Source organism: Photinus pyralis, unplaced genomic scaffold (genome assembly GCF_008802855.1).
Source record: "Photinus pyralis isolate 1611_PpyrPB1 unplaced genomic scaffold, Ppyr1.3 Ppyr1.4_LG4, whole genome shotgun sequence".
NCBI lineage: Eukaryota > Metazoa > Arthropoda > Insecta > Coleoptera > Lampyridae > Photinus > Photinus pyralis.
Genome location: NW_022170511.1, coordinates 39,206,376 through 39,350,554, shown reverse-complemented (window position 1 = coordinate 39,350,554; position 144,179 = coordinate 39,206,376). Strand labels below are relative to the sequence as shown.

General features: G+C 34.9%; 3 protein-coding genes and 1 long non-coding RNA gene across 7 annotated transcripts; 3 read left to right on the top strand and 1 right to left on the bottom strand.

Moving 5' to 3' along the window:
* The first annotated feature begins 27,531 nt into the window (after positions 1–27,531).
* LOC116169856 (neural cell adhesion molecule 2-like) lies at positions 27,532–62,214 on the top strand. The gene is made up of 5 exons (XM_031486036.1): positions 27,532–27,684; positions 34,858–34,995; positions 58,516–58,709; positions 58,757–59,054; positions 61,298–62,214. Exons 1-5 carry the CDS (start codon positions 27,567–27,569, stop codon positions 61,492–61,494), a joined length of 945 nt encoding a protein of 314 aa, XP_031341896.1. The 5' UTR covers positions 27,532–27,566; the 3' UTR covers positions 61,495–62,214.
* Positions 62,215–66,944: 4,730 nt separating this feature from the next.
* Positions 66,945–74,318, top strand: LOC116169854 (alpha,alpha-trehalose-phosphate synthase [UDP-forming]-like). 4 transcript variants are annotated; one of them, XM_031486033.1, is made up of 10 exons: positions 66,945–67,102; positions 67,155–67,262; positions 67,314–67,568; positions 67,618–71,104; positions 71,169–71,325; positions 71,562–71,837; positions 71,884–72,893; positions 72,944–73,133; positions 73,178–73,609; positions 73,664–74,318. In XM_031486033.1, exons 5-10 carry the CDS (start codon positions 71,191–71,193, stop codon positions 73,889–73,891), a joined length of 2,271 nt encoding a protein of 756 aa, XP_031341893.1. In that variant the 5' UTR covers positions 66,945–67,102; positions 67,155–67,262; positions 67,314–67,568; positions 67,618–71,104; positions 71,169–71,190; the 3' UTR covers positions 73,892–74,318. The 4 variants fall into 4 exon arrangements, with proteins under 4 accessions (XP_031341893.1, XP_031341895.1, XP_031341894.1 ...); XM_031486035.1 differs by having other exon boundaries at positions 67,314–67,751; positions 71,014–71,104; XM_031486034.1 differs by having other exon boundaries at positions 67,314–68,340; positions 71,014–71,104.
* On the bottom strand, positions 68,926–115,194 carry LOC116169857. The gene is made up of 3 exons (XR_004145092.1): positions 114,775–115,194; positions 114,430–114,693; positions 68,926–69,044 (listed from the first exon to the last, which is right to left on the bottom strand). It is a non-coding gene; the product is annotated as an uncharacterized LOC116169857 (long non-coding RNA).
* On the top strand, positions 78,667–95,870 carry LOC116169853 (alpha,alpha-trehalose-phosphate synthase [UDP-forming]-like). Its single transcript, XM_031486031.1, has 8 exons — positions 78,667–78,835; positions 86,948–87,044; positions 87,105–87,261; positions 93,394–93,669; positions 93,718–94,727; positions 94,778–94,967; positions 95,012–95,443; positions 95,498–95,870. Exons 1-8 carry the CDS (start codon positions 78,787–78,789, stop codon positions 95,723–95,725), a joined length of 2,439 nt encoding a protein of 812 aa, XP_031341891.1. The 5' UTR covers positions 78,667–78,786; the 3' UTR covers positions 95,726–95,870.
* Positions 115,195–144,179: the final 28,985 nt, after the last annotated feature.

Genomic DNA, 144,179 nt, shown 5'->3' with positions numbered 1-144,179 from the left:
TTATACAATTTGCTAGCAATTGGGTGTTTTATTAGACGCGGGACGCCTTTCTGAAATGTAGGACTGTGGAATATCTCAGACCTTATTATACAAGTACAGTGTAATTGTGTTTCGTAAAGTGCTTCATCTCAAAGAAGCTGTATCTTAGGTACAACTTAATGAAATTAATTAATTCCTCGTCTTCGTTGGAATCTTAGCTCACTATGTGCGCATAATGTTGCGAGCTTAACATTATCGACAAAGTAGTTGGTGCAGCTTTGAAACTATTACTAACTGCAATGTAATAGACGTAAAGAGTAATGGAAGCTGTGGAAGTTTACATCTCTTGAACACTTTCAAGCTTTAGTTAATGGTGCATCAATCAAAAGCTTTGAAATGAATGCAGAACCGGACAATAACCTCTGAACCCTTAACAACAGTTTAAATAGTAAATTTGCGCTAATTTACACGAATTTCCAGCAGATTTTATATATTTAACAGAACGCAAAAACGGGAACAAAATGCAAATTTGCATAAACCTCACGGGGTTTTAGGAATAATTAACAGATTTGTAAACAAGGGTTTAACACGATAGGCAAACGATTGCTTGCTACCGTTAGGATGTGTCTAATTCGCCGTAAAACCGATACATCAACAATTTTCATATTGAGCGGCACCGAATTGAATAGTAAGGCGAATTGCATCCAGAAAGATAACTAAGTAATTATTTTGTAAGGGAATGTAATTACTATTCTTGAACGACGCCAGAGACGGCGAAATCCAATCTTGATTCACGAGGAATCTTAACGTAACATATTGCCTAATCCCTTGAGATCTTAAGACATTTGTATCTTTATTATTTCCCCGTGCAGATATCTACCGGAATTTAATAGACAATTAAATGAAAATAACCAAGTAATCCACCCTCTTCGCATTGACACATTCTCCTGTTAATAATTTAGAAGATATTGTGACAGGTGGCGCAATTTACATCTGGCATGTGACCGATTTTACGGTTTAATTTTACTATGGTTTTTCGTCGTTATAAATTTTGCGATTTCATCTAATTGCCGTCTTTTGAATTACGATTTATGTTAAAATGTGTTACGTGCAACTTTATTTACCGCAGTAATTAGGAACATAAACAGAAAAGTCGGGGCGTTAATGAAAACGTAAAGTTATGAATTGGTTAGTACGTGGCAAGTTTTATTAGCTTCATGTACGAAATCAAATTTATTTATGCGGTTCTATTAGAACTTTATTACATTTGCTCGAAGATTCTAGCTTTTAATGAGAATATAACCTCGTGCTCGTTGCTTGCTGCAATTGGAAATGGGGTCGGGACTAATTTTGAGAGATGGCAGATAAATAGGAAAAAATTACATTCAAATCCTGCATTGCACTTTTATGCTATATGGACTATGTAATACACAATTTGGTGTTTTTGTGCAATTTTGTAAGTTCGTAATTTCCCAGCAATTTTCTGGCTGTTTATTTTATTGCCGAATGGGGTCACACACAAGTATCTACCACCTTCCATACGTAAGCCCCCTCTCACCATTGCATCTAAAAGTATTTTCTTGTGTTAAAACCACTTTTGAAGCACTTCCCCTTTTTTTTTTATTTGTCTTATTTGCAAATATGACCCATTATTTCGTGACAATACCGTAAATATTTCATCTTTCCTCCCTCAATTTTCATAGTATCTCCGTTTTCCTTCCTCCCTTCCTCCCAAATCTGATCATCTTCGACTTTCCAACATTACCTCCTAAATCTTCTCATCATGTCCTTCATCTGTTCTACTACATTATGTGTTGAGTGCACCCAGTTCATATTCTTAAGGCACTCCAATTTCCACGATTTTAGCTGTTCCATTTTACTGCACTCCTCCTTTTCTAAAAATATGAACCCAATCGCTAATTATAATTAAATTAATTACATTTTTACTTGTAGATATCAGAAAAAATGAGCTGTATCAAAATGTCACAATTTTTTTTGCAGGTAGGTATCTAGTAAATTCGCATTTGCGAAAGCTAATTAGTCTAAACTTGCTATGTAAATGTTATTCTTATGACGTGAAATTGTGCTACTTCTTCGTAAAATTTGATAAACTGGGATAATCTGAACTTCCCTCGGGCTACGTGGATTGGTAAATTTAATTTCTATGAAAGGCTTAGGTTTCCCTTATCCTGTTTTACATCTTTTGTGCGTATTCCACCGAACGTAGTGAAATCTGTATTCTAGCAGTCAATATCAACTAAAGTCTGCCAAACCGAAGAAGCCATAATGACACGTTTTGAATTCCAAATACCTTCTCCTATGGAATATCGCGCTATATTCTGCTACCACTTACTCTTTCCGTTACCTTCTTCTGCGTCATTTCGTCGACACTTAAACGTTGAGTTATTTCCGTGCCTATTCCATAAAGTCAATTCCATCTGTATCGGGCGCTACAAAAATGTCACGCGAAGTAAGACAAATTAAGAACAAACCTCAAGTTGTCAACTTACGTAAGTTCGATATTTTGTAACTATCCTTACAAATGATGCAAATATTCAACGGATTCCAACGCGAGCGTGTATTGAAGTCAATTCTATAGCATTGTTAAAACGTTCTCAGCTTCAATAGAGTACGGATTTAACAATTTCTTACACAACTTTCCTATCTATAACCGAGCATTTCCAATAAAACAGGTAGTGAAAAGTTTTCAATGCCAGGGATCAAATAATAATCATAGTTTCCCGTCTGGAAGAACGGTACTTTTATATAAATGTGTTTCTTTGTGCTTCAGAAATCTTTAATCGAAGGAAATTGAAATAGCTTTTATATTTTATAAGAAGCAAGGGTCGTACTTTAATTGTTTTTAAAAATTTAAATATCTCTAGTCGACGAAAGTAAAGAACAACGTAGGTTTAGTGGGGTTACATGGGGTGTTTCCGGTTGTTAGCTATGCCTAATGCTTAACGTCGAAGGAGGGTCTAACGACATTATATAGATATTGCCATTGTATGTAAAGCTCTTTGTGTGTATATAGATCCATAAGGGTCTTCTCTATATTGCTATAAAATGCAAATCCAGAAGTTAATGATCACTCGGCATCATTTCATATTGTTGTCAATCATAATGGCATATACTGACTTAAGATAAATAATAATTTATCGTTAATCAATCACATGTACATATATAAAAGAAATAACTTACCCACCTCGGATCTGGTATATCTGCAACAAACAATAAATATTACTTAATATGCCAGCTTTGCACGTGTATAAACACTCTGTATACAATAACTAACACAAGATTGTGCCCAATAAGGCCAATTACAGCACAGGAAGGTACCAAAATTTCTCTGTACCGATACCTAAACTCAAAGTATCCCAACAGTCGCCCAATAGCATTGGCGTTAAGCGCCTTTTCCGAGTACCATATGGAAAATATAAAGACTCAGAGAATTTAGGTGAAAATTTAAAAAAAGTTATTAGTACAAAATGTAATCTGTAAACTTGATAAATTCGTGAACTTTTTAAAATAAATTCTTTTTTCTCCAACCACCTGAATAAGACGCTATTTTGTGACAGTGTTCGGTACGTAAAATTGACGTTTTGCGGATTAATCGCTTTCACCATGGCAACTGTACAAAAAGTGGATACTTTTGGTCCTAGTACAAAAAAGAAATTGACCTTGAAAGTTGGCCAATTAAAAAATTACAATCACGGAGATATATCACATTGACATCGTTTTACATTGCAGGTTGTAAGATATTTCTATACATACGAATCAAATATTTTTGCATATTCAATGCAAATAAAGATGTTACCTATACGTATGTACATGTATTGAAAATGATTTACGCTCGCTATTTTTATTGTGTAACGTAATTTACATATTCGGTGAACGTAATTTTAATACGCATACAACCCGGCGTCGTGCGTAACGCCATCTACTTCAGACCCATTGCACTATTATCTGTCATTTTGAATTCAAAATTTGAAAAAGTTAATTGCAATTAATTTTAATTAAAAAACTGTATGGTAAGTTTTTTATTTCAATACAAAATATAACAATATTAATTCTGTATACAATAGAAATGACTGAAACTGATAGCGACATGGATTGCACTCCGCCAGAGATTATAGAAACGGCAGAACATGCTACCTTAAAGATTTGCTCCCTACAAAGTCGCGAGAGGTGAGAGGTAAGAAGTAAGAACGAATAGGTTATAAGTTAACCTAAAAACTAGAGTAGCATGACACGTGAGGACAAGAAAGCAGAAGTTCTTTATACTAGTAGTGAAACTGTGACTGAATCTAAATTCGAATATAATTTGAAGTAAAGGGGGTTGGAGAAAAAATTTTATGTTTTATTCGTACAAAAAATGCGTTTTCGGGACTCGAAAGGTTGCTGGACTCCGCTAACGCGTCGTCCAGCAACTATCTTCCTCGTCCCGAAAACTGACATATTTTGTACTAATGAAACAAATAACTATACTATTTAATTTACTCCACTGTAACTATGTAATTATGTTTCTTTTACGGTCTTGACTAGCCCTTACACAATGCTAATCCATTCCATTGTAGCAATAAACTTAATTGATTGAATTGATTGATCTATAGAAACAATGGGTCACACTATATGAGTTATATTTGAATTTTTTTAAGGTTAAATGTGGTCGGTAATTTAAATTAAACGGAATTTCGATATCATTTGAATTCAATGTTGTTTTTATCGGAAGTATTAGATGTTAAATTTTATTAAATAATCGCCTCGCATTTTTATTTATTGTTCAGTGAAATTACGTTAAACAAATTAGGGACATCTGGAAGTAATTGCGTTGTGAAATTTAAAAAAGTTAAATGATAAATTTTTTATTCGTACCCAGAATTACGTTACGTGATAAAAAATTGTTAAATAATTCTCTGGAATTATGGGGAGTTGTTCAAGGCTGATGAAATTGCAGTCTTTTTCGGTTTTTTTCATAGCAGCGGACGTCGGACGTGCCTTTGAAAATCTTATATTCAAAAAAATTTCATACAAAAGATTTTATTAGCACCTGAGATTAATTGAGAGGCAATTCAGCGTGGCGCCACGTCGGAAATCTAAGAGGATGGTCAAAGAGTGTGCTCATTTTTATAGCTTTACCCAAAAGTGCAAACTTTATCTCATTTTAGGACCTAAGCTTGGTTTTCTAAGTGAGTGCGACATTTGGTGGAATTGAAAGCCTACTACCAATACAGCAATACAAAATAGCTTGGGGATTTTGTAAGAATGTCTATAACACGCTCGTGAATTCGCAGCCTTCATCGACAGATAGGGTTTCTATTTTATGGGGTCAAGTTTTGTCAAGATACAAGACATTGTTTTTCGCATGGCGTAAAATTAATTTCTGTTAACTGGTTCACTTTTGAGTGCAAATATCACTTGATTAAGAGAATCTAAGTTGGATAACGATGATAGCTGAAGAGAAGAGCTGCAGAGAAACAAAGGTAACAATTTCTGCATCTAGCATAACTATATTTACACATCCAAAATCCACAATCAACTGGCCGAAATGCTTAAAAATCGCTAGAAATTTTATTTACTTAATGGAGTTTTTCCGTTTGTTCCAGAATAGAATACAGGGCGTTCCTAATAAATATCTTGTACACACAGAGGGAGCTAATTCTTTGCCTTATTTTATGACCAAACGTTCATATAAACATCTAGGTCCGCAAACGGTTCGTTACCGATCTATAGGGTGCTATGTTTCACGATTTTTTAAATCTTTTCTTTATATCTCCTGCACTATTGAGGTATTTAGCTAAAATGGAATATAAGTTACGCTAAGGGGCTTACAACATTGGTCAGTAGGAAGAATCTACAAGGTGATGTTTTTTTTCACGGGTCGTGTTCCATTTTCTATACCTGAACTTTTTTTCTATGTACCATTAGTGGATTGTAAAATAAGAACTTAGTTTTCTGGTTTCTTTAGAAATTTTTTGATCTTTTGTAATTGTTTCGTATCTGCTACCGTTGTAGAGGAAAATAAAAATTAATTTCGTGTAATTAGCTCAATGAAAGTAGAAGTCCCGCAGGCCCTGGGTGTATTTGGATCATCTCTTGTTTTTATTCGTTTTGACACTTCGGATTTGGAATTGTATCTTGTGTTTGCATATGTTTATAAATTAAAGGGTTAAATCCTAAAGTATATGTAACAATATTTATATGCACATTTAATCATAAAATAATCCAAAGAACAACCCCCTTCAATATATACATCGTATTTAGAATCACCCTGTATACGTAAAATATATCTACAATTGTTGTAACACTTTTCTTAGCTCTTTTTCTCAACATACTGTAAAAATAATGCCTAATAGTTGATTTCATTTCAATTATATTCTTCAGACGCTAACTCCACATGTTAATTCTACATTGATCGCCCTTAAGGTTCCTTAAAACGGCAATAAAAGCATTCCTTTACAGGCTACAGTTGTTCAGCAATAGCAGTACTGCTATATTATATTAATTCAGGTGCAAAGAAATTTGCTGTGGCCAGCACAGTGATGCCACTTGCACGCCTACGCATGCGGGATTTTTCCCCTTTATGTCTAAAAATATATGCACCAAATTTGGTTCCAATCGGTTCAGCCGTTTAGCCGGATATGAGACTTTGACCCACTTGTACATGCGCGATTCTGCCCTAAAGCTTTTCAGCTCTTCCTTTTATGTCTAAGAATATTAGTACAAAATTTGGTTTCATCGGTTCAGCCATTTAGCCGGAAATGAGAGTACCAACAGACATACCGACAGACCGATCGACATCATCGAGATTTTGTTTGATTCTGATTCCTGATGCTTCAAAACGTGTATTTCTGTTAAAATAGTGAGAGGTCATTTTTTACCCCAATGCAAAATTAGGTGATAATGTATACACCAAAAGAAACATTTTTCTAATGTCGATTATTACAAGTGCTTGATGTGAGCTTATACGAAAGAGGGTATTTACTGTTTGTAACCGAAAAATAGACCCTAGACAGTACTAACCCTGATATATTATATACTTCAATTACATGTAACAAAAACCAGAATAAATCGCAAAGTAGAGGATGTAACTAACTATGTAAGTTAAAATACTGAGCGTCAACCTGCAAAAAAGATAATATAATCCCAAATACGTTCTACCCTAATCATTCATTTACATAGAAATCCTTCTAAAGCACAAGATTTAGATGTAGTATTATGAATATTTGTCCCGACTGGAATTTGTTTTTGTAGCAGCATACTCTATTATTTGTATCCATGGCAAAAATATCCAATTTTGTATTACATTTGCATTTACCCATTTACTTCCAGTAGACGAGTAATTTTCAAGGTAAGTGACGGTTTATAGTATTATCGACGCACGGAAATGTGTAGAAGAAATTCACCCCACTTTTACATCGATTTCCTTTGCTGCCTAACCGCGACGAAAACTACACCAGGTACTTGAAAGGGAAATGAATTTCGATGCCCTATTGATTCATGAACGTTATCATTCAAATTGATTAGTTAATCTGGAAAACATGTGTTTCCTAATATCCTTTAGGGTTAATTTATTCCGCCTACTAGGTATTACCTTTACGTTCGTACGTGTGCCGATTTAAACTCCTATATCGAATCAATCTCCTGACTCGAATGTTATTAGCGCAATCATTTTAATTGTGGTGGAAAATTTGTTTCCTCTCCGATTGCAATTAAACCACTTATCATTTACCTGAACTTGTGTTACAAAGCGAGTAATTCGCCTTGAAAATCCTAATTTAAATTGACATGCACGCCGTTCGGAGTATATACAGCCACAAGCTTTTATCTTCAAAGGGCTGGATCTCTTTTAGAAAACATGAACAATATGAAAGATTTTAAAATGGCGAAACGAGGATTTCGAGTTCAGTTGTTGCATAATATATATTTCACATTGCCATGTATGTACGGATCAAACACAAATTCTAAAGTTGGATCGTTTATAATGACCTGCTGGCCACTTTGTAGGGGTTAGTGAAGTGAGCCGCAAATTAATAGCACAAATCATGCATCATTCAAGGGTTTCCGCTTTGTTTGTGATGTGATATGTTGTGTGGTATGTATTACGTGCTTAAGGAAATACACTTAGGGATCGAATCCTTTTTCGAGGATCTGAAACCGAACTCAGGATTCGAATATTTGGAGAGAAAGTTCGCTACCTGAACATTCAAATCCTTGTCGTGAAGTGCAGCGATCTCGCTTTGTGCGATCAGTCGTCTGGAAAAATTATTCGAACAGCTGTCTCAATCCGGGATCCGAATTTTCTGATTCGATTAATTAAAAGTCTAAAGTGCAATTCACGTTATGTGATTTTGCTTACGAATTTTCGTACGATTTTTCATTCGAGTTTTGTTAGGGTTTGTATGAGTTATTCTAGTCGGGTACATAACAGGTGAAGAAAGGGGCGGGCAAGATCCATAATAGAGTGCAGGTCATCCGCGATAAAAATTATGATCTCGAAATAATGCGAGTTTAGCGACATCGTATTCGTGTCGCTGCATTTTCAGGAGAGTGGCATATGAGTGGTTTTGTCTGGCAGACAGGAAAATTAATTTCGTTTTACAATCACGCAACCTAATAATAGACAAGTCGCGCTCTGAAATAATCCGTTATTCAACAAAGACGCATCTTGACGTCAGGAAAGTTGAAGCAATGAAATTTTTTCAACGCTGGGCGGAATGTATGGTCCATTCTTATCAAATTCACGAATACCGACTTCGACGCAGAGCTGGGCAGAATACTTTCAAAAAGTATTTGAATACTAAATAGTAAATACTTTACACAAATCAAAGGTATTTGAATACTAAATACTTTTACGTCCAGCACAAGCGAATACTAGATACAGATACATTGAAAAGTATTCAAATACTTAAAAAATAAGTATTCAAATACTTTAGAATGTTCATTCGAAAGTATTCGAATACTTTCAAAAGTATTCTAATACTTATCAAAAGTATTCGAATACTTTGAAAAGTATTCAAATACTTGTCACTCAAATACATTAAAAATTTAAAATAGTATACTAGATAAAAGGCTTAATACTACTTAAAAAATCAAGTTATACTTTGTATGGGGTTAGCTTTTTTGATATTTCTATTGTGATATACAAATTTAAGGGGAGTAAAAGCGTATTCTTATACCAGTTCCTTAAGAATACGTGTACCAGTTTTCAAAGCGATCGTACGTCGTGCACATGATACGTACGCCTTTCTGAAATTAATCCGATTTTGGAACAGATCCATTTTTGACCATCCGTTTGTCCGTGTGCATGATAACTTGTTTAGAAACGTGCGATCGCTTTGAAAATTGGAACATATGGTCTTAAGGATATAAGAAAGGTCCCTATTGTTTTTAAGTTAAGTAGACTATCGAGTTCGGTATTCAGATGTATCGGATTTTTATATTTGATTTTGTGACAATGGAAATTTTCCCTAAACATTTCTAAATTGTTCTCAAATATTTGAATAACTTAAAAGTACTGCCTTTTTTTGAGGCCGGAAAAAAAATGGTCTGAGATCAACCGGGAAAAAACATTTTCCTAATGAATTTGGCCCGTAGAATCCATAATTTCAAACAGTTTGAAGATTGGGCTACTAGATCAAAAGTTACAGTCCTTTGAATTTTTTTTTCGAAATTTGTTTTTTGTCCATAACTATTTATTGAGAGCTCTTTTATTATTATTATCTTTATTGACGGCCAGGCCAATATTTTAGACATTAATTTCAATAACATATTTTACTTAATATGTACTCAAAATAACGCATATTTAGTAAAAAAATAATTATGTCTAATCGAAAACGTACGAATTGTTTTGGATTCTACGCACCAAAATTAATAAGAAAAAGTGTTTTCCCGAGAAATTTTGGGTAAGTCGATTTTTGGTAAGAAAGGAAGGTTATACCAAAGAGTAACTAATAATTATTCTTTGGTTATACACTGCCTTTTTTTGAGACTCGATAAAAAAATTGCTTCAGATCGATCCGGAAAAAAAAATTCCTATAGAATGTGGCCTGTATAATTTCAAACAGTTCCAAGATTGGGCTACTATTTCAAGAGTTACAGGCCTTCTTTCGAGTTACATTGGATTTTCTTTCGAAATTGGTTTAGTCTATAACTTTTGATTGAGAAGTCTGATCGAAAAAGTACGAATTGTTTTGGATTCTACGCACCAAAATTAATAAGAAAAAGTGTTTTCCCGAGAAATTTTGGTGTAGTCGATTTTTGGTAAAAAAGGAAGGTTCGCAAGATTGCAAACTAACAGTACAAAAAAAATGACAATAATGGTCCAAAAATGCTCAAAATGGTCACCCAATACCTGCTACCTTCGATTCATAACGTTTTTTATTTCTTCTTATATAAGTGTAACTTTATGTATTTCTTTATGGATTACGTAAAAAATAATGATTTTGATGAAATTGCTTATAACGTACATAAGAAAATATTGCGCGTGCGTAGTACGATTTTTAACGCACGCATTTATAGGTAATTGAGGGAGGTGGTTTACAGAAGATCCGAGTGTCACCTTTTCTTACAAACGAAAATTACACCAATTCCAATTCCACAAAATAACCGTTGTTATCCGCAAAAACAATATTGCATTTTCCTATAAAAAAAGTTGTAAGATCTAATAACCTGAAGATGAGTTCTATGTTATACATTTTCAATCAGTTTATTAGCCGCAATCCTGGCCGCAATGGTGTCGAAACCCGTCTTTTTCTGAATTTGATGTTTGTTGCAGATTACTTGTAATTCACCCACAAGCGTTCAAGTTTCTCTATGGTACAAATGAAATGATTTTGCAAAATAACTGTAGGCAATTTTGTGTAAAAAATAATTTGCCCCGACTAGGTTTCATTAGATTATATACATTTGGACAATTAGGCCAGATGAGCGTGTGGTAAATTTTAACTTTACTAACATAACATACAACAAAGGACGTTTGCGAAATGGACGTAGCCTGCGCTAAATTGAAACAAATGCGCTTTAGGTTCCTAAAATTGAACAACCTGTTCCTCCATTTAGAAGCCGCATTCAGATAATGTCCATCTAAAAGTATTGCTTACTCGTCCAAACTGAAGCGTGAATGTTACAAATTGCGCCGCATATGTGGCCAATTTTGCGATGGCAGTCATCGTATAAGCTGCACTCTCAAGGAATTTACTTTAAAGCTGGAGAACCACGTTCAAATAAACATATCAAATAAGGTGCACGTAAAAGAATGCGATATACCGTACATGCAAAGTACTGCAAGATAAGGATCAATACAAAATGCCGAGAATGCACGGTGGAAAAATTAACCCCCGTTTTACATACTGCAGATATATTTACTTCCACTTTTTATAAAGTAAAGGGGACGTTCTGTAAGAAATTCCATTAACACTTTCTTCAATAAGCGTAAAAGATCGGTATTTATTAATAAAGCGAGAAGTACTTCTTCACTAATATCAGTACTAACGACATTAAAGGAGAGGCTCCCTTTATATTTATTAATTACAAAATAAAACCATGAAGTTAGGAAAAAATGTGCTTTACTAAAATGCTTTTTCAGGGCGATATAAAACTTCATACAAACTTTCCCAATTTGCTGCGAAGTTAAGTGTTTTTCAACTTCTTAAGGAGCAGTCTCGTGAATAGATTTTTATTTCTTTTAATTTTTTTAATATAGAAAACAATGACATTGTGAGAATGTTTAATATGAAAGCTCACCTTTTAGAACATTTTGCGGGATGGTCGTTTAAGTTAAAGTGCGAAATTTTCACATATATATTTCATGAGGCAAGGATGATTCGATACCACATGAAGATGACGTTAAGTGCATCCCGTTGTATAGCTAAAACGATTTTTCCTTCATATGTAAATGCTGGATATCGTCACTTTAAATAAACTTTCAAATTTTACTGTATGCACTGTAATACGAATATTAATAAATAGTTCTTTATCGGAACCGGGGGTACTTACGTTTTAAAATTATTGGCGTAACCCACGTCCTTCTGTAAATAAGACGCAATTTAGAAAAATGTAATTTCTGATAACGTTTCCTTTATGTCACTGTTTACCTTTCTATTTGCTATTTTATTCACAAAGTTAAATTTCGCTGTCCGAATTTGACTTTTTTATTTTCTTTAGGTTGTGTTTACGATTGTTGGCAGCTTGCAATTTCGTTAGTAATTTTGTATCTTTTCTTTGCATTTTTTGGAATAGATTAAAATGGAATCAGTTGAATGTAGGGCGACACAGTGTCAGATTAAATCGCATTCCTACTTATTCTTTCGTAACAACAATAAAAACTACCAGCTTATTGTTGTGAGCCGACCACGGACGCAACACAGCATTTTTATGTACATAGTATTTGCTTTCGCCCTTATTATACAGGCTGATTCAAATTCGAGGGCCACCATAGGGATCTTGGAAGCTGTAAGAGGTAGGTAAGTAGTTTAAATTTGGCAAAGTTGCGTATTTAAATGCTTAACAAAATGCCGTTTTAAAACTGAAAAAATTCCGACTATACTTTCGGAGAAAATAACCAAATTTTGCAAAATCGTTTTTATTTTTTACCGAAGTGATCTCAAAAGATATTTCAAAATACATGGCACTCGATTACTTCCAAACAGGAAAAACCATTACATCAGGAGCATTAAACATCATTACTTGACAAGCTAAAAACGGTCACATTTGCAGCATAAAATTCTGTTTCACCAAGACAATGCGCCGCCTCACACCTCTGTGGTTGCCATAGCGAAAATCCACGAATTACGGTTTGAATTGCTTGACCACCCTCCTTAATCTAGCCCCAAACGACTCCTTTTTGCTCCCTAGCCTAAAAATTGCACTCGGAGGAAGATTTTCATCAAATCAGGACGTCATCACCTTAGTAAACAATTTATTTTGCAGAGAAAGACGCCGAGTACTATTTGGACGGGTTAAAGAGATAAAGGCACCGCTGAGAGAAGAGTGTAGGAGTTACAAGGAGACTGTGTAGAAAAATAAAAATAAATTTAAAGATTGTTAGGTCGAAAACTGTTCAGACCACCCTCGTATAACTGAAATCCTCGGTACGAAGGTTATTGTTCCTGGGAAAAAAATTAAAAAAGCGAACATTTTGCAACTTGTGGAGACATAGATCCCAAACGAAATGTTCGGAAACCTCGAAAAACGTTTGTTTTGATCCTTCCTATCACTAATAATGTTTTCTTATATTCATTTCTTGTTATGTAGTATTCGATTTATATACTGTCCTAGCATAATGTGAAAAATGTATTTGAGATTAAACACAATTTCGATCATGGAATTTGAAGTAAATGTTATTTTGTTTAAGAATTATTTGCTGCCTAATGTTGGTTAAATAATTGCGCTGGTAGTTTGATTTTATTTGATTGTTCATTTAGAAATTTTTGTTACAGTTATCTCATTTAAATCCGGTTGTTGCGATAAGAAACTAATTAGTTTGAAGGTAAGTAAGTTTTGCGGATAAGAAAACACAGGTGTTTCGATTCAAGTAGAGGAGAGACGAAAACTGAGAGAGGGAAAAGTGTTTTAAATAGCAGAGGAAGACGGGAATCCAGCTTTTTTAATGGTGAACGTTAATTGTTGTATTGTGTTTTTTAGTGGACGTTGAAACGTAGCCGCTTATTGTCTTGGTAAATTCGGGTCGTAATCACGTTTTCGGTGATTTTTTAATAAATTCGAAAAAAATTCTCTCTCGGTTTGCCACAGGTGAAACGTCTGGTCATTTCAAGAAAAAATTGGATGTCGTTTATTCCTGGCTGCAGGAGCCCGAATCGTTTTCGTGCAGCGTGAAATTGTTTTTAATTATCAGTAATTAAAGAGTTTGGTATGTACAGTAACCCATGGATTTGAAAAAGATATGAATTTTTGCGGGTGCGCGAATGTAATGTAATACCATTTGCGATAGTTTTAGTTACGTTGAAGTGCATATACGCGAATTTTATCAAGCGGATAAATTCATATTGACAAGTGGGTTACGTGAAAGCACGAAGTTACGACGTTACAACAACAAATTATGGTTCAATAACGGACTAAATAATAAATATAGACCATCGAGAAGAAAAATAGCGGAGTTTAAACCGCCGAGATATTTTTCTGTTATCGCGAATGACCTTATGAAAAACCTTCGTATTAAGTTACAGCGCCGCGAGTGCATATTAGGTGGATTTGAACTCAAACTTTATAGCGGAATCAGTGCAAATTAAAAAAAACATTAACAAGAGTGAGAAGAAAATAGTATGTCGTGTAGTTACAAATTTTTCCTTTGTCTGTAAAGACAATAGGTCCCATTATTAAAACTCATTAATACTAAGCTACCAAGATTAAAAATTTCGTTTTGCTTGCGATATAAACATCGAAGGAACTGTTCCACAATATTCCCTCCTGAAATCAACACGTTTTTTGGCCGTTTAATAGAAAAAAAAAGGGTTTCCAAACTGCAAATCCCTGAATCATCTGTTGTCTTATCTATGGGTGTTCATACCGTATTGTATGGTCAACTTTAGCTATGAATCTGTGTGATCTATGGCAGATTAAAGGTTCTATTGCTTCAAAAAATTTTTGTGTTTCTGGAATTCATTAACGTTTTAAAGGTTATTCAGAAAAAAATATAAATTTGTGAATTCTTGAAGATATTTTAACCTCCAGAGAACTTGGAATCAGCTTTACTGCATGTGTTTTTAATGCCAGAGTTTTCAGTTAAAATTGAGATGTTCAGAGTTGTACAGAAAAAATGTCAAAATTCATAGGAACATCACGTTAATGTGTAAGTTTGCGTAAAATAAATACTATGCCTTTTATTGTTATTGGATTTTCATGCAAATTACGATTAGTGAGCACATAATACATCTATTTAATAACACCTACCGACAAAGATTCTTAGAAATAGAAAGGTAATGTATAATCTATCTATAAGATAATAAATAATAACTGGTACTCCTTTTTGTTCAGTTTTTAATCAGCCGAAACAGGACTAATAAACTTCCCTATTTAGCGAAGAATTTGAGTAGGAATCGTCGACATGAAGGTTTTACATCATTTTGAAACTTCTACGAAGTCTTTCTCAAGGACAAGAAAAATTGAAGAGCAATAGCAAAGAGTAACTATAATAAGAGATCCAACGGTATAGAGAATAGTGTTGCATATGTATTGTGTGTTGCCTAACAAATTTTAGTGCTTTTTCTCAATTTTATTGGCGTACGCTACGCCTAAGGGACTATTTCAAGGCAACTACTTGTTTAGAAGTTTATAAATATCATTGCAGAAATCCCAGCGTTGCCAAATTTTTAGTGTTTGCTTGCACTTATTTAGGTATCTATTATTCCTTGAAATGTATGATGTTTAAAGATATGTAATTCCATTCTACGGTTATGGCACAATTTATTAAGGTCCGAACGCTTGTTGGTTTGATTCATAGGTGCGAAGATATGTTCTTCGTGTAACAATAAGCCATTTTTTGAGCGGTAAATAATAGATTTTTTACTGTGTATTCCCAGTAAGCGCGAGTAATAAGCTCGCGTTGATTACGTCTCTGCCCTTTGTACACACTGTCCGTCGTCCTACCGTCGACGGACGTGTGGAAAAGTCGACCGAACTAGATCGTTTAGTTAGAGGAAGTAGTCTAACGAACGATATTTACTTCCGACTTGCGAGGAAATAAACGAAAATTTTTTGAAAAAAAAATAGGCCAATAGACGTTTTATAGTATTTATTGTACAAATAATAAGAGAATGAAAGATTCCCGGAAAAAATGTTTCACTTTTTAATTTTTGCAGGCCTCCATTGGATTATAGTTGTGATCGAATGGTTCAAAATCAGTTAAAAATGAGATCTGTGGACCAACGCAACCCCACCTCTTTTAAAATGGTTTCTTTGCGATAACTGAAAAACTACTTGGCCGATTTGGACCAGTCGATGTGACTAATGTCCCCTTTAATCTCATTACATTTCACTCCGATCGACCCACGCATTCCGGAGATATTTAAACGCTCCAGAAACCCTATATTTGGAGTGGAAGAAAATGTTGTTTTCAAAAATAAGAACATACACTGCATTATCAATCGTTTAGATGGATGAATCACTAGCAGAATGCGCGGTGGCTCAAGTTGAGCGGCAAATTTAAATACATATACTTGTGTTTTTCCGCTAGCCAATGGTGACTGAAAAACATGTGTACGAAGCTTAGTTGCTAGGAGACCGATGCGTGCTAGTGCTGCAGCTTAAAATGCGGGTCGAGAGTATTTTTTTAATTAAATTGTTTAAATGAGAATAACGTGTAAATATTTAATTAAATTTATTCGACGGGTGCAGATTTATTAATTTATTATTTAACTGCACTATATATTTTGACTGATTATTGGATTAGACTGATGTTTTTTTTCTGAGGACATAAGGATTATTGCATTGTAATGATTGATTGTTAATGATTAAACAACTCAGCGTATGTAGGCATCTATACAAAATTAAAGCAAACAAAATTTCCTGTAAAATATTCGCTATGCTCATCATAAAATCCAATTTGCTACTGCATTTTATGAAATATATTGTCCACTTTAATTTGATTGTAGGAGACGATCTAAAAAGGATGGATAATAAGTTAATAACAAATTTAATTTACATTTTTACAATTGTACCTGTTATTGGTTATTCAATTAAATAGTAATTACTGTCTATTCAATAGACGCCAACTAAACAGGAAAATACCAATGTAATTAACAATAGGTACTGAATCGTTGCTGATTTCTTTTATACTTAAGTAATGTTTTCTAATTATATCATGTCCACATTTTATACAGCCAATAAGAAAGAAAATTAAATGTGACAACCGCGCAAATATTTTAAACCGAAATTCTATAAAGAATTCTGTAAATTTTCAATACGCGCCAATATTTAAAGAGGCGGTTAGTTCTGGCCACCTCTACGCGAGGGCCCGCTTTTGGAGTCCTAGCGGGCGAGTTCTTATAACCAACAGGCGTTTATACCATTGCGCTGTATCTCTTATTATGGATACTCTTTGGCAATAGTACTGCAAAGGACCTGAGTTCCGCTCAAAAATACCAACAAAAGGTAAGAAGCGGAACCGGTAACACACCTCAAAAACAGAAAATTAATGGAAGTGATCATGGTGGAGAGGCATAGGAATGGCTAACAGTTTGTGAAAACAACAATATATGCATGCCCATTCGATTAAATTTCGGCAATGTTACCACTACCACAAAAAATTATGATTTTTTCTAATTAATTGCCGCTCCTCCTTTGCAAAATAATAACGAAAATACAGAGTTGTTTTCCCAGAATCGGGAGTAGTTGATTACATCCGCAAGTTACGACGCTGCGATGCTGTGATATAAACATCCAAAAGGAAAGATTGCATTTTGTCTGCGAGCCTAGACACCACAAGAATGAATAGTAAGTAGCCTCGAGAGATGTCTACAGTATTCTATCTACGTCGCCCTTAATATGTTTGGTTTCAATTTAGTCTCCAACACGACAATGGGTTTTTGATCAATACCCCAACATCGTCGTTGGGGTTGGGCGAAGTTTGCACAATGTACATATATGGATTAGATTAAAAGTCTATCTTTTTATTTGACGTCGCGATGCTGTTCAAATATATAGAGAGAATAAGTTACCATTGTATCAGCGACCTCCATTTCTCTCAAACAATTGTTTGTCAAGCTTTTGTTGACATATGCTGTTCAAATATATAGAGAGAATAAGTTACCATTGTATCAGCGACCTCCATTTCTCTCAAACAATTGTTTGTCAAGCTTTTGTTGACATATCATTGAAGTAAAAGATACAAAAGCAAAATTCTGATTCCTTTAGCAAATACACTTAATCGATAAGCTTCAAACACGGTGAAAATTTATTTTCGTCTGTGCATTCAACATTCCCTAAAAGGATTCCGAGGAATGCTGTTGCTAGGATTCCTTTCATGAAATTAAAAGACCAACGTGATGGTATTGATTGAAACGTGATAATTCTTGGAAACTTGTTTGAACATTTCGTTTACGTATTCACGTGTCCTTTACACTTTAACTGAATTATACTCCAAGACTTCATATACTAAACAGATTTACAAACATATCAACGAATTTGTACCCCTCAGTGCTACCGTGTAGTAATCATACTAGCTTTTTATATTTTCATACGTTCCCATGTTCAGTTGTGAACCAGCTATTTGTCAAATCACCTTTGTGCCTTTGGGGATGCTAGTCTGTGTCTTTCGGCTACTTCTCTTAATTTATATTTTCTGATGTCTGCCTACTTCATTATGGTTGTTCTAAATCATAGGCCGTAAATCATTTTCTACATTTTTCTGAAAAATTATTCAATACGAGAGCAAGCACTCCTACTACTAAATTCTAATCTTATCCCAGGCCACCAGACGCAATCTAAAAGCTCTATAGTGTACCTACATGAAATGCCAGAGTCGAGGTCCAGCAAAACTTACAAGATTAGTGATTGAGTTATCATAGTAGAATAGATCATTCTTGTAACAAAAGAGATTACGTGCCAGTTTGTGTACCGTAAACAAGTACGTAACATTGTCCTAGACCTAAAGAGTAACTGAAGCGCCCGCGTCTGTTTGTAAATAGTCAGAGTGCACTCATTTTTCTAACTAAATCTAATTACAACAGGAAAATGCTCCGAGCTGTATTTCCAATTTTCTATACAATATCGTCAGATGCATTCCCAATAAATTCAATATTCTGCCTCCAATGCTGTTTACATTAAATTGCATTCAAACCTGGTGTGTCAAAAAGAAAACACTATTTATAAAATCAACAAGAGCAATTTGTCAAACTAGTACGTTGCAAAATAAAAACGAGACACTAATAAAATTACCTCGTCCCGTTATTGTTTTACATTTTCGCAAATTTTATTTGTTGTCGAAGTCCATGATGCTTGTACGTCATTTCGTTTGTCGTTCAACCGTTTTAAATTAACCACCATCTATTCCCCACATTGAAGATAACGCGGTATGATTTATTGCATTTGCAGCTATTGCGCGAATTGTTTCCATTACCGTATTCCCCCTCTAAAATTAAAGATTGATTCTAGTTTCGTTTTTAATTTCGAGTTTTAAAATTGAGCCGACATATAATCGCAAACATTTCGCTTTGACATAATTACATAGGACGTTGTATGTCAACAAAGTTGAGTGTTTCGGGTTTCCATATACGTATATGTGGAAATAGTGGCAGTTCCACTGAACTATTTTAGCAATTTAGGCCTGAAAATTCTTGTGTATAAGGGTTGGATGCAACTAACATAGGAGTATCAATTATAAAAAACCTTCTTTAATGCATAGAAAAGGGATACTTTGCGTCAAAAATGATCTCAAATACTAAATACGTCTTGTATCTAGATAATGTAACTAAATTAATTTAAAAGTACCTATTTAGATACATTTCGAAAAGTATCTTGTAAGCAATTAAGATACCATTAAACATACTAGATAGGTACTGGAAACCTAAAATGGCTCTTAGTTTATCGTATGACTTTCCAGACTAATGGCCGTTTGCACCGACAAATTTAAGCGTAGCTTAACATCTATGGCAACAATTATTGAGACAATGGTTGCCATGGATTTTAAGCTACGCTTAAGCTTAAATTTGTCGGTGCAAACGGCCATAACTTAACCGTTTTTATCATGAGATTGAATTCAAAAAGTCTGATGTTTATTACAGGCCTCGGTAGCTTACTCAAAAGAAGTGTAGGCGAAAAAACCCAAATTGATGACATTGATAACTGAAGTCCTAAAGTTGGTAACATGAGCGCAACATGTTGATCTAAAATTGTTGTAATTACCCGATCAGCCAAATTTAATCACAATTTTGTCCGTTGATTCAAATCCGATGGCTACAACTTCTGGTATGGGTACCAAAGTAACCATGGGTATCTTCGTGTGTTATGTAAACGATACGTGTGATATAGTTTACCGAAAAATATTAAAATAAGTTGGTTAGTGCGAAACATTAGCGCATGTTCACAATTTGTTTTAATAGTTAGGAAACATTCGCTGATCAGCGAAATCTAAAGCCAGTTCAAAAGCATTAAGATGCTTTCAAAGTATTATTTAAGAAACTTGTGTAAGTAATTCCTTTTTAAATTAAAGGAAAATTATCGTAGATGAGGAGCAACTACAAAGTAGCTGCCAATTAACTAAGTTACTTACATATTTCACTATACATGATGTTCCCCAGTATTGATTCTTTGGCTTATTTTATGAATAAAAGTTCATACAAACGGCTCATAAAGTAAGTCAAAGAGTTAGCCCCTTCCGTATTTCAATCATATTTAGGAACACCCTGTATAATGGCTCAATTTATCTCCGGCTTGTACATGAAATTGGACAGGTGGCACCTTTAGCGACTTGGGATTGATTGAGAAATTTAAAAAGTATGTACCCGTTCAGTTTGTCCAATCAATCGAATCATCAAGACATTGGTCAGGGAGATTGTACGACCTGCAGTTGGGATGATTCCACCTTCTAATAGATCTGGATGAATGCATCCTAAGACCCTTAGGTACCTCGTTCTTTTCCTTAACGATCTTTTCATCTGGGGCTATTTTAAGTCTAAAAGTTACGATTCCTAAAACCATATGATGGCCTTTCACCCACATAAATTTACGTTGGACAATATTAGAATTGGGCATGTGTTCATATTGTTGGTCATTATCAAAATTGTAGTGGAAAGATGTTAGAGAAATCTTTTAAATCTCAACAAGGGAGATATCACTAAAAGAATTTTTTGAAACGTATTGAGACATGTGACTGATAATAACATCAAATGCACAAAGTTAGAGACAAACCATATTGCTGTATGAAATGGAATGCGGTCAAAAATACCACCCAAACAGCTAGAAACCTACCTAGCTAGCTCATATTATAGCCTTAGTTTCGTTCTATTTTTAAGTTTCTCTCATGGCACGACTGGGTTCTGACACAAAAAAGATCCTAACATTGACTTAAAATTGTTATAAATTTAAAAGTTGCGAAGGCTTCAATCAAATTACGCAAATTCGAATGAAATCACTTCTCACATTTTAAATTGAAATTAACATTCTGACAAAAAAATTAGAAAAATCTGTCACACAAAAATAAAACTCAACCTGTATCTCAAATTGGGATTCAAATTGACACATAATTGATTAATAAAAAGAAATTACAAGGATTTACTCTAACACACATTCTGAGAACGTGAGCTAATACAAAAACACAGCCTGTAAGAAAAATTTAAGGGTAACAGTGCCTTTTTGAACAATACACCCCGTTTACAAAACGGACAATTCGAAAAAACAATTCAAGGGACCTCAAGAAAAAAAATTACTCACAGTTCAGTTAATTAGTATCCAAACTATCTGGTTAGGAGAATGGGAATGCGATGAACGGCGAACCAAACAGTCTACACAGAGCTGACAGCGTTTACAACTTACATTTGTTTAACACGTAATTTTGATTATCCAATAACTTGTTTGATGAGATAAAACTAGACAATAAACTTGTCTTCTCAACTGTAGAACCGCATGCGTAACAACTTCAGGCGCAATACCTTAACTTCTTTTATTTGGCAAAACTGGCCTTAAAATTTAGCGCACCGGTGACGTTCGTTTTTACAATCGGATAGTTTATTTTTGATTTTCCGATTAAAAAAGAGCCCACCTCCATTCATTAATTACATATCGTGGTTTTATGGCGATACTCGAAACACTATTCTGTAGTCTGTATTGATAAACAATGCGTTGCTTATCTCGCGCATGGCATTGTTATCACAGAAATAATTACCTTTTTCGATAAAATCATTAAAATCTTTTAAAAAACGGATAACCAGGTTAAACTTTAACATTACGATTAAGTTACAATTACATGTTGACTTATGTATGTGTTTTAGAACAATTACTAAGTAACTTTACAATAAATAACTAAATTTAAAATGACAATTCATCAACTTTTTCCATTTCTGTATCTATTTGAAATAAAATTTTACATACAGGATGTCCCGACTGCTATTTTCAATCCTTAAACCGAAATTACGCTAACAACACGTATTTTTCTTCACTACATGCTGGTTCGCTCTCATCTTTGGCATTGTTTCAACCTAAAGTAACGACACCCCCCTGTAGTTTACACAATATGTTATACGAGGGGAGCCCGTATAATCTTTATGTAGAGAAAATATTTAATGCTGTCACAAAAAATTATACAGGGTGGTGCCTAGCGCAACGCAGCATAGGGATTTCAATGGTAATTTCTTTATAGTCAATTACTAGCTCCCCTAATTATTTTAGAGCAAAAGTCTAAATAAGTTTTTTTTAGAGAAAAAAATACTGAATCTGTTCATGCTATTACTCATAATTTTCCGTTTTTCAAAACCGTAGAAATCGACAAAATAAAAAGGTTCATTTTACAATAAATCAAATATGCCTTGGAATTACCTAAAAAAACGGCGATCACGTTTCATTATTTGCCTTTGACGTATATTAAATTTATACTTGTTTATAAATTAGTTAAAGAACTGCAAGTGCAATAACGTTCAAAATGTCCGTCAAAACCATCAGGAAAACGACAATACATTCAACGTTTTGGCTGCAGTAGCAGAAAATCCGAATATAAGTTTAGGAACAAATTTGCTTCAAATCAGTTTTTTTTCTTCGATTATGTAGGTACTCTGATTCTCTCTGATAAACAAATAGTGTCTGATGCAGATGCAGCATACATTCTCTAAAAAAACATTACCCTAAGATACCTTTTATTGCGTCGGTTAGTTGAAACAGAATCTAATTAGTATGAATATCGTTCGACGTCAAACAACAATAACTTAGATGCGATGCGCTTGTAGTTTGTTAAAAGATTCCAAAGCATCACTGATTTATAAAAATGTAATTTTTTATTTTGTCGATTTCTACGGTTTTGAAAAATGGAAAATTATAACTAAAAGTATGAACAGATGCAGTATTTTTTTCTCTAAAAAAAAACTGATTTAGACTTTTGCTCTAAAATAATTAGGGGAGCTAATAATTGACTATAAAGAAATTACCATTGAAATCCCTATGCTGCGTTGCGCTAGTCACCACCCTGTATACTATTAGCTATTTTTAGACATAATCAAGATATTGATCCCTGCGTGACATTACTTTGAACATTCCGTTGCGGTAGTACCTACTGTGTTATGTTGGGGAAAAAAACTAACGAAATAGAAACACTTTGAACCCTCGCTTTATTTGAAAAAAAAAGGTCTCTTGTGCCACCAAATGTCACACAAGGAAATAAAGCAGACATTCCTTTCTTAATTGTTGAAATAGTACCTAATGCTCCTTCCAAAGGGAAATTCAAAATAGCTTCAGCTGTAAAGACTAACCTATCACATTTTTCGTATCAGGCGAGTAGGAAAGCAGTTATTATTGAAAACACGATGTTTGGTACCCTGGCCAACAAAATGGGGGTTGTGTGTGATCGATCTTAAAAACTGACTACTCATCTAAATAAAGCACGAAACGTTATTCCTCAATTTACAAAACTGCTGGTGTTACTGTTTATGCTGGTTTGCTTTCATGTTTCACTTAAATTTCCCCAACAGGTAATTTACATGTATTCCTCATTGATGGAAGTTATCTATCACAGAGCGAAAAGCATGAAAAACCGGGTCTTTGTAAATAAAAATTGACTTGAATATTGATCCTCTTGAATAACAAAAGTATAAACTAATTGCTTTAAAACAATACTGCATAGGCAATTTGAACAGTATAACAAACGTTTAAAAAAGGAATTATTTATACAAACTAAAACGTACTTTGTACAAGAATGCCTTTATATATTCCATTTTATAAATTTAAAGACTATATGACATTATATTTGACAGAGTAAAAATAAACTGGGCGCTGAATAATATATGAAAAAAAGTTCTCATTCGAATTTATGAGGGAAAAAGGCACGACTATCATAAAAATACAATACCTACAAACTTTAATTTTTTAGCCCTTTTTTACCTTCTGTTCAACTGCATTACGGATATACGTTGTCAAATTTCAGCTCAAAAGGAATGTTAAAAAATTTATTTTGATGTATTTCAGCACGATGGAAACTTTCCGTTTGTTTCTTTTGTGTGTAATTCAATTTGCAATTTTTTCGGTAGCGTAAAATAACATTTATTTATGAAGTGGAGTATCTCCCTGTGGATTTGAAGGAACGCATCGAACAATTTTGACATTTAACTTTTCACTATAGTTTACATTTCAGTCATTCAAGTCATCGCAAATTATATTAATGCAAGTTACATTTTTCAGTGGCTTGCGCCGGCAATCCGCAGATGTAACATCGCCCCGTTAAACAATATTAGTTAAAATCTTCGCAATATCGACTAATGAGGCTTTCTTTACACGACATTTAGGAACAAAATTTCTGGGTGATTTTTTTATTGTTTCTAATTGAAAGTAACACACCACTTTCCTTTCTATTGCACAATCAAAGCTACTGATTCATTCCTGTAGTATGAACATAAATTTATTTGTTTGCCGTCTATCGTCTTTTAGATTAGCAAAATTTAAAAAAATACGCATCTTTGCCTTCTGAACGAGCTGAACGACTTTAAAGACCCGCGCCGTGACATTCCGAATCTACAAGTGAGACCTACTTCTGATCATTAAAATTTAACGCTCAAATAAATAAATGTGTATATTTGAAAAACATTACTTATACTCCCCTCGGCATTTGCGACGCAGTCACACAAATTAATGTTTTCAGTAACCTGTTGGGAAATGTCTCGAATGAATATTTGAATTGTCTTGTCTATCCAATTTTATTTTACATATTTGTAACGTTTCGTAATTACCTAAGCGTATTGTGTGCACAGGTGTACAAAGAGCGTTTACTTTTCTCAATTACAGTGTGTTACATACAGTATAGTTATCCTGAAAGTGTTCCATTAATAAACAAAAAACTCTGAGATGTGTGAATTATTATTTTTTTTATCAATTTTACATACGGGGTAGATGCCGCTTTGAAGACGCAACAGAATAGTTAAAAGTGAATTTTGGGGTTCTAGGGGACATCTCGAAGGTTTTCGATACCAATAATCGAAAACTGCTGCTCGAGAAACTTGAAGCTTACGGAATCACCGGTAATGTCATTCGTTAAGGTCACAATTTGTGTAAGTTATGGGTCAAGATGGAAATATCGTAAATTCTAAATTCAAATCTTCCCTATTTCGTCCTACCGTTGGAAGGCTCAGGGATCAACTGGTAGCTGGTAGCAAACATTCTAAGAAAGGGTAGAATACATAGGACATTACTCGTCTTTGACGGAATATGAGTAAATCAGTGAATCGCAACTCATGTATCACCCGTAGATTCTAAACCGAAGAGTTCTTATTAGCAGGATCTCGCGCAGACGGCTTTTCCCCGAAAAATTGCGTCGTTGCCAGCTCTCCAAAATGTGTGCATCATCGTAGGTTGTACAGAGTGGAACCCTCTCAATGTATACGTTTGTAAAAGTATACGGGGTATAGTAAAAATGTTATTGGAGCTAACCTCATTTTATTAAATGGAACGCCCTGTATGTTTTTATCTTAAAAAAATAACATATTAAATTATCATTGCAAAAATATAACACGCAACAAATTAACAAAACGACCCGAGAAGGATTTGAAAAATTTTAAATTAGTTATACACTGCCTTTTTTTGAGGCCCGAAAAAAAATTGTCTCAGATCGACCCGGAAAAAATTTTCTTATAGAACGTGACCTGTAGAATCCACAATTTCAAACAGTTCCAAGATTGGGCTACTAGTTCAAAAGTTACAGCCCTTTGAATTTTCTTTCGAAATTTGTTTCTAGTCTATAACTTTTGATTGAGAAGTCTGATCGAAAAAGTACGAATTGTTTTGGATTCTACGCACCAAAATTAATAAGAAAAAGTGTTTTCCCGAGAAATTTTGGTGTAGTCGATTTTTGGTAAAAAAGGAAGGTTATACACTGCCTTTTTTTGAGGCCCGAAAAAAAGATTGTCTCAGATCGACCCGGAAAAAAATTTTTCTTATAGAATGTGGCCTGTAGAATCCATAATTTCAAACAGTTCCAAGATTGGGCTACTAGTTCAAAAGTTACAGCCCTTTGAATTTTCTTTCGAAATTGGTTTCTAGTCTATAACTTTTGATTGAGAAGTCTGATCGAAAAAGTACGAATTGTTTTGGATTCTACGCACCAAAATTAATAAGAAAAAGTGTTTTCCCGAGAAATTTTGGTGTAGTCGATTTTTGGTAAAAAAGGAAGGTTATACACTGCCTTTTTTTGAGCCCCGAAAAAAAAATTGTCTCAGATCGACCCGGAAAAAAAATTTTCTTATAGAATGTGGCCTGTAGAATCCATAATTTCAAACAGTTCCAAGATTGGGCTACTAGTTCAAAAGTTACAGCCCTTTGAATTTTCTTTCGAAATTGGTTTCTAGTCTATAACTTTTGATTGAGAAGTCTGATCGAAAAAGTACGAATTGTTTTGGATTCTACGCACCAAAATTAATAAGAAAAAGTGTTTTCCCGAGAAATTTTGGAGTGATCGATTTTTAGAAAAAAAGGAAGGTTGTACACTGCCTTTTTTGAGCCCCGAAAAAAAAATTGTCTCAGATCGACCGGAAAAAAAACATTTTCTTATAGAATGTGGCCTGTAGAATCCATAATTTCAAACAGTTCCTAGATATATCTCTATTGACCGTGTCCTGCAGGAGCCCACTTTCGCAATGTCACGGTAGATGTAATTTAAATCATTTTCAGTATCTTTGTTTTGGTATTTTAGCGTATAATTTAATGTAATTTTCAAAAATTATTGTAAATGTATGACTCTGTGGTGTACTCGTAAATTACAGATTAAAAATTACACAAAATATAGAATGCAACTGATTTAAAAGCAAGTTTAAAAGTTAATCATTGATGGTCCCAGCGATTGTTCATTCAATCAAATTACATCTCGTAGCTTTTCAAAAACGTATAAAAATGTAGGTAATAAAATTATAATCAAATACTCAAACAGCCAAGAGTACAAATTTGACACATCTGATGGCCACAAAAATAGATACCTCAAATCTGAAAGAAGAATTAAATAAAAGGAAAGGGCCATTCTACTGAATACATATTCTACACCTGCAACAATACACCCTACTGCGGTAAAACCAAACCAACACTTTATAAAACTCATTACACGCTCCCTTTATGACAGGGAAGTCATTGTCTAAACGTGATAGAAAAGAGCACTAGGTGATCCCAGATCCAAAGAACACTCCACAAAAGGTAGCGGTCGGATGAAATGTTCGCAATTGCTCTTTTCCCTTTTATAGAGTACCCTATAACCAATACTTGCGGAAGATTTACAAAGGTACCTATTATTGTTCTCTTTGTCGTGGATTAAGTATGACACGACTATTCCTTTCTTACGAATTGGAATATTGAGATGTTCACATTCATTACACTGTCACCGCCAGGGAATGTGCAAACCAAACCAGAGCATAAAAATTTTAATATAATTTTTAATTACAGTTCCAATTACGTTTATGGATACGCCACCCGAACAAATCGGCGAAGAGAACTTGGACGTAACGTTGCGTTGCGAGGTGAAAGGAGGAGATAAAACGGTATTAATTTGGACTAGCGAAGGAAAAGAATTGCAACGTAAGTAGATTAGTTTTAATTAAATAGAGAATTGATCACGAAATCCTCATTTGCGTAATTTCGAAATTAGAAAGCTACATAACAACCAATAAAAAGCTAATGTCAAAAACTTGATAAAACTGTCACGTCGGGTCCAAAGGGGAACATCCTGCTAAACGCTCTTGTAGGCATTGTTGTAATACCATTCCATCGATTTTTAATAATGCATACGTACGTGATGAAAATAAAATCAAACTTTTGTAGCGTATTGTTCGCGTTTTCAAATCGAATCACGCTAACTAGGGAGCCGATGTAATTATATTTTCAGCATAGGAACGTAACCCTTATGTGCGCGCATACTTAATTGAATCCCAATGGAACGTCCCTTGAAGAAAAAAACAAAGGGCGTCGTTCGAATTGAAATTTACTAATTTAGTACCTTTTCGAAGTCAAGATGGAAGCAGCCCAACTTTCTTACATTTACATAATACATACGTAGCCAACCTATTTCATATCGAACCTCATAAAATCGCTATGAGACAAGTTTTGTATCAAATTTAGCACCACTCGCATGGACTTCCATCGATTATTTGTCTACCAACAGAATTGCCGAATTCAATTTTTCCTCTCACGGCGTGCTTCAGCGAGATTTCGCAATCTGATTAATTTCGTTTCAGGTCTACTGCACCTTTTACATATTTCAGACAATTAGTCTTGTAAACCCGGCAACGTTTGTCGTTGTCCATATTTAAACTGTAACCAACCCTTTTGCTTCTACAAACACGATTAGTTTGCGACATTTGTAGATTACGAATTATAAGATTCGTTTGCCTGATGGGTGTAATTTATTCGATTACGCTGCAAAATCTCAATTTTATGAATATTCCACGATAACACTGAGATTGATGTGGAGCTGGAACTTTGCCGCTTTACGATGTATATATTTTATTAACGCAATAAAATATTTCATCATATCTGGGATTTTCTTCTATTTCCCTTATAAAGGACCACTTTTTATGAAACTCCACTTTACGAGTTTGGAGAAATTCAAATACTATTGGATGGAAAATATTGCTCATTCCCGCTTGGATTTGAAAATAGTTGCATTCGGGCACAAACCACACAAGTCTAATTAGCAGAACAGCGATTCCAAGTGGCGAATGCGGAAACTCAAACCGTCTTGGGAGCATGACACTAGAAAACTTTAGCTGCCAACTAATTGAACTTGCCCTACACAGAAACAAGTATGTAAGGTGCAATGTTTGTTATCATAGGGAACTATTCTATTAATGCTACATTGTGGAGAGAGCAAGAGATGTTGAAAACACAAACCATTTTGAATCCTACTTGAATGTCCGTTGCCAATGTGGTCCGGTCCCTGAAATTTGTATACAGGTTCCTCTCATAACGCGACGACCCACATTAAATCCGGCCCTGACGACTGAGCCAGAAATCTGAACAAATCTTCCTTATTGCCAATGTCCTGTAAATCGGCCAGTCTATTGGAAATGTCGTCTTTTACCGCGAGTGTGGTTCTTCGGGCTATCGGGAAGATACCTATCCCACACGACATCAATGCCCTGGATATTATTAGTGAATTCTTTACGAACAATCAGGTCCAACAGGCGCTCTGCATAGTCTTTGAAAGTGTAAGCTAGGACTAGGTACAAAAAAATTGATCACAATGCTCCATATGTTTTTTTGGGGCGAGTTAAATTTTACAAAAAACGAAGGGGTAGGCAACTCGAACTTAATGGGCTCAAATTATAACCCGGAGTACCATAAGAAGTTTATGTGATTTAATTACTTACATTCCTAGCTAATTATGCTAATTATTCAGTTTGGAGCTAAAATACTGAAAAAATCAAAAAAATATCGAAATGGGCTAGTTAACGCCTAAGTATGTAGGCAACTCCTACTCGTATGAGCTCGCCTGTGCCCCTGTAGTAGAGTAATAGTAGTAGAATCGAAAAAAATTAGTCCAGTCTTTAGCAATCATTTGCGTAAGCAGCCTCACCCTTAAACGGGGATTTAAGGGCAAACGAGCGTTGCACCACGTCGGAAGGGTCAAAAATCATATTTGCCAATTTATACCTTTACTCAATAGTGCCAACTTTATCTCATTTTAGGACCTAAGCACCCAGACTACCAGTGGCTTTTTGGCCGGACGCTTTATCGGAAAAGTCCCTGGATGATCCTTAAATAAAATAAATAATCCCCACTCTAGAATTTTATCGAGGGCATTCTCCTTCTGGGACTCCAAGGAAAGAAGTACATTTCGGACCTTAAGAGCGGCTTATAAGGAGATTTGATAAGAAACTTGAAGCGTATTTCTTGGGAACGTAGTGGGGAATCGAAGGAAAGATGAGGGGATACTCAAAAAAATTGTTAAAGAAGCTTGAGAAGGGATTATTAGGAAATTCAATTAAGAAAGGTGAGGTGGAGGGGGGTCATGAAGTAAACTTCAATATTTATTGGGAACTCACGTTGAAGGAAATTTTGACAAACACTTTTGAGTAACTTAGAAGCTTTAGAAGGAGCAGGGGGGAAATTGGAAAAAAAGCCAAATTTAACAGGAAATTGTGAACGCAGAAATTAATGAAAAATGAAATTTCCGCACCTGGAGAAAAACCTTAGGAAGAAGTTGATTGGGGCCCGAGTGGAATTTTTGGGGCATAACAGAATCATTTGGGGGGAACCATAAGTTGAACGTGGAAATTCCTGGTACAACGAAAAACTAATTAGATTTCTAATTATTCCGACACACACACTCCATAGGAAAAATACTTCAGTTTATTATGTATATTTAAATTTTCTGATTCAGCATGATGCCTGGAATAACAGTGTGAAACCCAGAATCGCCAAATATCGTTTCCGATTCTCGGTCATGTTTTCTGAACGAAAATGATTCGGATTTCGGTTTTGAAAAAACGAACGATTCCGGTTTGTACTTTTTATTCGGTCCGATTCGGATCCATGCTTGTAGGTGACTTGGTCGAAGCGAGATTTTTGCCGAAGTAACGCTTAAAATTTCATATCACACATTCGCGAAGGTTTAGATGAGTTCATACTCGCTTGGTTATTAACGCGCCTCGTATATTTGTTATGTATTGTACGCCTAATATTATTACAATTATATCTAACAATAAAATGTAATCTCGACGGTTTGAGTTCGAGAACAACAATTAAACGCGTCAATTGTGTAAAACAATAGAACAAACGGGTAGAATTTTGTCTCGCTTTGACGTATTCTCATTAGGGAGAGCGATATCTGATCAAAAATTAACGTTAAACTGCCATGAGAGACTTCCTCTTTTGTTAAAGGTAAATCGAAAAGTTGTCATTTTAAAAACGTGATTACGCCGAAAATCCGCCGTAATTGCAAAATATCCGGGAAGATAACATTTTATATTTATAGAGACGCTCTCGTTTGGAAACTCGCTTAATAAAACTTTGGGGAAAATTTTCGAATTGAGTGTTTATGCAAGACGATAAATTAAAATTTCTTTACATTATTAATGGTTCGTTTCATTCTTCTTTTTTTTGAAAATACAATTTTACATAAATTGTTTATGGTGTGCTTACGTATTGTGTCTACAAGAGATTCAACTACCTTCAAGGCTTGTTTTAATTTTAAATTATTCCTAAAATGAGCTTAAAATTCCAGAAATGAATTTGTTTTGTAAATTGGTGTCAATGGTTGAAGAATGTCTAAAGCTAACGGTTCTAAAAGGATCATAAAACTATTTTAAAATCGTAAATTTTCAAAAAATTCTACTAGAATTTTGAATAAATTTAAAAAAAGCTTCTATTACCTAATTACCTTCATAGTGGTATATACTGCCGTATACAAAAACCTAAGCCTCCTCTCGAGACAGTCTGTAACATCTTCTGAAACAAATAACTCTAAAGAATTACGAGAATTTGTTGAGGCTATAAGACAGTGTTCTAAAAGAGAGGGTTTTGAGTATGTGATGGAAGCTCCTTAAAAGAAAGCACAGAACGGGTTGCAGTAGACCCAGTTATACATGTAACTTTTTCTTCAATCTTAAGTCGCAAGAGCCGCTGGAATAGAGATACGTGTGAGAAATTTAAGGCCACTCTTTTCATCGAACTAATTTTGGGAGTTAATGCAGGAAAGGGAAGGCCTTATTAGAATTTAAAATTTCAATGGGGAAGAATTGACCACTTTCTTTAAATTGTTTATGAATGGCTCTCATTCCTAAAATGTCAAGTCTGGGTTGTTTATTGCAAAAGTGAAGGTTCTTTATGTTTTCTATCGAAAAGGAGTGGGCGGAATTTAACGTAGATTAAATTTTGAATAACGCGCGTTCGATAGGAACATATGAAACTAAAACCACTCGACTACGATTCGTGGTTTGAACAGTGCACGCGTTTCATTATGGCGTTCATATAATAATTAATAACTATGAATAGATTTCAAAACCTTAAAAGTACCCTAATAGAATAAGGGCTGCGTGAGCTTTGCCATCAAATCCTCACAATTAACTTTACGAGATGCGTCAAGAACTCTAAACACAATTCCAAACTTCTTTGTATGCTAAGCCCACAGTAATAATTTAACGTTAAAATCCGGACCACCAAATCAAATCTAAAGCTTACTTAAGTTGACATTATGAGTCTTTCATTGCGTTATTATTGTTTTTTTATTATACCTGAATCACAATCTCCGTTTTAAACACTCAAATGCGTGCGAAAAAGGGCCTTTAAAACACACGTGCTTTAAAGTTGCTAAGTAACGATACTTCAAGCATGACTTTTGAAACTGTTATCTGGGTGAAATAAAAAATCTTCCTAAGTCGCTTTCTGTAAATGCAGAACATTTCTTTGGCTTGTACCTATCCTTTGGTTGAAGCTTTTACAAACGCGCGTAATTTAGGGTATGCTTCCAAATCTGGTCAACTTTTTAGTCCCAGCAATAAGTGAAGTTTTGAATGAATGCACCAAAAGATCAAAGATTTAAATACCTTTGACATTTCCTTCATATATGCTAGCATTATCGATGCATTTAAGACTTAATTCGTAAGTAACTTCCTATTCATCTATGGAAACAACTTTTCATATGCTTGATAATAGGCTTTACTGGATTGAGATTTTACACCTACCAACGTTTGTTTAGATTTTACAACAAGCGATTTAATGGACGGTGTATTATCTTTTTCAACGGAAATCGTTTTATTCACAAAGACGACGATTTTTATAAGCAAACGTCAAGTGACATTTCCATGGCAATCGTGAAATTACGAACACCCAGCCCACTTAATTAGACATGTATTCGAGTATAACGTCAATATGATTTCATTGAATTTCCTATTTTTAAATTATACTGCAGGTATAATAAAAAATACTATAAGATACACGTGTATAATTGGTCTTTAAAGCACTTGCAACGTTAAAGGCACTCCGCTTTGCGTCGTGCCCTTAAACTCGTTGCGCGTGCTTTAAAGACTTGATTATACACTTGTATCTTAATATACTATTATTTAATAAAGGGCTTTCTTTCTAGTGTCGACATTATTTACGCTCCTTCCGATAAACGAAGTAATTTTCAATTGCAGCGAAGTGCAATTTTCAAAACACCGATTTGCAATACAATCATTTTAAACTCCTGTATAGTTTTCTCTTTGCCTTGGGCTCTTTAGTCTTACGTTGTAGTTTGCACGCCTTTACTTTGCAACTGTAAATCATGTGACTATGTACATTCTTATGGCAGTAGCACAAAATTTCTATTTTAATGCGTTAGGAAAGGCACATGTAATTTCAATTAACAGAAAAGACTGTACTTATGTGCAGATTTCAACAATAATTGCTATCATAACCATGAATTCATTTTCTTCATGTGCATAACGGGTTACGCTCTTTCCTGTTTTTCATAGCTCATATTTAGAGTTCAAGTCTAAAATGATTCTAAACGACTCTTTGTTGTCTTAGTTTACTGGGAGATCTTTCTTTATAAACTTTGCTGGCTAATAAACAATTTTTCTGGCATTCGCTCAGTAAAGAAGTCATATCAATTAAATCATTTTCTTCTAAATTCAATTTTTCTAACAAACTTAACTAAGTAACCAACAACCTTGCCAACAATCAATAACCGAAATGTAAATGCCGATAAACCAAACTAATAACAGATGTTATTTAGTTAATTTTAATGTTTTCCCATTATGACTTTTCATGGCTTATTATTATTAAAATTGATTAATTTAGGTTCACGCATTGGCTTCAATCGAGCTTTAATTTAAATGGAAAATTCATTATTTTATCTTTTAAAATGAGTTATGAAAAACATGAAAGAATTTTTGTTTTGTTTGTTTGGGGTAAATATTTTATAATTTGAATTGGTGTTTATAATTTTTAACGGCCTGCTAATTACTGAAAGGATTTGAAAATTGAAAAACATTAAATTATCAGAAAATGTGGAATTACAAAGTGAAAGGTAAACACGGACTTGCTTACGAAATCAAATCCAACATTTCATGCAATTAAAAACAATCTAGTTACCTTTGATTGAAATTTTGAAAATATACGAGAGTTAAGTAGCCGTTCCCATAAGAATCGCGGGACCAGCACCGCCTTTCCCAGGAAACAAGAAGCAAGATCAGGAAATTGTAATTTCATATTCATGTAAAACAACTTAGAAATTATTCCTTGTCATTAGCTTTTGCAATAAAGTCGATATCTTGTATTTTTGGCTTTTTTTTAAAAACGAGAATTGTTTCGCCAAATCTATAAAAAATCTGAGTTACGGCCTTTTAAGTTTTATGATAATTTCGATATTCACTTTTTCTGGACATCTGCTTTTTGAAAAAATGACAAATTGCGGATAAACCACTCATTTTAGATTCTACCCACACATTCATGGGTAGGTACCTATAACAACTCAAAATGAAGTATAATTCCGGCTTAAATTCTGCAATTATTTTGATTTATAGATCAGAATTGGACTTGCATACGAGTTGGTCGGACAGTTTCAAACAAAGGTTGCTTCTGTATAGAATTAAATGAGAAAAACTGTGGAATGAAAAGTCAAACAATATTACCAGTAATATACCAAACAATGCCATTATACGAACGCGGACGTATACATACATTGTCTGATTGTTTCATGAACTTCTGGCTTTAGCGATAAAAAGTAATTAAACAAGCAAACGAGTAACGTTTTTCCAATGTTTTCAGCACCAAAATACCAACAGATGGGCGATGGACTATTGATAAGGAACGTAACGAGAGCGGACAGCAAAACGTACACGTGTCGAGCGATGCAAAGGACAACCGGAAACATAAGGGATCAAAATATTATTCTGAAGGTTGAACGTAAGTACCCGTCTAAATGGTTTAGTTGAGCATGATACAGACGAATTAAGATATTTATCATACACTCACGCGGAATTAATTAAATTCGAGATATATTCTACAAGGAACTTTAATTGCGCGATTGTAATTACAGGCGTGTAAAGATGAATTACAAACAGGGGCAGATGCGTGTGATGTCATTCATCAGAACACTGATGGATTTTAAGAGTGAAACCATTTGAGGGAGATAAATTTTCATGTGAATGCATTATAAATATTTAGGCCATTTATGCAGATGGGTACAAATTTTGCCGCGCGGTGCATAGTTAACCTAGATTTCGAAAAAGTGGAAGTAGAATTTATCTGCTATAGTCCAAGTCATAAATTTCTATGTTGAAAATAAATTTCGGTTTACTTTAAAATCGATAGATACAGTTAGCCCCCACGCGACTGTACGTTTCCTTTCCGGCAAATGTATAATAACATAATCCTTGAGCGAACCTTTTAATTCCGAGTGTTAATTGAAGTTAAAGATGAGCTTCCATTTCGGCGGTAGAGTTCGTTTATTACGCGAGCTTTACTGTATAATTTAGCTCTAGGCGTTTAAAATTCCAAGTACCACTTCCGGAATGAAGCACCACTATTTATTCTGACATTACTACAATTACATCTGACCGGAACATTCTGTGCTTCTCTTCGCATTAATGCTTTTTTCGAATGTGATACGTACCCATCGAATTAATCACGAATAAGAACGAAATGATCTTTATTTATTGCTGTTGACTTAGTTCCACGATTCGTATAATGGATGCCTTCCATATATGGAAATGTTTGTTCGCAAACACAAGCATATTATTATATATCCCCTCGACGATTTCGCTTATTTCCAAAACTCGGAAAAGTTTGTATATGTATACCGCCTACGCGTAGATTGTGCTAAGGTTACAAATGAAAACTGAGTTTGTGTATAGGGGTAAAATATAAAACGGGGTGGTGTTGATGCTGTGATAACTGTTAATTCTAGTTGTTTCAGCGCTTATCCTAAAATTATTAGTTATTATTACAGCGTGGAGAAACAATATTTAAGCGAGTATTTTTATAAATGGCCGACATTGAAGAATGTTTTCCAGTTTTCGTCATTCTCATTCTGTCGCTCCAAGATGTGATAGTAGTGTTCTATTTATGGGGATCGTAAGTTCCGACAGGTAATGGTCTTCACACCTCATAAATAGCACACAACTGTCACACGTCATTAGGCATAACACGCAAACACTTTTCACGGCAAAAACTGACTAGAGACTGCCATTACAACATGCAGTTCCGGTTCAGAGGGGGTGTCCTTTCCCGCCCCTACACTTTTTCAAGAATACTAAAAGGAAAAACTTGTACTAAAATGAAATTTCATAACATAACATAGTAAAATAATGCACCTAACGCATTCCGAATAAAAGTACAAGATGTTAAAAACCAAAATCGAAATAATCTCGTTTGAAACGGTTATGCTTTCTCCCAAAGGAAAATTGGGTGCGGTACCAACAAAAGCTATTAAAATTCCCTGTTCCCAACTATAGGAGCATCTCTCACAAATAAAGACGAACTATATTTCCACAGTTCGCGAGTTCGTGGAGAAATATGAACCAGGCATATCAAATTGTTGTAAAAACTTAACCCGTATTACGTTTTAGTTTACATTCAGGGAGATTTATTGGCGCATTTTCCAACACACGTTAGAAGGCTACTTGATATCCGTCCGTCCGTCTGAGGTCGCAACTACTACTACAGTTTTCAAGATATTTAGTTCGTTCTTTTTGCATTCGGTAGCTAATAACTCTGGTACCTCAACCAAGAACAATCTTGACGATTAATGTGCGCATGCGCGAAGTTTCTTATTTATAGAGATACAATTATTTTTATATTTTAACCGCAGATGGCTCTAGTAAAGACAAGCATATCGCATTTTGTAAAAATCAGATGTGCGCATGTGCAGTGTCCACTTACTTACGTATAGATATTTTTCACGTATGATCCTTTATTTTATCCTTTAATTATATTCTTCGATTTAAAGTGTTTGACCATTGCTTCTGAAGGTTTTTCGGAAGCATTTACTAATTCCAGTCCAGAGTTGACGGGTTAAGTGTGAAATACAATTCATTATTTTACATTCAAGGACCAAACAGTTTCTTAAGATACTAGTTTAACGGTGCGTCGCTGCGGTATTAGTACGAATTTTGGAAATTGGGAATACATACCAAACATTAACATAATGTTTGGAATTTGTGCGTGTTTCAACATAATGTAGCGAATTTTTTAAAGCGCTATCAAGCTGCCATCAAGTTAATAAAGGATTAGTCACCGGAGTTAAGAAATGAAAGCGGATTTTTCCATGAAGTATGAAATGTTAATTCGAGAATTCTTTAGAAGCTTTTTTTTTGCTATATAATCAATTTGAATTGTGTTTTATTTCAGTTTCACATCGACGCCGGAGTGATAAATAGTGAAATTTGCGCTCGAGTTATAAATTTTGAGTACAAGTAATTGATACATAATAATTAACTACTACATGTCAATCTATTTAGGGACCCTTATAACTTCATTAATAATTAATTGTACAACAATAAATAACGTAATTAAATTTATGTCAATGGTTTGCACCTTTCAACAGACTACTACTCTCCGGAAAGTTGACAGAAAAATCACATCAAATTTATATTGGAAGGAATTTTATTCCGCATTTCTACTCATAGAATGCGATCTTACTCGAGGTCTTGCCTAAGTTTACATCTTTCATTAGGTATTACCCACCCGCACATTAATAAAGGAGATTGGTGTAAAAAAATGACCCCCCCTCCACTTTTTTAACGGAAATGCGCGTTTTGAAGCCCCAGGAATCCGAATCAAACAAAATCTCGATGATGTCGGTCTGTCGGTCCGACTGTACTCTCATTTCCGGTTAAACAGCTGAACCGATTGGATCCAAATTTGGTACCCATATTCTTAGACATAAAAGAAAGCTTTGGCAACCCGCATGCGTAGGTGCGCGAATTGTATCTGTGCTAGCCACAGCATTTTTTAAGAGATTGTGTTCAAATGATTCTATTGATAGAAAACGAGAAAGAATATCATCCCTTGCCATTTCTATTTATATTTCAACGGCTGTTATTTATAACAAAAAAGATATTTCCTATTATTGTCATGAATGATTATTCAATTTGCAGACCGAACTAGAAAAAGAATTGAGAATTTCTTGAATTAATAGTATAGTATAGTAAATAAACCTCTCGCCAGGAAAGATTGCCGGTCACAAAACACTTGATCCCGGTCTACAATCTATATTTTTCTAAAGATGTGAGTGACAATGTTGAACAAAAAGACTTTTCGTTCAACATTGGCACGATCCTATTCCGGAAGTCGATCGCATCTTAAGAAAAATATAGATTGTAGATCGGGATCAAGTGTTCTGTGACCGGTAATCTTTCCTGGCGAGAGTTATAGTAAATAATAGTATAATAAATCCTGCAAATTAGAAAAGAGCCATTTGTTGTAGAGTTAATTTCGATCTGCAAATAAATCTAAAAAGTATATGGACAGAGAACAATATGGGCGATTTAATCGCGGGTTCCTGGAGAAAACCGACAATTTTCGCTGCCTTTGGTGCTTGAAGAAAACTATCGAGCTTTGAAAACAAAATTAGTGTACAAAAACGTAGATAAAGTCATTTTGGAATGGCAAAACAGCTATCAAAATTTACCTTCGGAGCCCATCTCTATAGAAATAATAGATAAAAATTATAAGAAAACCCCTCTCCATTTTGCAACATGGGTCAATGCGCGAAAATTGTAGATGGCCTGGTCGTCAATGGATAACGTTTCAAAAACCCTGACCTAACAAGCCAAAGTTTCAGTTAATATACTCTTCTTTCCCGCATCAACCCCACCTAACAGTCTTAAAAGGGTGTTTCGAAACAGCGTAGTTGCTGATCGGATTGTAGTTGATTAGTCGCCTTTTACGACATGCAGTTCCGCTGCAGTAGGGCTATTCTGTCCCGACCCTACACGGGTATCAATAATACTAAAAGAGGTAGGTAGTATACAAATACAGTATCAAATTATTCTGCAACTGAAAGTCTCCTACATAGTAATTTTAAGAACATGTCAGAGATATGTCAAAACCAAAAGTAGCTGCCATTGTGGTTAATTAGTAATAATAATAGTAGATGCCAATACTTTTTAGATGTATAAATAAAGAAATAATAATGGACCACCATAAGAACAAAAAAGCTGTATAGCATTTTTCTGTTATGTGGAAACTGTAAATACAGTTAAAATCAATATCATTCAAATTCCTCTTAAAAAATTGGAACAATTCAGTTATTATGGTTATGACAGGTAAAAGCGCAAAGGTGATTTCATAATTTATGTTTGCTGAACGCTTCTAAAATGAACTGCTGGTTTATAAATACATAGTTTAATTGTAATTAAACTTTGTAACTTTTTCTTGAAAAATTTTAAACAAAAAATATAGAAATGGTACATCACCAACGAGGTGCATGAATGAATTAACATTTTTTGCGCAGGCGGAAACGAGCCAATTCAAAATTTAAAATAAAATGTAACATGGCGCCCCTCCCTCCATTTCAAATAAGTAATCACAACATTCTGTTAATATAAATTTCAAAAAGTCTCGAAAATTAATGTACAGGGTGCCCATTATGTATGGATTATAGTATATATCTCGGTAAATATCGACTGTATACCAGATTTTGCTATACGAAAGTTGTTTACCATTTTATCTCCCATAATAAGGCAACATTCCATTGTTTTTATTTCAGAAAACAAATGAATAACGAAAAACAATGGATTTTTTTAAAATAGCAATGCACACTTTAGGCTCATTTGATAGAGGTTTTGTTTTCTTTTCGATGATATAACATGTTAGTACTCTTATTATTAAATTTAAAAAAATTGAGTTGCGCTTGTGAAAATCTGTTATCTAATCCTTTGCTTTACTAATAAAACATCCGCTGTCAGGTCCCATCAATATAAAAAGTATGGTCATTTAAACTAATCACCAAAAATTTACTTGACACCCTCCGGATATTAATGGTAGGGTGACATTTATAAAGCTGTTAATTGGCATTATGTGGGGTGCAATTTTACTGATTGTCCATCCTCATTATTCGTTCATTTTGAAAGAACGTTGCAATTATTAAATTATAACGTATCAACATGCTATGTGTACATGAATATCAATGACCGCCGACCGGGTCAGATAATGGGATATGCTTTTACTGAAGCGCGTCTACCTCCCACAAAGCTGAAGTGAATTCTCTTGTAACTAGGCCACTGTAAACTATTTGGCAGCTACTAACAACTATGATTTATTAACGCCCTGCATAGATAGTTTCTCCATAAACGTGCAAATGGTTTTTTTTCATTCGTCTAGCTATAATCGACAAAAAGGTTACTGGGGGAATATATTAATTGTACAGCAAATTAAAATTCAAAGTTATAACCATAACTTCAGTCCGCACACATCAAACTCGTTAAAATGTTTTAAACGCAATTACGCGAATCCCATATTTAGTCATTCAACACCGGTAATAGAGTTAAAAAGTTGGCGAGCGTTTCCAGAGGGCTTTATTGCATTTTTTCCAAGAATTAGATAACAAACCTAACATGGTTTAGGCTACGTGGTTTTCCGTGCTTTACGTTTCCGGATTTCCGCATTTAATTACAATAGATTAGTTTTATCTTCTTGCATCTAAATTGCCTTAAGGAAACCACCTTCCTGCACACTTAGCAAGTATAAGGGCGCCTTTGTGTTTTGCGTTTCTCAATCTCGCTTGAGTTATGCCGGCAGTAAATTACCAACTAAAACGTAATTTACAAGTTTTATTCTTATAATCATTGTATGTAAACAAAGGGATTGTGAAGCTGGGGTAGACTGTTTTTATGAGGGGCGGCTTACTTGGAGAGGTTTACTGTGATCGAATGTAGCGGGGCGTATGCAGGACCAATTATTTTCTTCTCGATTAAATTACCACTCACAGTAAAAAGGAAAATAGACACCTACTATAAGCATCATATAAGCAACCACTCGTCTTTCCTAGTGACATCCCAGAAATTTTACGGAAAATCCGCATTTCTACTAAAACAACATTGTTCAATTATTGGTTTATTTGTTTCTGTTACTGGAAGATAAATAATTGCTATACCAACCCCAAATTGAAAAGAGAGTATTATCTAGAAAAATTGTCCCCGTTTAAGAGAAAAGACCCACTACAACCGATTTTTTTTACACCTGGATTCTGTTCATTTAGGTCCATAGAAATTCCTTCAGATCCCCGCAAATTTCCAGAGGTCGCCTAAAATATACGGCGATTCCTGGAAGGTCTATGAGGTTTTTGAAATGCAGTGTATTAAAGATTCTGGATAAAGCCAATCGCAGCTTTTTTTAGTGGATACCTACTGTGTAATTTTTTCTATATTGAACGTATAATGGCATCATTATTGGAGGGCTCGATGTTCATCGATATTCACCGAGACCTCCAGTGTAAAATCAACCCTTAACCCATTCAAAAATTCATATAAATCGGAAGAGTACATCCTGGCCTTTGCTAAAAAATTCATTAGTCCAACGCAGACTTTTGGTAAGAATTCCTAAATGCTTTATGAAGCTTTATGATTTTCATTGCTGGTCGATATCACCCTTTATTTTTATTTCGCGTTTTATCCAATATTGCAAGTCGATAAGATTCCATAATGCTCTTTTCCTTTAGAGTAAGCAGTGCTCTTTCTATGGAAACGTTGTAAGAGTAGCTCTAAATATACATTTAAAGTTTTTTTTAAATTTCGTTGTGAAATTAGAGATTTTGAGATTTTAAGGGTAGAGCAGTTTAGGCATTGCTCATCATAGAAATTCTACGGGGTGTCGGAATGTAAAGGGCTGATCATTTAATTAATTACTTGGTAATGAAATTGTGAAGGTGCGAACGAGGGTGCGAATAGATTGACAAGTTTTCTCAAACGAGTTACTGTCAACTTGCCAGTCTACCCGCGCCTTAAGAATAAATAAGAGAGCATTCGGTGGAATGGAAGAGCGTCCTTTTTTTGCACCTTTCGGTTACTAATACAGCGTATTGCATTATTAATGGGTTCGGGATATCTGGAGACTAGGTGTCGGAGATTTGGATCAAATTCAATTATCTTAATTAGGACTATTTGATTACAACTGCAAAATAGACATGAGATTTAGATTATTTTCTGGAGCGTGAGAAGACGAGTCAGATGAATATCAGCCTGAGGGGTTAGCAATCCAATTGGTGCATTTAAAAAAAACATGGTTGACTATTTTACTATAAGTCGTGTTAAAGGGGGCGGTTTTTTATTTAGTGGGAGTAAAAAAAAAGTCTTGCCACAGATCGTTTTGAACCGCATACGTCGACACTGTTTAGTTCAGATTAATAGCTTTTCGGCGTTACGTTTCGAACAACGTAAAAGATCGTGACAGTCATCTGATAGTTAATTCGGAAAAATTTTCAGAAAAGTTTTTGATCCCTAAATACCAAAGAATATCCACGTAATTTGCTCAATATATAAAATCTTTCGGAGTTCGTCAAGGGCGAAAGTCTGGTTTTTCAGACATAAAAAGAACTTAGTGGTGGTTATGGGCATTTTAGTTGTATTGGAACTTGGAAGGTAAAATTTTACAAGTTCTGAACAGTTACACAAAAATTACTTGAGAATTGTCGTTAGAATCTGTGAATTTATCACATAAATGTGTGTTAAAAAACTTGCGTTTGTTAAAATATTAATGAAAGCAAAGTAGACGAGCTTGCATATGGGCGAGGATTCTCCTTTTAAGGCCAAATATCAAAAAACGTTCAGAACCTGTAAAAAACTATTACTATACTCACTCCGTTGTTATAATGAATAAAATTGGGTTTGCTTGTAACTGTTATAACCAAGGATTTAACGTTCCAAAAAGTTATTCCCGACTCCCTGCCCATTTAATGGAAGAAAAATCGCGGCCACGAGAATTAATCTAGTTAATTTGAATTCATAGGGAAAATCTGTACAGGGAAATGGAAATTGGAATTTTGTGACTATTTGAATTTTCATCAATACAGCATCTAACTTTATGGTTATTCTTAGTTTAATTTTGCAAGCAAGCAATTTTCTGAAAATCAAAGTCAATTTTCAGAGAAACATCCCCAAAATCGGAACAGAACATATTAAATATAACACTTTGACCTTTTTTATTATGAAATAATAATAATAGAAATAATTTATTACTGTAAACAAGAAAATTTCACAACCAAATTTACAGTCAATAGACACTAATTGAAATGATCATTGTAATATTTCCAGAAACCAACAATTTTTATTTGTCATTTACTAGTAACCCGTCAAACAACCCTTGTCAGTTATATTCAGTACCAGTCCGTAATATGCAGGGTACCCATTATGTGTGGAACATAGCATCTCGGTAAATATCGACTGTATACAAAATCTTTCTATATGAAAGCTGTTTAATATATTTATTTCCCATAATAAGGCAGCATTCAGTTGTTTTTTATTTCAGAAAACGAACGAGTAACGAAGAAGAATTGAATTTTTTAAAATTGCAATGCACCCTTTCATTAGGCTCATTTGTTAGAGATTTTTTTCTTTTCGATGACGTAACGTGTTAGTACCCTTAAACAAGAAAATTTGTCACGAAAATTTAAAAACAGTTTATTGGGTAATAACATCAATAACATTAATCTAGTTATCCTACATCAAAATAAAACAAATGAACGTGTATGTTTCTTATTAAACTTTAAAGACAACACGAAATTAGCAATCATTGCTGCAGCAATTTCATCCAGAATACTCGGACATTAATTTCAAGCTTTCCGTGACAGGTCAGCTCACTGCCTTGCAGTTAATAAAAATTGTTTGAACGCTTATTGCGATGAAAACCATCTTATTGCTAATTTCATTTTGTCTTCAGGGTTTAATTAATTAATAAGAAACGTACACGTTCATTTGTTTTATTTTGATGTAGGATTATTAATCATAACACGTTTTATTTTAAATTTTCTTGTATTACGGTACTAACATGTTTCATCATCGAAATGAGCCTAATCAAAAGGTGCACTGCAATTTAAAAAAATTCAATTGTTTTTCGCTCCTCATTTGTTTTCTGAAATAAAAAATTATGTTTCACTTTCAATTAACCCAAATGTAATAAGTCAGCCCTTTAATCATTGTCTATCTATTACTGAAAACAAATTTGGAAAATTCGAAAACGTTCGCGTGTTATCATGTACACAGACGGACGGACGGACGGACAGAAAGTCCAAAATCATGAATTTGCTTTTTGTCGTTCGTTAATAATCGACATTGAAACCGATGTCTTTGCTTAAACTTACAGAAATAATCTGCATTGCTTGTCTGTTGAAGCAAAGATTTCTAACTTCGAGATGAAATTTCTCGATCAATATATTTAATCTATAATAAACTTGTAACAAATATAGCAAACGACCTCCTGGGTCACTGAACATGTAATCAGTTTTTCCTTGTGCGATGATAAACAAAATACTGAAAACAGAATTGGAAACTTAGAAACCGTTCGGGAATTATCTTGTCCACAGGCGGGCGGACTGAGGGACGGACAGACGAACGGATCACGAACTCGCTAGGAACTCGTTAATAATACACAGGGTATGTTATGAAATATCCAAAGATGAGATAGAAATGCAGAATAAATTGCGAATACATTCCTTCTAAAGATTGGGATCAAGTATATACTGGAGACCTTTAAGAAGAAAACTGAAATAACGTCTGGTGCGATTAAAAGTGACGATCGAGAATCGTTAAGGGTATTCTGAACTAGTAAACATCGAGGTTTCAAGACTATTGATCTTTATTCAACATCCTGTGAATTCTTTCGAATCACCCGGTACATCAATTATAACTAAGAGGTTCATGTGTTCGATAGTATCAGTGGAACATTACAAAATAATTGTGCAGATGGAAATTGAATTGCGGAGATGTAGCTGCACGTGCTGCAGCAAGGAACGTTCTTAATTTCCACATAAAAGCACATTTTAAAGTAATTTTACGGCGTCTTTTTATTGCACTCCGTCGAAGTAAGGAAAGTGCCTATAAAAATTTGCAAAAATGTTAATAAATACAAAGTTAAACTTCCGCAAATGTAATCAAGAATTAATTGCTTTACGTAATTTCCTTGTTTTTTAACTCGGACGTAAAAATTTAATTAAGGTACAGAGTAAAGCAAAACTGCGACATTAATAAGTTTGAGGTTGACGGCGGATTTAGACAAATTAAAATCTCCATTTACAGGTTTATGACATTTTCAGTGGGTACATACAATATTGAAATAGCATTTGTTCATTCGAATGGGGTCAGAAAGCTTTCGCGTTTTATACCGAATAAATTCCAATGAGCTTTTTTATTTAACTACCATAATTCAGTCGAATTTGCCAATATACTGCACACAATGTAATTTGTCTATTTATTTGTCGCCCTTTATTGTATCGTAAACAACTGTTGTTAATCTGAGTATCGGGCATACTGTGTTGTGATTGTAACTAGCAACGAAGGTGGAATGTTCCACGAGCTTTGCGTCTTAAGCCCCGATGCTACGTGATATAAACGTTCGAAAAATAAAAGAAAATTGACAACCACGTTTCAGAAATTTAACAGGAACTTTTCACGAAACGTACAAGAACGTAAATGCTGGAGGTGATCACGTAGTCAGCTTGGAGGAAAATGAGTCGAAACAATCAATAAAAATTTGCCAAGCGTATTCTTCAAAAATATGCAAACGTATTGTTACAGCCCAAAATCCACCCTTAATTTTTACGAAACTATTCCTGTTTACAAATTCGTTTTTTTCAAACATTTCTTTCGACGCATTCAGACTTTTTAGTATGCACAAATAGCTAACCTAGAAAACTAGAATTCACACTTCTCTCTGAAAGTGAGTCAGAAATTATAATTAACAATTTTACGTAGAAGATTCTAATCACACTTAAATTAGTTTCCAACTTCATTTATAATTCCTTACCTGCCGCACGGTATGGCGACTAATTTACTAGAAAAACTCAAATTCCTCAACAATGTCAGCTGAAAAAAGATGTCGAAAAAACCGTTTGAACATGAACTGAAAGAGTTCATTTGGTTCGCATTCTTTTGCTCCATTTAACAAATTTGCTTTCAAAGCTCATAAAAAATATTTACAACAGAAAATTTAGGCGTATAATGAAAAAATCTTTCCATCTATAAATCGATTCCTACTTTTCCAAAGAAAAGCCGAACTTTGTAAACGAAATTCTGAGAAAAATCTCCCTTTGTCTATACAGCCGTAGTCTACAAAATGATATTTTTCCCTTTAATCGGTTCCGTACATACGTTGACAAGGGTTTCTTTCCTCATTTTTCGATGAATCGGGCTTAACCCGCATTTCTAACGGGGATGAAATTAGGGTTTCGCCTCGATAATGGTTTTGTATGTGATTGAATTTTCAATGCGCTACATTGATTAAATTAAGTTAAATCTGAAGCAAATTCGCCTCTTTTAACCTTTCTATACCGCTTTTTATCCTTTAATTGCGCTCTTACTGATTGCTTTGTCATGCTTTCGCTTGGTAGCTCGAGGGTTTATTCCTTTGGGATATTTGAGATACTCGACATTTTTCTTTTCCGATAATTATTTTTTATTGAGGTTCTGAGTAGCTTGTGAAGCAACGTTATTAACCCGTAATGAGTAAAATGTGAGCGCCTGTGCAGAATGGTTCATATTTTAACAGAAAAAAACGCGTCAATATCGATACATATTATATCTACGCCAACGTTTTTTTTTATGGTTGCGATATTTTCATACGATTTTTTCTTTGATCCCATCAGTGAAAGGACATTTTCTTACGGACTGCCTTCGAAAGTCTTTTCTAAATAAGCGTGCTGAAAATTAGCTTTTATATAGGTATCTGATTCCAATTTTGAGAAATATAGATCGGCCATATTTCTCAAAATTGGAATCAGATACCTACATAAAAGCGAGTGTTCAACATTTTCATTAATTATGTAGATATTAGTAACAAAAACAAAAGTAAAAAAAGCGTGCGAAGACGTTAAACGGTGAAGAGTTGAGCTAGGAAACTGTTCTGTCAAGAATTTGGCACATTTTTTTTATTAGCACGTACCGAGACACTATACAGTGAGAGACAAAATATGTAACAAATTCATTTAAAAATCAGTCACTGGGTTTTAAAAAATGCTCATACACGTCTATCATAATTTTTCCTGCGCATTTTTTGCACTAAAGACAAAATATACAGGGTGCGTCAAATAGTAGTTTAGGTAATACCAAAGTTGACTTTTTAAATGGAACAGTATTTTTTAAAATCCATTTTCGAATTATTTTCATTATGCGTAGAATTTGACACTGAATTCGAAAATGGATTTGAAAAAATACTGTTCCATTTAAAAAGTCAACTTTGGTATCCAAATCTACTTTTTGTCGCACCCTATGTATTTAGATTAAACCCAACATCTGATTTTTAAATTTTTTAATTCCATATTGCAATCGCTCACCGTATTATGTCATTTATCCCACCTTTATTGAAATATTTCATACGACAATGCTGTTGCAGTTTAGTAAAATGTCGCTTTAGAAAAATTGAAAATATTGAGTTTCAATTAGTGTATCATTTAAGAAGAGGTGGAACGACCAACCACCACATCAATTTTCCTTATTGCCAGCTTTGCAACACTATGGATTCTTATCATTCGGACTATATCGGCTTCGCTCGATCTTTGTAATCCTTGTAACGGTAATTATTATTTATCACTTACAATTTATACCATAATTCAAGCGCATCAAAGTTGGAATTGACTGAAATATGCTACAATTTGTTCCAGAATGAACACGTAATTTTTCGGGGAAGGATTGCGTCACACCCGTGTTCGCTCTTATCGCCGATGACTAATCTTTTATGGTACCTCGATGTCTTTAGGGATTTCTGGAACGTTGCCTCAATGAACATATTGAATAAGCCAAGTGCTTAACTTAATAATATCATCGGAAAAGCTAGGATAGTATGTTCCACTCAAAAGGAAGAGTTAGCCAGCTGCATCATTAAAATGCGACCAACTTGTTTTACGGGTTTTTAACACTTCAAGTCAGGAAGAGCATCTTTTAACATGAAATCCAAAACTTTAACAAAGTTATATTATATAATATTAATATTAAGGTTAAAAATTCACTAAATTTGGAGAATAAATAAATAGGGTTCCCATCTAACAAGGGTTAATGAGATGTCTACATGAGCCGGATGTTATTTTCCCCTACCAATTTGAGAAATTAAAAAAAAACTGTTGACATAGGTTACTCTTACGTCTAAAGGGATGTTGTCTTTTAAAGCTGAATCTGATTCAGTGTGCATAGATACAGAATTTGAAGCGACCTTTTTTTACAAAATCCACAAAAAGTAAAAATACCGCCGTCAAGTTTGATTAATCTTGCTTCCAACTTCATTAATTGAATTTTTAGGACCATAATTAGTGTCTAATAATGTTTGTTGTTCTCGAGGTTGCATTGTGGGTTGCCCACTTTGCGTAAGAATTAAATAACCAAGTCATGTATAATGCCTGTAATAGGAACAGAAAATTAAATAATTGTCAAACAAACAATAAAAGTCTGTTCAATGCAATATGGGGCATTAGAGATAATTCATTGTGACTGAAAAAAAATATACTTGAACAGGGACGCGCAAAAGGTCGAAAGTTAGCCAAATAAATCAAAATGTAACCTTACTATTGTAATCGGAAGGTCGTACGTTTAAATTTATAAACTTCCTAATGCCTCTTCACAGATCTACTAATGTAAGAAATTAATGATGAATAACGATACCTAATTAAAGTTTGAGGTATAACCTCCGGCAACCGACGATAATTAATGTTAAAGTTAATATCGGTCAGCGCTTTAATCTCTTGGTATGATTATTAAGGGCATATTTCCCTACCCTTAACTAATTAACGTTTTCAACAATACTAACAAATACAGGCACGTTTTAGATTACTGTGGTCAAATAAATTTAATTAGTCCCGAAATATGAGACACACTCGCAAACTTTCCGAAAGTGACGCCGCGGCGTCGCGTCGGAGCCAGCACTTTGTTTACCCTCCCTGATTATGTAAGCTCACATTTTATAAGTTACACGCAATTGGAATCCGGGGAGTTTTTCTGGCTCCCGAGACGCTCAGTAGGTCAGACTGGAAATTGCGAAATTTACTTTTTTTGTGTTTACCGGTAGGATTTCATTCATTCAAAACACCAATTGAAACGTGATTAATCTAAATTTAAGAGGATTTGAAAAAATGGTTATCTATTCGATTTATTGCGCAAATCTACTCGGGTGAGAGTAAATTGAGTTAAAGCGGACGAAAAAGAAATAAATGTGAGGAAAAATTTAATGCCGCATTTTAGGGTGATTAAAATAATACACAAGGGATTTCAAAATGTAAATAGAAAATAAAAACTTGTAATCGAAGTTTTAGTTCTGTTACATACTGGAATGTCTAGATAGTACACATTGTGCCATTATTTCCTTTTCATAGCATAAATGTGAAGGACGGCAAGGACGAATGTCATCAAGATCGCGTAAATCCTTTAAACCTGCGTGGGTTCATAATAAGTTTTTCTAAACATAATAACAGTGACTGTTATGAACCGAAGAAAGCGACGAGCTCACACCATTATTGTCTATTTGGTTTCTGCGAAATTCCGCAAATGTTGATAAAACTGATGAATTTACGAATCTTTGTCGGAAACTATTAGACTTGCGTGGTCACAAATTTTGTCTAGTTTAAAAAAGTATACGACAATAATTGCTTTAAAATTGGTCCTTCAGGACTAAAACTTACGAAAACCGAAAAATAGTACGCACAGGTCTTTCGATGTCGAAAACGTGGATTTCTTACATCCCTATTCATCTCAGAAATAACGTATCTGATGCACGGAATGCCCATTTTGTGGTCTAATTTGACTGTGCAACAAGAGTTGGTTTTTAAAAAATTTACAGATAAGTGTATTTTTGAATCTGGCGTTTCCATGGTGTGATGAAACTCAAAATGGAGTTATGTAGAATAAAGTCGTTGAGTTAAACACAAAACACAAAACCTTCCCCATACTAATTTAATTAATGATGGCGTAAAACGACTAGTTTCGACCAACGGTTATCTTATAGATATAATATCGAATGCAGATTTTGGAATTGACATAGTTAAAGTGGAGATTACATTATGGAGATTACAGATTAAAATTGGGACATTCTGGAAGCATATAAAGGCCATTTAAAAAACAGGCATGCTGAAAAAGTTACGTTAAGTTATATCGTCAAAGTTTTTACTTACGGGAAAATCGATGACATTATAAATATATTCCTTTTTAATTAGTCTCAAGTCACATATTGTAAAATTAATTATTTAGTAAAAACACGGCGTGGGTGGACAATGCCATCGAAAAATACAAATTAATGCTCAGGTTAAGCAACAGCAGGAAAAGTAACTAGCGGGAAATTTGAAAAAGAAAAAGAAAAGGGACAGGATCAAGGTGAAAGGGTGCGAAGCGAGAAGAAAGGTAAAAGAATGCAACATTACTTGCATTGGGCTATTGTTTTTTAGTAATACTTAAATTTAATTTTGTTAAGAAACATATCCTGTACCTGCTGAAGGGAGTCGTTGGGACTCACGGGAATACAAATTCTGGGATAAAGCTTACAAAATGAAGACGGCCGGTTAAGAACAGTTTAAAAAAAGCAAATACATATTTAAATTTAATATCTCATTCAGAGAGTGTTGAGGTTTATCTTTTTAGTGATTGGGGCCGAGTACATTAATTTCCGAGTCAAGTAATGTCATTTTACTGACGAGTTTTGTATTAAATTTTACCCGAAATCGTATTTTAACATAAAATTTCAATTTTCATATAGAACTTTTGATTAATGCCAATCTGTCATTGATGACAGGAATCATTATAGATATTACGCAATGTGATAGGTGCGGCAGGAAAAGTGACAAGTGGGGCTGGTAAACTGACAAGTGCGGCTGGTAAACTGACCGGTGCGGTCAGTAAAGTGACAGGCGGCAGGAAAAGTAAGCTGGTTTGCCTCCGTCATGGAAACTAACATTTCCCTGACATAAAGTAGGCATGAAAATGAATAGGCTAGTCAAAATAGGTGGTTAAGGTAGAAAAAATTAGTAACAAACTGATCTCTGCAGAAATGAGTACCAAATAGGGTCCTTATTAACCCCTCAAAAATCGCACTTTGTCGCATTGGTGGAACTTGGGTAAAAATGGCCGCCATCTTGATTTTTTTCGAATTTATTAAATATTTCGTAAAGTATACATTATATCAAAAAAACTCAGGAGACTTTTTTTATGGAGAATCAAAAGTTACCTATAATAAAAAAAGTTTAAGTCTATTGATCAAAAAACAAAAAAGTTATTGAAATTTATATGATTTGGCAATATGGATTTTTTAAAAATTTGTATTTATTGATGAAATTTACTTGCTCAACTACAGGTTTTACCCCAATTACAGTTGAGCAGTACCTACATACATTTACATTTAAGTGAGTAAATGAAATATAACTCAAATATAACAAAGTACACAAGAAACAAAATAATAATTAGTAATTAAGTAATTACTAGCTACAGAGGACACAAAAAAAACCAAAAAGGCACTAGGAATAAAATATAAGTTAGATGCCCTTATAGTTATAACGATCACGGCTAACAATATTTGAAACTTAAACAAAAACTTAAACAAAAAAGCATTCTGTACAATTGCCATAATTAACGATTGCCAAAATTAACGAGTTACATGATTGGAGCAGGGAAATCACGAATCACACGAGTTACAAGCTGTTATAAGATTCTCTACATTACGTGCAGATAGCATTTCTTTTTAAATTCGTGAAGGCAGTCTCCAAATATATCCAACTGTGGTGGTAATTCATTATATGTGCGCAACAATAATAATAATAATTTATTGGTGTTACTACTACTACTACTACTAATTAATGGGGAATGTTTGAGGACATTTGTACGAGCGTATGGGATATGAAATAATTATCTCGACCGACTGGAGTATGAATGGGTGATAAATCCAATTTGACTGTGCAATCCACTATCATCTGTGAAACCTCGAAGAAGCTTATAAAGGAAGGTTAGCTGTATTTTTCTCCTGGTATTCAAGCTTTTTAAATCAAACATTGTTAACATCGCAGTACTTGACGTCAGATGCGTGTAATATCCATGTGTAATATAAATATCTTAAAAATTGGTAAATATCTGAATTAGTTAAAACTGTTTTGTATGCCCAATTTTTAAAATAAGGATTTTAAAGTAAAATACTCAATAATTGGGTAATTATTCACATCTGTGTCGACACATAGATGTACTTATTTCAAAAACTTAATGCAGATATAGCAGTTTAAATTAAATCAGGACTTAAAATTATTTTAAATCTGTACCGGTGTCCAAAGAAGATTCATGATTTAATGTAGCAGGTAAGTAGAGGGAGGCAAATAATTGAATGTTTTTATTTTCATTAGGTTATCGGCTCACTAGAGTCGTTTATATATTTTAGCAAGGTCTGATGATGAAGTGAGCTTCGAAATCGATAACCTAAAGAAAATAAAAACATTCAATTATTTGCTTCCCTCTACTTACCTGCTACATTAAATATATCCAAATAATTCACATGGAGCAATACATCAATAAAAAGAAAGATTCATGATATTAATGTGCTATTTGGCAGCTCCTTCGGTTGGTGGTAGTGAGGCTAAACATAATTCTGAATTTAAGCTTTGCCTTGATGTCATTCGCATATACAGGGTGGTGACTTGCGTAACGCATCATAGGGATTTAAATGTAAAATTCATAACATGCGATTATTGGCTCCCCAAATTATTTTAGAGCAAAAATTATTAAGCTTTTTTGTAGAAAACATTTTTTTACGCCAATCAACGGTGTTAGTTTTCAATTTTTTTCATATAAAGACGGAAAATTGGAAAAATAAAACCCGCATCTTTTTCAATAATCTGCGATGCCATAGAATTTTCTAAAACAAAAAGATATCCAGTTATCAATTAGCAGCAGATCGAAATGGATTTTATGATCGACTTGGTTACTGTCTTGCAGTTAATGGTGACTTATTCGAACATTTATTATAAATTGTTATATTAGGAAACCGTTTTTAGTAATTTAGTCTTTCTTTATGTTGAATTCGCTGTTTGAAATGTAATACTTTTTGAGAATTTGATTTGTTTTATAGTAGACATTCAATGGCTTGACGGATATTGGCGAAGTTTTTCTATTATAAAATTCCATGGCATCACAGATTATTGAAAAAGATGGGGGTTTTAATTTTCCGTCTTTATTATGCAAAAAATTGAAAACTAAATAAGGTTGTTTGCCGTAAAAAATGTTTTCCTACAAAAAACCTTAATACATTTTTGCTCTAATATAATTTGGGGGGCCAATAATCGCATGTTATGAATTTTACATTGAAATCCCTATGATGCGTTACGCAAGTCACCACCCTGTATAGTATGTGACGTAACTAGTTAATATCATCAATCTTCTTTGGACACCGGTACAGATTTAAAATAATTTTAAGTCCTGATTTAATTTAAACTGCTACATCTGCATTAAGTTCTTGAAATACATCTAAGTCTCGACACAGATGTGATAATTACCCAAATCATATAAATTTCAATAACTTTTTTGTTTTTTGATATAATGTATACCTACTTTACGAAATATTTAATAAATTCGAAAAAAATCAAGATGGCGGCCATTTTTACCCAAGTTCCACCAATGCGACAAAGTGCGATTTTTGAGGGGTTAATAAGGACTCTATTGAGTACTCATTTCGGCAGAGATCACGTTGTTACTAATTTTTTCTACCTCACTTGTATAAACCGGCCTAGTTTGACCAGCCTAGAAGGTTTCATGACGATTTTGGGTAAAAAGTATTGCGAAAATGCGTTACAATAGGAAAAACTGCAAAGTTTTGGTACTTGCATTGCCGTATGATACAGATACACTGGGATTTTTCTAGAAGTAAATTGACTTCGGACCTTGATTCATACGCGTTCACGCTTCTTCGTCTTTAGTCACCCAAATTATTCTCGATGGACAAAAAGATTCCACGACAATCTATTAAACATAGAAACAAAGTACCCTAACTACAAAAGTCAATTTGTAAACGGTTTATTTTTAATTAAACCGTTTTTTCGATCACCGGTAGATTTAAGTCTCGAGCAGACCGTTAATGCAGATGCTGCACGACGATTAGGAGTGACGAATTCTGGAAGCTCGGAAAAGATGGGCATACTTAGTTATTCCCTAAGAACTTCAATCGTGACACAAACGTTTGAAGATGCAGGTTGCAATAAAAAGTAAGATGCCAGAACACCGGGTAAAAAAGACAAGAGAGCGTTAAATTCAGTAATAAACCGTACAAGAGCTAATGGCCTATTTTGCAGTTGAAGCTCTTTAATTATAAATAAAAAAAAAGTACTATAGAGAATTTAATGAATCCTTTTTGGGATATACCCAAAGGCCAATTGTTTAACATTGCTACAGGAAAAGTTTTCTCTATAATAGTCCCAGTATATAGGGAAGTTCCTTAGAATATTGAAGAAATCGGAATTGAATTACGAGACAGATTTATTCAAGAATGCGTATTGGATTCTACAAGGTTTGGGAAGCCTTTAAAAAACTGGATGTACCTACTTTTGCCAACAAAGGTATTAAATACTCAATTAAACACTGATGTGAACTTAAATTTGAAACATTTAATGAGTAAACTTTTGCTGTTATCAATAAATAATAAGCTAGACCTAGAGTTAGTGATGACCTATTCCTTAACGCGCCTGTTCCTTTATCGCTTTGTAACCTCGATGGAAGCATCAACACTTCTTCAAATTTTAGAAAAAATTGACAAAAACCCTGAGAACCAGAATTAGTTGGTGCCACGGTCATTGATGGATATTTCTTTTTACACTTATTAAAAAATCCTAATGAACCGCTGAGGTAATAATTTTTCAGCCCATGTTTGCAAAATACGGGCACAAATCGATAAACAAAAAATATTATTATTTGGTTTGACTTCTAATTTGAATGGGTTTTCTTCGTTACGTACACATTTTTAAATACAAGGTAAATGAAAAGATTTGCAAAGTATGCAAGATATGCAAAAGAAAATTTAGTTTACTTTATAGAATTTATGTAAAAATGACATTTTAATAGGTTTGAATGAGTAGGCTAAGCCGTTCTTTAACCGTAAGAGTAGATAACGTGAAACAAATGATTGTGCATTCTAATGACATCTGTCCAAATGCATGACATAAAATGACGTTCAGAACATATAAACGATCGCGACGGCGGAACCTAAGCTTGCTATTTTTGACGTCTCTAAATTAAATTCAGAATTATAAAGAGCTTTATAATGGTTTATATGGCTTCTGCTATAAAATAAAGTTTTGTATTATACACGACAATAAAGGGAAACTAACCATCTCGTGAAAATTAATTAATTAACATCTTTCACTCAATGGTTAAAATATCGTCTTGTATAATAACTAACTATTAATGGATTCAAAATGTTCCGAATCGCAAATGCACGATATCTGAAAGAGCGCACCCCAAAAATAAACGATATGCATTAACTACTATCAACAAGTCCTGCTCACTTCTCATATTATCAAATTTGGTCTAAGTAATTTGACTAATTTTTATTATAAAATGAAAATTTGGCAATAGCGTCACACTTTCAACTCATCCCTAATATGCTGTTTTTATTGCACGGTTCCGGATTGTGCCTTCCTTTTCCGATTTGATACTACAGACACAATTTGATTCATTGTCACAGATATGTACGCGGGCAATGTTTGAGCTCGGCCTTTAACGCCATAAATTATATTACTCATATTTTATATTTCTGTGCGCAATCAACAACCCGCGGTTACAGGGGAACATTCATTGGATGACTCCGGGATTTAATATGTTCGTACATATTTTAGTAATTTAACTGCCAGAACATTGCCCTTTTACTCCCAACTCGAGAGTTTGAAATACGTGATTAGAATAATGTGACACAATCGAGAATATTAATACACTGAAAACTGTGAAACATCCAGATCTACAGTTTAAATTAAAGTATCTCTTAATATTGGTACTACAGTAAAAATAAAAACGCGGTATTCGGGAAAATGAAGAGGGCAAAAGAAAAACAAAAGCGACGGGATGTAATAATGAACATTATATCAATTCAGTTAATTAAAAGTTTTCAATAATCCACCGCTTGAAGCAGCTTGTGAATTGTACGTTCCAATTTCGTATTGCTTATCTTGCGCTCTGCTCAAAAATTAGAACAGAAAGGCAACTCACTCGAACATTTCGAAAGCAGGCGACGAATTTAACGTGAAGAGCTCTTCAGCACCGCGGGCCTAAAATCTATACGAATTCGTTTGTGGAAAAATTATTTTACAAGGATCAAGTGAAAGTGCTTGATCGACCGCAATTAAAATGTGGTGTTAAAGTGGTCATTGCGGTTATGTTGGAACGTAAATAGTGTTAGTAGTGGAACATCAAGTCTGTATCTGGTAAAGGGTCTGTGAAATGTGAAATGAGACCGTCCTTAATTGACACTAAACAGTTTCTGTTGCCGATAACTTACTTGTAACATTAGGAAAAAAGACCGATTATTGACAGCAGAATACATAACTCCCGCACGGAACTAAAAATGCTCGCACCCCCCTTCCTCGATTAAAAAATAAAAACTGCTTGTACTACAAAAGATATTTATAAAAATAATGTCTTTTTCAAAGATTCTAACTACAAACCCTTCACATCACTGTCGAGGAAACATTGAAGCACGAGGCTTTGAGACCGAGTAGGTACTTTAATTTCCGAGTCAAGTAATGCTATTTTTTCTGAAACGACTTTAGAAACAACTACTTTCGTCTCTAAAAAGGGTGAAGAAAATGTGATTTTCCTCTCTAGTGAGGAAAGTAAAAAACAATTTCTGCGTTAATCTTAATAATGACATTTAAAATTGAAACACACCCGTATCTAGATTGCTATTTGTCAAACTTCATTATTGTATACGATCATTTTTCAATTTTGATTGTAGTTTCAGAAAAAAATATGTGTAAAACTTGAGAAGAAAACTATCGTTCAATTGACACACTCGCTACGCTCAAGTGTCAACCTTTGAACTCGAGTTAAAAAACTCTACCTTCTTCTCTAGTTGTACAAATAACTATTATGGACGAGTCTTTTTTTATTAAACTTTACCCCAAATCGTATTTTAATGTGAAATTTCAATTTTTATGTATATAACTTTTGAATAATGTCAATCTGTCAGTGATGATGTGACATGTGTGGCCGGTAAAGTGCTAGAAGCGGATGGTCAAACGCCAGGAAAAGTAGTCTGGTCTGCTTCTGTCATAGAAATTAAAATTCTTGACATAAGGGTTTCATGACGATTTGGGGTAAAATGTTTACGGAATAACTGTAATCGACAAAATAAATCGGTTGTGAGTAATGTGAGTTATGATGGAAGTCTAATTGAGATTTGATAACAAAATAACTATTTCATTAATTAACTTTACATGATCAAATTCCCCATATATTGGCGTAACATGAATTGTCTTTGAGATCAGCTTGGAGTATTGGCGTCCATCCTCCCATTTATCACCTATTCTTCATAACTAGACAGCTAGCCAAACTTAAAGCGTATAAAACTGGGCTTCTCGCATGGAAATAGAGGACATTTACAACGATATTTTAGTAACTCGCGATATATGTATAGACAGAATCGACCGCACCCTTAATAATTTTTCCATAAGATTTTTATCGGAATGTTTATGTTAGGTATCTGTAATATTTATGGCTGCCGTAAAGTCTCGAGTGGTTTTTTCTTCTACAGCACGGTAATGCGGGCAGTTTGTTAACTTTGACTACAATATCGCGCTGCAGTAAAGCAAAATGTTAAAAGTAATGATACTCTCTTTGCCCACTTATGTCAACGTACATTTTTGTATTTGTGCCAAGAAACGGGCGAATAGGTACGTGTTAGAAATGCGACTACTTTATCTTGGAGGGAATATCTTATGATGGACAATAAAGAGTCGGTGAGAATGAGGAGTAACTATTTAAAATTATATACCGTTCGAGGTTCAACTGTAAATTTATGTAAATTGAGGCTTTAGAAATTGTGGTAAACTTTCAGACAGAGTAAACCAACTAGCATACATGGATTAACTAAATGTGACTGTTTAAAATTTAATTACAGACTTCCACACTTCTAACTACTCTGATTTTGAATTATTTTGGTAATCCTTAGAACAAACAAAACCGTAATTGTTAAGTTGGAATTTAGGACACTCGGATTAATTTAACTTTTCGCCATAAACTAGATTAAATCGTGAGAGAAACTTGATCAAATTTTTTTCAGATAAACCAGTTCCTCGGTTCCCTCACTTGTGGAAACAGATCGAGCAGGCTTGGGCGTTTATTGGCGGCGATGTTAATTTGACCTGCGAGGTCGACGCGAATCCGCCAGCGAAGTTCGAGTGGTTCCGCAAAAATCGTCTCGTCACCGTAAGGGATAAGGCAGCCATCCATGAACCTCATAGATCAATCCTTCAGGTGAGTCTTCCAGTCGCGCTTGAATTTATTAGAAGTGAAAGTTTCAGCTTCACGCGAATAATTCGATCGTTTTCGGCGATTATAAATGTAGAGCGACGAACCGATTGGGGAAGCTCGAAAAGTTTATCACACTCCAACAGGGAGTGCAGCCCGATCCTCCAGACGTAGTTAGATTGCACGAAACAGGACGGCACACCATCAGTTTAACTGTCGAAGGGCCTGATATGACGAATAGGACGATTGCCGCTAGCATGCTACCTTCCGGCTATCGCATACAGTATAAGGCCACTGAGGAAAATTTGGATTGGGATCATGCGGCAACCGCCGATTTTGTTAAACGGGAAGGTTTGTAATAACTGGAAAGATTTATTTAAGTAACCAAACTCAGTAACATTATTGGAGACGGAAAGTTTCAATTTTGAGTTGAAAGTTGTTAATTCCTTCGTAACATTTAATTGTGTATCTTGTGCTGAACGACTTTGTGAGGGGAAGTTTAGATGACAAAAACTTAGTCCCTTGTGGCGATAATATAGGCATATTAACGAAAATAACGAGAATTCATTTTGCGTGAACTCTCTAATAAACGAAAAGTTGTATGTTCCGACGAAAACCTAACGATGAATAGGGCATTCGAGTTATTGGGAGTGGTGGTCATCTTTTTTTATTGAAAAATCTATGGAAAGACGTTGTAGGACATTACACCCGTCAACTTGGTTGTAATAGAAGGAAACCAAAATTTCTTATAGTCCAAGACGCACTATTAACTGTAGGTGCATGTGAAATGATTTCCAACAAAAAATATGCCCAAAAAATATCTTTTAGGCAATTTTTATCTGGTAGCTTTAGTAGCTCTATAATACGTAAATAACACTCTCAGACTAATTTTGGAGTTTTAATGACCGGACCCCCTCCTCCGAATTTATTTAAATAATATACCTACCCAAAAAATATACTTTGGGTATCCTAAATTTGTTGTGGCATATTCAATACGCGATTTTAAAAATATAATGTCAATTGCCAAACTATTTGAACGGTTTTTTATAACCCCCTAACGTGAATAAAGATTTCAAATAAGAGCGTCAAAAAAGACTCACTTGGTCTGGTCATACTTTAAAACCCAAAAATTAGTCATTGTTTTCAAGATAGAGACCTTTCATTGGAATACTATGAAGGGTAGAACGTGTATATTCTCCTTCTTTCCGTCCTCCCATTTTCAAAAGTTTTACATGGCGTCACTAGACTCTAGAGGTATGTACATGAAAAATCTAAGACGAATTCAGGGACAAATAAGTTGTCCCACATTTCTTTTAATTTTTTTAACATGCGCTAAAAATGGTATTATTTCCAAAAATTGAGAAAAACACGGAACTTTAAATTGGCGTATCTCCTAAACTATAGATGCTAGGGCGCCAAATAAAATATCAAAATAAAGGTACTTACACTACAATTTTGAATAATACGTGATTTTACCCAAGTAATTGCCGTTGGAGAGTTATTTTAGAAAAATTAGAAATTTTTGCAGATTTTTTTACCACAAAAACTTCTCCCGACGTTAGTCGAACGGACAAACTTGGTTTTTTTCTCTCTCTTTACTCTTTAAACAAGACGGAAAAATAACATCTTCTAATGGACCTTTTGTAACCATTTACCATTTTTAATTAAATTCAATATAACTTGCAGAACACTACTTTCATCTCCCATAAGTAGTCTCTCTAGAGAATACATTAAGTACTGCGTTCATAGTATACATTCAATGTCCAGGTGGTGTTCCAGATCGAGTGGAATTGTATGGGTAATTTTTCTATAATTGAAGTAAGAAAGACTTATACTGAAATCTGCCAATTTCCACAAAAATCTCATTAATTATAAAAGTTGATGTATGAGAGTTTCTTAAATATACCATACAATGAAATTTTGCATTGTATTTATTTAATGGGTGCCATTACTGATAGTTACGTCGTTTATGGTCCATTATGATGCAAATTTATGTATAAGGTACCTACGTTACCCAGCAAGGTACCAATTAAATTATTTTTTGATTGGTTTTAGATTAATTTTTTAACGTATTATTTCTTATGTGTATTGAAGCTTATTAACGCGCAACAAAAAATGAGTTCATGATTTGTGTACATCATAACCAACGAACGGTTTCGAATTTTCCACTTCTGTTTTCAGTAATAGCTACAATGATCAAGGGACTAACTGATTAAATTTTCGTCAATACTCGTCAACCAGAAGTGACCTTTTGATCGTTGTCTATGTTGGTGCAGTTTATTTCGTAAATACACGCATTGCGCCTAAATCACTGATCCAACAAAAAATGTGTTATATACAAAAGTGCAGTTTTTTTTACAGCAACAAATTCGACAAATATTTGTATTATTATTCGCAGTTTCTATTTGCTCCTCACGTTTCTAATCAGCTTGTCTTGGAAAGGTTAAATCAATCGCCATTGGGCCTGCATCTTTAAGATGTCAATATCAAATGATTAGCTGTGCCTATCTGTAGGTATATTAGTGGCAACAGCAACAGAATTTCTTATTCGCTAGCACCACAGCAGATCAAAATAACAAATTTCTATTTTTCAGATAACAGCTACACACTAGAGGAACTCGACAAGGATACCATGTACGAAATGCGCGTCGCAACCAGAAACTTGGCCGGAATTAGTGAATATACAAACAGCTCGATTTTCAAAACGTCATCAGCAACATTAGCCGCAACATCCCAATTCACTCTATTAGTTTTCCTTAGCTGCCCAATTGCATTTGCGTTAATATTATGATAAATTTTGTTATACATTTCTAAACGTGAAGTAGCTTCATAATTAATTGTAATAATGAATGAATTTCAATGTATATATAAAGATAAAACTACTGTAGCTACTCGGAAGAGGTCTCCCGTCACGCTCTGATCTACGTATATTCCATTTTGCATCCGAACAAAAAGAAAAAAAATATCGTCGTATTGTTGTTAGCTGTGTTACAATAATCTACTTGTTTAACCGGTATTATACTTAAGTTACCTGAAGCAATTTAATACATATTCAATGTTGATCAATTATTATAGGATTGAATGCGCAACGTCCGGCAATATTCTTCGCAACAAATACGTATCTCGATTGGCAATATCTCAGTTTGGGCGATGTAAATAATTCTAATTTATGACTTCGTTAATTTCTTGGATCTAACACTGCCATTAACGCTAATTGATGGCTTTAATAACACAAAGCTAATTTTTAATCATTTACCATTATTGTTATTCTAAAGAGAAATAATCGGCAGTTTTATAAATGTTAATGGTAAGAAGGTAAAATGAATGTAAATAAGTTACAACGACGAACCTTATTGTTATAATACAAATATTAATTATTGTTACTAAATGTGCCAAAATGAAAATTATTTGTGCTGATCAATTAAAGATATTTGAATACATATTTAAGGAACAGGTGTACTTAGAGGCTCTTTTAAGTCTGTTTGTATAAATTGTTGTAAAATTTAAGGCAATAAATTTTCTTCCATAATGCTCGTACTATCTTTAAAATTTAACTTAATCTTATCACAGGATATATCTTCTTCAGTTCATCAACATAATTAGACACAATGTTAAAAATTAAAAGCAATTAACGAAAAATAAACGAGAGGGATTTTCATAAAATAGTAGCGATATACCGTGCCTTCTTAGGAAAATGAATATTCTCTGCAAATCAAGTACTTTTGGGCAGTTTTTGTAAGCGAATTTTTCGAGACGACAACACCGGTAGGCGAGCTGATCATGAGGATTGAACACATGGACGCAAAGTTTCGGAGGGCGAATATTTTATAAACAAATTTAAGGGCCCAAACAAGAAACACTAGACCCTGAAATTTAATCCTGAACTGTTTGTCAACACATAAATTAGTCACCGGAATGTACTGCCCAAAAGAATTCAATTCATGTCGACAAATTTTTACCTTCACGAAAATTCATAGAAGAAAAGAACAAGAAGATCGCAGGTAATATCACCCTAAAAAGGAAACTTTCTCTTAAGGAATACCCATGGACTACAAACGACCTTTTATACAGTGTGGGCCTTTGACAACTTATAATGGCTAATCAATAAAAAAAAAACTGTTTTATTATCCCTCTCTTGTTCTGGGCCCTCTACAGGCTTGCGCCTAATTACAGAGTGACCCGCATAATACTTTTTAGAGGTGCCTCTGCAGAAGGTCTTAAGTTGTTCTATACTCCAGTATTTACATTACGAATTAGGAAAACTGCAGGAAAACCTAATTCGGAGTAGCCGGCAGAATGCTCGAAACTGGTCTAAGGTAACTTCCATCTCTGCCACAGATGAATTAAAAAATTAGTACCTAATTTGGATTTCCCTTGGTTGTTAAAGAAACAGTATTTTTATTTTACCTCTCTTTAAAAAAATATAGCTATTGCTAGTTTTAAAACGCTGTAGGTATATATTTTATATAAGTCGTATAGAGGCAGTCGATATGCGAGCCCAACCGAGTATTATTTCTAAAGCGAACTCTTGTCACTGAATTTAACAATGCGAGTTTTTTTTGAGGCAAAATTATCGGTAAGTGAATTTCTAAGTGCAGGGTGGGAGACGGAGATATTTCCAAAGCTTCTATTTAGGTAGAAACTTTCTGAACACATTTGTATAATTTCCAGGTTTTTTGAAACGTGAATATTTCGTCGCCTAGTTTTCTTAAAAGTAAGGGCGAACGTTTCTGGGCGGTAAGTTATGGGTTTATGACAAATAACCCTAAGTTATACCTTTTCCCATTAGAGTTGTAGTTGAGTTTTTTTAACAGTACCTACCTGCGTTTGAATCGATTTCCTTAGAAAGTCAATATTTCGAAGAGAGACAATTTTCCTTAGATTGGGGCAAATAGCGAACATCTATGAGAAAATTAGTCGGGCCGCGCGAGTTTCCCTACGAGCATAAATCGGAATATTTTTTGTGGAAACGAACACTATCAACTTTTCGAAAATAACCTTCCAATTCAAAATCAAAGTATATGAAATGTCCTACAAACTACATTAGTTTTTTTCCTCGATGAACCCTTCGGGCTCAAAAAATCACCCTTACGTGTACAATTCAAATAATAATAATAATAGGAACTATGTGTTTTGCGGAGACAGCCGAAATATGCCAATTTTCAACTTGAGTTTGAGCCCAAAGCATCGAGGAAAAAAACTAAATAGTGTAGTAGGAAATTTCATATACTTTATGATTTACGCCTGGATTTACGTGTTACTTAAAAACTGTGTATTTGTGATTTAGTATTTATAGCTAAAATGTATTCAACAAAAGAAAAAGTGCTAATGTATTCTGTTGTATTTGCTGTGGAGTTCCCAGATCGTTCAATATTTCCACCATTACAAGAGTAGTAAACATATATAAAAATACAGGCTGTGTAAGAATTGCCCATGAGAGACTTATCATAGCACCACAAGTTGGTGGAGATAAAGGAATTAATATCTTAGCTTCAGTCGAAAATAATCGGTCACTCTCCGCTCGTAAGCTAGCAGTTGAACATGAAATCAGTTACCACTCGTTAAAGTATTGAAATACACATGCTACACATTTCAAAACCACCAAGAGCTTCTAAATAATGATCCAGATCAAAGGATGGAATTTTGTAAACTTATGGTCGAAAAAATAACCAATGATGAAGAATTTTTAAATACAATTTGTTTTACTGACGAGGCTGCATTCATTTCTAATGAGGTATATTGCAGGAACTGGTCTAACGAAAACCATTATCTAATTAACGCATCAAGAACCCAGAAAGTTAGCACTTGAGCAGGTATGATTGGAAACCACATTTTCCTTGGATGGAAACGTAACGCGAAGGAGCAATTACAGACTTGAATTTGAGAGAAATTACCTTTCGACATGATGGCGCTGAAGTGTATTATTCCCACGTTGTAAGAGAATATCTGAACACCACGTTTGGACGGCGCCATTGGATCGGTCACGAAGGACCAATTTGGTGGGCAGCTCGGTGACCTGATTTGACGCCACTGGATTATTTTTATTGGGGTTACCTCAAGATCAAAGTGTACACTGGTGTAGAAATTTAAAACTTGGACGAGCTCAAAAACAGAATCACTGCAGCTTCACAAGAAATCACTCTAATCAGGAATCAACAGTTTTTATGACCGTTTGGGACATTGTCTTTCCGTTAACGAATTTTTGAAAGTTTAATATAATTTATTTAACTAATTAGTTTATTACGTATTTATTAGTTTTATTTTCTCTTACTGTATTTATTTGATTGTAAGAGGAATAAAAGCAACCACGGCTACAGGAGATGCGGGCAGTGGAAGAATTGTTAAATTAGAGCGTATTGTCATTTCTCAAGAAAAAGAGATTAGATGTGGTAACCTTCAGATGTAACAAGTGCGATGTTGCACTTCACCCAAAACTATGTTTTTTGGTTATCACAATAAAGATTGAGATATATTGGCGTTGATTGCATAATTAAATCATTGGTCACGCAGCACCACTGTTAGTTTAACATACGCCTTATAATTCAAGGACCGCGTAATTAAAATAAAAATAATTACATTTGCGCCTCTTTGTCAAGATACAAAAAAAAGTCCAAATTAATTGTGCGCATTTAAATATTTTATTTTTTAGTGCATAAAATTAATTAAAACTGCAATTATTGTTATTTTCTTTTTGGAATTAATCTCTTTAGTCGCTACCGCCCAATTCATTTCATTTTGCATGCCGGGTGAAATGAGGTATACACAAATCAATGCAGACGATAACTTCAACTCTCGCTCACGATTGCCGTTAGTAACAGCAGGTAAGTGAACTTTTTTTGCCTATGTTTTTGTAGGGTATCGGAATTTCCGTATCAATCAACCGACTTATGGGCCGACAAAATTAAGCTGAGTTTCGCTTAAAATCCATGGCGACCATAGTAGCAATAAATTAAACAAATATAGCAATCGAGCTCCTGTAGCATGTGAAAAACCAAATTTTAAACCTGATGTTAGTTTTGATTTTATTTAAAGTGGATGAAATTTGATTTAATTGTTTCCATAAATAGGAAAGTTGGCACTGCACATTCTACACAAAACCAAATTTTGAAACTGGCGTTATATTTACTTTTATCCCAAGTGGCTATGTATCAAATTTCATTTAAATCCAAATAAGAAAGTTTGCAATTCGGTCTGTAAATGGTCGAGATCGATTAGGCTCAACTTTTGGAATTGTGTTTTATGTGGGTAAAGCTATTCGCATATTGAATTTCATGCAATTCGGTTCATACCTAACGGAGATGTCAAAAGGGCCATTTTTTGGTCTACATTGCCGATTCACGACTTCCGATCTACACATTTGGTAAAGAATCCACCTGCAAAATTTCATCGAAATCGGTCCATTCGTTTATGAGTTATCGTGCTAACGGACGGACGGACGGACGAACAGACGGACGAACAGACACCGCAAAATTATAAACTCGCTAGGAGCTCGTTAATAATCGTTGCCATGGAATTTAACCGGTTGTCGGTGCAAACGGCGGAAGTTATTACCTACTGTTATTCGTAATCAAAGATTTATATGTAGATAAGGAAACGGTTCATGGAGGAAAGATTAACCATTGTCATTACCATATTTGGTCTAACAGTATAATCCCAGCCCGTTGATCTGTGATACTCAGGCTTATTATATTTTAATTTGTTTTATTTGTCTCTCGGTTTGTCTTCTCTATTTAATGTAGTTTGTTGTTTACCTGTTTGACGAATGATTGATTGATTGATATTTACATGGAGTCAAATGTATTGCAAACCAAAGTATAGTAGTAATTTCGTATATGAGAAATTCTATACAAAATAAATTTTCTCACCTACCGCCGTACATGTGTTGGTGAATACAAATGATAGAATAATCAGATACATTGAATACACTTTCAAATAATACAATAGAATCATGTATCTTCTATAATCCTAAAAAAACCCATGAGTCACAAACCACCGTTCGTAATTGCGACTATAGTATTTAATTCGTATAAAACTATACGGGTAGTAATGGTGTAACGGTTTTAATTCTTCTCACCGTTCATTTTCTCTATGCTACGGATTCTTACAGGCCGATATTAGGTTACGCCACTGGCATATTGCAAATTGGGAATATTTTCTATGTTTTTGCGCATGTGCGTTACTCCACCGACACGTATTAAGCGGTGAATATTTCATTCATTGGTGCTTGCTTTAAAAACGAACAGGTGTGATGGCGTCTTGAAAATTTTCATGGGCATAATATAGTTACATATCGCCGAATTGCGGATTTTCGAGTCCATGAATAATCGATGTTTTGGAGATTGGTTTGTTAGACCATTTTATCCATTTACCGTTACGGGATCTGAATACATTTGCTTGACGTAAGTAACATCTGCGTATCATTTCTATTTCACAGCCACGCTGTTCTTTTAGATAACGCACCTGTTCTTCGCATCACCTAAGCCAGAGCTTTGATTGCCGATAACCTCGAGGCATCTCGTTAATTAACGAGTTTTAAAAAGCCCTCTTTTTAATTAAGAGGTATGCTTAAATCTTGGCCAAAAACCAGTATTAATTCCGACATTGTTTTAGGGTTTTACTTTTTCCTGTTTTTTTTGTATCGCACGTAATTATCTCATGTCAAACTTGTGGTCACGCATGGTTGGTTTCCCACTGCTGGACCTTATTGTCATCCGATTGTCCACCTAGAGGCCGATTGTAGCGGTTATTACCCGAGCTGAGGGCTCCCGGATATCCTGAGATTTGTAACCACGGGGGTGGACAACCGACACGAAGAATCTTAAGGGGAGCAGGAACACCACGTAGCCGCCACGTTTCCGGAGAACGGTGAAATAAACTTAGCCTTTCGATATTAGTACTATTTGCCATTGCATAGGCACTCCTATTGTTAATCTTAAGCGAAGGGTTACGCTCGCATCTGGGGCACTTTACCGATCGGAGGTACAAAGTAAGGGGATAGGAATAATTGGTACATTGACGGGTCATACTGCTGTGGATCCCGTTGAATTTGTAAGCGCATGAGTACTCATACCGCCTTGTTAACTAAGCAACCCCGTACCACGTCATTAAAGTGTTTAGCTTATAATTAATGCCTAGAACTATCCATTTATGCAACACCGTTTAATCCAGGCTGCTTGGCCACTGCCGACCTCACTATAAAAAGGGAAAAGCAAGGGTGGGAAGACCATTTTGTTTGCGGATAGACTACTATTTGGGAAGGGTGGGGCAATTAACCCACGGGCTTCGCGTCGGTTGCCGCTCACTAATTTTTGCATGTGATATTACCTGTGGGTTAGTCATTAGTTGTTATATATATATATCTACTTTAGTAGTCGATTTTATACATATTTATTGTTACTTGTTATACTGTGTGTTGGGGTACCTTAAATTGATTCTGTGATTATTTGCATGTGTAATTGCAATACTGTTGGTTACAAATTATACTATCACCGTTGAAGTTACCTCCAGTGTTTTGGATTATTGCTCGTTCCTACAGGGTATTTATTGCCCTGCAGTGGTATCAACCTTCCTTGTTCAGGTTGAACCGAAGACCTTCTCTAGTAGTGAACAAGGTGGCGCCCATTTATTGTTTGAGGTGGTAAGTCAAATCGTTAGTCCAACGCCCTACCCTGAGTATTATAGTTTCGTGTGGTTTAATTTAATTGAGCCGCTAGCTGAGGCATCCCCTTTATTTAACGTGGGGTTTGTAAATCAGCGCCACTCAAACTTAGCGTTACAATTGCTTATTTGTGAGTGCGATATTCTTTAAATGCATAGGTAATTATTTAATTACTTATGATAAATTAATTATTTAAGATAGTAATTATCACAACAAAGACGGCAATGAAATACATTACCAAAAATAGACAAGCGGCCCTGTGATTTATCACTAACGTTAAACTTAACGTGCAGGCAATCTGTAGAAAACGTTTTTTGGCAGATAATCTGCACGTTAAGTTTATCATTTCTGATACATCACAGGGCTGAATGTAGGTTGTAGGTAGTACCGACATGTTGGTAGTCGTTTAGTGAGACCATTGAGTAATAAATATTATTCAATGGTATATTATTCAATGGTAGGACGAAAGTGTTTACTGAGATTCATATTTTGCTTCGCGTATCTCTGTGAATATGACCAATCAGAATAGCTAACCGCCATTGATACGGAAATAAAATCACTTTACCTCCACTCCTTTCTGTTCCTTCAGCACTTCATGAAATGTCTCCATAGCAGTCATGCTGTCGTAAAATGAACCAAGGGAGTCGTAGAAGAACGCATACTTCGTGATAATCCCTTGCGCCCTAGAACAAAAGAAGGAAAATGAATTATAATGTGTAATTTGCTCAGGTTTTCAATCAAAAATTTAAGTTTGACATTGATTACCACATTAAGGTCAATACAATGGATATGTGCCTCAATTGCAATTTTACCCAATTTTAAGAACTTAGCAGCGGAATTCATACAAACCACACAAGGTTGCCATTAATGCATAAAGGCCACTTCACAAAGTTACAGATTCATTATTAAGTAAGTTTGTCTGCCAATTAAATAGTTATTATCATGTTGTAAAGAAAACGGGAAAATTCCGATTGCTTCCAAAGATATTTCACAGCACAAACCGCAATTTCCCGATTTATTTTTTGTTTTTTTCTGATATCATTTCAACAGATACAAACAAAATTTCATTGCCACTAGTTTGTTATCAATACAACGTTTCGTTTCGAAGAAATGATCATCAATTTTATTTTTTATATGACCCGCATTTTTAGCGCATTTTTGGAAAAAAATACGCTATTATATTCCATAAGGCTGGCTGGCTGCCCGACTGAGAACTCAGCAATTACAATAGCTAGAGACTTCAAATGTTCGCTAAAAGCTTTCTGTTATAGTGTAGATGTGCAGGCACTATTCTATTTTGAGTTAGATCTCACGTGAGATCGATAATTTTAAACTTTGCTAATAAAATACTGATCTGCATTACCAAAAATGCATAATATTATGCTGATTTACAACTTGTTTATTACGAATACAATAGTCTGGGCAAGAAATTCAGTAAAGCGCATTGTAAACGTTCTAACAACAAATCGTGAGAAAGATTTTAATGTGTTTTTAGGACACTGCTGAATCCGATTTCGCCTGTCACCACCTCGAATTCTCAAATCAAGACAGCAGTCAAAATGGCGGCTAAAACTCACTTTAACATTTTTAACAAGAATGTCATCATGAGTTTTATGTAACGTATACGTGTTTCCACTTATTACTATATTATGAAACATTTTGAAGCAACAAAAATTAAGATGAAGGCTGAAATGGCGCTCCAAATACCGAGTTTTCTAGTATTCTTGATTTAGTTTACTTTAAGTGAGCAAAAATTTTGCTTTTTTGCAAAATCGGATTCGGCAGGGTCCAAAACGCCCAGATACCATGTGTATTTCCCGATTTCCCTCACAGCGTCGACATCGGGGAATCCTAGCTTTGATTGAAAAAAATTAAAAAGGTTCAAATAATTACAATAAATACAAAGAATTTTAAATAGCTTTTTGGACTTTATTTTTTAAAATCTCCATTGAATCTTTCTCGATTGACATTTTTTTATTTTTTCAGAAATGTCCATCGTCTCTTTTTGGATTGAATTTTTTAGTGTTATATTTTAGAAAAGCGGATTTAATATGCAATCGTTTTTAACCAATAAAGGTCGAAGTAACAGATTCGCAGATAAGTAGTAAAAACTGACATAAGTTTCAGTCTGATTAACGACATGCCATTTTCAAAGCAAAAATTACTTATGCTAATCTTCCAATATAAATTGGCGGAATCTAAGTGGTAAACACTAACAAATTAAAGGCCATACTAAAGATTATGGAGGGCATGTCCTTAAGGAACAGGGACAGGAACTTTGGAAATGGTTTAAATTATACAGGGTGTTACATTTAAGTCCGATAACTTTTTACCTGGCCTCGTATACTTATATTGAAAACGGCAGATTATTCAAGAATAATTTGAAAGAAACTTTTGTAATAAACCTTTCTCTGTACTTATCTCTTTCAGCTATGAACCGGTAATTCTGAAATTGAGTTTTTTTTTATTTCTTCTCGTATCTTTAAGCGAGCGAATATTTTAAAATTTTGATTTTACTATTAAGTTTGGCCCAAAAAGAGCACATGACCCCTATATTACTTTTTTGATATCACTAACAACTCCCCTACAAAAGTGTTAAGAATTTCCACCCCGTTAACAACAATGAAACTGCACATTACTCCGTTGTTGCAGTCACCTCATCAGGATGCACGATTGTTGTCTCAAATCGTCTTCCGTTTGTCTTGCAGAGGGATGAAAATGGACGGTTGTTTAGAAAGGCGAGGTGAGGTTATTTAGATTTTGGCGATTAACCCGTGATACAAAATGACGTGTTCTTGAATGTTTAGTGCTGGCGGTTTGGTGACTGCTATGGCGCCCGTGGTTATTAACGATGGTGGATATTGGGTAGGATGGCCAGGTATACATCTGGATGACCGCAATGAGTCCATTCCCGAGTCGGATCCTAGTGATATTACTCCCACAGCTGGATTAAAGTCTGATAAGGTTTGTTTCTATTTAGGAAAAGTAAAAGTACCCTAAAATTTAGCGAAGTTGGAGGCGATAAAAGTGTTTATATCTAAAGATTATTTAAATCTCAAAAGATTAAAAAAAAATTTCTACGACCTGCATTGTTTGGTGAAATAGGCATTGATCTCGTTTCCAACTAATTTTTAGAAATACATTAACGGATTAAATGACACAGTAGACGTTTACATGACTAATTCCAAGCAAATTTCTAGGTAGTTCCAGTTCACATAGGTTCCACAAAATTTAATGATTACTACAATGGTTGCTGCAATGCCACATTGTGGCCGTTATTTCTCTCAATGCCAGATAGAGCAGTATTTAGTCGCGACCATTGGAAAGCATACGTCGAAGTCAACAAGGAATTCGCAGACCGCACATTCGAAACGCTCAAAAAAGTCTATAACTCGAACTCGGGCAATCGAGACGATGCTCCCTTAGTGTGGATACACGATTATCATCTGACTATTGCACCGAATTGGATACGAGAGGTACGCGTTTTATTTTCGATTTGACCTAACTAACTTTGACATTTAGGCGGCTACAGACGAGGACATAGGTTGTAAGATAGGTTTCTTCCTCCACATTCCGTTCCCGTCTTGGGATATATTTCGATTACTCCCATGGGCCGATGAAATACTACAAGGAATGTTAGCGTGCGACATGGTAGGGTTTCACATTACCGACTACTGCCTCAACTTCGTCGACTGTTGTCAACGATGTTTAGGTTGTCGAATTGATAAGAAAAATCTAATGGTTAAGCACGTCGGCAGGACCGTACGTGTGCGGGCTTTGCCCATTGGAATACCGTACGAGAGGTTTGTGCAATTAGCCGAGAAGGCACCCAAAGTATTATCGACCAACCAGAAAATTATTTTGGGAGTAGACCGGTTGGATTACACAAAGGGTTTGGTGCATCGTTTTTTGTCCTTTGAGTCACTTTTGGAAAACTTTCCCGAGCATCGTGAAAAAGTTTCGTTTCTTCAAATTGCGGTACCCTCGCGCACTGATGTTAAAGAGTATCAAGATCTGAAAGAAGAAATAGATCAACTCGTCGGGCGAATTAATGGAAAGTTCAGTACGCCGAATTGGGCACCGATCAGATACATTTACGGCTGCGTAACTCAGGACGAACTCGCCGCCTTTTATCGAGAGGCGGCCGTCGGGCTAGTGACACCATTACGAGATGGAATGAATTTGGTTGCCAAAGAATTTGTCGCCTGTCAATTAAACGTCCCCCCAGGTGTGCTGATCGTGTCATCTTTTGCGGGTGCCAGTGAAACCATGCACGAGGCAATCATCTGCAATCCGTACGAGATCGAAGGCGCATCTGAATGTCTGCACCGAGCACTCACAATGCCCGAGGACGAACGAATACTAAGAATGAATTACTTGCGAAGGCGCGAGAAACTCAACGATGTTTACTATTGGAAAAGATCGTTTTTACAGGCGATCGGTTCTTTGGTTACGCAAAATGAGGATGAGAGCATCGACAATGTAACTATTCCCGAAGTTACTCTGGACGATTTCGACGAGTATCTCGTAAAGTAGGTTTCTTCGTAATTTTGAGCAAATGTTTACACTCAAGCACTTTCAGATACTTCGGGAACAATCACAAACTTGCGTTGCTATTAGACTACGATGGTACCTTGGCTCCAATAGCTCCACATCCTAATCTCGCAATACTACCAACGGAAACAAAAAATGTATTGCAAAGGTTGTCGAATATGCCAGACTGTTATATAGCGGTAATTTCTGGAAGAAACGTCAACAACGTTAAGGACATGGTAAGAGTATCGAGCCGATTTCAGCGACTAAGTCTCAGTTGTAGGTTGGAATTGAAGGGATAACTTACGCAGGTAGTCACGGGTTGGAGATTTTACATCCGGATGGGAGCAAATTCGTACACCACATACCTACGGAAATGCAATCGAGGTTGTCGGAACTCCTGCAGCAGTTGCAGGAGCACTTCTGCAGAGATGGCGCCTGGGTTGAAAACAAGGGGGCCGTACTCACATTCCATTTCCGCGAAACTCCCGCTCACTTACGGACCCAGCTAGAGCGACAGGCGAAAATTTTAATAGAGGGAGCTGGGTTTATTGCGGCGAAATCCCTTTGCGCCTTGGAAGCTCGTCCGCCTGTCGAGTGGAATAAAGGCAGGGCTTCGATTTACATCTTGCGCACGGCTTTTGGTGTGGATTGGAGCGAGCGTATTAGAATTATTTACGCCGGCGACGACACCACTGATGAAGATGCTATGGTGGTACGATTTAGTTACTTAGATAGTTAGAATGAAGCTCCCTACCCCGTTTTTTAGGCTTTGAAAGGTATGGCGGCGACATTTAGAGTGATAAACTCTCCAATTACAAAGACCTCGGCGGAACGCCGATTGTCATCTACCGATTCAGTCCTAACACTTTTAAAATGGGTTGAAAGGCACTTGAACGGGCGAAAACCACAGCAAAATGACACACGCAAGAATTCAAATTCGCCCAAGGAAGGCGCGCAGATGGAGATGTCATTTGTACAGCCGTCACCAGCGTAAACGACACTTCACAAAACAATTTTTTAGGAAGAAAATTATATTAGGAGTGCGAAATATTTTTTATCAATGTTTCATGGTGTAACAGTTTCTTACAATATAGGGGTACCCTTGATCATATTAATTAATTTTGACTGTTTACTGTGTAATGGTGAATATTTTGAAAAGTGACAGATGGCTATCTCGTGATTTATCTTTTCTTGTAATTACCCTGTTAGGAAAATGGACTGTGGTTCTCTCACCGTAAAATAAAAATACCTCTTGCCCAGAATCAAGCCCTTGCTTGCAGTTCTCAAAAAATTCAAATTCGTCATATTCTGAACCATTAACATAAGGAAAGCACCATTAAACTCGTTCCAACCACCAAAATCTTATAAAAACGCACCTATACCCATGCAGTGTCTTGGAAAGAGCCCATGACATTGCAAAAAACTGTACCTAGGGACGTTACCTCCCTAAGGTACTCAGCCAAGAAGTGGTGAACTTCACATCGAGGCAGTAACCAACCTAATGTTGTACTGATTACTGCGATGCGGCATGATTTTAGGAACCTACAGTGGCATCCTGAAACTCGTATAAATGTAATCTAAAAAATCAATCGTGTATCCTACACCACTCAAGTACTAACAGACAGTCAGAGTCACCCCTACTGGTGCTCGGTTTCACACCATTTCTGGTGAGTTACTCCTTAAAAAACAAAAATATATTGGTAACAAGTTTTATATAATTTGAATGTTTATATTACAACAAGACGATTTCGAGAAAATACCTACGTATACGTGAAAACACCCCGAGTCTACACAGACCCCACCCAGTATATAAAATCGCGCACGCCTCATACACGAAAGAAACCCAGCAATGCTGACATCTAATGAAACAAGTTGTAAATCAGCATATGCATGATGAAAGCGCATTTTTGGTAATACCGATCAGTATTTTATTAGCGAAGTTTAAAATTATCTATCACAACTATCTAACTCAAAACAGGCTAGAGCCTGTACATCTACACTATATCATAAAGCTTTTAGTGAAAAATTGAAGTCTCTAGCTATTGCAATTGCTGAGATCTCAGCCGAACAGCCAGCCAGCCAGCCATAACGAATATAATGGCGTATTTTTTTTCAAAAATGCGCTAAAAATCCAACACGTTTTATATACGAGACAACACTGACACATATTTCCTTATCTCCTTATTTACTAATATTCCTTTAACAACTAATCTTTCGTGAATCAACCATCATCAACGTAATCATACACTAATCAACGCGAGGACTACCATAGTGAACAAAGGACGATAGTGCACGAATAAAAAATCAGGCGTTACCTGTTAGGTGTTGCCAAAATTGCTACGAACATGCCTTTTTGTCGTATACACGATTTTTGTTTTTTTAACTCTGATAATGATGTGTTATTTTTGTTGTATGCAGTTTATTTTTATTTTTGAATAACTTCTATTTTAATCAAAATATAAATATGGTTATTTTTTTACGTGTTAAAGAAACATTTGAAAATGTTTTATTATAATTTATTTGTCCTGTTAAAAATACCATTTTTCACTCGTAATGCCATAATTAATGTTATTGAGTATTCAAACTGGGTTGAGCTTCTACGTAGTAGTTGTTTGAACTCATTTCTTTTGGAAATAACAAGTGCGCAGTTCTTAAGTTACTCTGTTTTCTTCGAACATAATGTGCGATTTTATTTTTATCTTTATCTTGAACATTGTGTTAAGTTGTTTTCAATAAATGCTTTATTATTATTATATGATTTCCTACGTAATATCACAGATTAACAATCCGTGGTAATATGTTGCTGTATGGTATACTAAACCATAAAAATAAAAACATCTACGAAACACTTCATGTTTTGTAGAAAAAAGATTTTCGGCGTCTTAGACCGATGCGACCAATGGTATTCTGTAAAATCGCGCGACTACCGCAGGGTTAAACAAAATGCTCACCAAAACAAGGAACGAGTATAATGCGTGTCGGCAAAACAGAACCTGGAGTTTATTGAGAACTGCCGATTAGTCGTTTTTCCAAAGTTTTGGATGCACTAGTTCGCATTTTCTCCCTTAATTAATATATGTAAAAGGTATACTCTTTGGTAAAAGTTATCTAATGTTAATATCGATGTGCTTTGAGACAGCTTTAGCTGGAGCGATTTTATCATATGCTTTTGATCGAGAGTTTTTCCAAGAGGCAACAAAATGTTAGTGAATTAAAATTAAAATATATTACGCATTTCTACACGCATTTTTATCACTAATTGCACAAGAGGTTTGTATTTTACCGAGTAAATTTGGGTTGTTAAGGTAATGAAAATCTGTTGCCTAGCAATTAGACGAGAAAAACTGTCAACTAATAAAAATGCGACACCGCAGGTAGAGCATTTTTAGGTTGACAGTTTTTCGAGTCCAATTGCTAAAAGGAAACAGATTTGAATTGCCACAACCCAAATTTACTCGGTTTAAATACAAACCTCGAGTGTAATTCGGCAGGACAATTTAACGAACAACAAATTCACGAAACTAATCAATTATTGACAAACGTCGAACTAGTCAGATGAGACAGGATAATGCGATAATTGGTTCGAAAATGAATAGTGAAAAAACCACTAGTGCATTTGTCGCTGGAAAAGATGCAGGTAACTTTTGCCGCTGTCAAAGTGACAATTGCACTGCGGCTTATGCGATTTTTTATACATGAGTTGAATTGTCGCTATTAAAAAAACTACCTAGCTTTTAATCACTTGATCATTGGAAATATGTAACTAGGCCCAGGCCTGTTTATTTCAATAAATAAATAAATAAATCATCTGATTGGTTAGAATTTGAAACAATCACCAAGCTGATTGGTCGTATATTAATGGAATGTATTAATAACAGATAAAATGGAGTCAGTTGTATTTGATAATAATTGTATAGTACGGGTAGTTTTCGAAGGATTTAATATTTTTTTGCGACCGTGACAGGACTGAGGTGAATTGTGATATCTAAATACTTTGCAGAAGTTGGTCATAAACAGTATAAAAAAATCCTATCCTAGATTGTGTAGTTTTCGGACCTCGCAATAAAGATTCTGTAATATGGATGAGGTGATTGAAATCAAGAAAAAGCACAGAAAAGTACTTTGTTCATGCATATCAAAGTTTCTTAATGAATTAGACATTTTAGTAAAGAAATAGGCGGTAATACAAAAGAAGTAGAAGTGTTTTGGGAGTGCTTTAAACTTAAAATTGAAGACCTTGCCACGATCAACTCTGGAATTTGCAGCTGGTTATTAGAGTGGTACCTCCGAAGAGTCTTTAATCACAGAAATGGAGCAGTGTGACGTATACCAAGAGAATGACTACCTACAGGGTGAAGATTGGCAAGCTGTTAAGTTTGAGGTAAACGTAAATTTAAGTTAGCTCTTATTCAGTTTAAACTGTAACTACGACGGTAATGTAAAGGATCGGTTGCCTTTCTAGGCTCCATTTTGAAAATTCATACAGATTCTGCTTTAGACAATTGCGATAAAATAGATTACTTAGTGCAAGCTACCGTTGCGGATAGCCGAGCTCGTCAAATAGAGAGTTTAACAAAATTATTGACTGCGAGATTTGGCCGCGAAGACTTGCAAATCGAGGTATATGTTCGCGAGTTGTTAGAGTTGGTATTAAATAATGCGATTTCAAAAGAAAAGCAGGACCTGTCTAAACTGTATGATGTGATTTAGACCGAGTTAAGGGGTCCAGGTACTTTGGGCATTACATCGGACAAATATGCGGCACTTTTGTTTCCTTTGATTGAGTCTTGTTTGCCTCGAGACTTACTGCGTATTTGGCGAGATCCAACTTCAATTCTTGTGGTGCGAGGCTAATGACACTGAAGATTTGGCAGCCTAGGGTAGTGGTGGCTCTCCCTTGGAAGTTCTTAAGTGCTGAAGGAGAAAATGAGCAAATGATTTAGTTATCGATGCACTCACTTTCCAGATTATTGGTGTCGATCAGGGTGTCGATATTTTAGGATCTATCTTTTTGGGGGACGGTAATAAAAGCGCGGTGTTGTCTTTTTTACCTGTGCCGTGTTTCGTGCGGCGCACATAGAAAAGACCGTATCATTATCTACTCTTAATTTTATTCAACGTGTTTGGTAGTTTTATTGCTCGACGGGGTAGACTTAAAATGCTATATACTGTAGGTAGTGATAGCGGGACTAATTTTCGTGGTTCGGACAAGTTTTCGAAACTCTAGATTGGAATACTATAACGAAAGACACAAATACACAACGAATTATTTGGCGGTTCAAAACCCACCTACAGTGGATCTTGGTGGGTAGGGTTTTTTGAGAGACTAATAGGGATAGTTAAACATTTGTTAAGAAAAGTTTTAGGTAAACCTTTTAGGCTATGAAGAAATAAGTGCTTTATAAGTAGACATTAATCAGAAGACTTCTATTGTCAGCACAATATGATCGATGTATGAAGCTGATGGAGGTACTATTAATAACTGTCTTGAAAACAGTCTCCATCTCCATACTGGTTGATTCAGAAAACATGATAATCGTCTTTTCTTCATTTTTACAAAATGTATTACGTATTATGTACATAGATCGTAGAAATTTGAGACGTGCATCAATTAATACGGGATTGCCCTACATTTTCTTGTGGTCTTCTGAAAACCATGAAATGAAATGGATCATATGCTATTCAAATAATCTAATCTCTTTGCGTACTACGAACAGATCAGTAACTCGTCGGAAAGTTCCATAGTTAAACATTTCCATTTCCACCTTTGCAAGGTAGTCTCTCATTATTTGAGTTTAGGGAATAGTAGTGCAACGCATGCTTGGTGTATGGTATGCTGTTGAGAATTAAGGCTTGACAACAGTACAGTAAAAATTAAACTTATTTTCGATGGTCTCGAGAAGGCTTCTAACTGGTCCACCTGAGGTTGCTGTTGGTGGTAAGTACTTTTAGATTCATCATTTCTAACATCCATGTTGGTACTGGATGACAGCACACATACTTTATTAAAGCAAATGATGCTATATATATTTATTAATATACAGAGACATATTTAACTCTTTTCCTCGGTTTTTAAATTTGAAAGAAACGGAAAATTTGGGATCATCTGTTATCGAGATGATGGAATCTTACCAAGTACAATTACCTCAAACAAACCCACTCACTAAATAGATAAAACGATAACGTGCTGTTTACAATCACAAATTACTTAATACTATGTATCTTGCTTAAAAAATGTATGTACCTCCTGGAATTATAAAGGACACCATATCTCTATAAAAATTGTTGGTTCATTTTTCTTTTGATGCCCTTGACATTGTGGTGAAGTTGGTAAGAAGTTTTAAAAAAAAAGATTGGGAGTTGGTTCTTGAAGACAGATCTTTATTGCAAATACAAGTCGTACAAGGTTTAATTTTGAAACGTGCATCAATACCTATCGGAAGTAATGGAAGTAATGGGAGATTGGGAGTTGGTTCTTGAAGACAGATCTTTATCCCTTCATAAATCAAAACGCGTAGGTTTAACAGATATTATATGCGAATCGCATTTGCGAAGTTGCTTATTAAATTGTGTACACGTTGCTTTGTACACATTTAAATATTTAAACAAGATAACTTCTACATCAAATTAATTAAGATTGCGCTATTATTGCCCTTTTTTTGCAATTAATCTCTTTAGGTCTTTACGTGCAATTCTTTACTTTTTCGCATGCTTATTGGAATGAGGTATAAACAAATCAATGCAGACGGTAACTTCAACTTTCACTCGCCGTTAATTACAGAAGTTAATCATTATCTTTCTGCCGTTTCGTGTATGTTATGTATAGAAATTTTCCTCCTATTTTTGTACCTTGAAATGTTTTTTTATATAGGAAGGGAATTTTCCGCCAAAACAACAGATTTAAAGTCATTAGTGACCAGATATTTATATGCAAATGGCAAGATAGGAAACGATTCCAGGGTGAAATATTTTCCATTGTCATGCTTACAATATCTAGTTGTCAAATGTATTGACATAGGATGTTAACAGTAGATCGCTGTTTTTTATGCTCTGGTTTTTGGCAGTCGTAGTGCGATAAGATTAGCGTTCCTATGATTGAAGAAGACAAAAACACCAACGAGTAACGACGTTGTGGTGGGACCGGCACCCGAAATACAACTCAACTGACCACAACCTTTGGTATACCGTACAATTTTTTGGTAAACATAAAATCCATTTCATTACTATAGATAATTGACCATGAATGTTATTAACCGCAAGTATTGTTACATAATGCATTTTTATTTGAGAATTGGATCAAGGTAAATTAATCTCTTTGTTGTAAATAATTCTTTGGCGTATTGCAAAATTTTATACAACCAAGGTAGTATCTAATTCCTATAAAATTACCGGTAGTAATTGCTTGTTTGTGAGTGCGTTAATCTTCAAATGTATAATTAGCAATTATTTCAGTAATTATCACATCAAAACCGCGATGAAGTACGTTTCCATAAATAGGCAATGTAGGTAGTACTTTTAAGTGACCATGTTGATAGTCGTTTAGTGAGACGAAGATGTTCCTGACATTTCACTGCGTGCAGTACGATTGGCCTATGTGTGTGGAAATATTCGGCATTGATACGAGAATGAAATGTGGTACTTCAGCTTATTTACACTTAGCTTTAGCATTTAGCACTCCACGAAACGTCTTCATAGTACAGTTATGCCTAAGTTTTCGTAAAATTAATAGCAGAAGTATGCTCGCCAGGAGAGAATCCCGGTCACAGAATACTTGATCCCACCTACAATATTATCCGGCATCGGGTGTTCTGTGACCGGCATTCTCTTCTGGCGAGTATAATATAAACCACAGGCCAAATTTAAAAGTGCCTTATAAGGGATAAATATAACGTTGACCATTGAACTTTTTACGTCCATTGGTTGTGCTAAGTAATTCTGAAATCGGACCAACTCCTAACACGAATCACCTATGCTATGGTGGTAAATCTACACAACACCGGGCCTGTGTAAACAACATGGGCCTACTGTTGCTCAAATTTGTCCGCTACCGGGTACGTAGATACCCAGACTCGTGAAATCCACACCTAACCTTTTCCAGGTGAAATTCCTGCTTTTTATAATGTGGTAATTGTAATTCCGACTAGTTACTGTTGGAATTTGGGCCAATTATTAAACTTTAAAGATGATCGCATGTAAGCTCCTTTGTAATAATTTAGAACGTGCCAGTTTTAAAATAAAGTGTCCAATGAAATTTGGTTGACATAAGTTCTTGTGTTTCGGAAACATCGTTTGTAACTGAGAAGACACCATTTGTAAATTTGCTTGCATTACATTTGTTTCAGTGACGTCCATTATACTTAAGAACGCATCGATTACACGACTGTAATTTTAAAAAGTTTTTATTAAATACTCGTTATTTTACGTCCCACTTACACATGAACTGACTGAATTACATTTCAAAGTATCTCAGTTCAAGTGCATTAAGCGAGGCATTAAGTTATTCCAACCTAAACCGAAACACTAATTTGTGCTTGTAGCATGTACTTTTCGACTAGGAACAAAGATTTCCGATCGCCATCAAGTTTGGCATAACTGCAATTCAATATAGGCTTATAGCCGGTGTAACATACAGGGTGGCCCAACGAAAACGAAACAGACTGAATAACTTGTAAGGAAATAGTTTTTGAAACATCGTCGATTTGGGTTGGAAGAGGGACATCTTTTACTTCAAAATTTACATCCCTGCTGTCAACCCCCTAAGCATGGTTACCACCTCTTCAATAATTTGAATTGGAACGTTGGGTCGAGTGGCACGTCATTGGAAAGGGTTCTTAATTTCCGACACGCCTATGCTTTATATTCATATTTGAGCGAGTCATTTGTAGGACACAGGGTGTTAAATCACGAATAATTCAAACGAATATTCAAGCTTTTTCATTAATGAACACGTTTATAAGAAATATTAGTTACACAAAACATTCCTGAAGAACATAAAACAAGAATCGACATAATAAACCCTTCTAATAACCCTGAAAAATATGAACCTGATATGTCAAAAGCCAATGTATTGGATTGGGTTAGCTCGGTTTTTAGGTACTGATTTTAAAATTCTGATACTTTGAAAAGCCAAAAACTAAGGATGCTGCAACCAAAAAACCAAAAATAAGTACTACCTCCTTCACTGAAGAAGACATGGAACCCGTTAAGAAATTTATGGAAACCCAATCATCCGCATTGGTTCTCACTTTCGAAGAATTTCGCGATTTCTTCGAAAATGTTCAAGGATCCACGGATCCATTAAGCATTGCCAAAACGTATACATCTAACATTGAAGCACTACTTACTATGCTCACGGAATTATACCCTCTCTTTAATACAAGATCTATGAAATCAAGATGCACAAAAGCAAGAAATAGAATACTAAGACAACTTGATGGTGCCGAAACCGACTCATCTCAAGAAAGCCTCACTTTCTAAACTCCTCAGTTAATTTAATAACGTTTGTAGTATCATTAAACTTGCCTATATTTTTTTGTTATGCTAAATATTTATTATCACTGCACTGCTTTTAGAGATGCCAACTGGGAAGCAGTATTTGAATGTACAAAGGACACGAACGCAGCCCTTGTTTGCTTTTATGATGTTGTATATGAAATTTTCAATCGCGTAGTTGCTAAAAGAAAGAAAAACACGTCCAAATATCCAATATGGTTTACTAATGAGATTATTAATACTTTCAAAATAAAAAATTATTATCTCAGATTAAGAAAATTGTCCGCTCTCCATGATATAAACTTAGAGAGGCTAGGAGTACTAGGTTAAAGCGATTGACTAGGGCTGCCTATGTGAATTACTTATATGAAACAGAGCAAGATATTAATACCAACATAAATCATTTCTGGACTTACGTTAAGCAGCAAAGGAAATCGGATTGTAACATACTTTCAGTTGCTCCTGACTCCTTTGGCCAGTATTTTAACTCGGTCTATTGCAATGATAAAAGCATTTATGCAACCAACTTTCCGAATGACCGTAAAGTTATCTCGAACGATATGTTCACACTAAATAAAATTACAGCAGAAAACTACAGAAATGCTATTAATAGTTATTTATGGTATAAGTGTGTTATATTACAAATAAGTCACGCGAGAAAAAAGTAAGCCCACGAGGCCGTCAGGCCGAGTGGGGTTATTTTCTCAAGTGACTTATTTGTAATTAACACACGTGCACCATACAAAACTTTATCCAACACCTCCTCAAGCTGGTTTAAAACGTGGAAATCTTAAAAACTGCGTGTTCCGCGAAAAGCTAGAGTGCATGGAATACAAAAGCAATAATTCGTTGCTATGGGGAATAATAAACAACAAAAAATTTAGTCAGAAAATTTAATGGATTTACTTATGGTTCCTGTACTTTATCTTGCTAGTGAGTTATTTTACGTCCATAACTCATTAGTGGGTTATATTATAGGTACCTTACTCGTTTAATTTCGTCATGATAATGAATGGATAACATAGAGGTGTTGGATAAAAAATTAAAACCAAAAAAGGCAGCGGGTAATGACATGTTTCCTCCATATATAGTACGAGGTTGTTCAGAATGGCTCGAAAAACCACTACTTCATATATACAATCTAGCAATTAAGACGGAAACCTTTCCCGATATGTGGAAGGAATCGATTGTCGTACCAATTTACAAATCCGGGAATAAGAAATTGGTTGAAAACTACCGACCTATAGCAATACTTTCAGCGCCCGCTAAACTTTTTGAACTAATATTGCACAAAAAACTGGTCATCCATATAAAACCTTCATTAGATGATTCCCAACACGGGTTCGTGTCCCACAAATCTACTTTAACAAACCTATTAACTTTCACTAATCACGTCCAGGAATCTCTAGACTCCAAACAGCAAGTTGACGTGGTCTATACAGATTTTACCAAAGCTTTCGACAAAGTGGATCACGATTTGTTACTGGGAAAACTGTATTTACATGGACTAACTCTCCATTGGCTAAATTTTTTTGCTTCATATCTAAAAAATCGCACCTTCAAAGTAAAATTTGATGGTAAACTTCAGGAAAGTTTGAGGCCAATTCAGGTGTACCTCAAGGCTCCAACCTAGGACCACTGTTGTTTTTGATTTTTATTAACGATTTGCGTATGTCCATAATTACCTCAAACTCACTTATGTTCGCAGATGACTTAAAAATCTATTCTGAGGTCGTCTCTGTTGAGGATTGTAACCTCCTTCAAAAGGACATAGACCGTCTACTTAAGTGGGGCCTTAACAATAAACTTCCACTAAATATCTCCAAATGCCTAGTTTTATCTATATTTCGCACCAGAATCAATATAAGATTCGATTACGAAATGTTTGGAACAAAACTAAAACGAGTGGAATCTATCAAAGACCTTGGTGTTGTGTATGATTCTTCTCTCAACGTTAATAAACACATTGAAAACATTGCTACTAGCGCTTACAAAATGTTTTGTTCTTAGACAATCTGCTAATTTTAAATGCATTCGTACGTTAAAAATCTTGTACTTCACGCTGGTCAGACCCAGGCTAGAGTATGCATCCGTAGTTTGGCATCCCCATACACTTTACGAAATAAAACGCATCGAAAAAGTTCAAAATAGATTTCTAAGATTCCTATATTTAAAAAAAAATAACACCTACCCCGAATTTAATGTTAGATCTGCAGATCTCAGGCATGAATTTGAAATACAAAGTCTTGCTAATCGCAGAAGTATAGCTTTGGTACAGTTTGGTCATAAACTATGGAATAATCTAGTGGACCAAAGCTATCTGCTATCCTTAATGACTCTTAAAGTTCCTAATCGGACGACACGTTCAACTGATATGTTTCACATTCCGACGACTACTTTTCGCTTCCACTCACCCCTCTTAGCTATGTTGCGTTTGTTGAATCAGTTGCTAACGTCAATTATTGATCTTGATTTATCGTTGCCGTTTAAAAAATTACCAATAAAAGGGAAGTTTCAATAAAGATTTAGAGCCTATTTCAAAGACCCTAAAATACTTAAGTGTAGGTCAAGATGAAAACAACACCACAAAGAGCAAAGCTAAAGGACTTTTGAAAAGAACTGTCTGTCGTTACTCTTGTGGGCCAACTAAAGAATATGTTTGACTTTTAAAAACGTTTAGCATTTGATGGTGAACTGTTAGATCTGAAACTTGAAGATACACCCCAGATGTTCAGAAAAAGGAAAAGATTTCTTGATGAAACAGATCCATCGGAAAATTCTGGGCCTGAAAATAAACATGGCAATGGAAGAAGATTTTTCCAAGTTCACAAGAATAAAGCGAACTGCTTAAAATCAAGTAAAATCCAGAAAACAGACGCCATCTAGCAGTTTTAGCTATTGAAAATGTCTTGACTTAAAATCTTGACTTATTTAAAGACGTAGAGTTTGCGAATGTTAAAGCAAGGCGTAAGAAATTCCAGTAAACTTCAATTCAATTTCTACATTTTTCCGCAATTTAAAATACGCTAACCAATTACCCGTCTCTTGTTAAAGTTAGATTCTCTGAAACATGACTCAGTGGTTACATTTTACATGTTTGTTTATTGGATTTCATTGTTTAAACTGTAAAATAACCTCTAAATAGGTGATTTGGAACCACCAAAACCACTTCCACTGTAAAAATTACCTAATAATATCAACATAATATTGTAAAAGGTCAAATTAGACATAGCATTGGAGTAAGCGTACTATATTTCTAAAGATGAAACAGCAGGTGAAACAGTAATATTTTTGTTAGTAACTTAAACTACAAACATTACACTTGGTAATAATAGGGGGGGGGGGTATCTCAAATTCAAGGGGTCCATAGAGGCAAAATATGTGGATCCGACCAAGTATAGATTATTTTGTTCTAGCGGCATAGAGGAAAAAAAGTACAAAATGAGTACAATAAACGCAGTGAACGTTTTACCAACTGAGTAATTAGGTGTTTCACCTCGTATAGATTATATTATTCTACAATACTTCCTTGAAAATCATGTATTAAAAATTGTAGTGGTAGCCACTTTGATATGAATACCATACACCTTGCAGAATTGTTTCCTTTACCTAAAATTCAGGAAGCCGAAACGCCAAGGAAAAAAATAAACAGCAATAGCAAGGTTACAAATACGAAGGTTTGCATAAACAAATTTTCATCAAATATTAATGAGATGCCACCAAATCATTTGCAATTCCTTCCGTACTAAACTAATTAACTATACATTTACTGTTTATTATTATGACCATTGATGAATGGTTTATAATTACTATCATTAATACATTAATTAGGGGTTGCGACATAATTTTGTCATCGCAACAGGTAAGAAACGAGATGTGGCTTTCGTAAAGGTCTTCTGGATTCATAATTACCTTCAATGCAAATTTGATCATTTAGATGTTGTAAAGAAACCACATAAGAGTAGTTTTTTAATTACCGCTAAGATTAAAAAATGGTAGCTACTTTATAAACTGAGCAGAATTGAAGCAAAATATTTGATACGGTTATTTGGGAGAAAATAAGCATCTGAAGGAATGAAAAAATGTTTCGTCTGTCCTTATATTCATTCACGGGATATAGGATACAAGTATGACTCAAATGAAAAAAGGATCGGGAGAGAAGTTCTACACTATTATACTTAGGTTGAAATTTGGATCACCAAAAGAAACGTTTTGTGAAACGCTCCATTTATGTAATTGGCAACACTATTATTTCATTATAAGATAATTTTGTAAGTGTATTGCACGATAGTCGATACCTTGACATATTTTAAATCTTCGTAGACACGAACCGTAATTTTCCAAAAATTCACCCCCGGGTAAGTTAGATCACCCTAAACGTCCATCGCCCACACCTAATCATAATTAAGGCGGAGCAAAGCTGTACATATAGTAAACAACAAAGAAAGATTATTTAGTAATCGGTTCCGATTTGAAAATGAAACTTGCTCGCGTATCAATAAACCACGTTTAGTACTTTGTGTAAAGATGCCAACTGCACATTATCCCGTTGTTGCAGATACAGTCACCTCATCGGGATGCATGATTGTCGTCTCGAATCGTCTTCCCTTCGTCTTGCAGAGGGATGAAGATGGACGGTTGTTTAGAAAGGCGAGGTGGGATTATTTAGATTTTGGCGAGTAAACTGTGATAAAAATGTGTTCTTGTTTGTTTAGTGCGGGCGGTTTGGTGACCGCCGTTGCGCCCGTTGTTATTAACGGTGATGGTTATTGGGTAGGATGGCCCGGTGTACATCTGGAGGATCACAATGAGCCCATTCCCGAGTCGGATCCTAGTGATATCACTCCCACCGCTGGATTAAAGTCTGATAAGGTTTGTTTCTATTTAGTATTTTGCTCGCAACATTTTGTGCGAGTGCTGATACCAAAACAAAAATCCGTAAACTAGTAAAAGTGTAAATTTCCAAAAATTGGCGCCGATTAATTTGTCTATATCTAAAGATTACGTGAATTTCAAAAGATCGTCAACGACCTGTGGTGTTTGCTGAAATAATTTTTTGTGGCTTAGGGTTTATTCTTACCTTCAACTGTGTCTCCAAATTTGAAAACGTATAGGTAGTACTTTGTCAAAAAATCATTGAATGACTGGGGTATACGATAAGTTATTAAAAGATGAAGATATCAGGTCGCGTTGAATAGCGTGATTATGTGAAAGTTACATTCTTAGCGTAAGCATTACAAATAAGGAAGCACGGAAGGAAGGTCAATATAATTCAACGTTATAATTAGCGAGTAAAAAACTAATAAAGTGCTTCACAACTGACCTTACATGCACAGCAGTTAATAGCTTCTGATCCAATCAGACAATAGGGGTAGTTTTTAGTGTATGATTTGCAAGATAAGATTGTAGTTTTTCTCTATTTATGAGAAACATTACAACCAAACTTGCTCAAGTGAAACGCCTTGTCCAATTTTTCATGTCACCTTAAACAGAGCGGTGTTGTAAGTCGAAAATCTTTCCACTTGCCTACAATTTGGATTCCGAAAGGATGCTATTTATTTTTTAATAAAGAATAAGGGAAATTTTGAAACAAAATGGATTAAAGAGCAATTAATCTTCGTATCTCAACTGTGCTCGTTTTGTGCTGATTTAGGCGCCAACTTCTTAGTTTGTGCTCGATTATTGCAAAATGTCGAGTTTATTTATTTATTATCCCCCTCTCGTTCTGGGCCCTCAACAGGCTTGCGCCCAATTACAGAGTGACCCGCATAATGCGAGTTACAGGAGGATTTTCAATTTCCGCCCAATCTTCGTCCTACTTTTGGTAATTTGCGAAATTCCCCATTTTATTCCACAGAGAGAAGAGCGGATTATCTATACATCTATACAATAGGCTATAGCCTAATAAGGGCTGAAAAATAGAGAGGTGTCTATATCAATATATCAAACAATCGTATTAATAGGCATGATGTTAAAATACTATTTGTGAAATATACCGGAGCTTTTGGCATATTACTTCAGTTTTAATTCCCGAACAGCATATTAAGCTTGCGAAATCGTACTGCCCTGGGAAACGTTACCGTTTTAAAATCGGTTTTTTGACATTATCTCCTTTTCAGTTGCTTTAATCCAAGAAATACCTATTACAAAAATTGTAGAGAACTAAATTCTTTGCAAGTTTTGTCTGAAATTTTTGCCATTAAACATATGGTTTTCTGTGCTATATTATATTAAAGTGGGACATATTTCTTAAAATCGCGAAAACGCGCCTTTTTCACAGGAAAAAATAATTCTTAGTCGGTATCTCACGAACTTTCTACGGATTTAACTAGCTAACGGTCGGATGAATGAAACTGATTTTTTTACAGACTAATGATAGGTAGGTACTGCCACTGACTTAAATCTTTTCTCTAATTATAAGATTATCTCATATCTTATAATTAGAAAAAAAAATTAAAAAAGAAACACTATCATAGTCATTGGCTGTACCTATCATTGTCTGTAAAAAAATCAGCTTCATTCATCCAACCGTAATCTAGTTATATCCGCAGAAAAAACCGACTAAGAATTGTTTTTTTACAGAGTTACCAAAAGAGTCATTATCAACGTTTTCATTTGGTTTAGGTATAACTTATTTTCTAAAAAAAGCAATTTAAAATTGGTACCTGAGGCGGCAGACGGTCGATTTTAGCATAGGTACTCGGATAGGTCAAAGTGGAACTCCATCGGTTAAAATTTTGATTTTAAGAAATATGCCCCACTTTGATATAATATAGCACAAAAACCATTTGTTTAATGGAAAAATACTTCAGACAAAACTTGTAATTTCTCTACAATTTTTGTAATACCTAAGTACTTTTTGAATGGAAGCATACATTGATTTTAGTAAAATAGCGGCGTTTCTCAGATAGAACGATGTCGCAAACTTGATATGTTGCACAGGACGTAAAACTGAACTCACATGCCAAATTTCAAAACTCCCCGATTTAATGCAAGGTAGCTTAGCTCCCCATTGATTGGATTATAGGTATACCATTTGGCACCAGGAATTCTCTGTTAATTTTGACGCACGACCTGTGGAAATTGGCGTAAAAATCAGCACAAAGCACTGGGATTTAGAAATGTTAGTGGCAATCCTAAAAACCGCAAAAACTAGAGAGTTGGCACACAAATCAGTACAAAGCGGGCACAAATTAAAGTGCCGATGATTCGGTGTTTGTACTATGCGATCAAAAATTGGTTGCTGTCGAGCCACTTTTGGAATTTTTGTTTACAAGGGAAATCGTACTTAACTCCACAGCAACTCGTTTTTGATCACCCGTTATTTAGGGGACCAATCTAACCCACGCTATATAGCAAGTCAGTTCGTCGCTTATTCAAGTTGGTTTAGGCTATGAAATAATTTCCTTACTTGTGAATCGCTAACACTAATCTCACTATTAATTTTAAACAAAAAGTTGCTTTACGAACTGAATTAAAATGGTTATTTTTTGAATAGTTATCAAATTACTTGACTTTTTTCCAAAAGAATCGTATGGAAAGTGGTACTTTTTTTCACGATTTTTACTATGCGTTTCCATGGCGTTCAGTCCTGTCTAAGGCTCAATTGTTTAATGACAGCAAATCGCGAATGTCAATGATATTATTCAGTAATGGGTTTATTACTATGCAAAAAAATTTCATGAACAACACGTGTTGAAAGTGTCTTTTTTTCATAAATTTGCAGTTTGATTAAGTTCATAACTAAATAACTATTGTACAACTAGTTTTGAAAGTGATATTTTTTTTCATAAATTTGCAGTATAATTAATGAGACCGACGAATTTTTTTTCATAGCGATCCTTATTAACCTATAATTGAATAATATCAATGATATTCGCGATTTACTGTCTCAAAATTATAATAGAAAGGTTGAATTTTGTACAGAAAGCCACCTCGGAACCTACTTATTATAATTGAACCAGCAGCTTACACCGTGAAAGATCTTCCTTGATTGTACACGATTTAAAAACAGAAAACACTGCACCACTAACTTTGTAATGAAAAATTACTGTAAGATAAATTGCAGATTTTCTCCATATAAGGAAAAAACTACTGTACCTATGGCATTGCTCCATTTTTAGTTTATGAGCGGAATTAAAAAATTCCTTCTACAGCGTGTACTCGCCATATGTTAGGGGTAGTCCTCACGCCGCGCCACCGATTTAATTATGTAGACGTTGCTCTCGTTTCGTGATGTTTGGAAATCCAACATCAATACGCGTATGGATTTCTTCGTGATTTACTGTCTCAAAAATTGATGCTATCACATACGACTAAACGCAATGGAAACGCATAGTAAAAATCGTGAAAAAAAGAATATTATTTTTTGACAAAAACTTCCGGTAATTTGAAAAATTTTTATTTTGCAATGGACATTAAGGCAATGTTTTTTATATTTTAGAATTTCATAACGTATCGATAATGTTGTAATGAAAAATGGAAGCAATTTGCAACGATCCCCAATAATCCCTGCAAGGCAAAATTGTATTACTTTCGCCATATTTGCTCAACAGAATTGCTGTACTTCATTTACAATTATTACACCTTAAATTTGACCTAAGAATGGTGATTTTCCTTCAGAAAAAGCTTACTTCTCGGAAAATCTTTGTTTTCCCGCATATGTTTTCGAAAAAAGTACCGTTCCTTTTGAAATGAAAATGATTCTTAAATTGGCAAAGGCATTGGTTTTTATTTTTAATTTTTGAGCAGTTTAGACATTAAAATTTAAAAAGAACAAGTTAATAACCATTTCAGCTGGTTACTTATTAAAATTGGTTCACTGATTGTTTCTTATTTGCCTTTAATGTAGAATTTGGAAATCAATTGGCAAGGATCACTGAATTCCGTTAAAAGGATGAATGTCAATTTCTCCATTTATAAGAAATACTACCACCAAAATTGCTCAAGTGAGACTTACAAGAGGTAATTTCTGCATGAAAAAACACGTTGTTCCATATTTAATTTGGCTTTGGTTTAGAAAAATTTGGAAAATTTTCGTTATTTATTCATACTTTGGAGTTTGAAAATGTTAAAACAGTGCTCACGTGAAATGAATGGCAGCATTACTAGTCGCACATTTAATTTAAAATAAATTCTTGCTTTTTCTCCGGAAAGTTAACTAGAAGCATCTTCTGCAAAACAGATTCTTTTTTTTACTGCGACTAAATTGAAAATTACAATTGTACCATTTAATTTACCATGGAGATTAAAGGCCTGCAGTGATTTCCTATTTTTGACAAAAACTACATAATCTTGATCGAATTGTACGCAAGGCTTGTTTAATGCCACCTCGAATTGAAAATAGAAATACTCTTACTACTTCAATTCAACTGTATACTCATTAAGAGTATCTTTAGATGCAGAAAATCTTGCTTCTTGCGTGTAATTTGAAAAGTTTACATTGATTTGGCACAATACAAGCAATTTGCAACGTTTTCTAAGTCACGTGAAAGTGAAAACTATAATACTTCCCCACGGTGAGAAATATTACAATCAGGGTTGCTCAATTTGGCAGCACTTCTTCATTTATAATTCCACCTCAAATTTGAAAAAAAAGTAATGTTGCTTTTTCTACAGAAAGTCAGCTCAATGCTTTCCCGAGAAAAAGTAATGAAAAAGGGAAAATCTCTAATAATGTCCTGAAAGGAAAAAATGTAATGCTTTCTCGACTTCTGGGTAAAACTACAAAGTTTGCTCAAAAGAATCACGTGGCAGCATTTCTAATTGTGCGCTAAATTTGAAATAAGAAGGTTGCTTTTTTTCCAAAAGAAGCTTACTCCTTAGTCATTATAATTACTTTTGAAAAGCGAAACAAATGTTGGCTCTTCTTCAGCAGATTAACTGTTCTGTTGGTTCATAACCTTACGCCGTGGAAAATTTCTTGTTTATAAATTGGAATTTGGAAAATATGATTAATTTGGAATGAAACGGAAAAGCCTTTAGTAGTTTAACGTAGCTTAACTTGCACGAGAAGATGCTTTCTTGATCGAGAAACGCAACTATAAGCATTTCTTCATTTTGTAATCCGGTGAAATGAAAAGATCTGCTTTAATACCTATTCTTGCGTTAGTTTCGAAGCTTTTGCACTTGAGAGTGCTATAATTTCGAATTTGAGATAGTACCATTTATTATTTTTTAATAGAAAACATAAGCAATTTACATGAACTTTTAAGCGAAAATTACATCTTTTCTGTACCTATGTAAGAAAAACGACATCTAAGCTTTGTGAAACTGATTTCTTAATTTTTAATTCGCTAAGGTGAAATAAAAAAGTAGGTTAATACATGTCGGTGTCGGTTAAAAAGCTTTCCCAGTGAAATTACTTGTCGATAATTTTAAATTTGAGAAAATATTATGCATCGTTTAATGAAAAACACGAGGAAAAACAAGAATTTGCATTGATGGCTAAACAACTTGTAAGAGAAAATTGCAATGTCTTCCCTTTTTATAAGAAAAAAGAAAATTAAACTTGCTCAACAGAAGCGCATTTCTTCATTTTTAATTCCCCCACGTGAAATATAAGGATTGCTTTTTCTAAAACAAATCTACTCAATACCTGCATATTTATGTTATAGTTCACAATCCCTTCCAGTGGAATGCTTTTCTGGTGACATAGAATTATAGAAAGTACCATTCATTCTCTTGTAATTTTAAATTAGAATAAAAAGGTTGCTTTTTGTATAGCAAACACCTCGGAACCTACTAATTAGGATTGAATCAGAAGCTTATACGCCGCGCCGTAACAAATCTTCCTTGAATGTACACTATTTAAGAATTGAAAACACACCTAATGTTGTAATGAACAATTAATGTAAGATAAATTGCAGCTTTTCTCCATTTACGCCAAAAACTACTATACGGCGGCGCGGTGTTGCCGATTTAATTGTGTAGACACTGCTTTCGTTTCGTGATGTTTGGAAATCCAGCATCAACGGATTAGTAAACCCTTATATGAATTTCCAGGTGGTGCCAGTTCACATAGATTCCATTACATTTGATGATTACTACAATGGTTGCTGCAATGCCACATTCTGGCCGCTATTTCACTCAATGCCAGATAGGGCAGTCTTTAATCGCGACAAGTGGAGAGCATACGCCGAAGTTAACAAGGAATTCGCAGACCGCACATTTGAAACGCTCAAGAATGTCCATAACTCGGACTCGGACAATCGAAACGATGCTCCCTTAGTGTGGATACACGATTATCACTTGATGATTGCAGCTAATTGGTTACGAGAGGTACATGCATGTCTTATTTCTGATTTTGTCTAATTAACTTTTATTTAGGCGGCTACAGAGGAAGCCATACGTTGTAAGATAGGTTTCTTCCTCCACATTCCGTTCCCCCCGTGGGATATATTTCGATTATTCCCATGGGCCGATGAAATACTACAAGGAATGTTAGCGTGCGACATGGTAGGGTTTCACATTACAGACTACTGCCTCAACTTCGTCGATTGTTGTCTACGATGTTTGGGTTGTCGAATTGATAAGAAAAATCTCCTGGTTGAGCACGTCGGCAGGACCGTACGTGTGCGGGCTTTACCCATTGGAATACCGTACGAGAGATTTGTGCAATTAGCCGAAAAGGCGCCCAAAGTATTATCGACCAATCAGAAAATTATTTTGGGAGTAGACCGGTTGGATTACACAAAGGGATTGGTGCATCGTTTTCTGTCGTTTGAGTCACTTTTGGAAAACTTTCCCGAGCACCTTGAAAAAGTTTCGTTTCTTCAAATTGCGGTACCCTCGCGCACTGATGTTAAAGAGTATCAAGATCTGAAAGAAGAAATAGATCAACTCGTCGGGCGAATTAATGGAAAGTTCAGTACGCCGAATTGGGCACCGATCAGATACATTTATGGCTGCGTAACTCAGGACGAACTCGCCGCCTTTTATCGAGAGGCGGCCGTCGGGCTAGTGACACCATTACGAGATGGAATGAATTTGGTTGCCAAAGAATTTGTGGCCTGTCAACTAAACGTCCCCCCAGGTGTACTGATCGTGTCACCCTTTGCGGGTGCTGGTGAAACAATGCACGAGGCAATCATCTGCAATCCGTACGAGATCGAAGGCGCATCTGAATGTCTGCACCGAGCACTCACAATGCCCGAGGACGAACGAATACTAAGAATGAATTACTTACGAAGACGCGAGAAACTCAACGATGTTAACTACTGGACAAGATCGTTTTTACAGGCGATTGGTTCTTTGGTTACGCAAAATGAGGATGAGAGCATCGACAATGTAACTATTCCCGAAGTTACTCTGGACGATTTCGACGAGTATCTCGTAAAGTAGGTTTCTTCGTCATTTTTAGCAAATGTTTACATTGAAACACTTTCAGATACATCGGGAATAATCACAAACTCGCGCTGCTATTAGACTACGATGGTACCTTGGCTCCCATAGCTCCACATCCTAATCTCGCAATACTACCAACAGAAACTAAAAATGTACTGCAAAGGTTGTCGAATATGCCAGACTGTTACATAGCGGTCATTTCTGGAAGAAACGTCAATAACGTTAAGGACATGGTAAGAGTGGAGAGCAGTTTTCAGCGACTAAGTCTCAGTTGTAGGTTGGAATTGACGGGATAACTTACGCAGGTAGTCACGGATTGGAGATTTTGCATCCGGATGGCAGCAAATTCGTACACCCCATGCCTACGGAAATGCAAGGGAAGGTATCGGATCTCCTGCAGCAGTTGCAGGAGCACGTCTGCAGAGACGGCGCCTGGGTTGAAAACAAAGGGGCCATACTCACATTCCATTTCCGCGAATCTCCCACTTACTTACGGCCCCAGCTCGAGCGACAGGCGAAAATGTTAATAGAGGGAGCCGGGTTTAAGGCGGCGAAAGCGCTTTGCGCCTTGGAGGCTCGTCCGCCTGTCGAGTGGAACAAAGGCAGGGCTTCGATTTACATCTTGCGTACGGCTTTTGGTGTGGATTGGAGCGAGCGTATTAGAATTATTTACGCCGGTGATGACACCACAGACGAAGATGCTATGGTGGTACGATTTAGTTACTTAGATAGTTAGAATGAAGCTCCCTACCCCGTTTTTTAGGCTTTGAAAGGTATGGCAGCGACCTTTAGAGTGATAAGCTCTCCAATTACAAAGACGTCGGCGGAACGCCGCTTGTCATCAACCGATTCCGTCCTAACGCTTTTAAAATGGGTTGAAAGGCACTTGAGCAGGCGAAAACCACAGCAAAATGGTACACGCAAGAATTCGAAATCGCTCAAGGAGGGTGTACAGATGGAGATGTCTTTTTTACAGTCTCCATCGGCGTAAACACAAAGCTATTTGTTAGGCAGGAAACTATTTTAAGATTATGCAATAATATGATTATATTGATTTTACACTGTTTCATGTAGTACGTATTGTTGTTTTACATTTTAAATAATTCTCTAGACTTAAAACCTTTTTTTTACTTTGTTTTACGCTTTTGATGTTAGACATTTAAGGTGTCGAACCGGTCCCAATGACGACTTTTTCCTTTACTGATCAGTATTTTATTTGGAAAACGCTTGATGGTAATTTTACTCTTACTGCCTGAATTCCACAACTGTATTATCGGTTTCAAGATGCACGCGATATTCAAAACGCAAAAAAGTGATAAATTATACAATATTTTTCTAAATAGTTATTGTAATAATTCTGCGTATCCCGGTAGTGAATTAAGGCGATTCTCCACAGAAAATATTCTAGTAAAGGCCAATTCACATTATCGGTCAGGTCATGATCAGAGAATCTTCATAAGAAATACATACTACAATAATTGATCGCATCATGACCGGAGCGTGATCTGACATCTGTCAGTTTAGTTTGAAACATACTGTATAAAAAAGCTATATAAAAATGAAGAAATGGCTACATTAGATTAATGAAGTGCAGCATAAATAAAAGGAAACCGTTTTTTTGGTTCATGGTTAAACTTAAAAAAAATATAGGTTATGATACCTCAATGTAATCAAAAGAAAAATGCAAAAATTGACGTTAAGATATACCGGGTGTTACATTTAAAAATACCAACATTGTGTCAAATCAATACGGTGGTCCAACATTTTTTTACTAAGCCTCAGGATTTTCGTCTTGTATCTAGATTGATTCTGTTTGTTGTATTAAGTTTCACAAAAAAGTGACACAGGGTCGAGAAAGCCGCAAGTGTTGAAAAACAAAACAGCTAAGATACACTGCTGTTTCAACCAAAATAGGACACACGGTACCTAAATACATTGCGGCCGACTGACCAGCTCCGTCCCCACATCTTGCTAACTGACTATCATAAGTTTCATTTATATACAAATTGTATAACAATTTTTCAGCGTTAGTAAATTCATTTAATTAGCTGGACAGCTTCGATGGTAGACCAGAGACCCCTGTTCCCAGTTTTGCTTGACTGACCGCAATATGTTGGTCACATTAAAAGAGAACCTTACGCAAAAAAATGGTTACAAACAGCAAAGCATCGATTGCAGCAAATTGCCCCCGGTGAAAAACCCTTACCCATTAAGCCCCAGCCTATAAACCTCCGGGTGACAGTAACTCCCGGATAAATACCTCTGCACAATCCAAAATTAGCACATTCTGAGCACAAAATTATGGCATTCTAACGTTTTTAATTTGGCGAAGGTGTACCTCCAACGTGAAATTGGAGGTACAGACTAAGAATTTGGCTTGAGCACAAAATTTGCATTATACGGCAAAAAATGGAATAAAATGAGCACAAAATAACGTGTCGTTGTCTTAAATATCGTAATGTCGTACCTCCAACCTCATCGACCTCTTTAGCACTGTACCTATCTACTGATCATTTAAATTATAGTGCGACCATTGAATAATAAATCTACCAGATTTATTATTCAATGGTACGATCTTATTTTGAGGATATCTTTATGAAAGGCAATTTATGTACTGAAGGACTACAGCTCGTCGTTTCACACCCTGTATAAACGGTATTTCAGATTTAAGAGCAAAGTTAAATTACATAATTAAATCAATTTGAGATTCGTAAATAACTTTACAGAATGTTGGAAACGTGACTGCACAGAATGATTTAATTTACCCTATCAAAAAACAAAATTATGTTCAATTTATATAAATAATTAAATTACAAGTAAATAACGAGGCCTTAAAAATGTTATAAGAAGAAATAAAGTTAACCTTCGCGATATCTACCATCCTCCATTGGAACTATCAATATTTCCAAATAGAACATCTGCACATCCACCTCACTAAAATGCCAGAAAACTGGAGTATTGATCTGCGGCCCTATTCGCCTGGGGAAAATTACACAAATGAACTTCGAAAGCTGTGTACAGATAGCGCCACGTATTCTGCAAACCAAATTTTGGCAGATTTAAGAGATAATAAATTAATGTTAGGCATTAAAATAATGCTTAAAGCCTATTGTGGCGCTTAATGAAAAACCAACACAAAGTTAATTAACTAAACAAGGTAATGAAAATGTAAATGCGCGTAAAGTAAACAAGATTGCAACAAATGAAAACAAGATCGCCAAAACTAAATGTTATTTTGTCTATACCAATTGGGCACATCTGTTGAAAAATAAACTTTAAAGTAAATTCGGAAGCAAATTTTCCCCAATTTTGATTTTCCCTTGCAAAGTTCGAATCGCGAACGTCGAAGGGGAAAGAGACCAAGACTTTCGGCGTTACAAAGTGATATGATGATTAGGTTAAATGGTGAAGAATAATACCTCGTTAGACATTCATTGAAAACTTTCAACTCGTTCCATTTTGTTGGCGAAAACGATTTGAGCTTTTCTAATTTAATGTTCCGTTGGAAGTTGGAAGTCATTGCGTGGTTCAAGGCACTTTCTTGAAATTATACGGAGACTTTAATTAAATTTTTTGTACTTATTCAGTTTATTTTAGATGAGAAACACTGATTAAGTGCCCACATTACTTCTTGTTTTGTTAAATGAAAGTGCACCCTTTTTTTGTAACACAAAGGCACGTTCCGCAGTCCTCCTCATATTTAATTGAGAAACTGTGCAATATTTTCTGGCGCTCAAATTGCAAACAATATAAGTTTGATTTTATAAAATCATCCTTTGTTCGAGTATTCAACGTTAATTAAAATCCATTATGTTTAAAAGGAAATTGGTTTAAATCAAAATCGCACAAACCTCTTCAATGTTCGGTGTCCTATTTAAATTACAGCGATTGATCCTTCTCCGTTCGTTTTCATGCTGGAATAAGACACGCTTGAATTTTCATTAATTATTTGTTTGATGGTGTAACGAGAACGACAAATAACGTGAAAAACGTATAACCACTTGAAAGTCCGCTTCGGGATAACGAAACTTTCGAAATGTGACTGGTGGGACGCGGTTTCTCTGATAAAACCTCACAAATGCAATCACTTACAGACATCACAATCTCTTGCGTCTTTCCGGCAAGGAGATGACATTTCATGTAACTGTTTTGTTGACTTCCCTTGGTTGCAATTGCAGTAATATGTTCAACAAATCTAATATCCTTCGCTTTTGTACAAAGATGGTATTTTCAATAGAGCTTGTCAGTCAACCTCGTTACGTTCGATTTTAATTAAACCAAGGAGAAACTCATTGAAAAGCACATTTTCTCATTTTTTCGAACTCATTGAGTCCAGTCAAATTACGGTTTGGGCTGGATGCTGTCATTTCACTCAACGAAACCAAATGTAAAAAATCCGCTGAATCCGAAAATCATAGCCCCCCTGGCCGGAAATTGCCGGAACATGTTGTTATAAATAAAAAACGAAGAAAAAGTGGCAAAATGTCGTTTCTTTTCGCATTTAACTTCAATTATCTTATTAACTAATTGCTTTGAGGGAAAAAATGAATTCGTTTAGAATCGAATTTTCTATAAGATACAGTTGACATGGAACGTTCATTTTCAAATGTTGTTTTTTTATGAAAAAATATAAAAAAGTAATCCCGACAAAACAATCTATTATTACTGAGTAAAATTCATTCGACCTTTTTGAAAATCCGTATTTGGCGAGTTTTGATAACAAAACTATATGACAAACCCGATCACCATAAGTATCGTAGTCATTGATTAATTAAATAAACAAGTTAAAAGAACGATGCTGTGTCTTTCAAAACTGGATGACTCCCAGATAACCATTTCCAAAAATTGTCTCGATGATTCCTGCAAATCGACGGAATGGGGGATTTTTTTAGTTAAATAACAAATGGAGTAACTCCCGAAATATAACAAGAACTCTATAATTGGCCCTTGGCACTCTAATTAATAACAATCATACATTTTTGTGAAATAGAAGCATAAAAAAAGTTCACAGTTTAAAGATCCGTTCGATGCGACCCGATTTGCAAAATAATTTTTGGTTGTCTCGAAATCAAGCCCAAAGAGAGCTTTCGATTCGCCTATTATAGATTTACATTTCTTGTCGTATTTTGGAAATTATTCCATTTGTTACGTAAGGATGAAGGATTTGAAAAAAAAAACTCCATAGTCGATAGTCTATTTGCAAGAATCATCGGCAAAATTGTTGAAAAATGAGAACGCTCTGGGAGTCACCCAGTGTGAAAAACAAAGCGTCGTGTTATTAATTTGTTTATTTAATTAATCAATGACGAGGATACCTACGGGATCGGGTTTGTCATATTGTTTTGTCATCAAAAGAAGTGACCAAATAGGGATTTTCAAAAAGATCGGACGAAATTTACTTAGTGAAAACAGATTGTCAATTTTCGGGATTTCTTTTTTTATATTTTTCAGTAAAAGCTATTTCAGAAAAACTACTGCTAGCGTCTTTGTTAAAAAATCAAAGAAAGTAAAGATTTCCATAAATGAAAAGATTGTTATTTCCCAGTAAACCTAAAAAATTAAATATTCTAAGTTAAATAAATTGGTTTGCTGGTATTCAAGGCGCATCGCGTTTATAAAAAGGCAATCTTCAAATTACGAATAAAAAAAATCGAGAACCTTCCAAAAAAAACTGATTTGTACAAGTGTTATATGAAGCCCCTAATGAAATGTACTTATGCATAAAGACAAAAATGCTATAATTATCCTTTAAATATACTTTTCTTATTTTTCATACTTTACAGGTAGTACTAATTGTGGATTTGCTAGAGGATGAAAAATTGAGGAATCACATTTTCAAAAAATATCCATGTTAAGAACAATTTTGGGAGATGATTTCAAATGAACGGTCTGGAACGTCCACTGGACTTAATTCTAGCGAAACTGGTGCTAACTTTCATACTTTAAATGTTCATTATATTAGTAAAAGCACAATTTTCGTGGTTAAAATGTCTTTGTTCACTTATACTATAGCTATATAATAACAGTCGCCCAAGCATTGTCCTTAGATGACAGATTTCGCTCTAAAATCAGTAAAATATGGACATTTTGACAATTTTAAAAATTAGAATTCTGCTATATTTTCTTTGTGCATCGATTGAGTCGCTACTGAGTCAATGCTAGGTTACCTGTTACTAATTTTCCAAATGAGAATCGGTTGTGGTTCAGCAAAAATACGTTAAAAAACCCGTTGATTTCGAGTTTACCGTGAAAATAGTCGTGCAATTAAAATGTTTGAGCAGACTTTTACTGGGTAACCCACAGTGTATCACCATTGAATAATAAATCTTTATTATTCAATGGTATCACGAAGTCGGCTATATAATAGCAGCAAAAAAATTTAAAGTAAAATGAGTTCGGAAAGGTTCAATTGACAATGTAGGTACTAAAATTTGATGCGATTTGATCCGGCAGCGGATTTAGGTACTCTACGAAACCCTGAAGTTAATTGCATCGTGGAAAACTATAAAAAAGGTAATCGTTTATAGTACGCACGTTCGTGCCTTTTTAATATCTACCTAACAAATGTTATTACGCACCTCATCGATTTGGAATAAAACAGGATTTAATTAATTTATTATTAATTTAATTAATTTTATTAATTTAATTAATTTTATTAATTTAATTAATTTTATGAATTTAATTAATAATTTTAATTAAGCCATAATTAAGCTGAAAGGATAGATTCTCATTAGTCGTTAATTGAACTAACATTTGTAATAAAGCGTCTCTTGTGGTAGGTAAAAGGATAGGAGAGCTTTGACTGGAACTGTTCCAGTGTTAGAAGAACGGTAAATTCTTCAGAAACTAAATTAGAAGTGAAGGACAGGGGTTGTAAATTCGATGCAGAAATCTTATGTATACAGTTTTTTTTTCATTTTCACTATGGGTATCTCGTAAACCGTAAGAGATGAAAGTCCCTTAAATGGGCAAAGTTATCTCGAATTTTACGCTTATTAATTTTCCAATTCAAGCTAGCTCTACAAATAATGATAAAAAAACGGAAAAATATCATTTTCGAAAATACGCCGGCGTTCGTTTATTGCTAAGATATCAAACACTAATTTTAATAAACCTATTAAAGGTATGTGGGAGCGGGTCTCAAAGCAAACATCTTTTTTTTTCAATTTTACAAAAAAAATTAAAAAGAAGAATGGCGCATCCACCCTGTATTTAACTTTATTAAAAGTAATGAGTAAATCTGGCGGAATTTATTACAATTAGCCACATTTGAATTTTATTTAATTTTTGTCCCAGTTGTACTTAACCACAGGCACATGGCACAGTTGTGAGGAAAGGTAAACAAGTGCTCGCTTTTCGTCGGGCTCTACCTCAGATAACAGACGCGATGGAGGTGGTGAGGATTTAAAAAGTTGGCGTACAGATCTACCGGGGCGGTTTTTGGGTCATTTCACTTAACGTACGTACGTACATAACAGTCAGGTGTGTGTAAATTTTCATATGATTTTTCCGGCGATCGCCTGGATATTTTGAAGTTTTTGTCGTTGTCAGTTAAAATTTGAAGAAGAGGTAGTTTTCCGAGAGTTAGTGAGCACGCGTGTAGTGACAAGTCATAGAAGAGAAGTTTGTACTCGAGCTGCCATTTTCAAGTCAATCGTCTTGGAACCAGTGCTGGTGATGTAAGGCAAGAAAGCAAAAGGTTTGGGTACACGGTTGTGCATTTACGTTAAAATAATTCTGTGAATTGTGTTGTTTTCGTTATTTACTGTATCTGTACAGGGGGTTTCAGATCAAAAACTTGGATGAGCTTTTGAGACGTATTTTTTCCCGTATTCGGCCGTTTTCATCTGGAAAATGGGGTACGTGGCGTTAAACTCCCCAGGTACGATAATGAAATTAATAAAAATAGCTAGAGGGCATCTTAATTCCAGAAAAAGTAAAGAAAAACTAGTTAACGCCTGTTTTTATTGTTCACTGGAAATTCATTGTGTCGGGTTAATCCGTTGGTCATTTCTAGTTCCAATAAAAATTTATAGGTCTGTTTCATTTAAATTACGGATGTCAAAAGCTTCAAATTTTCGTTAAGTTAATGTTAAGATTTTCCAGCAGCATCTTGAGTTTAAGAGGAGGGGTTTGTTAAGAGGTTTAATTTGTGTAAAGTTAAGCTACGTAGGTAAGTGTTATTTGATTGGTGTAATGAATTCATGTCATTGCACACAGTATTAATTTTGCACGCCCAACGTGGGGCTCAGCGTTAATTTTTATGTTCCCGAATAAGAGGGACATAGCCTTAATTTTGGAGCCCAACGCGGCAGTATTTATTTTTATGTGCCCAAATAAATAAGGATCACAGCATTCATTTTGCACACCCAAGGTGGAGCATGGCAATTATTTTTTGCGTACCCGTATAAAAGGGTCACAATTTTTTGTTCTGTGTTTTTAGAAATAGGTACAAAAAAATATTTTCAAGATAATAGTTATTTACATAAAAGTCTGGAAAATGACACATTACTGGCGAGGAAATATTGAAGTGTACAAGGCCCCTTTGGGGCCGAGTACTTTACTTGTAACGGAAGCTTGGTAAATTTTTCAAGTTTTGTGGATTTCAAAATTATATTCGGGTAGAAGTGCGTATCGATGATTCAGATTTCTGGGAAGTTGTAGTTTTCATTAAAAGTAACAAACATTTTTTTCTGATGTAATTAAGTTTCAAATATCGTATAATATAAGATGAGTTATTGGTTTTGGACTTCCTATTTTGGGCGAGTTAACGATTAGTACGTGATTTAAAAAAGGTCACCGGTTAAAAGACGCAATTGATTCTAAGAAAAATATGTAATAAAACAGCGAGGCTAAAAAATTATGAGTTTGTTTATTTCCGGAAACTCGATGGGAGCGTTAATTACGGGCGTTGGTTTACTCGCGATATAAAAACCAAAATGATCAGAAATTTAAGTGCTTTTTGCGTAGATATTCACGCGGAGCGTGGATACCGTCGCGGAAAACGCGGCCACCACTTATAAAGTTTTTTCGTAGATATTCGCACGGGCGAGTGTCGTCGCGGAAAATGCGGCTAAGGGCCATTTAAGTAAAAAGGTCCAAACCAAATAAAATTTGTTGCGCGTATTAATTTAAAATCGTATTTTTTAACCAAGAACCAGTTGGTCGTGGAATAGTGAATTGTTCGGAAAGTATTAATCATTGAGTAACTGCAGTTTAGTTTAACGTGCGATTGAAAGACTTCCGTTCAGAAATTATACCTAAAGTACGAAAAGCGCGCTAAGAAATTGTTGTTCAATTGGGATTACGCGATTGGATTTAATAGGCGAAGATTGAGAATAATCTAAATCATCCTCCACTACAATACCCACCATCTAAAAAGGGGAAGAATACTACTGTCTAAATTGTAAGTTATTTTTATGAAAAGTTATTTACCTAGAAATTTATTTATATTAAATTTTCATTTTGTCATTTTATAATTGTTTTTTGCCGAATGATTTTATATAGATAGGATAAATATAAGTTAGAAGTTAGAAGAATATTCATTACTGTAGGTATTTAATTAAGTGTTATATTAAGTAATTGAGTAATTAAGATTTAATATAAAAAACAAATCGATTGTGAGTGCAGTGGAATTTGGATTTATTTTATTTTTTTTCAATATAATCGGTTTATTTATGTAGATTTATTTTTTATCAATCCGAAAAGTGAGACGGTAATAGTAGGGCTATTACATACTTTCCGAATCAAGTAATGTCATTTTACTGACAAGTTTTGTATTAAATTTTACTCTAAATCGTATTTTAATATAACATTTCAATTTGTATATAAAACTTTTGATTAATGTTAATCTGTCAGTTATGACAGGAGCCATTATAGACATTAGAAATGTCAAAAATGCGGCCGGTAAAGTGACGATACGGCCGGTAAGGTGACAGGTGCGGCCAGTAAAGTGGCAAGCGACAGGGAACGTAGTCTGCTCTGCCTCTGTCATGGATACTCAAATTTCCTGACAGAAAGTAGGCATGAAAACGGAAGATTTCGTGACGATTTTGGGTAAAGTAACTTTAAAGAGATTTTATGTAAATTCTACGGTCCTAAAAAGATTATACACAAGTTCTCAGGGTTCTAAAGTCAGTAGAGTTGTTTTAAAGATTCTGAAAAAGATTTCAGAACGAATTTTAAGAAAATTCGGGGTAGATTTTGGTAACAGCCCAAGAAAGCCCATGAAAAATATAAAATAGAAATACAAAAATGTGTACCTACTTTATGTTATCAACTCATTTTGTAACCACATGACAAAAGACCAGTAATTCTAATAGTGCATCAGCAACACAATGTTACTAGTAGTAACCAAACGAGTAACGTTCATGTAAAAACTAATTCTTTGCCAAAGTACGAGTTGAGCAGATGTGGGAAAACTTTCCCTTTCTATCACAATCAGAGAAAGTGAATCATTGATGGGAAATCGTTACAAAAAGTGTGCAAAAAAATTATAAATAAGAATGGCTTATTGCTATGCGGTAAATGTGCAAGTATTTCATTTTGATTTCCCCCTTTAGTAACTGCGCCTTGCTCAAGTAGTTTTCTAGAATATACGCTGGAATTTCTATCAATTGCGTTTTTATCTACCACCATCTACCAAACAATTAGTATAAACCACCCGTTCGGTCTTTCAGGCTAAGTACAATTAAAACGGATAAATCCATTTGCCATACATACTATCGCTACTTTGTTAATAATACTAAATCTGATATCCTTCTTTGGAGTCGTCTGAATGTCATAAATCTAAGTGATGTAAGCAACATTTACGCAAAGTGGTTTGAATTTGAGGTCACCATAGTGAATCCATTTAAATTTATAAAAACGCGAATCATTTATTAGATAAATTACTTAAATGTGTTTGAAATAATTACCAGCAAAGGTGGCGATAAATTCAGTGCATCTACACTCCTACAGTTGCAGTAAAGCTCGTTTCAGTAACATAAGAGATCCTTTCTCTGTAGTTAATACAAATAATCACGAAATTCCATAAAGTTTAATAACGAGGCAATGAAAGCAAATTGCGGAGGCGAATTTGCTCTTTTTTGTCTTCTTTTTTTTTCATCATAAACATTTAATATTCCTACCCGTTTTAAAGTTATTCGAAATGTGGGTACTCTGATTGAAAGGAGGAGGTTACGTCCGTCATAAAGAAAATCGTTTTTTCAGTTTCAATATAATCGCGTGCCGTGTAATATAAACACCGACAGCTTTAATTTGTTTGTGGTCCGCCATTAATTCGACGATCGTAGCCCTTTGCAGTAGTAGCAACTTGGAGCATTTATTGTGGCAGTAAAACGGACTCTAAGCCCTACAAACTTTATAATAAGCATCTCGAAGCCACTAAAACTAACTGCCTGCGTTGGTTGGTTGCCTCGCTAGAATGGAGAGCCTCGTTTTTAATCTCTTTATATAACTGACGTTACTCTCAGTAATTTAAATTCTTCGCGATTTATGGGATGTCTGTACGTAAAATTTTTCGTTTTGTAGCAGTTGAAAAATCACAATAATGTAAAAATGTAGCGGATACGGTCTGCAATTTACGGAATTTATGTAATACCGAGGTATGCGCGGACGGTATGTGAGTGAAGCATACATCCCATCTTTTGTGTATTGTACGAGATTGTGTTTTATGCGAAACCACGAACTATAGCTTACGCAACTCAAACCTTTGCATAAACAAACACTGTATATTACGTATTTGCATTTTAGTGGAACCCCTCCACCACCTCGTGCTCTCTAAAGCCCCTAATTGTTCATCAACTCAACCTCTAGGGAGATGACATCTAATGTATAGCAATTTGCTCCGTCATGCGAAAAATAATAATTGGGTAGGATCGTTAAGGAATTCGAATACATCACGGTAGCGTCATATTAACGGTTGGCCGCTTAAAATAAGCATTTCGAAAATTAGGAAGTAAAAGGTTCTTGTTTATCGTATACGACAAAGGCGAATTGATTCCCGGTCTGTACGAGATTTAACATAAATCAAAATCCAATCAGACCGCTCGATCGATACGCAAAAAAACGGCCACCAGAAACCCTAAACAGGGTTATAAAAATATCCAGAAGCTTTATCAAGATGTAACATGATTGAGTGTGGAGCATTAAAGATGGCTTTCTGGTGGTGACAAGCGATCTGTTACACCCCGACACGGAATGTATCAATTGCAGACATCTACTTAATTCAATTGCCACATAATGAGTAAAAAAAAGTTCCGTTTTGAATTCTGAGTTAGTGGATACGAGCACGTAGAATGTCAATACGTGATTAATGGTGAAACGGACGTGACTGCAAAGTAAAGGGCGATAAACGATGTTGAATAAACTGAGAGTGTGTTAACGTTAAACCGACATTAGAAAGATTTAACCAGCTATGAAAACATACAAGTTGGGCTAATAATGAGAACATTCTCTAGTACTGTATTCGAAATTCGATCCCGTCCGATTTCTTAGTTTGGACTTTGTGAAAGGCCTTTGTGACGTTAAATCGACGTTAGTGGTTCTATTTCGCCATAGAATACTGGCCAAGAGATACTTCGAGGTTAGTTTGATGTACTGTGTTCAGACCACATTGGCTTTTGTAGATTAACGGACTTTCCGAGTAGGTAAAATGCCTGTAAAGTTATGAAATTCACAGCTCAAAGTTGTTCACTAGTCCTTGCTATTAATTTTTGGCCTGTGTAACAACTTTCCACGCGAATTGTGTTTTCATGGTGTTTGTGTAGTGAAATTCAATAAGATATGTTTTAACGATAACAGAGTGCTCTGTCTAAAATCCAAAATATGTCAATTTTATTTACAAGGGTGATATTTTTATGGTTGGTTTACGATTGCGAATCCCCTAAGGGGAATGGAAATAATTTCTAAAATTTCGTTAAAGACAAAGTATTTAATGGTCGTCGAATTATATGAATTAGTTAATGTTATAAATTTTTAATTATTAATTAATGTTAATTTCAGCTATCCAAAAAATTGTTATTAAACAGATGTAGTGAACTTCAACGCTCTGTCTAAAAATGTATAAAGAAAATGCGTTCACTTTAAAATTTGAAATCTCAAAATCAGAGAGACCTTGGGGTACCTATCAACCAATAACTTATTATTATTGTAGTGAATATTCCAGAAATCCCCTTAGACATCGAGGCGATAGAGAGCGAAGGCGAAGACGCAATCCGTCCGGCAAAATGACGTGTTTATTCTAGCTAGAACATTCCGAAGCGTTCTAAGAACATTTTGGAAGAGACCAATTGTCGTTTACTATATTTGTAAGCAAGTTATAGCGTATGTCAGTTCAGTCCCACTTCGATGCGTAAGTGATAAATAATAATTACTGTTATAAATTAATCTATTTTAAGACTGTTAATTATAAATAAATAAAACCACGAAATTATATTTGCGTTACATTATAATAAATAAATAATTAGTTTTATTGAGAGAATTCTTACGGTATAAAATGTCTAAATATTTCGAATTTGAAAAAAACATGCCTTTTACGAACGGGTATAAAGTATAGGCCGCTCAGATTGAACGGTGAAATTTGAAAATCAAAGAGGCTGATTATATGAGAAACTATGGAGACATTAATTGCCGATTCATTATTATAATAATTAAACGTTTAATTTTATTGGCAGGACGTTTACGTTATGGTCTCTAATGTATCGTAATGCTCAATTTTATAGATCTACGAATATTTAATTTTCTTACATACCGACGTTTTTCCATTTTAAAATTTTTAAATTTGAAAACTGGAAATCATGTTTTACTATGGAACATTGGAGAACTGATTTTACTGTACTTGCTTTACGGGTCTGCGCCCATTCAAAAATAAAGGAAAAATAAAATAAAACAAAATAAATAAAATTAAAAATAAAATATAGAGTATAGTCCGCTCACTTGAAAAAGTGAAATGTCAAAATCACAGAGGCTAACTTTAATGATCCTTGAAGTACCTATCAAATGATGATAATTAGTTCTAATTTTAAATGTTTAGTTTTATTGAGAAAACATTTGAACTCTTAAAAATGTCTTAATAACGTCGCGCCAATTTAAATTTTGCGACTTTTTAAAGAGGGGTCTAAGTATTGCCCGCATACTTAAAAAATCGGAGCGACTGGTTTTAATGAACTATTTTTATTTGTACTTTGGGGTCGCTATCAATTGATGATTACAATTACTGAATATACAGGTTGGCACAACGAAACCGAAACATACTAAATAACTCGTAAGGAAATAGTTTTTGTAAAAAACGCAAAAACCGGTCGGTTTTAGTTGCAATGGGGACATCCCTTACTTAAAAATTTACAGACCTGGCGTCGGCCACTTAAGCAGAGTTACCACCCATTCAATAATTTAAAATTGAACGATGATTGAGTGACATATTTATTGGAAAGGGATTTTAATTCCCTACATGGTTATGTAGTAGGGAAGCTAGTTTTCAAATTTGAGTGAGACAGGGTGTCAAATGACAAATAAGTGACATGGATATTCAAGCTTTTACGTTCATGAGAAATATTAGCTGCACAAAACAAACCTGAAGAACATAAACCTTGAGAATTCAACATAATAAAACTTCCTAATAACCCCCAAAATTTAGACTCGTAATAGTATATTAAGATACAAGTGTATAATCAAGTCTTTAAAGCACGCGCAACGAGTTTAAGGGCACGACGCAAAGCGGAGGGCCTTTAACGTTGCAAGTGCTTTAAAGACCAATTATACACGTGTATCTTATAGTATTTTTTATTATACCTGCAGTATAATTGAAAAATAGGAAATACAATGAAGTCATATTGACGTTATACTCAAATATACATGTCTAATTAAGTGGGCTGGGTGTTCGTAATTTCACGATTGCCATGGAAATGTCACTTGACGTTTGCTTATAAAAATCATCGTCTTTGTGAATTAAACAATTTCCGTTGAAAACGATAATACACCGTCCATTAAAACGATTGTTGTAAAATCTAAACAAACGTTGGTAGGTGTAAAATCCAACTCCAGTAAAGCCTATTATAAAGAATATGAAAAGTTGTTTCCATGGATGAATAGGAAGTTACTTACGAATACAGTCTTAAATGCATCCATAATGCTGGCATATATGAAGGAAATGTCAAAGGTATTTAAATCTTCTATATTTTGGTGCATTAATTCAAAACTTTAAAGCAATGCTGCGATTAAAAAGTGGAACAGATTTGGAAGCATACCTAAATTACGCGCGTTTGTGAAAGCTTCAACCAAAGGATAGGTACAAAAGCCAAAGAAATGTTCTGCATTTACAGAAAGCGACCTAAGAGGATTTTTTATTTCATCCAGATGACAGTTTCAAAAGTCATACTTGAAGTATCGCTACTTAGCAACTTTAAAGCACGTGTGTTTTAAAGGCCCTTTTTCGCACGCATTTGAGTGTTTAAAACGGAGATTGTGATTCAGGTATAATAAAAAACCTGTTAAAACCTATTATGAGCAACTGATGAATATGTGAGATGCCAATGTTTCTCCGTCAATTTATGTGAGCGTAATCATGTTAAAAAAGGGTTCTTATAGTGTCAACACCTAGGTCAAAATCCCTTTCGGGTGGTTGATCAGGTGTAGGTATATTTATTTAACCGCCCTACTCACTAGAATCCTTCCTCCACCGGCGTTATGCAATCCTTCAGGGTGACCCAACCTAAGCTAACTTCGTACGCATATCCACGACTTCCGAGGTCTCCTAAATGTGCGTACTGCATGTCATTCGATCGGAACCGCCACCTCTACCCTCTACTTGGAAGTAAATAAAAACAAATTCCAATTAATTCACCAGAATACGTTAATTCAGATTAATTCTCAGGGCGTATTAAAAGTTTCCCCCTAGGTTTTTAGGTACTGAAGGTGATACGATTTTATTTAAGTAACCAGCCGTACTTATGTTACATAGTTTGTTGTATTTACCTAAAAACCAGAAGAGTCGCTCGAATTTGAAAACTGAACCATAGCCGCATAGGAAATCAAGAGCCCTTTGCCAACGTTTAATTTACAATTATTGAGGGGTGGTGCTCTGATTAGGGGATTGAAGCCAGGGGCGTAAATGTTTAAGTAAAAGAAGTTTCCCTTCCAACCAAAATCGACTACTTCTTGACGATTATTCAGTCTGTTTCGTTTTCGTTGTGCCACCCTGTATAATTTTATCAAGAAAACGTTTTATGGTAACGAATTTTATTTGCACTGATAAAGGCATGGTTTTTTGAAATGCTCAACATACCTACATTTACACCTAAATTTTTTTCTCCCATGTGCTAGTTTTTCAGGCAATAATCCTTTAGGACTATTTATTTCTCAATTGATCTAAGACAAGTCGTTTTTTTCTGAATGTTAGGGGCAAGACTATAGGTCTTTGCTATATGGTTGGGTAGTTTATCTACTGTACCATTGAATTATAAATATTTATTAAATACGAATCCCACAGAAAAAAACAAAATGTAATTTTGCTGAATTTTGATTTTCATTTTTGTGCCCATTTTGTATGAAATAGGTATAGTATACGTATATCTTGGTAAATAATGACTGTACCTATACAAACATTTTTTTAAATAAAAGTTGTTTTTATAACACACGAGTAATGAAAAACGATTGAATACTTTAAATATAAATTTATCTTTTCATTAGGCTCATTTGATAGATTTTTTTTCTCTTTTCGATGACATAATATGCTAGTACCGTTGCATTAAAAGAAATTATATCAATAACATTTTAGATACTCTACATCAAAATCAAAAAATTAACGTGTAAGTTTTTTATTAAACGTTCAAGGCAAAACGAAATTGGCAGTAAAATGGTTTTCATTGCAATAAATCTTCAAAATATTCTCCATTAACTGGAAGACAGTGGCCTAACCTATCACAAAAGGCTTGAAATGAATAGGTATCTGAGTATTTTGGGCGAAACTGCTGCAACAAATATTGTTGATTTCGTTTTGCCTTCAAGGTTTAATTACCCTACAAGTATCAAGGGATGGCACTTTATGCCACTTTACGAGATATTTTGAGAAATGTATGCTCATCTTAGGAAACAAAATTTGAAAAAATTCTATATTGTTTTATTTGAGTTCTTTAACCTTATAACGAAGTATGACTACCAAACTAGCACACTGTGAATTTTTATCAAAGCCTAAAGTCAGGTGGCACAAAATGCCACCCCGCGGTACCACATGTCACAATTCAACAAATAGAACGCTGTCATATATGCTGCTCAAGTGGGCGCCCTACGAAAAAAATATCAAAAACCACAATAATGTGTGTTTCTTGTAAACAATTTTCATGTGGAAAACATTCCACGAATACTTATGTATGCCAAACTTGCCAGACAAAGTATGTTAACAATCGTTATGCTTTTCTTCTATTTTTTCCTTTGTGGAGCACAAAATGCAATAAATAAGCGTGTTTCACGTCTATTTGCGTTTTTATTCTCCTTTATTAAGTTATTCACTTTGTTACTACGATAAAATATGAAAAATCTACAAAACAAAGATGGCATTTGAAACAAAAAAAGCGTGGTATTGCTAGAGTTAATTAGAAACCTACACGTTCATTTGTTTTACTTTGATGTAGGATATCTAGATAAATGTTGTTGATGTAATTATATTAAAGAGTGTGTATAAAGGAAAATAATTATGGTAAAAATAAGAAACTTAGCATTGCTCAGTCTGCACATATGCGCATGTTAATCGTCAAGATTTTTCTTGGTTGAGGTGCCAAAGCTATAAGCTATCGAATACAAAAAGAACTTAGTATCTTAAAAATAAAAAAAAAACGAATAAAGTGGCTATAGTAACGCCTTTCAACATGAGCTTTAAAATGCGCTGAATATATACTACGTACATACTATTGTTTTCTGTATTTCATAAATTCAGAAACAGTAAACATTTAAAAATTAAAAACTGTCGAATTTGTAAAGTCAGTAATGCCATGGCATTATGAAATCAAATAAAAGCGCCTGCATTTGCCATTAGTTAGCTTTATTTGATCTCAAACTGCCAAGGCACCACTAATTTTCTTAAAAGCGCCTGTTGTTAGTTATCCAATTTCTTGGTTTCAAAGTTCAAAAAATTAAAAGCTATAGTATGCATGGATTCGTAATCTTTCTCATTCCAAAAAATCTAAATAGACATTATCTCTAAAATAATTAGGAAAGCCAACAATCAGAAATGAATAAATTACTATTGAAATTCCTATGGTGTGTTTTTCGAGTCACCACCCGGTATACAAAGTTTCATTTAAATATCTCAACAAATAAAAAGATTGGATTGCGCAATTCTTTTTAATTGGTCTGCATAGTTGCTGCGCTGTATCTTTTTGGCCCTCGAGGATCGTTAATGAACGGCAAAGGTGTAAAATTATGATACATGAAAAAATTAGATTTTTTACTATAACTTTTTTAGTAATTAAAGCAGGAAAAATTCCTTCCTTTGGTGGAAGCCTCGTCGCCATAACGAACCAAATAGCGAAAAAGTAAAAAAAATAGCTCCTAAGATTTAGTAGCGACCGGACGGAGGGACGGACAGACGGACGGACAAAGTGGCCACAATATCGCAAATTTTTATTTTTATAGAAATGCGCCAAAGATGAAATGGTTCAAATACACATTTTCTACAAACTTAACTGGACTTAACTGGACTACGTATATACAAAAAAACGTTCAAGAAACAAGACCAACTTTGCCGCGCGGCATCGCATCAATCGACCTTAATTCCTGCTTTTTTTAGTTCTCCAACAAGAAAGAGTAATTTATTGTCACAAACGGTTAAAACTAACAATTTCTTTAAAGGAGGAACGCATAGTGGAAATGCGTTTGTAGACAACATTTTGATTAACTTTTAATCATTGTTTAAATTTTAAACAATGGTTTAACCAAGAAGTTTCTGTTAAAACTGTATACCTCCTAACGACACTATTCAATCGTCATTTATGGCTTAATCACTTAACTCAAAACCGAAATGTTAAGACGCGTTCCTTCTTGCGTATAATAATATGTTCGCACAATACATGGATTTGTTTTCGGACACACGGAATTAGCAAGAAAGAGTAATTTATTGTCACAAACGGTTAAAACTAACAATTTCTTTAAAGGAGGAACGCATAGTGGAAATGCGTTTGTAGACAACATTTTGATTAACTTTTAATCATTGTTTAAATTTTAAACAATGGTTTAACCAAGAAGTTTCTGTTAAAACTGTATACTAACGACACTATTCAATCGTCATTTATGGCTTAATCACTTAACTCAAAACCGAAATGTTAAGACGCGTTCCTTCTTGCGTATAATAATATGTTCGCACAATACATGGATTTGTTTTCGGACACACGGAATTGCAATTTAAGTACCGGTAGTGCTACGAACCACCGATAATGTTTTTATTCTTCCGATAATTTCTTTCATTTAATACAACAACCGACACGCTGAAATTAAAAGCTTGGGATGTCGATAATAACGGTTGGTTATTATTATTGCATTGCTAGATCAAAACCGTATATTACAAAGTGCTACATTGTAACTAACCAAATGATATGCACAAAATATAACTGCCACCATTTCTACCTCCTCACTTTACACTTGCGGTGGCTATGATATAAAGTCACCATTCATGTGACATTTAATAACTTAAATAAAACTTACGTGTCGTTTAGATCCCCCACCAAGTGCTGGAATTTGCCATGAACGCCATTTAACTCACTGCCAGGAGGGACTAGGTTGCTCTAGGACGGCTCCCCTACGAAGTACTCTCGCCGCAAGTAAAGCAACCGCTGATATTTAGATCCACTACCAATGCTTGAAATCCATCTTGTCCGGTACGGTAGGCCCATTAGGAAGAGAGGATCGGGCTTCCTGAGTTGACCTTCAGTACAGAAGCAGCTTCGACATGGACTGGCCTCAGGGTACCTGTGGATGGATAAATAGTGAAACAACCACGCCGTCCATTTTGATAGAATTTATAATAATGTTCAACGCTGTTTTACTCACTCGCACATAGGGGCCGTACTGATTTCATCTAATAACTTCCGCAGATTAAATCGTTTCCAGATGGTTTCGATGGGAAAGTCTCTGTTACGGGACCTTAGTTCCAGTAAGTTTTCGCTCTTCAGATGCCTTACACGATTGTACTGGATGATGGTCATTCCATAACTGGTTGAGGATTGTGACCAAGGTTTGAAACCACTCCTGAACTCGCATCAAATTGAAGAAAAAAGTTTCAGAAATTGAGTTTCGTGTCGACATACCTGTGATTAAACAACATTAATGCTATGAATCAAATCTAGCTCCTAGTTTGAGCACAACTCCTAGTTTTCGGTATTACGCGTCAATTGATGCAACTCTCGGCTAGCTCACACCACGTGTCCTTATACCGCTGGCTAGAGCTACCCAGGACTCACCACGTGGAGGTGGTTGCACATCGAGCCCCGCCCATGCCTCTTCCCGTCCACCCAACCTGTGAAGCATGCTCTCCAACAAGTTGAATTAAATTTTGTGTCATTGCCAAAAATTGTGTTAGAGAGTTTTGAACATTACTTAGGAGTTGTGCTCAAACTACGTTGACTTTGTGACATCAAACTTTCGAAAAGTTTTACGTCACAAAGGCCGATATAAACACTTACCCTATTCTCTTTTACGAATAGATATAAGCTTAAGAATATCTTTCAGAACATAAAGAGTATTGCAGTATAAAGAATAATAAAGGTTTACCATCTTTCAGAGCGTAACTAATATTGTAGATAATATAAAGAATAGATAAGTTCTTCAGTAAGGTAGTTTCAAGAATATATTTTTCAGAGCATAAAGAATATTGTAGAGAATATAGAGTTCAGAATATCTTTCAGTGTGTAAAGAATGTATAGAATAAATAGAACAGATAGAAGTTTTTCATTTAGGTAATTTTTCGAATAGCATTATGAGGAAAGTACTCATAGCCACTTCTGTATAGTTTAGACTTCTGCTTTAGCTTACCATGACCTTTTCAATCAAAGTTCATCTTTATGAATAAAATAAGTAACCGTTACTTCAACCAAATGCCTGCTGACTACAAGAGGCGACAAGAAGTTGTTCCGTAGTCGATCTTCATGGATCCCTTCTGTACCTGAAAGCATGGTATTCGTGGATGCACATAAAGATGAAACACTAGCCGCGTAGTCATAAAGAATGAGTCGAAGAAATGTATCTTGCGTTATGAAGAAATGATGCGATTGTGACCGTGTATGGTCGGTATCAATTTAGAGGCGTTATGTATCAATTAAATTATAAGAGAAGCTCGTCGAATACCTACACAAGAAGGTCACCTGTGTCTATCACCCCCTCAATTTCTTAATCTACTGCGCTTTGTTTAAAGTTACCTAATGCGTTACTACTGACATATAATTTTTGCAACCTTAAGTTTACGTCAAAGACCTAAGCTGTTTTAACAAAGATGAGCCTACCTAATATCGAATAATACCTGCTGATATCTTGGATACCACAACCTATTACTCCAAGAAGTTCTTTAGCCCTACACTCCCACCTTAAAATGTGCACAGTTTATTCACCATGGTGTATTATTTGACTAAAATTAATGAAATTTACAATTAAAGAAAAGCTACATTTATTGACACGCAAAATCTTCCGAAGGCCGTAAGTAATTTTAAAGAACAAACGTACTCGTAATAATAAAAGGCGTTAAGAAAGATTCGACCTATTAGGCCACGTTTGGCCATAGATGCGAGTGTGAATTAACGTTTTAGTACCCAACAACAGTTTTTCTCCGACCATTCGTGTTCACCACTTTTCATGCTCACTTCTACACTCTACTTAATGCTGTAAGTGACCAACTCAAAGCTAAATAGAACTATCATGCATGCACTCATAGCAATCATTTTGACTCAAATGGCATTCATGATAAACCTGATCGGAAAATTTCCCTTTTAATTGAACCTTACCCAACTAAGAATGCGTTACCGCATTACATCCAGTCACAACATCCCATTTCCAGTCAACTCATCACCAATTTAATAAATAGTTATCTACTTACCTTTTCTAATACCTACTATATGAGATGTATTTGTGAACTGTCCAAATCAGCCAGATTGGTGTAGGAACTTACACTAAAAAATCAGTTTACTCAGCATGCTTGGGTATAACTACGAAATCATAGCTATACCCACTACTGGCAAATTGACTTTTTCAAGCTGTTTGATTTGGTCGCTCACTTTTATCCCATCTAGCAGTATAATACCTATACCAAAGAGTCCTTCGTCGTTAATCTTCCTGCACTATTCACTTCACATACATGTTAGTTATGACACATGCAACCCAGGCAATAAAAAAGCACTCACCGAAAGCTGGCGTTCATCTGTCTCCTGAAACAAAGCACAAATGTAAGTGAAGCATTAAAAACGATCCAACTTATACGAATTGAGCAATGTACTTTTTTTGGAATTTTTCAATAATACAAGTATACTTCTAAAACGTTGTTTTGAGAATGTTTCTTAATAGAAGATTCTAAAAAGAACTATAAAGTTTTTAACACCTAAGGCATGTTTCGTTGAAACTAAATTTTCCAAGAAAACACGTAAAAAATGTCCGCATGGGCGAATACCAAAAATATTACACAAGAAGTTTTCAAAACGTTTATGATGGTTCTGCGACCCAAAAATGTTATAAGAAGATTCCTAACTCCTTAAGACATTTTTAAGGAGAGTTCTCGGATCTTTAAATAAGGAAGTTTCAAAAAACTAGCCGAATGGGATTTAAATCCTACAAAAGCTTCTTTTAGTGGCTTTATTTGCTCCCCAATATGACTACCCTAGCCCCCCCTCCCTGAAGAGTTATGCTTGAGTGTGGACTGTGGGGGTAAAAATGTACTTGAAAAACGGTTTTACGGTTATATCTTATAAAAGGCTCAAAATATCGAAAACGTAGCCCCATTAAAAGTTTTAGGGCATTAAATTTTGCATTGGATGCAACCACACGCATGTTCTTTGGATCGACCGTTCCCATTCTAGTAGTGCTCATCGAAGTTGAATAAATTTCTCATATCGGCATTGGGTTATAAATCCGGAGGTCGGGTGTTCGCATCTGGGTTGAAGTGAATTTTTCATCTGTGGCGGAGATGGAAATTACCTTACACCAGTTCCGAGCATTCTGCCGACTACTCCGAATTAGGTTTTCCTGCAGTTTTCCTTATTCGTAAGGTAAATACCGGAGTAGTATAGACCAACTTAAGACCTTCTGCAGAGGCATCTCTAAATAACAAGAGAGGGATAATAATAAATAATAATAAATAATAATAAATAATAATAAATAATAATAATAAAATAACAACATTATTTATACTTAAGAATAAGAAGAAAAGGGGAAAAATAGGTGGAATACTAATTTTTCACACGTCGCGTTGGCGTTTAATTGTCGTTGGGCCACTTGGCTCCTCAAAGTTTGTTATTTCCGTCGCCCTATTATACACTGTGTCCCAGGTACGCACCATAGGGAAACGGCAATGCATTTTTTTGCGAAAGATCCACGAGGCATGTTCAATGTACTACTCCAATCTCTTTTTAGCACCAGGCAGGCGCAATAACGTACGTTGAACGCTAACTTCAAATACATATCAAAAGCCTCGTGGATCCTACGTGAAAAAATACATTAATTATGTTTGCTTATGGTGGGTTCAACCTGGGACACACGGTATACAGTTCAGGTCATGTTCTCCATCTGATTCGTCAATTGCATCTGGTTGAATGGAGTTAGTGCAGAAGTTTCCCCTGCAGTAGCCACAATCTATTGAGCAAATGAGCACTTAATCTCTTCCGAAACCCACACCCCTCGTTTCATTTGCAGAAAATTGTAAAATTGTGTGAATTTTTTGTATTTTTCTAAATATTTGAACTTTTTTATCATCAACATCATCCATACATATCCGACATAGTTTTGAAAAAAGAATTTACCATGCTGCCTGATAGGGTGTAATTCCAATAGCTTTTTTGCTTGACCTTTTGAAATGGTATATTATGCAACAATCATTTGTAACAATCAAAAAAATATAGGCTTCTATCTAAAAATAAATATAAATAAATAAATAAATAAATAATAAATAAAAGCAAACGGCTGTAGGTTAGTTTATTTTTTAATATCGAGTTTACCTCAGAAAAATAAATTGAGGTTGCGAGGGCGAATGAGTATACCCATACAAACCACCACACTTGGCCACCCTATGAGAAAATAATTTATATGCCAACGTAAAATAATTGTCCAATCTAATAGTTGACTATTTCAAATACCAAGCACCTTTCTTTATATTCGATCATTTATGACCACGCTATATTATTTTTAAGAGTGGGCAAAGTGGGTATCCCGCTCTTAGCCCCCTCTGGGTACGGCCCTGGAAGCCACTCGAAAACTAGGCCCATTAATAAAAAACGACAGCTTGTTTTATTCCATTTCAACAGCTAGCTACCCTTATTGAAAAACGCTTTAGAATTTAAATCCGATTTGGCTTTTAATCCTACTGACTTACTAGAAAAGTCACTCTCCTCAGTTTTGTAGGAAAATTACAAAAAGGTCTTTAAAATCTTAATTTTAATTTAGGGAACTTTAAAGGTTTTCTATGATTCTTTCTGTAGATTTCAGAGGATTTTTTAAAGTGTCTACAAAATAGCTGATATCGTTGTTTAGACTTCGAACCTGGGTTGAGGTGAATTTTTCATTTAGGGCAGAGACGGAATTTCCTTAGATCAGTTTAGAGCATTCTGCCGGCTTCTCCGAATTTAGGTTTTCTTACAGTTTTCCTAATTCGTAAGGTTAAAACCGGAATAGTATAGAACAACTTAAGACCTTCTGTAGGGGCACCTCTAAAAAGCATTATGCGGGTCATTGGGCAAAAGCCCGATGATGGTCCAGCCCAAAACAAGAGAGGGACAATAAATAAAGACTAACAATTATATACAAAAAATTGAAATAATACAAAGATTAAAGAAAGATTAACCAAGAAAAGATCCTGCAGTAAATTCCTAATAAACGTTGACACATGGAATTAAAAAAAAGTCATAATTAGTTATGACTGCTAAAAAAACTAGACGATTAATTGGATTTATCGCAAAATCAGAAAAACAATTTTTAAAGCATTTTCTAAAACAATTTCGAGGTGTTTAAAGCAAATTTCCACGGATTTTAAAGAAAATTCTCTAAAATATTTTTGGTGTGTCAAAAGTATTGTGATCTCTCAGGTTTCCGAAATAAAACTCAAACAAGTAATAAGATTTTTAAGAGGTACTACTACATTCTCTCAAAAACATTTGGCAATAGGTTTCGAAGGGGGTTTAGAGAAATGTTTTCGAATATTTACAAGATATGAGTAGTCACCATGAAATTTTATGAATTATGCGTAAAATAACAGTAGAATATAGCCCAATGTAATTTATCTTTCAAAAAGCAGGGAATAAGAAATATTATGTAACAGTAGGTAACTCTTAATTTGGATTTAATTTTTTCAAATTTATATAAACAAAGGTAACGTTGAAAATTTTTTAAAGGTTCGAACACCTTAGGCATTACATATCATAGAAAGTTTGCAAGGTGAAAAAAATAGACGCTTGAAATTTCCCAATAAATTATATTTGGTGGAATTGTAAATGTCCGTGAGAAGTTGGTAGAATTAGCGGTTGCTGTGTTTGTGGAATTCGTAACCATAAAAAGGTTATGGCCCTTCGCAGTTGCATAAATGTTACTAAAATTTTAACGTAAAATTTGCCAATCAATGAAAAAATTTCGTAATTTGTAGTTCATTGAATTTTTAACAAAATTATTAAAGAAAGTCTGAATCTGATCATCCACTTTTGAGCAAATTTGAAGCTGTTTGGTATTGCACGTGTTTTGCCACTCATTAAAATTGCAATTATTAAGATAAATCAGTTTTTTTCATTTAAAGTTGGTTCGTTCTGATTGTAATAAAGAGAACCTCCATAATGGGTCCATTATGATCATTTTTTAGGTGAAGTGAATATGAAACCCCATAAAGTGACATGTAAATTGAAACATTTCACTGTTTAATTGCTTTCATCAATACGGTAATTTTGTGATTAATTTTGTAAGCAAGTCTTGAAGTTAAATTTACAGAAAAATTGAAAAGGAGGAAGTAAATCGCCGTAAAATGTGTTAGTAGCTAGCTGTTGGTCAATTAACTATTTTGCTAATGAATTTTAAAGTAAAATACGCAATGACTCTTAGGTAATAACAGAGCCTTCAAAATAAATTGACAGCAGTTAGTGCCATCAGAAACGTAATAATGGTTCCAAATTTAGGTGTAATTATGGTGGTATGTTTTGTTAATAAACTATATTTAGTATCCTTACCTGGCCAAGCTTTTTATCGCTCCCTCCCCATGAGGATGCATCCCACTTCCGCGTAATGGAACTGCAAATCGCGTTGAATAAGAACCTGAAAAGATCACAGAATTAGTACCAAATTTATTGAATTGTTTGTGTTGTATGTTTAGCGAGAAGAATTATTTTTCTAGATTTTATATGGATTTTCATTTCCCCCACAGACATATTTTGTGAGGACACAACGACCTCAATGTTTTAAAATAATTCATCTACAATTCTCAACTAAAATGTTTCTTTTTTTGGGATCTTGGTTGAGATTAAATGCGGCTTTTTCTAACACATGTAAACGCAATTCATAAAAATTATTCCTGTAAAAAACAGCACACGAGAATCGAGTTGCATCTCCTTCAATTCCTAATTCAAAATTTTGTCGACATTTTATCACAAGATTGGGTGAGACACTTCGTTTCAAAACTGTTTCTTAAACATAGTTGTCAAAAAATAGAAGAAAGTAGTCACGTTGCACTTTTACGGAGTTCTTAATTTAACTGTGTGATTAATAGTTCCATTTTCGAGCTTCTACTTTACATTCAAATTTTTAACGTGGCTGTAGTTGGAAAAGCAACCTAAAACTTCAATATTTTAACGCCATTTAGGACTGTGTTTTAAAAATAATGCATTTCCGTATTTCCAGGGATATTTCTATGGAATTTACATTAAAATTGTTAATGTGCCTGTCGTGAAAAATTAACCCTTGACGCCATTTAGGACCGTGTTTTAAAAATAGGTAATTCGCGAAATTCCCAGCGGAAAAGTATCTCCAGGCGAATTTCCAGTGACCTTCATTTAAAGTTTGAGGTACTTGTCGTGACAAAAAAATTCCAAAACTTTAATACCTACTAAAGTCATTTACGATTATGTACTAAAAAAATGTATTTTAGAAATGCCCCAACGAATACGCACCTCCAAGGGTTGTTGTAGTGAATTTTTAATTAAGCAGCTAGGGTGCCTGTCGTTACAGAAGCAACCCAAAACATCCATTTCTATCTACTTCAATTAAAAGTTTTTAAAGATAATCCATTTGAGGAATTGGGTGTAATTATGCCAACCCTTTATTAAACGAAAGGTGGCTGAATACGAATAAATCGAAAAAAAGGATTATTAGCAAGTCGTGTTTTTGTATACGGCGGCATTAAACGTTCTTCTTGGTTGTCGATTTTTTGACGAAAATTTGGCCACCAAAAAGGATTGTGAAATATTAATTTCAATTTTTGAAAACGAAAACATTAATTGTCCACAGTTGTGATAATTAAGATAAGACTATTTTCTAGAAATAAATCAATTCGCAGCGGGCACAGGTGTGCGTTGACTAATGCATAAACTTGAAACATTTGTCCAAAATACGTAAATTTAATTCGAAGATAGGACGAAAGTATTGAGTCACGCTACACTTTCAATGCAATAATTTGATTCTTTTAGTTTCATTTTAGTACAAGGGCCCAAATTTAGTAAAGGTACATGGAAAATAACCCCATTCAGAACATAGCCCAGAAATTTCTATTAAAAAACCAAATCTATCTACTTCAAAAAGACACAATGACGTTTTTGAATTGTTTGGATGATTAGTTTGCTGACGGATAATGGACATTGTCTAACAGTAGATGTGATTTAATTGTTTTTTTAGTGACGAATTAATACCCTAATAAAAAGCTATTCAAAAACTCACCTTTTTCGGTTTTGTATTGAACTACAATGGCAGAATGAAGGAAACGAAACGAACACCTTACGCGCACAACCCGAAGTAAGCGATTAATTAGGCATTTGAGTACGCATCGCCTATAGCAGATAATCTTTAGGCCGGTCAGGTGAGGTTGGTTCTTCCCGTCGCGTCGCCTTATCTCATAACTCGCAAGCGAATGTTTTCAAATTTAATCATTCACGTCAGTGGCGGGTAATATTTAAAGGATCCATTTTCAATTCTTCCCGCTTTGAAAATGGTAACAAAATTTTTTATTCTGTTTCGTTGCTGGGGTAAACCAAACATTTTTGTGGCTGTATCTACGTTTAGATGCATTTTCTATAAATACGATTGCCTAGGCTTTCGAAATTATTCGGTGCTTCTATGTAACAATACCTAGGGGGTATGTGGGAAAAGGTGTTTCGTTGCTGGGGTGCTCCAAGTAATTTTACCACCCGCACGTTAGTAAGGGAGATATTGCATTGTGGTAAAAAATGACCTCCTACCTCCACTTTTTTGACGCGAACACACGTTTTGAAGCAACGGGAATGCGAATCAAACAAAATCTCGATCGGTGTCGGACTGTCTGTCTGTCTGTACTCTCATTTCCCTCCAAACGGCTGAACCGATTGGAACCAAATTTTGTACACATATTATTAGGCATAAAAGGAAGAGCTGAAAAGCTTTTGGGCAGAATCGCGCATGCATATGTGTGTCACTCTCTCATTTCCGGCTAAACGACTAAACCGATTAGAACCAAATTTGGTATACATATTTTTAGACATAAAAGGGCAGAAAAGTAGCAGTAAACACTTTTTTTAATTAAACCGTAGCAGGAGTTGGTTTTTAAAGGTTAACATACTCTGAAATAATGTTCCAAAACATCTAACAATCATTACTCAACTCATGGGAATTAAAGCTTTAATATACAGTGTGTTCGAAATGATAAGGTCACCCCAACATTTTCTTTATTTGGCGAGTCTAAAAATTTAGTATGTGACATCATGACCTATTCTTTGGCATACTGATTATCACTACCGGTTGAACCGGAAAAGCATGCGACTTTTGTTTTGTTTTCTTAAGATTGAAAAAATCATTCAAGATCATTTTACTGCACGACAACATAAAATATGGATATGGTAGATAAACAAAAAAATGGCATATCGGGATAGATTGGGGGTTTTGCAAAAAATCCGAAGCTACTGACACTTTGACTTATTGTTTGTTGGTGGCCAGTAGTAATGCACTCAATTTATCCAACAAAAACTATGCTGCGTTTCAGATCACACAATTTTCGTGAGATTTTATTAGTATTTTGAATAAGGACAAAATTTTTGGAAATTAATGGCATGCAAATTTAAAATGTATGTTCAAGTATTTGAGAAGGAAAGAAAAGATACAGGAGAAGGAATTGAGAAAACAAAAGAAAACAAACGAAAATGTAAAGAGAAAAACATGAAAACACAGAAAGAATGTAAAAAACAAATCAGGGAAAACTTTTGGAAGATGATAAACAGAGGAAAAGGGAAATATGAAACAAGTGGGAGAGAACTACAAATAGAGGACTGCAAACAGCATTTTATTAAGCTACTAACTATAAAGAGGTGGAAGGGGACGAGATATCAAGAGAAAAGATTTAAGAAGCAATTAAAGAGAATGAAGAAAGGGATGAAAAAGTAATGACACTTGAATTTTCGCACAGATGGTTTCAAGGAGAAGTTGAGGAAACTAATAAACAATATATGGAAAAAAGAGAGACCACCGGAAGAATGGAAGGAAGGGGTAATTCGAGGCGATTCATAAAAGGGGAGATAAAGACAGTAATGAAAATTATACGGGAATTACGATAATGACGACGACGTACAGAATATATGCGATGGCATTGACTAAAAGGTTAGAAAGAGAAACAGAACAGAACAAGATGTAAGAGCGAACATAAATTGGATTCAGAAAAGGGCTAGGAAGGCAATCGGCTATATACAGTGAGCGGCTAAAATATGGAACAAATTCTTTAAAAATCAGGTGTTGGGTTTCAAAAATTCTTGCACGGGTTTTTTTGCACTAAAGAGAAAAGTTACAGGGTGCGTCAAAAAGTAGGTTTTGATACCTAAGTTGATTTTCTTAAACGGATTAGTATTTTCTAAAAAAAAACATTTTTGAATTTTGTGTCAAATTCTACGCATAATTTATGTAGCATATCCTATACATTCCTTTCTTTAACACTTTCGGGGTAAAAGGAAAAATTCACATTTCAATTTTAGGTAGGTACCAAATATGATAGACGTGTGCGAGCATTTTTTTGAGTGGAATTTGAGCTTGATTCAAATTTTTATCCAAATCGCAGCATTAAAAAAAATTCCTATGTTTTGTACTATTTTAAGTTTCTCCAAATTTTCATCCATATTCACGCACTTTACGGGTGCGTTTTAAGAACAATGCATTCCCGAAATGGCTAGATGAATAAGCATTTGCAGTTTGGTATTTCTAGAATGAATCGGAGATCCATGGTGTGATGAAATTCAAATTGGGGTTGTGTCTGTTTGGGATTTAACGACACTGTGGTATTTATATTTAATTTACATTTAATTTTTTGAGGTGGATGTAGCTGCAGAAGCAACCCAAAACTTCCATCCCTATTAAAGCCATTAAAAATAATGCACTTTCGAAATTCCCTAAAAAATACGTATTTCCAAGGGTATTTTTCTATTACTTATTTATTTATTTGGGACTGTTTTAAAAATAATGCGTTTCCGAGATGCCCTTACGAATTCGTATTTCCAGGGTATTTATGTTGTATTTGCATTAGAGTTGATAAGGAGCTTGTCGTTAGGTAAAAAATTCATCCCTATTGACGCTATTTAGGAGAGTGCTATAAAATAATTCATTCACGAAATGCCCTAGCAGATAGGTACGTATCTTCAGTGGTATTTTTAGTTAGGTATTAAAGTGCTTGTCGCGTCAGAAGTAACCCAAAACGTCTTACTCTATTGAAATAATTAACGATTATGTCTTAAAAATAGTGGATTTTCGAAACACCTTGATGAATACGTACCTCCAAAGGTAATCGTAGTGAATTTTCATTAAAAATTGCAGATTGCGTGTTGTTACAGAAGCGAGCCAATCCATTCATTCTTCATAAAGATAACCCATTCCGAAATATGCGCTTTTTGTGGTGTATTTTATAACAAACAGGCGATCAAAATGGGTGTAATCAATTTATACAAACTGTTTACGGAAAGGAAGTTGGCCGACTACGAATAAATCGAAAGAAAAGGGCCACAAGCAAGTCATGTTTTTGTATACAGCGGCATTAAACGTCCTTCTATGGTTGTCGATTTTTTGACGGAAATTTTGCCACCAAAAAGGATTGTGAAATCTTAATTGCAATTTTTGAGCAGATGTGTTAATTAAGATAAGAATATTTTCTAGAAATAAATCAATTCGTTCGTAGCGGGCACAGGTGTGCGATGACTAATGCATAAACTTCAAACGTTTGTCCAAAATACGTAAATTTAATTCGGAGATAGAAAGAAAGTATTGAGTCGCGCTACACTTTCAATGCAATAATTTGATTCTTTTAGTTTCACGGAATGATCAATAATTATTTTTTTGTACCTTTATGTCACGTCGTACAAGGGCCCAAATTTAGTAAAGGTACATGGAAAATAACCCCATTCAGAACATAGCCCAGAAATTTGTATAAAAAACCAAATCTATCTACTTCAAAAAGACAAGACAATGACGTTTTTGAATTGTTTGGATGATTAGTTTGCTGACGGATAATGGACATTGTCTAACAGTAGATGTGATTTAATTGTTTTTTTAGTGAAGAATTAATACCCTAATAAAAAAGCAATTCAAAAACTCACCTTGTTCTGTTTTGTATTGAACTACAATGGAGAATGAAGGAAACGATCCGAACACCTTACGCGCACAACCCGAAGTAAGCGATTAATTAGGCATTTGAATACGTATCACCTATAGCAGATAATATTTAGGCCGGTCAGGTGAGGTTCTTCCCGTCGCCTTATCTCATAACTCGCAAGCGAATGTTTTCAAATTTAATCATTTACGTCAGTGGCGGGTAATATTTAAAGGATCCATTTTCAATTCTTCCCGCTTTGAAAATGGTAACAAAATTTATTATTCTGTTTCGTTGCTGGGGTAAACCAAACATTTTGGTGCCTGTATCTACGTTTAGATGCATTTCCTATAAATACGATTGCATAGGCTTTCGAAATTATTCGGTGCTTCTATGTAAGAATACCTAGGGGGTATGTGGGAAAAGGTGTTTCGTTGCTGGGGTGCACCAAGTATTTTTACCACCCGCACGTTAGTAAGGGAGAGATTGCATTGGGGTAAAAAAATGACCCCCTACCGCCACTTTTTTGACGCAAATACACATTTGAAGCAACAGGAATGCGAATCAAACAAAATCTCGATCGGTGTCGGTCTGTCTGTCTGCTGTACTCTCATTTCCGTTCAAACGGCTGAACCGATTGGAACCAAATTTTGTACACATATTGTTAGGCATAAAAGGGCAGAATAGTAGCAGTAAACACTTTTTTGAATTAAACCGTAGCAGGAGTTGGTTTTTAAAGGATAACATGTATTTTGAAATAATGTTCCAAAACATCTAACAATCATTACTCAACTCATCGGAATTAAGTTTTACCCACATTAAGCTTTAATATACAGTGTGTTCAAAATGATAAGGTCACCCCAACATCTCTTTTATTTAGCGTCTAAAAATTTTGTATGTGACGTCATGATCTATTCTTTGGCAGAATGAAATCTCCGTTATCACTACCGGTTGAACTGGAAATGCATGCGACTTTTGTTTTTCAACTGCAAGGCCTATGTTTTCTTAAGATCTTTGAAAAGATCATTCAAGATCATTTTACTGCACGACAACATAAAATATGGATATGGTTGATAAACAAAAAAAAATGGAATATCGGAATAGATTGGGGGTTTTGCAAAAAATCCTAAGCTACTGACACTTTGACTTATTGTTTGTTGGTAGCCAGTAGTGATGCACTTAATTTATCCAACAAAAACTATGCCGCTTTCCAGATCACACAATTTTTATGAAATTTTATTAGTTGAATAAGGACAAAATTTTCTAAAACGAACCAGGAGACTTCAGAGTCAATAGACTACAAATATTTGATCTACAGGGTGTATCCTTTCAATAGGTACGTGATTTCATATTATTTTCTGAGTAAAAAAGTCTAATAAAAAATTTCCTCCAGATGACTCCTTCATGTAGATACTATAGCACTTTTAGATTTTTTAATCTGGCAATATGACAGTTTGTGACTGATGCAAATTGAACATTGCTCTTTAGGTGAAAAACTCAAGTGCATTGATGCCATATTTTAAAAATGTACAACGAGGTGCAACATGGATTAATAATCTCGTGTATTTATAAGTGTAACACTTTGGAAATTAATGCAAATACTTCTACATCTCCTCCTATACGGAATAATAGCTGTTAGCAGATTGTTATGTGAATTAGGATGGCTTATACCTACTGAAGGCGTCATCTAGAGCGAAATATTAGTCTTTTTTACTCAGAAAATAAAGCGCAATCACATAATGAAGCGTTTTACCTATCGACAGGATACACCATGTATATAGCTTGGTATCTAGGTGACTTTCCAAATCCACAGTTGGTCGGCACATGGTAGATTAGTGGGAACAAGCGGTTGGCATATGTTTGGTGCTGTATACTGAGCTCATTTCCAACGCTACTAAATTTAAACTGGTTGAGCATTCCTCCAGGTTATACTGGACAACGCCCATTTTAACACACATTGCCACCTTCTATGCGATAGAAAGCAATTATGATACTTCGAGATTGCTAAAGGTGATAGCAATGCCATGAAATCACAGTTCATGACTTATGAAAAAGTCCCGATATTTTTGGCCCCCCATAACAATTATTCGCAAACAAATTGAGAATGTACGTATCAACTTTATTGGCAAAATTTAATGCAGATTGAGTACCGTCAACATCAAAAATATTGATTTTCAACCAGCCCTAAATTGGGCCTTCGATTTCTATTTAAATGGTGATAAGTTTATATTACGTTTCTATCAAATACCTGAATAAATATAGTCTGGCCACTCTTAAATAGAACTTGCGATTCCCATTGCCTTTACCCAACGACTACGTTTAAATGTTATTTCTACATAAATTGAAAATGTATGCATCAATTTTACTGTCAAAATTTAAAAGTGCAGATTTAGTTTCGGTCAATTTCGTAAAAAACGTGACTGTGCCTAACGAGAATTTATAATCTGTAGTAAAGAAGCAATATTTGTTAATTATAAACCAATAAATAATTTAGTGAATGAATGATATAAACCTACTACAATTACAAATTCTGCGTTTCCTATTTAAGTGACTTTGTATCGCTTACGGCTTACGAGTTCCCCTAAGTGACAGTGAAAAAAACCCACTCTGTATTGACTTTGGAGTGTAATTTCAGCTTGAATCCACATTTTTATGCAAATCGCTGCATTTTAAAAAAATTGCTATGTTTTGTTGGCACTATTTTAAGCTTCTCAAAACTTTCATCCCTATTCACGCCATTTACGGGTGAGAATACGCATCTGCAGTGGTATTTTTATTTAATTTACATTTAAATTTTGGAGGTGGCTGTAGCTAGAGAAGGAACCCAAAACTTTCATCCCTATTCACGTGATTAAAAATAATGCACTTTCGGAATTCCCTAAAAAATACGTATTCCCAATTGACCCCAATTAGCAGAGTGCTCTAAAATAATTCATTCACGAATACCCTCTAGCAGATAGGTACGTATCTTCAGTGGTATTTCTAGTTAGGTATCAAAGTGCTTGTCGCGACAGAAGTAACCCAAAACGTCCAGCCCTATCGAAATAATTTACGATTGCGTCTTAAAAATAGTGGATTTTCGAAATACCTTGACTTGACAAATACGTAGTGAATTTTCATTAAAAATTGCAGATTGCCTGTTGTTACATAAGCGACCCAAGACATCCATTCCTATACTTCATTTAAAAGTTTTTTAAGATAACCCATTCCGAAATATGCGCTTTTTGGGTATATTTTATAACAAACAGGCGATCAAAATGGGTGTATTCAATTTATACAAACCGTTTACGGAAAGAAAGTTGGCCGACTACGAATAAATCGAAAGAAAAGGGCCACAAGCAAGTCATGTTTTTGTACACGGCGACATTAAACGTCCTTCAATGGTTGTCGATTTTTTGACGGAAATTTTGCCACAAACAAGGATTGTGAAATCTTAATTGCAATTTTTGAGCAGATGTGTTAATTAAGATAAGAATATTTTCTAGAAATAAATCAATTCGTTCGTAGCGGGCACAGGTGTGCGATGACTAATGCATAAACTTCAAACGTTTGTCCAAAATACGTAAATTTAATTCGGAGATAGAAAGAAAGTATTGAGTCGCGCTACACTTTCAATGCAATAATTTGATTCTTTTAGTTTCACGGGATGATCTATAATTATTTTTTTGTACCTGTATGTCACGTCGTACAAGGGCCCAAATTTAGTAAAGGTACATGGAAAATAACCCCATTCTGAACATAGCCCAGAAATTTGTATTCAAAAACCAAATCTACTTCAAAAGGACAATAAAGTTTTTCAATTGTTTGGATGATTCGTTTACTGAAGGATAATGGACATTGTCTAACAGTAGATGTGATTTAATTGTCTTTTTAATGAAGAATTATACCCTAATAAAAAAGCAATTCAAAAACTCACCTTTTTCGGTTTTGTATTGAACTACATAATGGAAGAAAGAAGGATACGATCGGACCACCTTGCGCGCACAACCCGAAGTAAGCGCGATTAATTAGGCATTTGAATGCGTGTCACCGATAATAGCCGATAATCTTCCCGTCGGTCGCCTTATCTAACTCGCAAGCGAAAGTTTGCAAATTTAATCATTCACGTCAGTGGCGCGTAATATTTAAAGGATCCATTTTCAATTCTTCCCGTTTTGAAAATGCAAACAAAATTTATTATTCTGTTTCGTTACTTGGGTGCACCAAACATTTTTGTGCCTGTGTGTACGTTTATAGGCCTTTCCAAAAATACGATTGCATAAGCTTTCGAAATTTTTCGGTGCTTTGTGTCTATTTCTTTGCTGGGCTGCACCAAGTGTTTTACCCCCCGCACGTTAGTAAGAGGGGTATTGGCATTGGGGTAAAAAATAATCCCCCCTCCCCCCAATTTTTTGACGGAAATACACGTTTTGAAGCACCAGGAATCAGAATTAAACAAAATGTAGATGATGTCGATCGGTCTGCCTGTCTGCGCTCTCATTTCCGGTCAAAAAGCTTAAGCGATTGGAACCAAATTTTGTACACACATTCATAGATATGAAAAGAAGAGCTGAAAAGCTTTTGGGCAGAATCCCGCATACGCAAGTGTGTCACCCTCTCATTTCCGACTAAACGGCTGAACCTTTTGGAACCAAATTTGGTTTTGGTTTTTGGTTTTTGTGTATTTAGCCTTGACGAGCAACTGCTACCTACTACCTGCGATCCTGCGTTGTAATATATTGAATGCAATGCAGAACACAACGACCGGGACTTCCCCAACTTGACGAAGACGTTCGAGTGGTGCATAGAATATTAAGCAACATATAAAAATTCTTACATTTTTGAAAAAATATTATACATAAGTCGCTCATTCCACTGGTATAGCATATCGAAATTTCTATTTCTCACTATAAAAATAACTGGTGGAAGAATTTAAAGGGTGTAGCAAATGGCCCAAAATTTTTAACAAAAAATGACATCTTTGCGGCGGTATGGCGGTTATGCGCGCGGTCCCGTCGGAGCGGTATGGCAGGATGATTTTCGTGAATGACTGACTGAGGACTGATGCCCATAAAAAAATGAGCTTATAGCAAATCACCCAAAAATAAACAATCTAACAGTCTACTTTCCGCCATTTGTTTTGTCACCAACTACCAGAAAATTTTGTGTAGCAAATTGTCCAAAATCATTAAATTTTCCGACATGTTTAAACAATCGTCACGCACTAACGGCCTCACTCCCAGGGAGTTAGCACCATTTTCGTTTTGTGGAGTATTAATGGAATGGAATGGTCGCCATACTTGTAGCAAATCACACCAGAAAAAATGTCACCATCTCCCGGTCTAATAGGTCTTATATAAGCATAAAATATGTTAGATGAATCAATCCATGTTCAGAAATCAAGTCGGCTCGTGATTAAGTTAAGGGACGAGCAGAACCCTTTCTTAGTTATCCTAGTTGTTATATAATGAAATGCTGCAATATGCACCACTGGTTTTTCGATCAAGAAGTATTCTAAAAACGGATTATCTAAACTGATGCGTACGTGGTGTTTACTCATGCACGACGTGACATAATTAGCATACAGCAATCACGGTGACACTGAGAGCCCAATTTAAACAAAGCAAAAGTTAAAAAACGTACCTTCCGTTAATGGATTTCCGTCAAACCGTAATTGGTTTAGCGAAACTACAAACATCAATTCACAAAAATGGCATGCAATTATACCCGACGCATGTTTCTCGCTAATCCATTTTCGAAATCTAAGTGTATTTAAATTGCTTTAGCGCGAAAATTTGATGAAAGCTGTCAGTTCGAGCGTATAATTCCATTCTTATATTTTTGCGATATTATTCATAAAGCGGAACTTATTTACCAGCGAAGAAAATGATTAAGTTCTAAAACGAATGAGAGCGAAATAAATTTTAGCGTCGAAATGCTCGAAACCGAGAAATGAGTGTGACAAATGTGGCATAGAAAAAAATAAGGGTAGATTTGGCCTGTGCGGTCTACGAGCAATATTAGGAGAGTCAGGGAAGCGTTTAAAATTGGTTACTGATTTGTAAAACAACACGAAGAAACATCGTTAGCTATTAGCAACAGAAGAAGCAATGAACATTTCCGGAGCGGTTAAGGAATGGCTTCGATAATTTGCTGTAACGGCGAAGGAAGCCAATGGGGTGCTATAATATGTGCAATGGTCCATTACGACTGCATTCAACTCTGCCACTTTTTACTCTACATATTTTCGTCGTCAGTTTGATTTAAGAGAGCCTCCGGTAATAAGCTTGGGGGTTGATTTATGCGATGGTGTCGGCAGAGCCGTGTTATTCTCTAGTATATTCCGGATTTTGCTGCCAAATTGAAGGCGATCTCTTGCAGAAACTCCATTCCGGTATACTTATGACGGTCCATGTTTTATACGTCGACAGCGGCGCGGCGGCGGTGGCGTCTGGCAACAGTCTCCCTATATTCACTGCCAGAAATATTCAAATGAGGACTACTTCATTCAAATAAAAGCTGTAGATTGAGCCGGTCAAATGTTAACTCGAGGATCTCCGAAATCCGGGATCTTTGCTAAACCCAGGATTAGACGTTTCTTCTTTAACATCGGAATCAGTACGGATTCTAACCAAAATGAGATAGATTTCTTTTAAATTCCCTTTGCGTCTACATTAAAATTTGGATTTGGGGAATAATGCGCGTTTGAACAATTAGCTCGGTTGCCGATGACACTAGTCAATAATACCCATCCAGATTGTTCATATCGACCCCATTCAGATTCCGGGGTATTACAAATTCAATGAAAAGCCAGCCAAGTCTCTAATATTGCCATGATAAGCCGATAACCAAATAGACGAGAGCAATCCGACGTGCGTGGATAAAGGGATGTATTATGCATTATAAACGGGAAAACGGCCGACTTTGGACGCCAGAATGCAAATAACTCGAGGGAAAACATATTACTTTGTCATTTCCCTGCGCAAGTATTTCATATTAAATCCCGCTACAAATGTTGGTCATTATAATATCCTGACGGAACTTTCAGTTATAACGTGGCCCGATATAATATAGAAAGTTAAGTAACTACCACCCCCGTAGATAATTATTATTGCTAAACTATTTCAATTAAAATCAATATGAGGAATTTTCGACAAACTATTCGAAGCGATTGAGATAATTTTCAGGTGTAAACCTGAAGCGAGATACCTTTCAATGAAAAACGTCAGTGGATGTATACGAGCATGGATTCAAATCAAGTGCTCTTGCGACTTTAAATTAAATGTTATTTACCTTTTTTGATCTTAAAAAGACAAACGGAATGTACTTTCAATCTTGAGAGCAATCAGAAATGAAAGCGAATAAAAAACAACAGAATGACGAAAATATGCGACGCTTTTGTATCATCCAGATTGAATGCCGGATTTCAATTTTGCAATCGTCCTTTTTTCGAGAGTAAAGCAGCGCTTATTCGCTATGTCGTCTGGCCGGATGTCCGATCGTCCAGTGAGACGTTAAGTTTTCTTATAGGGACGATGCACAAATTTCGACACTAACATGAAGTAAAGTGTTTTTTAGAATTACAAAATGAAGCAGGGCATTTAGATTTCGGATGTATATGCATACGTATTTCAGCTGTTCCTACCCTTTTAGTCAACCCTGTGCCGGCGAAGAAAATTTTTACGTATTCAGTCCATGTCCAGACACACTAATATCGAAACGGTGATAGGCAAGTACAAACGGATTTTGAACATGTTAATAATAATACTAATGATAATAATAAAGACCTTTCCGCTTTCAATTTTCAAAAAATAGGGTGGACAATTGCATGTTCCTAGGCATGTTCCCATTGAAGTTGAAGTATAGTTGATTACATCTACATCTGATAATTCAACAGGAATATCACTTGGGAAATTATCGGTTTTTTTCAGAATTTTTGAAATAACATGAGAATAGGTATACCAATTTCTGAAATAAAATCTGGATCTCTCAGTTTAAGTCTCAATATTTTGGATAATCAATGTTATTCTTGTGGCTCTTGAAAATATTTCCAATTTTGAAATTAATTCACGATCCTTTTCAAGCTTTTTTACAATATTACCAAACGCCTGCATCGATTTGATTGCGCAGTTGACCTATGTGCTTTATGGAACAAGCCTGTTGAAAATGGGTTAAATCCAATGACCCAGTAAAGTCACGCCTCTCTGAATACACCACGAATAATATACGAGAGTAGTTCAGGGAAAACACATTTCACTAAAGAATTCCTTGGTTCGTAGTCTTATTCTTAACGTTTTAGAGTAGGTATCCACTCCCAAAAGTCTGACCCCACAGGAATTCAATGCAGGTTATATTTTATACAATAATTATTTTTCGCAAAATTAAACCCCGAGACTGTGCCCCGACTCCTACCTAAAACTCGTCTCAAATAAATTTGGATCTGAAAAACGTCCTTAATAAAAATCGACCGAGAAAGAAAACAGACAGACATGACTTGAATTTGATGTTGGCTGTTTTTTTATACAGGTTTTTTTAGTGAAGTTTATTTAGAACGAGTTAATCGCGCATATTATTGGTACGAATATTCCAGATTCTTCGACTGTAGAGTTTTTTTTAATTCTTTGATACAAAATAAATTGCCTTTAATTCGCGAAAACTTATTTTCAATGGTTTCCTTCGTCATTTTATGTATGTATTTTGCACTGGAAAATAAGGTAGTTTGTAATGATATCCATAGGTTTATTGAAAATTAACAGCTTTTGTAGTTAACAGGTTATGTGGTAAGTACTTTTGATACTTTTAGTTATCCATCGACATATAACTAACGAACTGAAAAGTATAAAAAACGTGAGAAACAGAACTCCGAATTCCAAATCCTTTATGACTCATAATTTGATATTAAATGATAAAAATATAAATCGAGGTTTAAAAAGTAGGAGCCCCGCTAAACCGTGAGCGAGCGGAGCGCCCAGACCACGGGATGACGCCTCTAGGAAAAAAATCGTATCTTCGGCAATACCCCAGATATCAACATAATTCTTTTTTTTTTAACTTTTCGCATGTATTATGAATACTTATGCAAATCTTAAGTGTCAAATTATTGAATAAATCACATAGCCGCCCCATGTTGAAATTTTCGATGCAGCATTTGACAAATTTTGTGTTCAAGCCCTTCTTGTCGCATGGACATAAAATGACGTTTATTCGAAGCGCTAGGGACTTCTGAATTCAACGACGTTTTAATGGAATCGATAGCTCTTCTAGTAGCTGTATACCTGGATGAAATATTCCAAAAAACACGTTTTTCAGCGCGCTCGAAATGTTGTGGTTTTTAAATTTTCCAAGTTCGGTAGCACCAGAAAAAGTTCATCTCCTGAAATAAGCGAGATAGCGCGGCGATTTTCTTCGACTAAGTAGAAACCCTTCTCTAGGCATCACAAAAAATGACAATTGGAATGTCAACATTAGTTACCATTAAAAATTCTCCTTTTTAGCAGCTCAAAATCAACAATCGATTTTTTTCATAATGGTATGTAATTGCCTAAACGTTTAGTGAGCGGAATTTCGAGTTGTGATTTTTTAAAGTTTCCTTCATCAATTCATTTAAGATAAAGATGCTTCTTATTCATCCATGACAATGACTTTCCATAGGATTTATTCGCTTTTGCAACTTCCATAAGGAAACGTCAAGTGACATTTTCATATCAATCATGGAATTACGAATAATCAGCCCACTTATAATTAGAAATGTATTTGAGTATAACGTTAATATGATTTTATTTTTCCCTTTCTTTTAAATTAAATTGCAGGTATCAAAATACTATAAGAAACGCATTGGTCTTCAAAGAACTTGCCTCGTTTAAAGTCATTCCGCTACGCGTTATACCCGAGGTTATACCTTTAAAATCGTTGCGCGTGCTTTACAGATTTGATTATACACTTTGTTTCTAAATATACTTACTTTTTTTTTATTCTAATTTTGCCATAGAAGATTTTGGCGATTTTAAAATATCTCAGATGTGCCACGCCTCGGAGTCTCATTGTCCCAAGCTTCTTCCTTCGAAATAAAACAAAATTTGCTTCGGATAACAGCTAACCAGAAAACATAAACAAAATTGTAATGAATTCCCTTTAAGAAACAGAAAAAGCAACAAGTTCGCCAGGTGTCAAACTATATTTCTCAGTTAGCTTTAAAGTTAAGGGTCGCTCCAAGTCAACATGGAGGCTTAGATCATGGTCAGCATATAAATTGTAATTAATTAATTATCAATACGCAAAAATAACTTTGATTATTTAGATTTTTGTAATGAGGATGTACGTTTGCTTTCGATGACAATAAGTAGGTACCGTTTTGGGTCTTCTACTTTATGAATTTGTTAAATTTTACAGTATTGATATACTTCTAATTGTTGCCTCGTGTGGGAAGGTCGTTTTTATTTCTATTATTAGTCAAAGAAGTATTGACTTGGTTAACTTCTATAAGTATTACAGTGAATTTGTGTAAATCAAGCAAACACGAGTAAAATTTAGAAATTACGCTCCATTTTGGCGACTGGAAGATTAAAAATTTAAAATTAGTAATCGAATCCGTTCATAACAAATGTGGTCGTATGAGAAATTGCTCAAATGTCAATAATAAACTTTCCGCTTCGCGTACATTATTTAAAGATTAAATACGCTCGATTGTAATTGACAGGTAAATATGAGAGGAAATAAGGGAAAATTCCATTTTGGAGAAGTATTGATGTACATTTGTTAGCAATACTTTTCCAATGAATGTGTTTCTCGGAAGGATTTATTTTTCTAACCGATTGAAAATGGGGCGATAGCTGACAGATGGTATAGGAAGACGAAACAAATAAAAGTTCGTATCATTTGCTATCATTAGATGAGAAGCTATATTGTAGCAAAATGTATTCTTAATAAATTGAATGTGGAGGAAGCGGCGACAAACGAACAAATCTTTTTCTGTTTTTGCTAGTTATTCCGCAAAGTATAGCCTTTCTTGATTTTTGTTTATTACGTTTAATCTACTTTGATTTTCTTTCCATTAAACTTATTGAACGATGCCTCTTTGGCCAAGAACAAAAAGCTCAAAAGGTTTGCGTATAAATTACAAACTGAAAGGAATATTTTCTATTTTCGCCGAATTTAATCTAAGTTTTATCTTAAATTACTGACTCTCTGGTACAGGCACTTTCCATTATTTATTAAAATGAAGTTATATAAATTGATATTGCTTTCAAACAGTTATGACCGATTCTATGACTGTTATTATTTTCGAAAACTTTTCGGGTCGATTTCCTCGGTTTTTCTTTCAATATTTGACACTGTTTTCGCTTGGAATATTATACTGCTATTAATTAAAACGACGTGAGTCTTATCATTTCTTGGCCGTTGTGGTATTTTCGGTACATAATCGTCTTTTCCCTGTAAACATAGCCTCTGTATTCTGGTAAATGAACGCCAGATTTTAGTTTTCTGTACTGGATCCAACTATGCACCTTTCAGTGGTCTGTTTCACTTCTTCCATCGGTTATCGATTACGCGGTGGGGTCCTAAAAGAACGTACTTTGGTAAGTCCCTTGGTATACGAAAGATGAAGTAATTTTATTGCATGTCCATTATTTTTACGCAAAAGAAGTTTCTGGAACTTGGATATTTATGGCCGTTTGCACCGACAAATTTAAGTGGAGTTTAGCTTAAGCATAGCTTCACATCCATGAAAACTATTATTGAGACAATGGTTGCCATGGATTTTAAGCTACGCTTAAGCTAAGCTTCGCTTGAATTTGTCGGTGCATAAACGGCCATTACTGTCTTAACTTTTCAGGCTGTCCTTTGCAATCTTCCTGTTCCTTTTTTTTAAATTTTCCTTTTGCTCAGATGGGTCCCACAGAACTGAAGTTTGAGAATGTTCAATGGTCCGTTTTTAATAGTTATATGTCCATTAAATCTGAAATTTAAAAAAACTTTTAATAGTGTGAATAAGTGAATAAATTAAAACATTCATTCTTAACTAGATTAGGAACAACCAAGGTTTCTTTAAGTGTGCTCCTGAAAATAACCATTCCATTCACCAGAATTTTTAAATTTAAATAGTATACTACAAATTAAAAAAAAATTTGAAAACAATAGCATTGTGTTGGTATTAAAAGCGATTCAACCCCCACAAATGTTATTTAACTCCATTTGTATTTGTATTTTCTTTAACAAAGAAGAACAAAACACTTAATGCTAAAAAAGAAACAATTTTCATAATAATAAAAATGCAGTCAACAATAACATTAAAAAAGTTACATAAAGGCTCTAAAGTATTTTATGAGAAATATTGCCGAAAGTTTTAAATTTGTCGGGTTCAACACAGATAAGAAACTTTGGTGAGACCTCTCCTAAGAAAGCTTTAAGGTTTCGTAAAAGTTGCCTGCAATCTCGAAGCCATCAAAAGCCTACAGACAGAGCCTTATGCATTTAAAGTCTCATTTAGAAGTGTACACATTCTGTTGAAGGCCCTTAAAGACTCTCTAAGGCCTTCTGGGGACTTATAGAAGCTTTTGGAGATTGTTTGGGACATTTAAAAGACCTATAAAACCCTTTAGAGACCTTTAAGAACTCAAAAGAGTTAGAAAAGTAACTTCACAGCGTCTCTTAAACCTCTTCGGGGGTGTAATGGATTGCTAGGGGCGCTTAACAACTTTCAAATCTAAAATGTTCGTAAATTAGGCTGACAGACACTATTAGAAGCCCTAATAAGCTTTTACAGACTCTGAAACCTTTGGATGATTTTGCAAGTCATTAGAAATCGATAGAGACTTTGCAGTTCCTATCGTTTATATTGAACAGTGCTTCGCACATTTCTAAAAACCCTAAATTTTGCACCCTAAGAAGCACCTCGCAATGATCTAGCTAAAGGGAGGCAAAAGCCGTTATAACCCTGTTTATAAAGTGTAAAATAATTTTTTAATGAAAGTTGTTTGATATTATTCCACGAATTGTTTGATTTTGCGCAAATAAACAAATGTTTCACCCATATTCGGTACATGCAGTGATTCATATTCAAATACCCACAAAAACTCGCATTACCATAACACAAAAGCTGATCGAATTTTTCCTCAAAAATTAATTATAGATAACCAATAAAACAAACTTCACTTCTAAAAGCTTTGTTTTCCTAAGGATATAGAGGACATTTTCCCGACGTATTTTATTTTATTTTCGTAAAAAAAGGAATTTTGTTTAAACCCGATTCTTTTAGTCGTCGCTGAAAAGCCCTTATTTCTTTGTTTTACTCACAATTCGGCGCGTAGAAAAGCGTTCCACGTAAAGTCATTAATACCCATTTTTGTTACTACAGTATAATACATCTCCATTTAGTTAGGACAGCCACTTAGTCTTTCTGGAAGGTTCTTGTCCTTTTGTTCTATTTTGTATTGTGACCTTTTGACTAATATTAACCAACAATTAATCCTGAGAAGTAATGGGAACTGTTGAGTCTCTTGAGGGTTTCTAGCCGTTCGTACATTTAACGTTTTGTTGTTACCTATACATGATATTTTATATGTAGTTTTATGTCTGCACAAACTGATCACCCGGTACTATTGTCATGATTTGTGTTCGTGTTGTAATATACCGGGTGATTCGTTAGATCCAAGTTGAGTGTCAATTTTGCATATAATTAGTTAGTGTTTTGTGCAGTAATGTATGTTGGTATTTGTTCTGACAGCTATACACTCGAAATTTTTTTCTTTCGGACCGCAAATTTTGCACAAAAATAATATTATGCAATTTAGCCTTGGATTGTAGAATATTATTCGTGTCAGTGTCATTTGAGAATAATCCTTTTATACGTGCATGCAAATAAAATGTACTCCAATCTAAAATAACGAATGGAAGGAAACACCTTAGAGGTTTAAACTTACGCCCGAATGCTTCGTATTAATGAACTACAAATGGTCTAGCTAGCAGTAGCTTTTACAATTCTCATATACATTTTCGATTACAATGTAAAGCAATGAATTCAGTTAGTGTTTGTAAAAGAAACCTTTTATGTTATGAATGTAATAATTTCTCTTCCATTTGATATATCATGATTTGTAAATTAATAATATGTAGTCACTATGAGGGTAGGAATATTATCCAAACTGATGAATGCTAAAAATACTCTATGTGCTTTCATAATTAATGCCATTTCCTGCTGTAAATGTAAATTTATGATTCAGTAAGTTTCATGCGTATTACACGTTTTTTCGTAGATTCCTTTGGGATACCTATTAGAAGATTTTTAAGAAAAACTTCTTCGAATTCTTTTCAATTCTGTATTGAATAATTCTTCACAAAATATTTATTAATTCATAAATGATGAAGCCCGCTAAGATGCTTTCTCTGACACTTGAGGTTCCCAAATTCTTCAGAGACTCTTTTTCATATTCTTAGAAGTCTCTACACCATTTTTGGGTTTTTTTTTGAAAGACTAATAGAAATGCTGGAGGAACAAACTGGAATAAGCAGCCAGAATTACAATAAAAGGGTTTCCTGCAGTATAATCTTTCAGGATGAAAGATGTTTACTTTCACTTTTAGACACTTTAGACACTGTGGGTCAAATTGCTTCAGAAGCTTCCGCGTCTGCCTAGGGAGATTTCACATAGAATTAATTATAATTCTATGAACACTTACAGATATCAAAGGTGTTGATACAGCATATGACTGAAACGAAACTGCATGACCTTAAGCTCTGTATTGGCGTTGACAAAAAGCCAAAAAAGAAATTACAAACGATTGAAATGAAATATTTTAGACGTGAATTACAAGAATGCAAGGAGAAATGAACAAATACCAGAAAAATATTGCCAGTATTTATACAAAATCGCAACTGAGCTTCAAAGAGTGGAATAGAAAAACCGGAAACTGAGCTTCAAAGGGTGGACAACAAGGACAGGCCAAACAGGTGCGAGAGGCGAGAACTTAAAAAAATAGAAGAAAGAGGAGCGAGTAAAAAGAAACTTCGGTCAAGACGATAAGGGAATAAGGGAGGATAAAACTGAATATGGGCAAATGTTGTTTACGTGTAAAGGGATATTTGTTTGGTTTTGGGAGATCTTATGTGCATATATGACTGAAGTGATGAGCTACTAAAAACTAGTCTTGGAGCATATGGTTTCCAAATAGTCTCACCATTTCACTAATCCTTCGAGAGTTATACTTAAAAAACCTTCGCAGCCGACTACTCGACCGACCGAGCGACAGACAGACCGAAAAGCCAATGTGAATATATAAGCGCTACTTTTTTTTTCAAAAACGCGCTTAAAAGGTGGAAAACAAATGATTTAATAATAATAATGGGTCTTAATTCCTTGTATTAGAGGTTGGGTACACTTTAGCCCTTCGGTATTTCAGCCAATTGTCTATTGTGGAAAATTGTTTTCGATCCAGAATAGAGATAAAGGTAAGACCAACTACTAACTCAAAGATTCATTATCTACCTCTATTTACTATCAACTTTATAAGTTTGTAAGTAATATTGTGAGGTTGGTGAAAGTTATGAACTCCTGAAAGGGTTTCACCTTAAACATAACTACTGTAGGGTAGAGTACACCAAATCCTCCCAAAACAAGGTCAATTCTATTAAGTTTAAGAGTGAGCTGTAGAATAGGCAATTATGGAAATATAAACAAAGAACTTCAATTATTAGCAAACTATCTTACACTAATATGTCGCTAAACTTGATGTTTAACTGGACGCAGCGTGTGCTTTCATCTGAACGAGTAATTGTTTAATACAATTACACTGCTTGTTTTAGACGCTACAAAACTCAGTATTGTTTTTGTTTAAGTTAGGCGGTGAAGTGAATCTGTAATGTGTCGGACATATTGCAGTAGCATCTGCAACTGTTGCACGAAATTGCGTTTATGTGTTTTAGTTATTTGCTTATAGGAATCCCAAATTAAGCTTGCAGGGATTTAGGAACAGGGAACGCGCTTAAATTATATACGAGTGAGGTGCATCGACTATTACCATATTCCAAATACGCCGTTGGATATTGTGCTAGTGCTTGAAATTTAATTATTTCATTGATGCGTGTAGGGTAGCTCTTTAATAACTCTTTGAGCATATGGTCAACAGACTGCCATTGTCAAACTTCAACCATATTAAAGTTAAGCGTAAATTTAATTAAGCGCTAAACAGAGAAATGCTTCTAAACGCTGGATAGTGGGCACTTGAACTTTCTCGTTGAAGAGACACTTTCAGTTTACCTATTTTAAGTGGACTCTTGGGTATACCTTTGTCATAGAAATTGTAAATTGACTAGCAGGTATTGTGTCACTGTTGCACTTTCTGTTCAGAAAACCGGATAAGCTCATTATTCAAATTCAACTTCCCCTATTCAGTTTAATTATAGCGTGCCCCGGTGTGAAATTTGGAATATGAAAATCGCGACTTGGACAAATCGACTTATATCGCAACCACCTACGGATATTTAATAAACAATGGCGGTAGGTGTAAACGGATATACTGACGAGAACGAGATTAGTTTACCCTTATTTTAGTAACCATAAACGTGTCTAAAATTGTGTTTGTATAATCTTATCCAAACATTTACAGTAGCCGCTTTCTAAGTGGAGTTGGGATATGAAAATATAAATAGAGAAGGTTTTGTTTTACCTAGGCCCCAGGCAAATACTAATTACCGGTGGCTAGCGAGGACTCTTGGAAGGGTTCTGTTTAGTTTAGTTCCCCAAATTGGCATGGCTGGTACATTACCTTTCAAAATTAAATATTAAAACTTGTTTGCATAAAATTCAAAACCTTAACTAAAAATTCACGATGCTTCTGACCCCTGTGGTCTCACTCCTTGGGTTAAATGCATCCCTTAATTTCCAGTTAGTTACATTACTTATGGGTAAAAACGAGATCCGAGCGAACATGTCTCTTACAAAAGTAGCTCATATTTAGTATAATAAGTTGAAAGTCAAAAGAAATACCAAACCTCCCCTACAGTGTTGTTTTAATAGTATTGAAGCAATTCTATACATGTTTTAATTATGAGGCAGATACTCTTAACAAGTAACAAAATTCCAATGCCCTTGTGACAGCCAAATAAATTAATATATTAAACAAAAATCAAGAAACGCTATACTTTCACGAATAACTAGAAGGTTGTTTCCACTTCCTCACCATTCAATTTACATTACGCTACAATATAGCTAATGATACGAACCTTTATCCGTTTTGTCTTACTAACCATCTGTCAGGTATCGGCCCAATTTCAATCGGTTAGAAAAATAAATCCTTACCAATAACACATTCATTGGAAAAGTATTGCTAACAGATGTAGGTCAATACTTCTCCGGAATATTTACCTGTTAATTACAATCGAGCTTAAATAATGTTTATTATTGACGTTTGAGTAATTTCTCATAGGAATACAAATTCTTAATTTTTCAATTTTCCGGTAACCAAAATGGAGCGTAATTTCAAAATGTTACCGATGCCATTTGATATTG

Excerpts from the sequence above, each read along its gene's own strand:
- LOC116169856 (XM_031486036.1), top strand. The coding sequence starts at position 27,567 with ATGGATACGCCACCCGAACAAATCGGCGAAGAGAACTTGGACGTAACG. Across the intron at positions 34,996-58,515 it reads TATTATTCTGAAGGTTGAAC|ATAAACCAGTTCCTCGGTTC; the intron begins GTAAGTACCCGT and ends AATTTTTTTCAG. Across the intron at positions 59,055-61,297 it reads CGATTTTGTTAAACGGGAAG|ATAACAGCTACACACTAGAG; the intron begins GTTTGTAATAAC and ends TCTATTTTTCAG.
- LOC116169854 (XM_031486033.1), top strand. The coding sequence starts at position 71,191 with ATGGCGCCCGTGGTTATTAACGATGGTGGATATTGGGTAGGATGGCCA. Across the intron at positions 71,838-71,883 it reads CACCGAATTGGATACGAGAG|GCGGCTACAGACGAGGACAT; the intron begins GTACGCGTTTTA and ends TTTGACATTTAG. Across the intron at positions 73,610-73,663 it reads CTGATGAAGATGCTATGGTG|GCTTTGAAAGGTATGGCGGC; the intron begins GTACGATTTAGT and ends CCCGTTTTTTAG.
- LOC116169853 (XM_031486031.1), top strand. The coding sequence starts at position 78,787 with ATGGTCTCGAGAAGGCTTCTAACTGGTCCACCTGAGGTTGCTGTTGGT. Across the intron at positions 78,836-86,947 it reads ACCTGAGGTTGCTGTTGGTG|ATACAGTCACCTCATCGGGA; the intron begins GTAAGTACTTTT and ends CCGTTGTTGCAG. Across the intron at positions 95,444-95,497 it reads CAGACGAAGATGCTATGGTG|GCTTTGAAAGGTATGGCAGC; the intron begins GTACGATTTAGT and ends CCCGTTTTTTAG.